This window comes from Salvia splendens, chromosome 18, assembly GCF_004379255.2.
Source record: "Salvia splendens isolate huo1 chromosome 18, SspV2, whole genome shotgun sequence".
In the NCBI taxonomy this organism is placed as follows: domain Eukaryota; kingdom Viridiplantae; phylum Streptophyta; class Magnoliopsida; order Lamiales; family Lamiaceae; genus Salvia; species Salvia splendens.
In genome coordinates, this window is record NC_056049.1 from 814841 (window position 1) to 949751 (window position 134911).

General features: G+C 39.3%; 15 protein-coding genes, 1 long non-coding RNA gene, 2 other non-coding genes and 1 pseudogene across 22 annotated transcripts; 11 read left to right on the forward strand and 8 right to left on the reverse strand.

Annotated features, from left to right (window-relative positions):
- Positions 1 to 19562: 19562 nt before the first annotated feature.
- Positions 19563 to 22027, forward strand: LOC121775922 (putative anthocyanidin reductase). 2 transcript variants are annotated; one of them, XM_042173016.1, is made up of 6 exons: positions 19563 to 19753; positions 20240 to 20410; positions 20620 to 20840; positions 20929 to 21088; positions 21430 to 21640; positions 21717 to 22027. In XM_042173016.1, exons 1-6 carry the CDS (start codon positions 19621 to 19623, stop codon positions 21868 to 21870), a joined length of 1050 nt encoding a protein of 349 aa, XP_042028950.1. In that variant the 5' UTR covers positions 19563 to 19620; the 3' UTR covers positions 21871 to 22027. The 2 variants fall into 2 exon arrangements, with proteins under 2 accessions (XP_042028950.1, XP_042028951.1); XM_042173017.1 differs by having other exon boundaries at positions 20277 to 20410.
- Positions 22028 to 23639: 1612 nt separating this feature from the next.
- On the reverse strand, positions 23640 to 25663 carry LOC121776002. The gene is made up of 2 exons (XM_042173121.1): positions 24836 to 25663; positions 23640 to 24451 (listed from the first exon to the last, which is right to left on the reverse strand). The coding sequence occupies exons 1-2, from the start codon at positions 25452 to 25454 to the stop codon at positions 23820 to 23822; spliced, it is 1251 nt and encodes a 416-aa protein (XP_042029055.1). The 5' UTR covers positions 25455 to 25663; the 3' UTR covers positions 23640 to 23819.
- Positions 25664 to 42225: 16562 nt separating this feature from the next.
- LOC121776212 (probable histone H2A.1) lies at positions 42226 to 43377 on the forward strand. Its single transcript, XM_042173369.1, has 2 exons — positions 42226 to 42494; positions 42983 to 43377. Exons 1-2 carry the CDS (start codon positions 42306 to 42308, stop codon positions 43193 to 43195), a joined length of 402 nt encoding a protein of 133 aa, XP_042029303.1. The 5' UTR covers positions 42226 to 42305; the 3' UTR covers positions 43196 to 43377.
- Positions 43378 to 45900: 2523 nt separating this feature from the next.
- Positions 45901 to 51092, reverse strand: LOC121776211 (formin-like protein 5). The gene is made up of 6 exons (XM_042173368.1): positions 50505 to 51092; positions 48761 to 49415; positions 48004 to 48673; positions 47717 to 47916; positions 47044 to 47279; positions 45901 to 46959 (listed from the first exon to the last, which is right to left on the reverse strand). The coding sequence occupies exons 1-6, from the start codon at positions 50649 to 50651 to the stop codon at positions 46105 to 46107; spliced, it is 2763 nt and encodes a 920-aa protein (XP_042029302.1). The 5' UTR covers positions 50652 to 51092; the 3' UTR covers positions 45901 to 46104.
- Positions 51093 to 51769: 677 nt separating this feature from the next.
- TRNAA-AGC lies at positions 51770 to 51842 on the forward strand. The gene has a single exon. It is a non-coding gene; the product is annotated as a tRNA-Ala (tRNA).
- Positions 51843 to 52738: 896 nt separating this feature from the next.
- Positions 52739 to 57619, forward strand: LOC121777563 (kinesin-like protein KIN-14N). Its single transcript, XM_042174860.1, has 17 exons — positions 52739 to 52940; positions 53312 to 53572; positions 53722 to 53866; positions 53973 to 54082; positions 54165 to 54284; positions 54377 to 54580; positions 54772 to 54981; positions 55066 to 55140; positions 55258 to 55404; positions 55529 to 55667; positions 55760 to 55869; positions 55980 to 56141; positions 56224 to 56432; positions 56528 to 56609; positions 56706 to 56810; positions 56888 to 56992; positions 57314 to 57619. The coding sequence occupies exons 1-17, from the start codon at positions 52896 to 52898 to the stop codon at positions 57494 to 57496; spliced, it is 2412 nt and encodes an 803-aa protein (XP_042030794.1). The 5' UTR covers positions 52739 to 52895; the 3' UTR covers positions 57497 to 57619.
- Positions 57620 to 58721: 1102 nt separating this feature from the next.
- Positions 58722 to 59374, reverse strand: LOC121777048 (annotated as a pseudogene).
- A 13660-nt stretch (positions 59375 to 73034) lies between these two features.
- LOC121777243 (ribosome biogenesis protein BOP1 homolog) lies at positions 73035 to 78500 on the forward strand. Its single transcript, XM_042174431.1, has 18 exons — positions 73035 to 73480; positions 73768 to 73842; positions 74111 to 74311; positions 74666 to 74820; positions 74963 to 75080; positions 75211 to 75312; positions 75510 to 75663; positions 75770 to 75878; positions 75976 to 76078; positions 76187 to 76337; positions 76414 to 76540; positions 76617 to 76723; positions 76798 to 76868; positions 76980 to 77040; positions 77305 to 77532; positions 77619 to 77703; positions 77950 to 78128; positions 78205 to 78500. The coding sequence occupies exons 1-18, from the start codon at positions 73253 to 73255 to the stop codon at positions 78288 to 78290; spliced, it is 2340 nt and encodes a 779-aa protein (XP_042030365.1). The 5' UTR covers positions 73035 to 73252; the 3' UTR covers positions 78291 to 78500.
- Positions 78501 to 78737: 237 nt separating this feature from the next.
- Positions 78738 to 82005, forward strand: LOC121777362. Its single transcript, XM_042174600.1, has 10 exons — positions 78738 to 78895; positions 79024 to 79088; positions 79166 to 79296; positions 79523 to 79595; positions 79969 to 80051; positions 80167 to 80205; positions 80939 to 81009; positions 81078 to 81192; positions 81279 to 81382; positions 81716 to 82005. Exons 2-9 carry the CDS (start codon positions 79037 to 79039, stop codon positions 81345 to 81347), a joined length of 633 nt encoding a protein of 210 aa, XP_042030534.1. The 5' UTR covers positions 78738 to 78895; positions 79024 to 79036; the 3' UTR covers positions 81348 to 81382; positions 81716 to 82005.
- Positions 82006 to 84671: 2666 nt separating this feature from the next.
- On the forward strand, positions 84672 to 86799 carry LOC121777200 (polyubiquitin). Its single transcript, XM_042174376.1, has 2 exons — positions 84672 to 84781; positions 85496 to 86799. Exon 2 carries the CDS (start codon positions 85496 to 85498, stop codon positions 86639 to 86641), a length of 1146 nt encoding a protein of 381 aa, XP_042030310.1. The 5' UTR covers positions 84672 to 84781; the 3' UTR covers positions 86642 to 86799.
- A 7836-nt stretch (positions 86800 to 94635) lies between these two features.
- On the forward strand, positions 94636 to 94707 carry TRNAC-GCA. Its single transcript has one exon. It is a non-coding gene; the product is annotated as a tRNA-Cys (tRNA).
- A 1184-nt stretch (positions 94708 to 95891) lies between these two features.
- On the reverse strand, positions 95892 to 102496 carry LOC121777718 (rab GTPase-activating protein 22-like). Of its 2 annotated transcripts, none has more exons than XM_042175062.1 (13): positions 102324 to 102496; positions 102104 to 102224; positions 100849 to 100944; positions 100627 to 100730; positions 99720 to 99892; positions 99513 to 99605; positions 99251 to 99373; positions 98758 to 98846; positions 98497 to 98602; positions 97860 to 97957; positions 96654 to 96911; positions 96490 to 96573; positions 95892 to 96242 (listed from the first exon to the last, which is right to left on the reverse strand). In XM_042175062.1, exons 1-13 carry the CDS (start codon positions 102326 to 102328, stop codon positions 96228 to 96230), a joined length of 1365 nt encoding a protein of 454 aa, XP_042030996.1. In that variant the 5' UTR covers positions 102329 to 102496; the 3' UTR covers positions 95892 to 96227. The 2 variants fall into 2 exon arrangements, with proteins under 2 accessions (XP_042030996.1, XP_042030995.1); XM_042175061.1 differs by having other exon boundaries at positions 99513 to 99608.
- A 1240-nt stretch (positions 102497 to 103736) lies between these two features.
- Positions 103737 to 104859, forward strand: LOC121775812 (early nodulin-like protein 3). Its single transcript, XM_042172879.1, has 2 exons — positions 103737 to 103966; positions 104450 to 104859. Exons 1-2 carry the CDS (start codon positions 103762 to 103764, stop codon positions 104806 to 104808), a joined length of 564 nt encoding a protein of 187 aa, XP_042028813.1. The 5' UTR covers positions 103737 to 103761; the 3' UTR covers positions 104809 to 104859.
- Positions 104860 to 104930: 71 nt separating this feature from the next.
- LOC121775809 (protein disulfide isomerase-like 5-4) lies at positions 104931 to 109981 on the reverse strand. 2 transcript variants are annotated; one of them, XM_042172876.1, is made up of 15 exons: positions 109797 to 109981; positions 109133 to 109223; positions 108823 to 108917; positions 108098 to 108155; positions 107774 to 107958; positions 107628 to 107685; positions 107453 to 107493; positions 107251 to 107325; positions 106861 to 106917; positions 106663 to 106729; positions 106318 to 106461; positions 105934 to 106158; positions 105434 to 105583; positions 105268 to 105345; positions 104931 to 105172 (listed from the first exon to the last, which is right to left on the reverse strand). In XM_042172876.1, the coding sequence occupies exons 1-15, from the start codon at positions 109835 to 109837 to the stop codon at positions 105095 to 105097; spliced, it is 1443 nt and encodes a 480-aa protein (XP_042028810.1). In that variant the 5' UTR covers positions 109838 to 109981; the 3' UTR covers positions 104931 to 105094. The 2 variants fall into 2 exon arrangements, with proteins under 2 accessions (XP_042028810.1, XP_042028811.1); XM_042172877.1 differs by having other exon boundaries at positions 109186 to 109223; positions 109797 to 109952.
- Positions 109982 to 110579: 598 nt separating this feature from the next.
- On the reverse strand, positions 110580 to 116496 carry LOC121775808 (AP-5 complex subunit zeta-1-like). 2 transcript variants are annotated; one of them, XM_042172874.1, is made up of 16 exons: positions 116236 to 116492; positions 115998 to 116138; positions 115513 to 115604; positions 114620 to 114716; positions 114251 to 114294; positions 114062 to 114150; positions 113802 to 113893; positions 113584 to 113730; positions 113203 to 113350; positions 112993 to 113069; positions 112602 to 112673; positions 112108 to 112155; positions 111893 to 112020; positions 111640 to 111796; positions 111331 to 111538; positions 110580 to 111013 (listed from the first exon to the last, which is right to left on the reverse strand). In XM_042172874.1, the coding sequence occupies exons 1-16, from the start codon at positions 116335 to 116337 to the stop codon at positions 110964 to 110966; spliced, it is 1692 nt and encodes a 563-aa protein (XP_042028808.1). In that variant the 5' UTR covers positions 116338 to 116492; the 3' UTR covers positions 110580 to 110963. The 2 variants fall into 2 exon arrangements, with proteins under 2 accessions (XP_042028808.1, XP_042028809.1); XM_042172875.1 differs by lacking the exon at positions 110580 to 111013 and having other exon boundaries at positions 111419 to 111559; positions 116236 to 116496.
- A 457-nt stretch (positions 116497 to 116953) lies between these two features.
- LOC121775810 (eukaryotic translation initiation factor 6-2) lies at positions 116954 to 119016 on the reverse strand. Its single transcript, XM_042172878.1, has 8 exons — positions 118883 to 119016; positions 118520 to 118573; positions 118352 to 118448; positions 118190 to 118275; positions 118056 to 118100; positions 117668 to 117798; positions 117441 to 117551; positions 116954 to 117365 (listed from the first exon to the last, which is right to left on the reverse strand). The coding sequence occupies exons 2-8, from the start codon at positions 118527 to 118529 to the stop codon at positions 117108 to 117110; spliced, it is 738 nt and encodes a 245-aa protein (XP_042028812.1). The 5' UTR covers positions 118530 to 118573; positions 118883 to 119016; the 3' UTR covers positions 116954 to 117107.
- A 6148-nt stretch (positions 119017 to 125164) lies between these two features.
- On the forward strand, positions 125165 to 125641 carry LOC121777813 (protein GRIM REAPER-like). The gene has a single exon (XM_042175167.1). The coding sequence runs from the start codon at positions 125165 to 125167 to the stop codon at positions 125639 to 125641; it is 477 nt and encodes a 158-aa protein (XP_042031101.1).
- A 1480-nt stretch (positions 125642 to 127121) lies between these two features.
- Positions 127122 to 129313, reverse strand: LOC121775852 (protein CUP-SHAPED COTYLEDON 2-like). Its single transcript, XM_042172929.1, has 3 exons — positions 129157 to 129313; positions 128788 to 129071; positions 127122 to 127815 (listed from the first exon to the last, which is right to left on the reverse strand). The coding sequence occupies exons 1-3, from the start codon at positions 129311 to 129313 to the stop codon at positions 127357 to 127359; spliced, it is 900 nt and encodes a 299-aa protein (XP_042028863.1). The 3' UTR covers positions 127122 to 127356.
- Positions 129314 to 129521: 208 nt separating this feature from the next.
- Positions 129522 to 130758, forward strand: LOC121775853. The gene is made up of 3 exons (XR_006045198.1): positions 129522 to 129649; positions 130141 to 130312; positions 130580 to 130758. It is a non-coding gene; the product is annotated as an uncharacterized LOC121775853 (long non-coding RNA).
- The last annotated feature ends 4153 nt before the right edge of the window (positions 130759 to 134911 follow it).

Genomic DNA, 134911 nt, shown 5'->3' on the forward strand with positions numbered 1-134911 from the left:
GAACCACGTAAAATCTCTGTGTCGTGATCTGCATCTTCCTGCATTCACTAACATCAGAAATTCGCCGATTCATCACTGGCGCCGTCTGTGGGAAACAGAGAACCAAATTTGTGATAAAGCGAGTTTTTGATCCTCTTCTACCAAAAAAATGCATACCAGATCACATAACACCCGTGCCTCCGTCCGTGATAACCATGAGGAAGCTAATCCAGCAGCCCATAGGCCTGGAAAGCAGCCTCGTGAAAAATCTACTTCCAGTTCTCACGGAGAAGGAACAAGCCGCTCAAAAGGTCCACACACCGAGTCTTCCCAGCAGCCTGATTTGAATGAGGCTGTCAAGCTGTTCTTGGCCGAGAAGCAGGAGGAGTTCTTAACCTTCCTGCAGAAGAGCCAACAGCCGGAGAAGACAACGGCGGATTCTCCCTCCTCATCCAGACATGAAAGTCACTACCGCAGTAGTGACGTGTCTTCCAGGAGAAAGAATCCTCAACCCCGACATGTTCCTGTTCCTCCTCGGTACCGGAACCACAGGAGAACTCCATCTCCTCCGTACCGAAGAGATGTCGGGTTCGCCATGTACGGAGCATTAAAGACTCCGTTCTCGGACGATATCACCCGAACTCCTTTGCCGCGGAATTACCGAACTCCGTCGATAACCTATGACGGACTCGTAGATCCTCATGATTTCTTGGGACGCTATCAATATAACATGGCGAACCAGGGTCTCAACGAGGTCCACATGTGCAAGCTGTTCCCCGAGCTGCTCATCGGGAACGCCAGAAGGTGGTTCGACAGCCTTCCTCAAGGCAGCATTAGATCCTACCGAGATCTAATGGATGCTTTCTACAGGAGGTTCTTTCAGAAAGCGGAAGTCCGAATCACTTCGGCTCAGCTGCTTTCCATTCGTCAAGGTCGCGACGAAAGAATCAGCGACTTTATGACAAGATTCCACAAGGAATGCCTGCAAGTAGACGATCTCAACGATCTGCTTGTCATCTCGGCATTCCAAAATGGAATCCTGCCCGGAGCTCTCTACAGAAAGCTCGTGGAGTGCGGTCCGCAAACAGCTCAAGAAATGTGGGACATTGCGGACCAGTTTTCCCGTGCGGATGAGGCAGACCGTCGAAAACGGTCTTTAGACAGCTCATCTAGAGGAGACGAAAAGAAGCCCGATCATAGCGATCAGAGGCTTCCTCGCCGAACTCCTTTTGAAAGAATTCAAAGGGCACTGGTACAAGGCAGATTGGGACCACGTCTCAATCCTGAGAAGCCGCCCGCTCAGTTCGTACCCTTAAACAAGTCAAGAGCGGAAATTTTCGAACTACATTCCGATATGTTCGAAAAACCAAGGCGGATGACGAAATCGGCCGCGCGGCGACCTCAGGATCAATATTGCTCCTTCCATCAAGCCCACGGACACGATACCGAGGAGTGCCGAGATTTGGCTGCAGGTATTGATGTTCTTGTGAAAACAGGAACGTTAAAAAAATACCAAAGCAAGCAGCCGAAAAAGAACAAAAGGCAGAGAGGTGCGAACTGCAATCCTCAGGATCCGAAAAGGCATGAGGATCCCGAAGACGACGACGAGCCGCAATATGATGGAGTAATCCAGACTATTGATGCTCTCCCTGCCGGGAAGACTAAGTCGTCCCTAAAAGCAGAACGCAGAGGTTCCAATCAAGAGGAGCCAACACATAAAAGGCTGAAGAAAGACGAAGTGATTACATTTTCAGATGCCGATCCCGTCCCAGCCATCTCTCCTCACCAAGACGCTATTGTCATTCAAGCCGGAGTGGCAAACAAACTGGTCCACAGAGTATTTGTGGATACAGGAGCGTCAGTCAGCATTCTTTTTAAAGAATGTTTCGATAAAATGGAAGTGGATCCAGCTCGGCTCAGTCCGGCTCCACTTCCTCTGAAAAGTTTCGCCCAGGAGGACACCCGCCCTGAAGGTATTATCAGCCTTCCGATCACGGTGGGAAAAGCACCTACAAGCTCCAATACGATGATCGAGTTCTTTGTGGTGAAAGCTCGGTCCCCGTACAACATCATCCTGGGGAGAGACTGGCTCAACACAGTTCGGGCCGTTTGCTCTACTTATCACCTCACCATTAAGATCCCCACTAAAGGTGGGATAGCGGTCATCCGAGGTGATCAAAAGAGAGCAAAAGAATGTCTGCAGATTGCGCTTAAAAGTGCCGAGCAATCAGTTCGGCACCATCAAGCATAGCAATCACAGCAACCGGAGTCAGAGGCAAGCGAGATGACCGAAGTCACTTCAGAGCCGAACTCAATGACCGTTCAGTTATACGAAGATGATCCATCCAGAGCGGTCAAGATCGGCTTCTCAGGAACGCCTCTACTCCGGGAAAAGACCATTCAGCTCCTCAAGGAGTACAAAGATGTCTTTGCATGGTCTCCGTTGGACATGACCGGAGTGCCCCCCGAGGTAATCACTCATCGGTTAAATATTGATCCTTCAATCCGGCCAGTAAAACAGAAGCAAAGACTCTTTGCGGCCGAAAGAAGCCAAGTCATCCATGACGAAGTCCGCCAATTACTAAAAGCGGATGTACTATTCGAGGTGAAATATCCTTCTTGGGTGGCCAATCCTGTGATGATCAAGAAAAAAGGAGGAGGATGGCGGATGTGCATAGATTTTACCGATCTAAACAAGCACTGTCCTAAAGATTGCTATCCCCTTCCGAATATAGATAAAAAAGTAGAAGCTTTGATCGGCTTCGAAATTTTCTGTTTTCTTGATTTATACAAAGGATATCACCAAGTGTTGATGGATGAGAGTGACGCTCCGAAAACAGCTTTCATTACCGATTTCGGCGTTTTCGCTTATAAAAAGATGCCATTCGGTTTAAAGAATGCCGGAGCCACTTATCAAAGGATGGTAGACAAGCTTTTTCGGCACCTAATCGGAAAACAGGTTGAAGTGTATGTCGACGACATAGTTGTCAAAAGCAAAAGCACTTCGGAGTACGAAGACAACCTCAAATCCACTCTCAACGTGCTCCGAAAAGCCAACCTCAAACTCAACCCCCAAAAATGTACCTTTTTGGTAGATTCAGGAAAGTTTCTGGGTTGTTTGGTTTCAAAGGACGGACTCAAGGCAAACCCCTCAAAAGTCCAAGTCATTCAGAACATGGCAATGCCGAAGTCCATACATGACGTGCAAAAGCTAACCGGATGTCTAGCCGCACTGAATCGATTCCTTTCCCAAGCAGCCGAAAAGCAACTGCCGTTCTTCAAGGTGTTGAAAAAGGCACCAAAGTTCGAGTGGGGAGCCGAGCAGAAAAAGGCCTTTGACGAGCTCAAAAGTTATCTAGCCGAGCTTCCTATTCTCTCTGCTCCAAACGAAGCCGAAGTAATATTCTTATACTTAGCGGCATCGGATCAAACCATCAGCGCGGTGCTTGTACGAGAAGAAGGCCCAAAGCAGTTTCCCATCTACTTTACAAGCCGAGCATTACGAGGTCCAGAAACAAGGTATCAACCTCTGGAAAAAATTGCTCTGGCGTTAGTAAATGCAGCAAGGAGACTGCGGCCATACTTCTATGCTCACAAGGTATGCGTCTTAACCGATCTGCCTCTTCGGCAAGTTTTGACCAAGCCAGAAGCATCAGGCAGAATCGCCAAATGGGCCATAGAGCTGGGAGAACACTCAATCGAGTACCTACCTCGGAAAGCCATCAAGGGACAAGCCTTGGCAGATTTTCTTGCAGAGGCCAAGTTCGATCAAGCAATTCCTGTTATTGCCGAACAGAAGAATTCTGCCAATGCCGAACTAGCACAGCCCTTGGAATCCGAAGTAGAGCCGCCGGACTGCTGGAGCGGATTCGTAGATGGCGCTTCAAACAAGATGGGAAGTGGAGCTGGTATTTTACTTGTCGCTCCCGACGGACACGAGGTAACCTACTCACTTCGGTTCCTATTCCCCACTACTAATAATGAAGCCGAGTATGAAGCCCTCCTGGCCGGACTCCAGTTAGCGCAAAGTCTGCTCATCAAATCTCTCAAAATCCATTGTGATTCACAAGTCATAGTGAATCACATGTTGGGTACAAGTGAAGCTCGTGACGAGAGAATGAAGAAGTATTTGGACAAAGCGCAAAGCATCAGCCGAAGTTTCTCCTATTTTCGGATAATCCGCATTCCCAGAGCGGAAAATAGCCGAGCAGATACCCTAAGTAAGTTGGCCTCAGATCCGAGCTCAAAGGCGGAAGAATTAATGCATCGAAGCATTGATGAAGCCGAGGTACATTCAGTATCCAGCTCGCCGAACTGGATGACGCCGATCTTGCAGTATCTGGATCAAGGACAATTGCCCGAGGATAAGAGAGAAGCTCGGAAGATCACGTGCCGAGCACTTCGGTACGAACTTCATGAAGGAGTCCTCTTTAGAAAGTCTTACCTCCAGCCGTTATTGCGGTGCGTAGGACCAGAAGAGACGGACTACATCCTCAGAGAAGTTCATGAAGGATCGTGCGGCAGCCACATCGGAGCTAGAGCTTTAGCTAAAAAAGTTCTAAGATGGGGATATTATTGGCCAACATTGGTACAAGAAGCAGTGCAGCTCGTCAAGACCTGCCCGAAGTGCCAAATCCATGCAAATATCCCAAGGATGCCGCAGACCGATCTATCCACTATGCAGAGCCCTTGGCCTTTCATGCAATGGGGCATAGACATAGTGGGACCACTTCCTCAAGCTCCTCGGCAAATGAAATTCCTAATCGTTGCCGTGGACTACTTTACGAAGTGGGTGGAAGCTGAACCATTAGCTACGATAACGAGCTCGAAGGCATTGGATTTCGTCTGGAAGAACATAGTGTGCCGATTTGGCATACCCCACATCCTCATCTCGGATAACGGGACTCAGTTCACCGACAAGACGTTCAAGAATTGGTGCCAAGAGCTGAATATTCAACAGCGGTTCACTTCGGTCTCTCATCCACAAGCAAACGGACAAACGGAGGTAACAAATCGTATCCTGGTGAAAGGGTTAAAAGCTCGGTTAGAACAAGCCAAAGGACAATGGGTAGAAAATCTCCCTCAAGTCCTATGGTCCTACCGAACTACACCCACAACCTCCAACGGTGAAACTCCGTACAGTCTGGTGTACGGCACTGAAGCCGTGATTCCGGTGGAGATCGGCGTACCCAGTCCCAGAACTCTAAATTTCTCCTCAGAAATGAATGACGACGGACTGAGAGCCGAGCTAGATCTTGCCGAAGAAAGAAGAGAATTGGCATGCATAAAAGCAGCCAAGTACAAGGAGCAAGTAGCCCGGTATTACAACCAAAGGGTGAAGAAGCTGCAATTTCAAGTGGGAGATCTCGTCTTGAGAAACAACGAAGTAAGCCGAGCAGAAAAGCTGGGCAAGCTCGAACCCACATGGGAAGGTCCGTATCGGGTGTCAGAAGTCCTCGGCAAAGGGTCTTACAAATTGGCTCACATGTCAGGAGAACAGGTACCCCGAACATGGCACATTTCCAACCTCAAAAAGTTCCATTTGTAAGAGACAGTCCGGTCAGTCAGTCGTGAGTCCTGTTCAGTCAATGTGCTTTATTTGGTTTACTTGGTCTTTATTTGTCTCTGTGCGTTTTGTCTGTGCGTTTTGTCTGTCTTTGTGCGTGTCGTCTCTTACAAATGTTACTGAGGTATCTTGTTCTTCGAAGGCTGATCCCCTTCTTAGAACATATACAAGCCAACGATTGTGAGTCAAAGCTTCTACAGAAGATACAAGACCACAATTCAGCTTAAACAAGCAGTTCGTCTAAAACGAGCTGCAACAAGCCAACGATTGTGAGTCAAAGCTTCTACAGAAGATACAAGACCACAATTCAGCTTAAACAAGCAGTTCGTCTGAAACGAGCTGCAACAAGCCAACGATTGTGAGTCCAAGCTTCTAAAGAGGATACAAGACCACAATTCGGCTTAAAAATCAAGCACTTCGTCTGAAACGAACTGCAACAAAAGTCCGATTCACGCGATAAAACTTGCCTGAATTAGGACAAGGGAAAGTCCGATCCACGCGATAAAACTCGCCGAATTAGGACAAGGGAAAGTCCGATCCCCAAATTAGGACAACGGAAAGTTCGATCCGAGCGATAAAACTCGCCAAATTAGGACGCAAACCAAGTCCGGTTAAAGAAGAGTTCACTTCATCAGACCGAGGACAAACATCAACTTACCCCGTACCTTTATCCAGAATACCGAAGTGATCCACTTCACTTTTCGGGGGGGGTAGTGATGGAGTACGTACTAAACAAGCCCAACAGCAGTAAAGCCCATCAGCCTAAAGCCCAAGAAAGAGTATCAGTTCGGCATGACTAAAGAGTATCAGTCCGGCATGACTAAAGAGTTCAGTTCGGCACAACCAAAGAGTTCGGCCCCAGCCTACAGCTCGGTAAAAGCCAACCAATCAAACTCTGCTCTCAGGTCGGCATCAAGCTCTACTCTCAGATCGGCAAAAGCTGCTCGGCAATAATTCAGCAGTTCGGTCTCAGTATTCGACCGAACTAGGAGATAGTGGACTCATGCAGGATTTCCACCTCCACTACACCCACGATCTATTTAGTGGTGTCAAGCAGTCATTAACTCATGCAGGATAGTGGACCCATGCAAGATCGCCACGATCTCCACGACATCCACTACCTAGTAAATGGCTGCATGCCACGATCTTGGTCCTTTGTATAAATAGAACCTAGATCAGATAGATAGGAGGTTCTGTTAGACTCTCTCGCTTTCTAGAGATAAAATACAAAATAGCAAGTCTGTATTGTAAGCTGTAAGAAAACAGATCAAGCAATACAACTCTGCCCTCATTTCTTCACGTGGACGTAGATTTACCTCAGTAAATCGAACCACGTAAAATCTCTGTGTCGTGATCTGCATCTTCCTGCATTCACTAACATCAGAAATTCGCCGATTCATCATATAATATTGACAAAAACTAGCATTATTGCAAATTGAGTTGAGATTAGCATGTGTAAATTACGCCTTTCTTTCATTCTTGACTTATTTATATTTCCGTACAGATTTAGGTAAGCTTGATTTGAACTATATACTATACTATATATATATCCTCGTTGAAGTTGGTGGACAAAGAATGAATTTATAAAATAAATTGATTTGTATATACTATATATATTGTTTGTTTAAAAGCGAACAAGTCCACTAAGTTGCTAGTCGTAATTCTTTGGAAATTGCCATAAATATTTTATATTAAGTGGATTGACATAAATTTTCTAGTTTGAATTATCTTTCTTAGTGGACGGTATCATTTCGTAAAAACAATAATCTAAATGCGTGATCTAATAATTCTATATTTTCTTAAGCTCTAAAAAAATCACCTTGTATCAGTTGATGTTCGATTTGATAAATCGACTAAATTTGAATCGTATGATTTATATAATCACAGTTAATTTCATATTAATTCAGTAATTCCAAAACAATTTATATAATTTTAATAATGTGTTATTGTGACACAAGTGGGTGACAAAGAGAGCGGAAATTTTAACCCTATTTGAAATTTAAATATTCGAAATAAAAAGTCCTTGTTCTATCATATTTATTCTTAAAATTATTTCATGACAATTCCTATATATTCTTGTGGAGTAATAAATTAAAGATGGATACCCACAGGTTTTTAGAGTCTTAAAGTTTGACGTTTGACATTTGACCAAAATTAAATAAAAGTGCACTACTGCACTAGGCTATTAATATACTCCACATAATATATTGTTTTCATCGAGACCAAATGACTACGACAAAATCTGCTGTTTGATATCGATATGACTGGTCAACACAACTTGGGAACAATTGTTAGGGAGTGCTATTATTTAATGTACATATTTTTAATAATATTGGAGTATATTTTTTGAAACATGTATGCATTTTAATATACCACAGTATAATGGTTGTAGGTCATGCATGTGATGCACGTAAAAATAATAAATTATTCACATATATATCTGATGATTCCGCGAATTTTTGATAATGATAAATGCTCGTAAAAATAAATTACGACACAGAGAATTTTACGTGGTTCGATTTACTGAGGTAAATCTACGTCCACGGGGAGAAATGGGGGCAGGTTTGTATTGCTTGATCTGCGAATTACAGCTTACAACACAGACTTGCTATATGATTATTTCTCTAGAGAGATTCTAACCCTTTTCTACCAGATCTAAGTTCTATTTATACATTGAACTAAGATCGTGGCTTACATCATCACTCTAGGTCGTGGAGGTCGTGTAGGTCATGGCCTAAGATCGTGGCCTGAGTTGACGCCACGTGGTAGTGGGTGTGTTGGAAGTTGTGGAAATCCTGCATGGGTCCACTAACTCCTTGTTCGGTCGAATACTGAGACCGAACTGCTTTGGTTGCCGATCTGAGAGTAGAGCTTGATGCCGACCTGAGAGCAGAGCTTGATTGGTTGGCTTTTACCGAGCTGTAGGCTGAGGCCGAACTCTTTGGTAATGCCGAACTCCTCCGAACTCTTTGGTAATGCCGAACTCATACTCTTCCTTGGGCTTGTTTAGTTCGTACCCCATCACTACCCCCCCCGAAAGACGAAGTGAATCACTTCGGCGAAGCGAGTCACTTCGGCATTCTGGATAAAGGTACGGGGGAGGCTGACGTCAGGGGACGTGCCTTGCATGTGACTGCATTAAATGCGACAGTAAAATCCGGCCGTTGAATCCTGAAAAGGTGGGATTCGAAACGGTGCGACGATTTTGAAATCTTCGCCGAATCTGATAAATATGCTCTTTCTTCCTCATTTGAACACCTTTGCTGTTGCGTCTTCTATACTCTCTCTTTCTCGAGAAATTTTCTTCCGCTTTCAAGAGCTTCTTCAGACTTTCTTCACTTTCAAAAAGTAAGAAAAATGTCTTCTTCTTCTTCTTCGGTGTCGGGTAGCGGTAGGAAAGGGGATAAGGGGTCTTCTAGCCGGAAAGAATCCGGGGAGAAGACCGTAGAGTATTTTCACAGTATCTTGAGTAAGGATACTGTGATATCCCTTCACGAGAAATATTTTTTACCTGGGGGGAAGGCGGTGGTTCCCGACGATGATCATAGGGCTAACGACCCGCCGGAGGGTTATGCCACCGTTTACGAAGCCTGCTTAGAATGCGGGCTTCGTTTTCCTCTTCCCCCACCTTTTGTAGAGCTTCTTGATTTTTTTCAACTCCCTTTAGGTCAGGTGACTCCGAACTCTTGGAGGCACTTATCGGCTTTTGCTGCCGAACTGCGTAGGCTAGATAAGGATCTGTCTCTGAGGGCAATCCTTAATTTTTTCCAGTTTAAAAGGAAGGGATCTTGGTTTTACTTGATCCCCTTACAGCCTTTTAGGGCCTTCTGCAAAACCAAGTGGCCGAAATGGCAAAACCGTTTCTTTTTTTATAATAGGACAGCGGCTCCGGGCTTCCCCTGGAGAAGGCCGAAGTCCGTGATTCCCCATCCTCGGTTAGAACCGTTGGCCGAGCTCGAGGGCGAGCTCAATAAGATTCCTATGATTAGGAAACAGTATTCGGAAACTGAGCTCGTCAAGGGCGACGTCGCGTTCGACATCTCGTCTTCGGACGAAGAGGCCGAGGGTGAGGATTTCTCTTTATCTTTATGCTCTACTGCTTTAACGAAGAAAACTAACCTTGTTTTCTTGCTTTTTGGCAGTGTTCATGCTGAATAAGGCTATCCGAAAGTCCTCCGAGCTTGAGGAGCCGGAGAAAGAGAAGGCTACCAGCTCGGCGCCTGATGCCGAGAAGAATCCGAAGAGGCAAAAGACCTCTTCGGGTCCAAAGAAGCCGGAGTCGACTTTGGCAAGTAGGAAGGGGAAGACCCAGAAGCCCCCGAGAGCGCCAGAGAAAGACGTGGTCTTGGCGCCTCCTTCGGAGCATATCTGTGAGCCATTTTTATGGCCCACGGACTTCGCCGAGGTGAATTGTCTCCTTGATTCTTTGGCTTGGCTTCTGTCCTGTATTTTTGGTGCCCTCTGCTGACTTTTTTTCTTATCCATTTTCAGAGGAACGATATGCTCTCCAAGCTCGTCGCCGTCGAACTCTCCAAGGCGTCCAATGACTATGCTGAGATGCAGAGGAAATTGGCGGCTGCTTGTCACCGGGCCGAGCAGGCCGAGGCAAACTTTGAGAAAGCCAGAGCTGCTAGGATTTCGGCCCAGGATGAAGCTCAGTTTGCCAAAAACCAGCTCGCCATCCAGCGAGAGCAGGCGAAACGGAGTGATGCTGCCGCCGTGGTTGCCCAGGGGGAGGCTCTCCGTGTTTACACGGAGAAACTCTTTTTGAGTAGCCAGTTCTCGGCTTTTGTCGGTAGTCTGGTAAGGCTAATTGCCGATAAGGGCGAGCAGGGGGCCGACGTCGTACTGCCTCTGTACAGCCGAGAGATAGCAGCTCGGCTTCAGAATCTGCCGCTCCTTGAGGAGCTCGCTTCATCTTCGGTCCTGCTTTCTGCAGACAGAGTCCGGAGTTGTCGAGCTGATCGGGACGAGAACCTGGAGGCTATCTTTGCCTCCGTGGGACCCGTTTCACCCGCTTCGACTTACAACGGAGAGGGTGAGGCCGAGCCGCTGGAGCGGGAGGCCGAAGTCGAGCGAGCCGGGCATCCGGAGAAGGAAGCCGATCAGGAGACGCAGCAGATCGGCTACGGTGGCGCCGAGCAGGCTGGGGAGAGCAAGGAGGCAGAGGCTGAAGCTGAAGCAGAGAAGGAAGCTGAACCTCACCGAGAAGGAGGAGACGAAGCTAGCGAAGTATGATTTCGTCTCCCTTCTCTTAGTTTAGTTTCTTCCTTTATGTAAAATGGCCTTGAAGCCCTCCTTGTATAGAAAAATTTTTTTTCTTATGAATGAAAAAATTCTTCTTTCTGCTCTTGTGTCTTCGTATAGCCTTTCGTACTCTCTTACTCCTGTTGTGGTTTACTACCTGCTCGGTAAGCTGAAATGCCGAACTGACGTAGCTGCTTTGTATTCTTAACTCTCAAGGAGCTGGAGGTACTTCACTGGAAGCGGCTGTACTCTTCGGCTTTAGACGAAGCTGAGAAAAGAGCTATAGCCGATCAGACGAAGAATGACGAGCTTCTGGCTCGTTTGGTGAAGCTGGATGCCGATAATAAGGACTTAGAGTCCGATAAGAATGATCTGGAGGCCGAGCTGAATACGACCATTGCTGAGAGGACTGCGTACGAGGATTACATCCGTGTGCGCGGGGGAATGACCATATCAGATGTTCAGAGTCGAGTTGACGAACTGTGGGAGGAATATAATGTACTCCGGAGGAACAATGCGCTGGAGAGCTCGGCTTGCCAACAAGTCGTGACATCATTGCGGCGCTGGGCTTCTCGGTACAACATTGTTCTTTCTCGGCGCCCCTCCATAGAAAGATTCCTTCGGCATATCGTGCCAACAGATGCTCGCACTCCAGATCAAACCTTTGATTCACTTGCTCAAAACCGTACTCCAAGTCAGCAACGAACTCTGGAACAGCCGGAAACGTCAAGACGAGAACAGGCTGAAGTTCGTAGAGGAGCTGTGATTATGAGTGAGCAAGATCAACAAATGCTTCGTGAAGAGACTCTTCGCCGCCGAGGTGCTAGGGCTTCCCGGGCTCAGAGAAGAGGTGGCAGGTCGATTAGAGCATCTCGTCGACCTGCTTATTCTGCAGCTGCCTGGAACGCCCGAACTCAGCTTCACGAGGATTTTGTGAATAGATGGCTCAACTTTAGCAACCCTGGACAGTAGAATAGTCCTTTGTAATAGCGTAACGCCATCTTGTAGGGTAGCGGAGTTGTGTGCCGAACAAGATTTGAAAATGAAATTTTGTTTTTGTTTTCGCTTCTAACACTGTGTATTTACAGCTTAGCGAAAAAATTTCATCGTACTTGTCCTCGGTCTTATGAAGTAAACTTCTTTGACCGGACTTGTCTTTGGTCTGATGAAATAAACATCTTTGACCGGACTTGTCTTTGGTCTGATGAAATAAACATCTTTGACCGGACTCGTCTTTGGTCTGATGAAATAAACATCTTTGACCGGACTCGTCTTTGGTCTGATGAAATAAACATCTTTGACCGGACTTGTCTTTGTGTTCTAATTTGGCGATTTTCGTCGCCGGGATCGAACTTTCCCTTGTCCTAATTCGGCGAGTTTTATCGCGTGGATCGGACTTTCCCAGTTAACCGAAGTGGTCTTATGCAGTAAACCTCTTTGACTAGACATGGTCGTCCTCGGTCTTATGAGGTAAACTGCTTTGACCGAACTTGGTCGTCCTAATTCGGCGAGTTTTATCGCGTGGATCGGACTTTCCCAGTTAACCGAAGTGGTCTTATGCAGTAAACCTCTTTGACTAGACACGGTCGTCCTCGGTCTTATGAGGTAAACTGCTTTGACCGAACTTGGTCGTCCTAATTCGGCGAGTTTTATCGCGTGGATTGGACTTTCCCTTGTCCTAATTCAGGCAAGTTTTATCGCGAGAATCGGACTTTTGTTGCAGTTCGTTTCAGACGAAGTGCTTGATTCTTAAGCAGAATTGTGGTCTTGTATCCTCTTTAGAAGCTTTGACACACAATCGTGGGCTTGTTGCAGCTCGTTTCAGACGAACTGCTTGTTTAAGCTGAATTGTGGTCTTGTATCCTCTTTAGAAGCTTTGACACACAATCGTTGGCTTGTATGTTCTAAAAAGGGGATCAGCCTTTGAAGAACGAGATACCTCAGTTTTATTTGTAAGAGACGACACTCACATAGACACAACGCACGTAGAGACAAGAACAAGTAAAAAACAAAGAAAACACATAAGACTGACCGACCGGACTGTCTCTTACAAATGGAACTTTTTGAGGTTGGAAACGTACCATGTTCGGGGTACTTGTGCTCCCGACGCGTGAGTCAATTTGTAAGACCCTTTGCCGAGGACTTCTGACACCCGATATGGACCTTTCTATGTGGGTTCGAGTTCGCCCAGCTTTTCTGCTCGGCTTACTTCGTTGTTTCTCAAGACGAGATCTCCCACTTGAAATTGCAGCTTCTTCACCCTTTGGTTGTAATACCGGGCTACTTGCTCCTTGTACTTGGCTGCTTTTAGGCAGGCCAATTCTCTTCTTTCTTCGGCAAGATCTAGTTCGGCTCTCAGTCCGTCACCATTCATTTCTGAGGAGAAATTGAGTTCGGGGACTGGATATGCCGATCTCAACCGAATCACGGCTTCAGTGCCGTACACCATCGAGTTCGGCTCCGGTGTGACTTCGGTCATTTCGCCGGCCTCTGATTCCGGCTGCTGTGATTGCTATGCTCGATGGTGCCGAACTGATTGCTCGGCACTTTTAAGCGCAATCTGCGAACACACTTGCTCTTTTTCGATCACCTCGGATGACCGCTATCCCACCTTTAGTGGAGAAGGTGTTCGGCGAGGATGCCTCTGATCGCTATGACCGGGCTTCTTTTTGTCTTCTCTAGATGAGCTGTCTAAAGACCGTTTTCGACGGTCTGCCTCATCGGCACGAGAAAACTTGTCCGCAATGTCCCACATCTCTTGAGCTGTTTGCGGACCGCACTCCACGAGCTTTCTGTAGAGAGCTCCGGGCAGGATTCCATTTTGGAATGCCGAAATGACAAGTAGATCATTGAGATTATCTACTTGTAGGCATTCCTTGTGGAATCTCGTCATAAAATCGCTGATCTTTTCGTCGCGACCTTGACGTATAGAAAGCAGCTGAGCCGAAGTGCTTCTGGCTTCCGCTTTCTGAAAGAACCTCCTGTGGAAAGCATCCATTAGATCTCGGTAGGATCTAATGCTGCCTTTGGGGAGGCTATCGAACCACCTTCTTGCGTTCCCGATAAGCAGTTCGGGAAACAGCTTGCACATGTGGACCTCGTTGAGACCCTGGTTCGCCATGTTATATTGATAGCGTCCCAAGAAATCATGAGGATCCACGAGTCCGTCATAGGTTATCGACGGAGTTCGGTAGTTCTGTGGTAGGGAAGTTCGGGTAATATCGTCCGAGAACGGAGTCCTCAATGCTCCGTACATGGCGAACCCGACATTTCTTCGGTATGGAGGAGATGGAGTTCTCCTGTGATTCCGGTACCGAGGATTCTTTCTTCTGGAAGACATGATACTACTGCGGTAGTGACTGTCTCGTATGGAGGGAGAGGGAGAATCCGCCGTTTTCGCCTCCGGCTGCTTTTGGCTTCTCTGCAGGAAGGTTAAGAATTCCTCCTGCTTTTCAGCCAAAAACAGCTTGACAGCCTCGTTCAAATCGGGCTGCTGGGAAGACTCGGTGTGACGGCTTTTGGAGCGGCTTGTTCCTTCGCCATGAGAACTGGTGGTGGATTTATCCCTAGGCTGTTTTCCAGACCTATGGGATGGATTGGCTTCCTCCTGGTTCTCACGGGCAGGAATACGGGTACTCTGCGATCTGGTATGCATTTTTTGGGTTGAAAAAACGGTCAAAAATTCGCTTTATCACAAATTTGGTTCTCTGGTTCCCACAGACGGCGCCAGTGATGATTCCGCGAATTTTTGATAATGATAAATGCTCGTAAAAATAAATTACGACACAGAGAATTTTACGTGGTTCGATTTACTGAGGTAAATCTACGTCCACGGGGAGAAATGGGGGCAGGTTTGTATTGCTTGATCTGCGAATTACAGCTTACAACACAGACTTGCTATATGATTATTTCTCTAGAGAGATTCTAACCCTTTTCTACCAGATCTAAGTTCTATTTATACATTGAACTAAGATCGTGGCTTACATCATCACTCTAGGTCGTGGAGGTCGTGTAGGTCATGGCCTAAGATCGTGGCCTGAGTTGACGCCACGTGGTAGTGGGTGTGTTGGAAGTTGTGGAAATCCTGCATGGGTCCACTAACTCCTTGTTCGGTCGAATACTGAGACCGAACTGCTTTGGTTGCCGATCTGAGAGTAGAGCTTGATGCCGACCTGAGAGCAGAGCTTGATTGGTTGGCTTTTACCGAGCTGTAGGCTGAGGCCGAACTCTTTGGTAATGCCGAACTCCTCCGAACTCTTTGGTAATGCCGAACTCATACTCTTCCTTGGGCTTGTTTAGTTCGTACCCCATCAATATCGACTCAAATTAATCTTGGTAACACAATCTTATGTAAAACATTGTGGATGAAACATGACAAAAGCGTAGACTTTTTGTAGGAGTATTTTCATTTGCACTTCATTGTCATTGATTATAAGAAATTGCCATGACAATTCTAAGAATACTCCCAAGAATTACAATAATTGGTTAAAAAGTCGCTTAGTAGGTTACACCAACATCTCATGTTACAAAATACAACAACATAACCGAGATAAATCTAATTAACTTAAATAATTAAACAAATGTTATTCAACTTACTATAGGACTGTATATATTAGTATTAACTAATGTTATACTGATTATTCTATAACTATATATTCATTACTGTATTTTTTAATTATACAACATATAATTGATTATTCCAAAATATTTAAGGCAAAAAAGAGGTTATGCTAATATACTATAACAAAAAATGGTACGATTGACTTTTTCATTAACAGAAAGTGGGATTTTAATGGGTCAACGACTTAAAACATCTTCATCGATTATAATCTAAAATTAAACCGACAAATATAGCGGGAATAGGTGGTCATATCCATCAAATATTCATATTTTATGATTAAAGTTTGGTCTTGGTTTTGCATTAAGATATAGTATAGTTATGAGACTTATAACCATATTGTTTGGAAAAATATTACTATTACTCCCCCATCAAGCATGTGAAATGTTTAGAATTAGGCCATCCACATTCGTGTCTCAATACAGTCTCTTAACCGTCTCATCTCTTTACTATTCATGGCCCCGTTGCACTTTTTACCTCATCTCTTAACTAAGAGACAACACATGCATCTCTCCATCTCTTAACCATCTCATCCCTTAACTATTCATTCAATTTCATTTTTTATTTTTATTTCCAACAAATTCAATTAATAAAAACACACTTCATTAAATAAAAGAAAATTACAATTTAAAAACCTAAAAAAACACATAATTAAAATCCTAAGAAAATAAAAAAACACATAATTAAAATTCTAAAAAAATAAAAAAGACATAATTTAAAATACTAGAAAATAAAAATTGCACCATTAAATTATAAAAACTACTCCGCCGGCGAATCATCCCCCGAAAGCGGTGCCCTCAAGCTAGGTGGAGGCGGAATACCAAGTTGATTTGCCAGATACTCAATGCCAGCAAGATGGGCTTGATATTGGGGAGGTGTCATACAGGAAGTGTCAGCCATCGTGGCGGTGTCATACGGCGCGTGGCCAATACTCGTCTAGTGAGGGCGGGGAAGACAACGCCTCACAAGAGGTTGAGTTCCCCGCCCTCACTAGACGAGTATTGGCCACGCGCCGTATGCTTCTTGCGTTTCGAGCTCGAGCCAGTGCTGGAATCGACACCGCCAGCCCACCTATCAAGATGTTTGACCGCTTACCAAACATCAGGAAATTTAAAATCTTTCCCGGTGTCGGATTTGAAGACTCGCAAAGCCGCTCTCAGAATGTCGGATCCACTGGCTCCGCTTTGGTATTGCTCCGCTTCCCTCTTGTAGATCCCATAAAATTTTTTGACATCTCTGTCGGCTCGCTCAAAATGAGCGCGAAGCATCTTCAGGTTGCGGCGGAAGCCCCCCCTCGGCTTATTTGCGTTGTATACGACGGTGACCTTATCCCAAAAAACCTTGCGGTTTTATTGATTCCCGAGGATGGAATCGTTCGGCGTACTGATCCAAGCGTCGAACAGAGCCATTGTCTCCGCTTGTGTGTATGGATGACGGCCGCCGTACTCTCCGTCCTCCAGCCCCTCCGGAGTGGGTTCCTACGGAATATCCTCTCTAATTTCGGATAATCCCTACGTTTGCGAGCTCCTCATCCCTAAGGGAGGACGATAGTATGCATCAACTGGAAAAGATGGTGTTTGGTACGCTGGCGCCGCCGAGCCTTGGGTGCTCGGCGACGAACCGGAACCGGAAGCACCCAAAACATTGTACATGCCCCTAGTCAACAAACGCGTTCAAGTCGTAGCCGCCGCCCTCGCCGCCGGAGTTTCCTTCACCGGACATTTTTGCAGAAATTGAAGAGGAAAGAGAGATGATTTAGTGTTTGTGAGAGTGTAGTGTTTGTGTGGAAAAAATGGTGGGGAATTGTGTGTGTGTGTTTAGTATTATTTATAGATGAATGTGGGAAAAAAAGAAAAAAAATTCAAAAAAATGGTAAAAAAAAATCGGCCAAGAAAAATCGGTCAATTTTTTATTATTATTCAGATTTTTTTTGAAAAAAATAAAAATTAAAATAGCTTAAATCGACGCGAGTGGGCGTCACGCCCCAATCGCTGCTTGCCACGTGGCCGACGCGCGTGGCGAGACAGCCCGCGTCCCGCCCCTTCCCCACGAGCTACGCGACGAGACAGAGAGGCTGCAGCGGCATCTCGCTGTTGTCTCGTCCCATCGGGACGAGACTGAGCCCGCAGCGAGACGCCGCTGCGGATGCTCTTTTAGTACTCCATGAGATTTAATAGAATGAGATCCAATAAAAAGTTTTTAAGTAAATATTTGAGAGTGAATAAAGTGTCACGTCAAATACAAAGTGGATTAACATGATTGGCCATAAAGATATTTCTTTGTAAATAGTAGTAATGAGTACTATGAGTGCAAATATGAAAACTCGGAGTGTTTGAAAAAAAATATTGCATATACAGTACTATTTATTTTGAACACCAAATAAAATAATTGATGCACGTTCTGAAATTGACACGTCAACACTCATTACGTATTGATTTCACAAGCATTATCGAATACTAATGACTATTAGCGGTATTAGCATGTGATAAGCATGAGTAATTACATAATTAACACATGTGAACATTAAATTACATATAAATATAGAATAGTACAATTAATCTCGTCGGCAAGAAACCTTATTTCCAGAAAGTTCATGGTCAAACCCAACCATGCCAAAATACAACCAATATATTTCCAGGTGGGAACTCAATTATTTAATAAATATATTGCGTTCACACACAATTGTTTATGAATTACTAGCATTAATTATAAGTTTTATATTTGACTAATCACAACCACACGTATTAACCAAAACTTGAATGGATATGGAAAAGTAGAAAAGATATTGTCATGAATATATTGAAAGTAGGATAAGGAAAAGTAGAAAAGATGTTGTCATGAATATATTGAAACTAGGCAATCAAATCACTTTGGATTATTCCCAAGACTAGACTATTCGAGAAGTCGAATTCAAATATATCTTTGTCACATACTTTCTAGTTTCTACTTTCCAGATTGATTTCCCATTATCATGTAACTTGTTGAAATTCAATAAATGATCCTTTTATGTTTTTATGAGTTTTGATTGTTTTTATAATTAGAAATTTAGAACATACGAAATAAGTTTAGGATGTTAACTATTTTAAAATACTGGAATTGGCTTCAATGACGATTGTAAACTAATCAAACAACTTTTTCTTAATGAGAGCTTCAATTATGATTTTCTATATTTCTATAAAAAAAATGCGAAATTATGATAGTACTACTATTTGATTTGATATTTTGAAAATATTGGATTAAAATGTAAATTTTAATACTCATTGGATATCTGAGTCTACTAAAGGGAAGGCCCAAAGCAAAAGCCCTATCAAAGCCCAATAATAAATTTTATTTGTGACCTAAGCGTTCAGCTCATCGGGTTATGGTGTACTGTGATTATTTGGATGTATTGAATTTCTGCCTTATTCAAATTATTCCAAAAACTCATATTTTGTCTGATAGAAATTTGATATGGACCAAAATATTCGAAAATTTGAATTATTTGTAAAATAGTTAAATCCAAACTGAATAAACAAATCGAAAAGTTTGAATATAAATCCAAAACCGAAATTTTTAATTACACTATATATTAAGATTAAAAAACAATAAAAATTTGAGTATAATACTTATTAATTACAATTCAGCTCTTTTTTCAATTTAAAAAAACAAATCTGAACCAAACCAAAAACTGGAATTTCAAGTCAATAAAATATGATATATACATCATAAGTCACACCCTTATTAAAATGATATATGCATCAATAGAAGTCAGCAATATACTGTATAATACTATTATTAAACAATTATCCTGAACCATATTATAATGTTCCAATAGTAAGCTCTTGGCATTATACTACTCCATATTATAAGTTCTTGAAACTTCTTGTAAGTAGTTGGACCTAATTTTAAATGACCTAATTTCCAACCTACCTTTGTAACTTATTCAAAAGCTTAACAATGTCTTTCTAAAATGTTCACTCATTGCGCCTTCTGAATTTACCAGAATTTCTTCTTCTTTTTTTTTGAAAAATAACTATAGAAGAAAAGCAACAATAGCACATTGAAAATAAAATAATACGATACCAACAACTAAACCATATCAGCCAACAGTTTTCATTAATTTAAATACCTATGGCTATGTGTGTTCCTTTCATATCCCACTTCCAGATTAAGACATCACACATAAATGCTTCTTTCCTTAAAAAAAACACAATCAAATTGAAGAGGACAAATGCAGTGGAAAAAATTGGAGGACGGTGAGAAGACATACTGTGTGACTGGAGCAACTGGCTACATCGGATCATGGCTGGTCAGCTCTCTCCTCCAAAGAGGCTGCACTGTTCATGCCACTTTCCGCAATCCCGGTTATCTTCTTCCTCAATCCATTCATCTCATCACCTTCAATTCTTAGAAATAGTTGGAAAAAATTTGGATTGGGATTGTTTTATTACAACTATCAAATCATGTCTGAAACTGAGGGTTTCAGGGTTGGTGTTTCTTGGATTGTGATTTATGGCATTCAGTGCATATCCAAGTGATTGCCCTGAGACGTAGATATACATAGTATCGAACTGGGTAAATAATTTGTGTGTTCATTTTGTTTATGTTTGTGATTGTTGTGTGTTTATTTCCTAACATCTCTATCTTGTGTACATTTCTATTATTTCAAATTTTGTGTTATGCAAAATCAAAATGTGGTTTCATCTTAAATAAGTGGAGAAGACTAAAGAATTGTGTAAGAGGTGATGCCACATTGAGACATTCATTATGCAATACTAGTAACTACTAGTATTATCATTTGTAAGGTTTTAAGGTTTGATTTTTGGCAATTTTTGTTGTTCTCTTTGTAGAAAAGGTATCTCATTTCTTGAAGGTGTGGCCAAGCAGGGAGAGGTTGAGGCTCTTCAGGGCTGATTTGCAGGAGGATGGCAGTTTTGATGAGGCGATACGAGGCTGTGATGGCGTGTTTCATGTCTCAGCCTCGATGGAGTTTGGGGTGTCGTCTGCTATACAAGATCTCGGTACTGTCAATCTCCCCCTTTCCGCCCTGTTTGTAGGCGTTTACTTTCGATTGACAATACATAGATTGAGTATTTGATGTATTACTTGTTCAATCAAGCTTAGAATTGTTCAATGTGGCTGTAGACGCCCTTGTGGTCTCTATGTTGCTCGTACTTTTTAGACATACTTCATGACGCGTACACAACGCTGCATTGTTTCGTTCTTACAGATAACCATGTGAAGAAACAGATCACAGATCCAGCTATTGGAGGGGCTCTCAATGTACTAAAATCTTGCTTAAAAGCCTCTGCTACCGTTAAGAGGGTTGTGTTCACATCATCAATAAGCACGTTGACCGCAAAAGACAGCTCGGGAAAATGGGTACCTGTAGTAGAGGAGTCATGCCAGACACCCGTTGATCAAGTTCTCAAGACTAAAGCCAGCGGCTGGGTAATCTCCCGTCTTCAAACACTCGGATACACTTCCTTTTCAGTTTCTATTCACTTGCTTATTTGTGTTGTTAAAAATTTTCGTTCAGGTGTATGCGTTGTCCAAGCTTTTGTCAGAAGAGGCGTCGTTCCAGTTCTCGAAGGAGAATGGTATTGATCTGATATCGGTCATAACAACAACTGTTGGTGGTCCTTTCCTCACTCCCACAGTCCCATCGAGCCTTCGAGTCCTAATTTCCCCTCTAACAGGTTATCTTCGAACAAATCTGATATCTAATATTGGCAACAAAAGATTCTAACCAAGCTTTGAGATTCTCATGAACACTTCACAATAACATGTCTAAGATTCTATCAGTATCAAATTTCCAACACGTTTTTGTGGTCCGTTTAGGTGATCCAAACTTTCTCCCTATATGGGATCGATTTCTTCAATTCACATAGAACATTCAGCTTACATCTCATGTTTGATCTTGGAAAGAAAAGATTCTAACTAGGCTTTGAGATTATCATGAAAACTTTACAATAGCATGTCTAAGATTCTATATTACTACTACATTAAGTTTCTCAACTTGTTCTTGTGATTCATTTAGGTGATCCGAACTTTCTCCCTATATTTTCTTCTGTTAACGCAAGAATGGGATCGATTGCTTTGGTTCACATCGAAGACATATGCAATGCACATGTATTCCTCATGGAGCACGTCGATGCTGAAGGGCGATACCTATGCTGTGCCCGGAGTTGTGTAGCATCCGAACTGACCGGGATCCTCAAAAAAGTGTATCCTTCTTCAGTTGCACTCAGGTTGCTCATTTCTTATATACATCAGCCTAAGATGTTTCTGGAACTTTCTAATTCATTCTTTTCGTTCGTGTTGTAGGGATGAGGGCGTCGCAAAGGACTTATCAGCCCCGAGCATAATCTCTTCGAAGAAGATTAGAGAGATAGGATTTGAGTTTAAGCATGGTGTTGAAGATGTGATCAATGAAACTGTCAAGAGCTGTGTGGATTGTGGATTTCTACCACCCCTTTGAAGGTGATGATAATAGAGGAAATGTGTGCAAGTGTAGAGAAACAGGGTCAGTGGCCCGAGTTGCGAATTCGTGATCAATAATATGTCGACACGATTCTAAGGGTGCATTCTCTTTAGTTGCGAATTTATCATAAGAAAATATAGAAAATTTTATGACATTTTTGTTTTTCTTATCGTAGCGACTATCTCATGTTCTTTGTTGTGGAAAAATTATAAAAATGGAGAATACGAGAAACGGAAAGGAAAAGAGTACAATAAATGAAAATATTTAATTTAGTACTCCAATACTACTTAATTTCGCTACCTAGAATGTGACATTCTTTTAGTTAATGTCCGAGAGTTCCATATAAATAAATCATCAAGTCATGTCTGTTTCAGAATCTTTAAGTCAATGAACCAGTAGTTAAATAATTACATGCAAATTATAAAGCTTGCAAAATCTTAATTTGACAAAATTTTTGGAATTTATATCCCTTACAAAAATAATGATTACATTAAAAATAGTTGTTCTTGTAAATGAAAGTATTACCGTGTAAGTGAAATACAAATTCTGTTTAAAATGTTTTAAAAAAAATTAAGACCGGTGGTTCGATTTGCTTGAAATGACCGAACAACGCATCAGCTCACGGAATCGACCGGTTTGGTCGATATAGGTGTGTGAGAGAGAAAGGGTAAATAGGGTGAGAGTTCAAAAAAAGGGTGAGTGAGACAAAAATAACATTACATAGACAAGGGCCACATGGCAATACTTGTTCTTTTCTAGATTTTTGGTTCTATATTTCGAACTCGACCACCCAACTAAATTGTACAAGGACCACATGCCTTTGCAATAACTATTTCATTTCCTTTTCCCCAATGCATTTGTTACTCTATAGTCACTACAAACACATGACAAAAAATTAATTCCCATCGTTTTCAAGAGAGACCTATTTAATAATTAATCACATGGACTAAAACATCCAAAATTATATACGTCTCAAACTCTCAAGTAACGAGAGGGACAATGACTTGACTTGGCCAAGTTGGTTGGTGTACATGTATAAAAGCATCAATTCATACATTTAACTTTATGGCTTTTTTTAGTAGCTATGTTCATCCAATTTGTCTTCCTAGTGTAAATGGTGTAATTTTCTTGGTAGGGAGAGAACTAGATTTGGTGCTCACCTAGCTACTAGTCTTAGGCAATTCAATTCTGATTTACTTGGGGTTATTATGAGATTATTCTGTTTGTGACGTCATTCATCTATTCTCCGAAAATAATCTAAAGTTTAATTTTTGCTATTCGAAGTGTTCAAGTCTAATTCTATGTAAAACATCGAGTGTTTGTTTTATAGTAGTAAAAGTATATATCAAAGCCTATCATATAGTAGAACGTAAGATTACTCAATGCATATCGAAGTTAGTGACAACGAGTTTATATGAAAAATAGATAATTGTACTATTTATAAACACTAAACTTCACAAATTCTTATTTTGTAAATGAATTAAAAATTCGTCACCAAATATACAAAGTATTATAGTAATTTTTTACTAGGTTGTCAATACCACCGCCCCCAAATTAATGTTTAGATATACGCCTAAAATAACTGTGTGGCGTGGCATAAAAGGTCGATATACTAAATAACTTCAGCTAGTCACGATTTCATTAATTTCTCATTTTAATTCTCCAAAAATTGACAACAGTGTGAAAAATAAAACAATTTAAGTTTTTGTATTTGGAAGCTGGGTTTTTAGTTCGTATGCAAAATCAGAATTTCGTAAAAGTTCATCTGAAAAAAACACCAAAGGTAACAATCCCACCTAGTTAGAAAGGCTTTTCAAAGCAAGTGAATCAAACAATCATTACACAAGCTAAGCAGAATGCTATACACATATCATCAAACAATGCAACAAACCTCAAAACCAAAATCTTGCCTAACAACAATGTCAATTTTGATGTTTTGGGATTGCTCAGGTCTTGCAAATAACCACAAAACAAGGCAAAAGAGCCTTATGATTGAGCAAGTAAAGCTCTTCAATGTTGGAGTAGAGCCCAACTTTCCCGGCAAGCGAGTCGAACCCCGTCTGCCCGGCTATGTCCCCGATGTTCTCCAGAGGGCGGTGCACCCTCCCCGCGATCACCCTGCACACGATCAACGCCTTCCTAACACCTGGATCCTCATTCGGGATCTCAATGGACTCGAACGCCCTCCCGCTCGTGGAGGTCGTGAACACTCCCACCCCACCCTTGAGCTCCCTCTTGGTCGAGAACCCCTCCCGGATGATGCGACACACGCTGCACTTCTTGGAGATGCAGAGGCTCGACGAGCCGCTCAGGCCGAGGGAGCAAGTTAGTGTGGTGCCGTGGAACCTCAGGAGCTCGTTCCCGTCGGCTAGGCAGCGGGGGTGCTTCTTCGGGAGCTTGCTCGCCTTCGCCTTGACGCTCTCCCGGTAGTTCTCGAATCGAGCTAGGGTTTTCTGCATATTGTGGACTTTCAAAACCCTGTCGATTCTTACGCAATGGCTCTCTGTTTTTAGCCAGCTTGATCTGCAGATTATCTCTACTATCTTCCTTGATGAATCCCCCTCAATTAGCTCTGTCACTGTACAAACACCATAGCAATGTTGATTAGATTATGAAACAATTCCATTTTCTATTTCTTTACTTTTTTTCCCTCTTTTTGGTTTCTGAAAATATCTAGGGTTCTAACTTTTAACGCCTCTGCCTTTTCTTCAAAACTGAGAGCTAATTGAATAAAATTGTACTAACAGGCATTGCCAAGATTCTCTGCGTTTTCTTCAAATTCAGGGCTAATTGAACAAAATTGTAAACAAAATTTGTAACATTCTCTGCTTTTTCTTAAAATTGAGGGCTAAAATCTTCAGTTCTCCAACAAAAAGCAGAAACACTTTTTGTAGAGAATGAAGATAAAGAATAAAGAAAGCAAAAGAGAAAACACAGATTCGAGGAAGGAAAAAGGAATTACCAGCATGGTTGGAAAGGTGATGCGACTCAAGAGCTTCCCACTTTGAAAATTGCTCTCCACATTTGTGACATGTCTCGCCATTTCCGCCGCCGTCTTTCTCAAAAGAGGGGCGTTTCTGCGGCGGAAGCCCCTCCCTCTCCGCCGCCTTCCTCGGCGGCGTTGCGGAGTTCCTAAACGAAGGATTGAAGTAATGCATCGTGGGGTGGCCTCCGGGGCCAGGCGTCCCGGGCCTCAGCGTTCCAACGTACGTCGATCCACCGCCATTTTCTCCGGCAGCGGCGGCGCCACCGCCGAAGCCGGTGATCTTGAGCTCGCACCTCGTGTTGCTCAGAATCACCTCGTGAGCTATCGGGTTGAGAAACTCGCTGCTCCCGATGGATCTAGGGCTGCAGCTGGGGGGGCGGTCGAGGTGCCTCTTGCTGCCGTGAATCACATCCTTCAAATTCGCAATCGACCTCGAGCAGCCCGATCTGCCGGATTTCCTCGTCAGGATTGAGCTCAGCTGCTTCTTCGTCTTCGGATTGTGGACATCCGACGGCTCCGATTTGCAGTGGAGCGACTTTTTCAGCGAGAACCAAACCGTTGCCGGCGTATCCTTCTTCTTCTTCTTCTCCCCCATTCCGAAGATTAGTTCAAGTCAATTCATCAACATTGCTGCATACTAGTGCAAAACAAAGCGCAATTCATACAAATTCAAACGAAATGAGCTGACCTAGAATTGAATTTGGGGGGGAAATTGAGTAGAGAAATGAGAATCTTTGTAGATGATGACAGATGAATAAAAAGGGTTGGGCAGTAAATAACTGGATTGCAGAAAGAAGAGGTGCAGATACTACCTATGGTGGTGGGGGGTGGTTGAAGTAGACTGTGGATTGTATTTAGAGCATCTCCAATGGCGGACGTCCGGTCGGACTTGGGCGACGGGCGACCGGGACGTCCGCCATTATGGCAGGGGGGTCGGATACGGACGTCCCGTGAGGACGTCGGGTGTCCTCGGACGTCGGCGCGACGGGCGGGCGGACGTCCGGGTCGGACGTCCAATTTTTAAATTTTTTTTAAACTATATATATACGGCTCGTTGAATTTTTTTTAAATGAAATTGTTAATTTTTCCCGTTCGTATTCGTGTTGAAATTTTATTTCCGTAAACGTAAATTGTTTTATTTGTGATTTTTTTTATTGCGATAAGTCCTAGTGGGAAGGGCGATGGGAAGGGCGGATTGTGAAGGGGATGTCCTAGTGACGTGGCAGTGGGATGGGAAGTCCTAGTGACGTGGCGGGAAGTGTTTTCGGGATGTCCGAGTGGGACATCCGCCCACTGGAGATGCTCTTAATGCAGCTCACCTCAAATTTGAATTCAATGGCTCAGTGTAATGAATGCACTCTTGCTTTTGAAGAACCAGTTACCAGTTTTGGATTTGCATGGTGGGAGCATCTTTGTCGCCCACTGCCCGGTCCGGTTCTCGTTTTGAAACCGTCGCGGTCAATTTTAGTTTTGTGTTTCACAAAACCGAAACCGGCGGTTTCGGTATTGTGCTGCTCTATGGGGGTGTTTTATCTGGGTTGGTTGTGTGGTGCCTACTCTTGCTTTTCGATGTTTAGTGGAAAAATATGTTTGTGTTAATAAATCTTTGATTTTGGGAAGACATTGATTTATGTTGTGCTGTTGCATGCTCTATATATTTTTGTTTCTTCCAAATAGTATATGATTAACATCAGAGACTTCGATAAATTAAGTTCGTATATATTAATTGTAATAAATAAGCCAAAATTGGAATTTAGCATTACTTAATTCAAACTCTAATCATTAAATTAATCCCCTGATGATTAAATTAATCAGATTCAAACTTATATATGTGACATATCATTGAAGACATTGTGTGATGCATTGCTTCATCAAGTGGTCCATATTTATGGTACTACAGTTAGAATAACTCATGAGTTATTTTCTTTTATCTATTTGACTCTATTAATTTTGCCTCAAGATTTCCTAGTATGGCTGTATGGCATTGCCAATTGTAATCATTGTCTTAGAAAATACAGTATGTTACTCAGAGAAAATGTCATATTTTATATTTATTTATTTCACGAAAGATATTACTATATTTTTTTTAAACAAGTAAATTAAAGAATGATTAAAAATACACTATCACTTTAGAGAATATATCACAATTTTATTTTTATTTATTCTACAAAAGATATTACATTTTCAGTTTTGAAACTAAGTTAGAAATTCTTAAAGGCATCCACGGTGGGCCGCCCTAAGGGGCGCCCTAAAGCCCGCCCTATGTACCGTCACGTCAGCATTTTATCCTCCTGCCCTTTCACCTGCAGTGGGGCGCCTTATAGGTTTTACTATTGTTTTGTTAATTAATTTAAATATTTTCAAATATATAAATGCAAACTAATTAAAAAAACACAACGATTAAATAGAAACGACAAATAGTACATTGATTAAAAAAAAGTTACAATGGTCGTACTGCGTGTTGTCGTCGAACGACCGATATTCGCCAGGTTGTGTACCTGGCCACCGTGCGCCATCTCCAAATATCGGGCTACCAGGACTTGAGTATCCACCGGAATCCATTTTATAGTGTAATTTGAGAGTTGAAAAGTGAATCGAAAAGTTACAAATGAAATATGAGGATGGAGTATTTATATAAACAAAATTTTTGAATTAAAAAAAAAACTAAAACGCGTTGCATCGTCCGCGTCGCCCACAGTGGGCAGACGATAGCGCGGACAATACCCTATCGTCCGGGCGCGCTATCGTCCGCCCCATTGTTCATGCTCTAATGCAACCAGCCAAATTTGATGAAACAGTTGTCTCCAGATGGTCAGTGGGGCACAACTTTCACCAGGATCGACTAAAAACACTACCTCTCCCAGATCTATGAAAAAAATAAATTGAAAAATAAAATATTAAATATATCAATTTGAGATTTTTTTTAAGAGTGATGCTAAATGGCCATAATGTGGCCGGCCATAAAGAGTTAATTTAGTCCGTTTACATGTATAAAAAAATTAGAATTACCGATATAAACTTATATGTGTGTGAATAGACTTGTGAGTTGATACTTATCTTTGAATTCCATTACGTAAAACACATTAATATCACGAATTACTATATACGTTGAGCAACAATCAAGAAATGACAGTAGTAATAAGTTGAGCAAAAACTACGAAAGAGCAACACTAACATGTTGAGCAACATATAATGAAGATGATATAAAAGTAAAATCAAGTAGTATTAAACCAAAAATTTTTAAAAAAAATCAATTTTTTTGTTATTTAATTAATTTATGGCTGGCCATAATGTGGTCGCATAGCATTATTCTTTTTTTAAAACTAACATAATGAAAATGCTATTTAGTCGATCCAAATTAGAGCATAAATTGTCGAGCTTCGGTGGAAAAGAACAATAGAATACCAAACTCCAAAAACAAATCGAAATGTGTGAAAAGGAAGATCTAATAATAACATTTGATTTGAACACCGATTTCCATGTAACTTTTTCAACTTTGGGATAAAAGAAAAGAGTAAAAGTGGCAATGAAATTAATGGATATAATAATATACTACTAAATTTACTGGTCCCACACTCATCGATTAAAGTTGGGATATAACATTAATTATTTTTGTTCTTAGGTTTCTTGTATTAAATTTATAAGAAGTACAAAAGATGGGCAAATACGTGAGTCATAATGTAAGAACATAGCATGAATAGTTATTGCTAATAAAAAGATGATAAAAATGAGTTGAATTTCATGCTTTTTGCATCTCAATAAAAGTGATATCTTTAGTGATATCTTTCTTGTCCACATTAATCATTAACAAGGAAAATATCGAATATAAGTATATCTCATTTGCTTCCTCTTCAATAAAAATGCAAATTGATTATTCTTCAAATCAAAACAAACCATAATCACCAAAGTGTTAGAAAAAAAAATCTTGTTATTCACAGCTTGGAAATGTTTAAATCATCGTATAAGAACAAATGAATTTTTTTAGACCCCAACAATTATAGTATGTTTGACTATCATTAAATGTTTCGTTTTGTCATTTTAAATGGTATGTTATTATATGTTTCATTCACTTTTTTCACTCTTATTTCTTAAAAATATATTTCTATTCTAAATGGGACACTTAATAATAATGCCAACAAAGGATTAGTAAGTTAGTGTTGGGCTGAAAGCATAGTTTGCGTTAGGCCCAAAATTGGGAGTTAATTTTATTAGGATTATTTCTGTTCGGACTAATAAAACTTGGGCTAAGAGTGGACTGAGAGTAAAAATACATAAAAAGTTCAACTACTGAATAGTGATAACTGACAGTGTAATAAAAAATATCACTATTGTATCTATTTTAAGAAAATATTTTTCTTTTTATGAACTAGTAGATTGTAAAGGTAAGAGCAGGAGCAATTATGGACGAAGGTGACAATTTCTTTTAAAGTAAAAGGTCACCAAAGGTCACCTTCGGTTCTATACATATGACTAAAATATGAATTTGATTCAAAATATTTACTTTTTGAAAAATAGGTTCATAACAAATAAAATCCTTGTCGGAGAGTTCATTTTTTGATAGTTCCGTAAAAACTAATGGTCATGCCACTGAGCATTCGATGTTGACCAAGTTTTTTGACGGAAACATAAAAAAAAAGGATTACTTCAGCGACATTTTCATTTGTTTTGGACAAAATTCATATTTTGGTCATATGTTTAGGATCAAAATTAACCTTTACTCTTTATTTTATAATCATCGTGATTTGGAATGAAAGTCAAACATCAGCTCAATCTAATTGTACTTTTAAGCGATTAACCGTTATACTCCCTCTGTATGCGAATAGGAGCTCCCATTTTTTCATTTCGATCTGTTCGCAAATAAGAGTCTCGGTTCACTTTTATTATAAATGGTATATATGTCTCATATTCCACTAACTCATTTCACTCACATATCATTTAAAACTAAGTATATACAAGACATTTATTCCACTGACCTTTTCTCACCAGTTGCTCTATAAAATCCGCGCTGGAAATATATGAGACTCATATTTGCGGATGTATGGAGTGCTTGGCCTAGGGTCAACATTCAATGCCCAAAATATAGTGAAATCTCATGAGAAAGTTGATCAAAATACAGTAGATAATTATCACTTTGACTTGTCACGAGTTTTAATAGTAAATGAAGTATTCCACTTGTTCCTTCATAATTGAGGCATTTTTCTCACGGAGTTTAAGAAATATAGATGTTTAGTATGTTAAGTGGGTAGGTGATAAAGTAGATAAAGTAAGAGGGAAAATAAAGTAGAAAAGTGAATAATGTAAAAACAGAAAATAAAACATTGCATGAGAAGTCAGAATTGAATGGAAGAGTCATGTTGGCGACTGTCGGTTTTGTTGTTTGTGGAGAAAATGAAGGCACTCACGCCGTGGAAATGTAGAAGATGACAATATTGGTTAGAAGAATCAAGTACCGATAATTGATAATACGGCTCGTTGAACTTCATTTCATTCGAACCACTTGTATTAAAGAGTATCTCTCTCTCTCCGTTTCTTTTATATGTCAAGAATGGCTGGTAGTGGTAGTGGCTTTGGTGCGGGCGGTAGTGGTGATGGTGGTAGTGGTGGTGGGTATGATGACATAATGAGGCGAATTCATACACGTGTGCGGGAGGCAGCGGAGAGGGAGATACAGGCGGCCTTGGCGCCGGCGGTACCTCAACCCATCCATCGTAGATCTATAATACCCCGGGACCACCTCGCTGCACACCATCGGTTGTACGAGGATTACTTCGCTCCGGAGCCTTGGGGAGAAAGTGTGTTTTAACATCATAAATGAGGGAGTAATGATCACCAACAATATCCTAGAAAGTGTGTGATGAATCCGCGAATTATTGATGATGATGAATGCTCGTAAAAATAAATTACGACACGGAAATTTTACGTGGTTCGATTTACTGAGGTAAATCTACGTCCACGGGGAGAAATGGGGGCAGGTTTGTATTGCTTGATCTGCGAATTACAGCTTACAACACAGACTTGCTATATGACTTTTTCTCTAGAGAGATTCTAACCTCCTCATATCAGATCTAAGTTCTATTTATATATGGAACTAAGATCGTGGCTTGCATCTCCACCCTAAGTCGTGGATGTCGTGTAGGTCATGGCCTAAGATCGTGGATGTAGCGTAGGTCATGGCCTACGATCGTGGCCTGAGTTGACACCACGTGGTAGTGGGTGCGTTGGACATCCTGTATGGGTCCACTAACTCCTTGTTCGGTCGAATACTGAGACCGAACTGCTTTGGTTGCCGATCTTTGAGTAGAGCTTGATGCCGACCTGAGAGCAGAGCTTGATTGGTTGGCTTTTACCGAGCTGTAGGCTGAGGCCGAACTCTTTGGTAATGCCGAACTCATACTCTTCCTTGGGCTTTGGGCTGATGGGCCGTCATTGCTGTTGGGCTTGTTTAGTACGCACCCCATCACTACCCCCCCCGAAGGGCGAAGTGAATCACTTCGGAGAAGTGAGTCACTTCGGCATTCTGGATAAAGGCAAGGGGGAGGCTGATGTCAGGGGACGTGCCTTGCGCGTGACTGCATTAAATGCGACAGTAAAATCCGGCCGTTGAATCCTGAAAAGGTGGGATTCGAAACGGTGCGACGATTTTGAAATCTTCGCCGAACCTGATAAATACCTCCTTTCTTCATCATTGAAGCACTTTTGCGACTGCTTCTTCTGCACTCTCTCTTTTTTGCGAAGATTCTCTCTCCGCTTTCAAGAATTTCTTCAGACTTTCTTCACCTTCAAAAAGTAAGAAAAATGTCTTCTTCTTCTTCTTCGGAGTCGGGTAGCGTTAGGAGAGGCGGTAAGGGGTCTTCTGGCCGGAAAGAGTCCGGGGAGAAGACCGTAGAGTATTTCCATAGTATTTTGAGTAAGGATACTGTGATGTCCCTACCCGAAAAATACTTTTTTCCTGGGGGGAAGGCGGTGGTACCTGACGGTGATCATAGGGCTGACTCCCCGCCGGAGGGTTACGCCACCGTGTACGAGGCCTGCTTAGAATGCGGGCTTCGTTTCCCCCTCCCTTCTGCCTTTATAGATTTACTAGATTTTTTTCAGCTTCCTTTAGGCCAGGTGACTCCGAACTCTTGGAGGCACTTGTCGGCCTTTGCTGCCGAACTCCGTAGGTTAGGAAGGGATTTGTCTTTGAAGGCGATCCTTAAATTCTTTCAATTTAAGAGGAAGGGGTCTTGGTTTTACTTGATCCCTGTACAGCCCTTTAGGGCCTTTTGTAAAACGAAGTGGCCGAAGTGGCAAAACCGCTTCTTCTACTATGATAGGACCGCGGCTCCTAGTTTTCCCTGGAGAGGGCCGAAGTCCGTTATCCGTCATCCTCGGCCTGAACCGTTGGACGAGCTCGATGGCGAGCTCAACAAGATTCCCATAGTTAGGAAACAATACACGGAGTCTGAGCTCGTCAAGGGCGACGTCGTGTTCGACATCTCGTCTTCGGACGAAGAGGCCGAGGGTGAGGATTTCTCTTTATCTTTATGCTCTACTGCTTTAGCGAAGAAAACTAACCTTGCTTTCTTGCTTTTTGGCAGTGTACATGCTGAATAAGGCTATCCGAAAGTCCTCCGAGCTTGTGGAGCCGGAGAGGCAGAGAGCCCCTCGCTCGGCGTCTGAAGCCGAGAAGGATCCGAAGAGGCAAAAAACCTCTTCTTCGGATCCGAAAGAGCCGGAGTCGTATTCGGCTAAAGGGAAGGGGAAATTTCATGAGTCCCCAAGAGTGCCGGGGAAAGACCTGGTCATCTCCGAGGTGGTTGCAGACATCCCGGAACACGTCCCTGAGGCTTTTCAATGGCCGACGAATTTTGTCGAGGTAAGCTTTCTGACTTGGCTTCTTTTCCACATTTTTTGATGGCCATTGTGTTGAGTTTTTTCCTTGTTCATCTTCAGAGAGCCAAGCTCGTCTCCGTGGAGCTCTCCAAAGCATCCCACGACTACGAGGAGATGCAGAAGGAGTTGCATCTTGCTCGTAGTCTGGCCGAACAGGCTGAGGCCAAATTTGAGAGGGCCCGAGCTGCTAGGATCTCGGCTCAGGATGAAGCCCGGTCAGCCAAAAACCAGCTCATCATCCTGCAAGAGCAGACGAAGCACCGGGAGGCTCAGAAGGAGGCTGCCGCCGTGGCTGCCCAGGGGGAGGCTCTCCGTGTTTACACGGAGAAACTCTTTTTGAGCAGCCAGTTCTCGGCCTTTGTCGGTAGTCTGGTAAGGCTAATTACCGATAAGGGCGAGCAGGGGGCCGACGTCGTGCTGCCTCTGTACAGCCGAGAGATAGCAGCTCGGCTTCAGAATCTGCCGCTCCTTGAGGAGCTCGCTTCATCCTCGGTCCTGCTTTCTGCAGACCGAGTCCGGAGTTGTCGAGCTGATCGGGACGAGAACCTGGAGGCTATCTTTGCCTCCGTGGGACCCGTTTCACCCGCCTCGACTTACAACGGAGAGGGTGAGGCCGAGTCGCTGGAGCTGGAGGCCGAAGTCGAGCGGGCCGGGCATCCGGAGAAGGAAGCCGATCAGGAGGCGGAGGCGAGGCCGGCAGGATGCGAGGCCGAGGCTGAGGTAGCTCAGGAGAAAGAAGCTGAACCAGAGCGAGGAGCCGGAGACGAAGCTGGCGGAGTATGATTTCGTCTCCCTTCTCTTACTCTGGTTTCTTCCTTGTAAAATGGCCTTGAAGCCCTCCTAGTGTAAAAAATTTTCCTTGTGAATGAAAAATTCTCTACACTTGTCTTCGTATAGCTTTTCGTACTCGCCTTTACTCCTGTTGTATTTTACTATCTGCTCGGTACAGCTGCCGAACTAATATAGCTGCTTTGTACTCAAGGAGATGGAGATACTTCACTGGAAACGGCTGTACTCTTCGGCTTTAGACGAAGCTGAGAAAAGAGCTATAGCCGATCAGACGAAGAATGACGAGCTTCTGGCTCGTTTAGTGAAGCTGGAGGCCGATAATAAGGACTTAGAGTCCGATAAGAAGGATCTGGAGGCCGAGCTGAATACGACCATTGCTGAGAGGACTGCGTACGAGGATTACATCCGTGTGCGCGGGGGAATGACCATATCAGATGTTCAGAGTCGAGTTGACGAACTGTGGGAGGAATATCATGTACTCCGGAGGAACAATGCGCTGGAGAGCTCGGCTTGCCAACAAGTTGTGAAATCATTGCGGCGCTGGGCTTCTCGGTACGACATCATTCTTTCCCGGCGCCCCTCAATCGGGAGATTCCTTAGGCATTTCCCGCCAACAGATGCTCGCACTCCAGATCAAGCCTCTGGTTCCCTTGTTCAAAATCCTACTACCAGTCAACAACGAACTCCGGAACAGCCGGAAACGTCAAGACGAGAACGGGCTCAGGAGCAACCGGAATCGTCAAGACAGGGACGGACTGAAATTCGCCGAGGAGTTGTGACTATGAGCGAGCAAGATCAGCAGATGCTTATTGCAGAGACTCTTCATCGCCGAGGTGTTAGGACTTCTCGGGCTCGGGGAAGAGGCGTTGGGTCGAGGATAGCATCTCGTCGACCCGCTTATTCTTCATCTGCTCGGAACAACCGAACTCGGCTTCCAGAGGATTTTGCAGATAGGTGGCTTAACTTCAGCAACCCTGGACAGTAGAATAGTCCTTTGTAATAGCGTAACGCCATTTTGTAGGGTAGCGGAGTTGTATGCCGAACAAGATTTGAAAAATGAAATTTTGTTTTCGCTTCTAACACTGTATTTACAGCTTAGCGAAAAAATTTCATCGTACTTGTCCTCGGTCTTATGAAGTAAACTTCTTTGACCGGACTTGGTCCTTGGTCTTATGAAGTAAACTTCTTTGACCGGACTTGGTCCTTGGTCTGATGAAATAAACATCTTTGACCGGACTCGTCTTTGGTCTGATGAAATAAACATCTTTGACCGGACTCGTCTTTGGCCTGATGAAATAAACATCTTTGACCGGACTCGTCTTTGGTCTGATGAAATAAACATCTTTGACCGGACTCGTCTTTGGTCTGATGAAATAAACATCTTTGACCGGACTTGGTTTGTGTTCTAATTTGGCGATTTTTGTCGCCGGGATCGAACTTTCCCTTGTCCTAATTCGGCGAGTTTTATCGCGTGGATCGGACTTTCCCAGTTAACCGAAGTGGTCTTATGCAGTAAACCTCTTTGACTAGACATGGTCGTCCTCGGTCTTATGAGGTAAACTTCTTTGACCGAACTTGGTCGTCCTAATTCGGCGAGGTTTATCGCGTGGATCGGACTTTCCCTTATTGCAGTTCGTTTCAGACGAAGTGCTTATTTCTTAAGCTGAATTGTGGTCTTGTATCTTCCTGAGAAGCTTGGACTCACAATCGTTGGCTTATTGCAGTTCGTTTCAGACGAAGTGCTTGTTAAGCTGAATTGTGGTCTTGTATCCTCCTTGGAAGCTTGGACTCACAATCGTTGGCTTATTGCAGTTCGTTTCAGACGGACTGCTTGTTAAGCTGAATTGTGGTCTTATATCCTCCTTAGAAGCTTGGACTCACAATAGTCTTTAATAATCGATCTAAAAAGGGGATCAGTCTTTAAAGAACGATATACCTTGGTACCATTTGTAAGAGACGACAAGCACATCGAGACAAAACACATAGAGAAAAAATGAAAAAGATGAAAGAAAAAAACTTTAAACTTTTTTTTAAAAAACGACAAGTAAAAGGTGCAAGTAAGAAACAAACAAATAAAAACATATACCCCTATGACCGAACTAGACACGAGACGGACTGACCGGACTGTCTCTTACAAGTGGAACTTCTTGAGGTTGGAGATGTGCCATGTTCGGGGTACTTGTTCTCCTGACATGTGAGTCAATTTATAAGACCCTTTGCCGAGGACTTCTGACACCCGATATGGACCCTCCCATGTGGGTTCGAGTTTGCCCAGCTTTTCTGCTCGGCTTACTTCGTTGTTTCTCAAGACGAGATCTCCCACTTGGAATTGAAGCTTTTTCACCCTTTGGTTATAATACCGGGCTACTTGCTCCTTATACTTGGCTGCTTTTATGCACGCCAATTCTCTTCTTTCTTCGGCGAGATCTAGTTCTGCTCTCAGTCCGTCGTCATTCATTTCTGAGGAGAAATTTAGAGTTCGGGGACTGGGTACGCCGATCTCCACCGGAATTACGGCTTCAGTGCCGTACACCAGACTATACGGAGTTTCACCGTTGGAGGTTTTGGGTGTAGTTCGGTAGGACCATAGGACTTGAGGGAGATTTTCTACCCATTGTCCTTTGGCTTGTTCTAACCGAGCTTTTAACCCTTTCACCAGAATCCGGTTCGTTACTTCCGTTTGTCCGTTTGCTTGGGGATGGGAGACCGAAGTGAACCGCTGTTGAATGTTCAGCTCTTGGCACCAATTCTTGAACGTCTTGTCGGTGAACTGAGTCCCATTATCCGAGATGAGGATGTGGGGTATGCCAAATCGGCACACTATGTTCTTCCAGACGAAGTCCAATGCCTTTGAGCTCGTTATCGTAGCTAATGGTTCAGCCTCCACCCACTTCGTGAAGTAGTCCACGGCAACGATAAGGAATTTCATTTGCCGAGGAGCTTGAGGAAGTGGTCCCACTATGTCTATGCCCCATTGCATGAAAGGCCAAGGGCTTTGCATAGTGTATAGATCGGTCTGCGGCATCCTTGGGACATTTGCATGAATTTGGCACTTCGTACACTTCTTGACGAGCTGCACTGCCTCTTGTACCATGGTTGGCCAATAATATCCCCATCTCAGAACTTTTGTAGCTAAAGCTCTGGCTCCGATGTGGCTACCGCACGATCCTTCATGAACTTCTCTGAGGATGTAGTCAGTCTCTTCTGGTCCTACGCACCGCAACAACGGCTGGAGGTAAGACTTTCTAAAGAGGACTCCTTCATGAAGTTCGTACCGAAGTGCTCGGCACGTGATCTTCCGAGCTTCTCTCTTATCCTCGGGCAATTGTCCTTGATCCAGATACCGCAAGATCGGCGTCATCCAGTTCGGCGAGCTGGATACTGAATGTACCTCGGCTTCATCAATGCTTCGATGCATTAATTCTTCCACCTTTGAGCTCGGATCTGAGGCCAACTTACTTAAGGTATCTGCTCGGCTATTTTCCGCTCTGGGAATGCGGATTATCCGAAAATAGGAGAAACTTCGGCTGATGTTTTGCGCTTTGTCCAAATACTTCTTCATTCTCTCGTCACGAGCTTCACTTGTACCCAACATGTGATTTACTATGACTTGTGAATCACAATGGACTTTGAGAGATTTGACGAGCAGACTTTGCGCTAACTGGAGTCCGGCCAGGAGGGCTTCGTACTCGGCTTCATTATTAGTAGTGGGGAATAGAAACCGAAGTGAGTAGGTTACCTCGTGTCCGTCGGGAGCGACAAGTAAAATACCCGCTCCACTTCCCATTTTGTTTGAAGCTCCATCTACGAATCCGCTCCAGCAGTCCGGCGGCTCTACTTCGGATTCCAAGGGCTGTGCTAGCTCGGCATTGGCAGAATTCTTCTGTTCGGCAATAACAGGAATTGCTTGATCGAACTTTGCTTCTGCAAGAAAATCTGCCAAGGCTTGTCCCTTGATGGCTTTCCGAGGTAGATATTCAATTGTGTGCTCTCCCAACTCTATAGCCCACTTGGCGATTCTGCCTGATGCTTCTGGTTTGGTCAACACTTGCCGAAGTGGCAGATCAGTTAAGACGCATACCTTGTGAGCATAGAAGTATGGCCGCAGTCTCCTTGCTGCATTTACTAATGCCAGAGCAATCTTTTCCAGAGGTTGATACCTGGTTTCTGGACCTCTTAATGCTCGGCTTGTAAAATAGATGGGAAGCTGCTTTAGGCCTTCTTCTCGTACAAGCACCGCGCCGATGGTTTGATCCGATGCCGCTAAGTATAAGAATATTACTTCGGCTTCGGTTGGAGCAGAGAGAATAGGAAGCTCGGCTAGGTAACTTTTGAGCTCGTCAAAGGCCTTTTTCTGCTCGGCTCCCCACTCGAACTTTGGTGCCTTTTTCAACACCTTGAAGAACGGCGGTTGCTTTTCGGCTGCTTGGGAAAGGAATCGATTCAGTGCGGCTAGACATCCGGTTAGCCTTTGCACGTCATGTATGGACTTCGGCATTGCCATGTTCTGAACGACTTGAACTTTTGAGGGGTTTGCCTTGAGTCCGTCCTTTGAAACCCAACAACCCAGAAACTTTCCCGAATCTACCAAAAAGGTACACTTTTGGGGATTAAGTTTGAGGTTGGCTTTCTTGAGCACGTTGAGAGTGGACTTGAGGTTGTGCTCGTACTCCGAAGTGCTTTTGCTTTTGACGACTATATCGTCAACATACACTTCGACCTCCTTTCCAATCAGGTGCCGAAAAAGCTTGTCTACCATCCTTTGATAAGTGGCTCCGGCATTCTTTAAACCGAATGGCATCTTTTTAAAAGCGAAAATGCCGAAATCAGTAATGAAGGCCGTTTTTGAAGCGTCAATCTCATCCATTAAGACTTGGTGGTAGCCTTTGTATAAATCAAGAAAACAGAAAATTTCGAAGCCGATCAAAGCTTCTACTTTTTTATCTATGTTCGGAAGGGGATAGCAATCTTTGGGACAGTGCTTATTTAGATCGGTGAAATCTATGCACATCCGCCATCCTCCTTCCTTTTTCTTGATCATGACAGGATTGGCCACCCACGAAGGATACTTCACTTCGAATAACACATCCGCTCTCAGTAATTGGCGGACTTCGTCATGGATGACTTGATTTCTTTCTGCCGCAAAGAGTCTTTGCTTCTGTTTTATAGGCCGGACTGATGGATCAATATTTAACCGATGAGTGATTACCTCAGAGGGCACTCCGGTCATGTCCAACGGAGACCATGCAAAGACATCTTTGTACTCCTTGAGGAGCTGGATGGTCTTTTCTCGGAGTAGAGGCGTTCCCGCGAAACCGATCTTGACCGTTCTGGATGGATCATCTCCGTATAACTGAACGGTCATTGAGTTCGGCTCTGGTGTGACTTCGGTAATTTCGCTTGCCTCTGACTCCGGCTGCTGTGATTGCTATGCTTGATGATGCCGATCTGATTGCTCGGCACTTTTAAGCGCAATCTGCAGACACTCTTTTGCTCTCTTTTGATCACCTCGGATGACCGCTATCCCCCCTTTAGTGGGGAGCTTGATGGTGAGATGATAAGTAGAGCAAACGGCCCGAACTGCGTTGAGCCAGTCTCTTCCCAGGATGATGTTGTACGGAGACCGAGCTTTTACCACAAAGAACTCAATCATCGTACTGGAGCTAGTAGGCGCTTTCCCCACCGTGATCGGAAGGCTGATAATACCTTCAGGGCGGGTGTCCTCCTGGGCGAAGCTCTTCAGGGGAAGCGGAGCCGGACTGAGCCGAGCTGGGTCCACTTCTAGTTTGTCGAAGCACTCTTTAAAAAGAATGCTAACCGACGCTCCTGTATCCACAAACACCCTGTGGATTAGTTTGTTTGCCACTCCGGCTTGGATGACAATGGCGTCTTGGTGAGGAGAGATGGCCGGGACGGGATCAGCATCCGAGAACGTAATCACTTCGTCCTGCTTCAGCCTTTTATGCGTTGGCTCCTCTCGATTGGAGCCTCTGCGCTCTGACTTCAGGGACGACTTGGTCTTCCCGGCAGGGAGAGCGTCGATAGTCTGGATTACTCCATCATATTGCGGCTCGTCATCGTCTTCGGGATCCGGCTGCCTTTTCGGATCCTGAGGAGCGCAGTTCGCACCTCTCTGCTTTTTATTCTTCTTTGACTGCTTGCTTTGGTATTTTTTCAATGTCCCTGCCTTCACAAGAACATCGATACCTGCAGCCAAGTTTCTGCACTCCTCGGTATCGTGACCGTGGTCTTGATAGTAGGAGCAGTAGTTATCCCGGGGTCGGCGCGCGGCTGATTTCGTCATCCGCTTTGGCTTTTCGAACAGGTCAGAGTGCAGTTCGAAAATTTCCGCTCTCGGCTTGTTCAGCGGTACGAACTGAGCGGGCGGCTTCTCGGGATTGAGACGGGGGTCCCAATCTGTCTTGTACCGGAGCCTTTTGAATTCTTTCAAATGGAGTCCGGCGAGGATGCCCCTGATCGCTATGATCGGGCTTCCTTCTGTCTCCTCGGGACGATGAGCTGTCTAACGACCGTTTGCGACGGTCTGCCTCATCGGCCCGGGAGTACTGGTCCGCAATGTCCCACATTTCCTGAGCTGTCTGCGGACCGCACTCAACGAGCTTCCTGTAGAGAGCTCCGGGCAGGATTCCATTTTGGAATGCCGAGATGACAAGCAGATCGTTGAGATCGTCTACTTGCAGGCATTCCTTGTGGAATCTTGTCATAAAGTCGCTGATTTTTTCGTCGCGACCTTGACGAATGGAAAGCAGCTGAGCCGAAGTGATTCGGACTTCCGCTTTCTGAAAGAACCTCCTATGGAATGCATCCATTAGATCTCGGTAAGATCTAATGCTGCCTTGGGGGAGGCTATCGAACCACCTTCTTGCGTTCCCGATGAGCAGCTCGGGAAACAGCTTGCACATGTGGACCTCGTTGAGACCCTGGTTCGCCATGTTATATTGATAGCGTCCCAAGAAATCATGAGGATCCACGAGTCCGTCATAGGTTATCGACGGAGTTCGGTAGTTCTGTGGTAGGGGAGTTCGGGTAATATCGTCCGAGAACGGAGTCCTCAATGCTCCGTACACGGCGAACCCGACATTTCTTCGGTATGGAGGAGATGGAGTTCTCCTGTGATTCCGGTACCGAGGATTCTTTCTCCTGGAAGACATGACACTACTGCGGTAGTGACTGTCTCGTATGGAGGGAGAGGGAGAATCCGCCGTTTTCGTCTCCGGCTGCTTTTGGCTTTTTTGCAGGAAGGTTAAGAATTCCTCCTGCTTTTCAGCCAAAAACAGCTTGACAGCCTCGTTCAAATCGGGCTGCTGGGAAGACTCAGTGGGACGATTTTTGGAGCGGCTTGTTCCTCCGCCATGAGAACTGGTGGTGGATTTATCCCTAGGCTGTTTTCCAGACCTATGGGATGGATTGGCTTCCTCCTGGTTCTCACGGGCAGGAATACGGGTACTCTGCGATCTGGTATGCATTTTTTGGGTGGAAAAAATGGTCAAAAATTCGCTTTATCACAAATTTGGTTCTCTGATTCCCACAGACGGCGCCAGTGATGAATCCGCGAATTATTGATGATGATGAATGCTCGTAAAAATAAATTACGACACGGAAATTTTACGTGGTTCGATTTACTGAGGTAAATCTACGTCCACGGGGAGAAATGGGGGCAGGTTTGTATTGCTTGATCTGCGAATTACAGCTTACAACACAGACTTGCTATATGACTTTTTCTCTAGAGAGATTCTAACCTCCTCATATCAGATCTAAGTTCTATTTATATATGGAACTAAGATCGTGGCTTGCATCTCCACCCTAAGTCGTGGATGTCGTGTAGGTCATGGCCTAAGATCGTGGATGTAGCGTAGGTCATGGCCTACGATCGTGGCCTGAGTTGACACCACGTGGTAGTGGGTGCGTTGGACATCCTGTATGGGTCCACTAACTCCTTGTTCGGTCGAATACTGAGACCGAACTGCTTTGGTTGCCGATCTTTGAGTAGAGCTTGATGCCGACCTGAGAGCAGAGCTTGATTGGTTGGCTTTTACCGAGCTGTAGGCTGAGGCCGAACTCTTTGGTAATGCCGAACTCATACTCCTGCTTTGGTTGCCGATCTGAGAGTAGAGCTTGATAGGTTGGCTTTTACCGAGCTGTAGGCTGAGGCCGAACTCTTTGGTAATGCCGAACTCATACTCTTCCTTGGGCTTTGGGCTGATGGGCCGTCATTGCTGTTGGGCTTGTTTAGTACGCACCCCATCAGTGTGTTTTAACATCATAAATGAGAAAAATAAATATAATTTAATCAAACCTACAAGTAAATCTAATCTAATTATACAATTAATCTAACACTTCCTTTGTTTCGTAAATATAATTCTTTCTATTTTAAATAATCATAAAACTATACATAAATTTAATTTTAAACTATTCTATATTTTCAAACGGTTGAGGCGTGAGGCTGAGGGCATCCCGCGGATAGTAAACGCAAATCCAAAAATTTGAAAACATACCAAATAAATTTATTCCAGATGCGGTTAAATTAATCCCGCGTCACCTACCATCTCCAAATCCATCCGTCCATCTGCACGCTTATCGACGGTTATAATTCACGATCCGCATACAGCTTATTGATTGGCTCATATGCATTCCCCCATCACTATATAAGCCACTCACAGACGCTAATTCCATTCATCGATTGGCTGAATCTCTTCTCCTCCGCATAGCAAATCTCTCTCCCAATCTCTCCAATTCTCTCTCAAAGCTCCAAGATATTGCAATGGCGGGTCGTGGAAAGACGCTGGGATCCGGAGCGGCCAAGAAGGCCACATCTCGAAGCAGCAAGGCTGGCCTTCAGTTTCCCGTCGGCCGTATCGCTCGGTTTCTCAAGGCTGGAAAATACGCCGAGCGTGTCGGCGCCGGCGCTCCTGTCTACCTCGCCGCCGTCCTCGAGTACCTCGCAGCTGAGGTGATTATCTTCAATTTTCGATTCATCACTGTTTCCGAATCTATGGTTTTGATTTTTTTTGTTTTTCCCCCTATTCTCCCAGTTTTTAGCTAAAATTGCTTTACTCCGGTTTAAAATTTGCCTTCTGGATCATTCGATTTCATGTTTTTTGGTTCTCACCGTTTTTATTGTTTAATCAATTTTTTCGATTTCTGAAAATCCCCAAAATTTAGGGTTTGAATTCTGTTTTACATTCTTTGTCCTCCGGTTTTTAGCTTAAATTGCTTTACCCCGGTTTTAAATTTGGCTTCTGTGTCCTTCTATTTCATGTTTTTTGTTACTCACCGTCTTTTCGGTGCAATAAATTTTCTCGATCTCTAAAAAACCCCAAAATTTAGGGTTTGAAACCGTTCTCTAAAATTTGTTACTTAATTAGCTTAACACCGTTTCAAATTTAGGGTTTGAAACATTCATGACCTAATTGATGAATAATTTGCATTTGATTTCAGGTTCTTGAATTGGCCGGAAACGCTGCGAGGGACAACAAGAAGACGAGGATTGTCCCGAGACACATTCAGCTGGCTGTGAGGAACGACGAGGAGCTGAGCAAGCTTCTTGGAGATGTCACCATCGCCAACGGTGGTGTTATGCCCAACATCCACAACCTGCTGCTCCCAAAGAAGACTGGATCATCTAAGCCGTCTGCTGCTGATGAGGATTAGGTTTGAGATGCGTTGGAATTACTTGATTAGCGTTTTACAGTGTGTGGGGTTTTGTGTTTAGATGCAGTTGGTAGGGAGTGATCTGACCGGAGCTTTCTTTACATTCAGTCTTTGTAAATGGATGGCTGGAATCCCAATCCCTTTCTTTTGTTGGTTTAGCTAATAGTAATGGTTAATACTTACATTCTTGAGCGTTTATGAAATCAAATTCTGCCAAATTTTAATTCCATTTTTCGTTGTTGAGTGATAAGTCTCTATTTTTGCGACATATATGCTGTTGTTGTGTTCGTTTTTCTTTGTCTGCACTGTTTTGGTTTTATTTCGAAATGGGGCTCTTAAATGGTGGGATGAAATTGATTGTGTAATGCTTTCGGTTTTAGCATTTCTTGAATGGTACATTTTTGTATTTGGAAAATGTTAAAATCAACTAAATATTCGAAATTAAATGTTTCCAAATTTCTAATCTTTATAAGAATTTTTAGTGAGGTGTCCTAAACCATTAGACGATGCCGCCCTCGTACTATGATCTTAGAGTGTCCATTATCCACAACCTGGATGACCGTCTGCCCCGGAAATGTCGTCCGCCTCGGGGCGGACGTGCTCCCCACTATAGATAGCCCCGGGATCGCCCCCGCCAGGGCTATAGGCACGACGGTTCCATAGTGGATACCCCTATGTATTAATTAATATTCGATTGATTGATATGAGGTTATCAACAAAAATGATTTGTCTAAGCTAGCATTGCGATGTGAAGAGCTTCCCCATTCAATGATTGAAGTTTGGTTGTTTATCTAGCCAACGCTTGGATCCGGCTCTACCCAAACTTTTCTGGTTCGCCCCAACATTCCCCACTTGTCCGTTCCAAATGTTCCTGGAAATTCTTGCTCCCGTTGGACGGTTGTTCAATCATTTGATAACCAGAGTAATTCATTAGGCTAGCCTGAAACTAAGAAAGAGAGATGTGCCTAAGGCGGCATGTAAGCAAACTGTGCAGTCCACCTTTATTCTATTCATCCGCTTACTTTTCGGAGGCCGCGGTAAGTCCAGTGTGCTAAAAATATGGTGATAGAATGCGATATTTTGAAATTCAGAATTATCATTAAATTAATTTGTAAGCTGTTAAAGAGTGTGAATAAATGAATATACAAGACATCATAGAGAATTAAGGGTTAGAGATATATTATAATTATTTTTGTAAATGACTCAACTACCATGGGATAATCCAAAAAAGAATACTAGTTAGATACAGAGGGAGTAGCTTGAGCATCCCCATCCATGCTCTTGCCAAAGAGCATAGATGTGGGCCCGACCCCATATTTATTAATTTTTTTACTCTCTGCTCTTCCGCAAGAGCACAACACCCACATCCATGCTCTTCCGCAAAGACTTTCTCAAGGGTTCCAACATTCCATTATTTAATTTAAATACTTTAATTACTAAAAACATTTTTACAATATAAAAATACATTAAAAATACTTGAACTACTATTACAAATTAAAAAAAATAAAAAATACATTCTTAAAACCTAAAAAATAAAAATTACATACTTTAAATCCTAAAAAATAAAAATTACATAATTAAAATCCTGCAAATTAAAAATTACATACTTAAAATCCTAAAAAATAAAAATTATATAATTATATAATTTGTACATCATATCCATCTCCCTCGGAGTGTACGGGGTGCAGACGTGAGGATCGTAGCCACGACCCATGACACGAGTGCTACGAGGAGGAGGAATAGGAGGAGTTTGGGAGCCGCCGCTCCCTCCCGTATCGCCCATCGGGGGCATCTTGCTCGTCCACGGGGTAAGGACGGTAGCCACCCGGAATTTGAGAACCTTGGGTTAGAGGAGGGGGCGAGAATTCCGTTTCCGGACTAGAGAACCATTCGTGGTTCCAACCACAGGAGCCGAAAGGGTGATCGCCGGAGCCGAACATTTTTTTTGCTAGAGTAAAGTGAAAGATTGAGAATTGATGAGAGAATTTAGATGAGAATTGTATAGTGTGGTGTAAAATTTTTTGTATGGAAATGAGGGTATTTATAGATGAAAAATGTGAATTTTGGGGGAAAAATTTGAAAAATAAATTAAAATTGGTGAGAAAACGGATATAATTTAGTGGGAAGTGGGAATATATATATATTTTTTAAAAACGATTTTCAAATTAAAATTTGATTTAAAAAAAAAAAGAAAAAAGAAAAATGCCAACGGCTAAGCTATTGGCCAATGGAGTGCTGCCACGTCGCCCTGCTCAGCGGCACAGACGTGCTCGATGTATCGAGCAGCGCCGTGCCGTCGGTAAGATTGTAGCGGCGGACAAGGCACTGTTGCGCCGTCAGCACGGATGCTGTCCGTCCCAGCAATCACCTTTGGGGATGCTACGTGGAAATCAGTTGGAGAAAAAAAAAACTTTATTTTAGAGCGTATATAAATTGTCGGAGCTTATTTTGATAGCTTAGAAGTTTGTATTCCATTTATGAACTCCAAATCAAAGAGCTTATAGGCAAAAACCCGATATTTTTGAAAAGAGATAATATGAATAAATAAAATTGAACTCAGAAATTATCAAGAGCCTTGAGTCATTCGAAAAATAAAAATAAGCAGACCATCTATTAATAATTAATCCATTATATTTCACATTTTTCAATAAGCAATCATACTACTACTATTTAACTGCGAAATAATCAGAGTCTAAAAAGAAAAAAATCAGCAAGTTTGTAGAATAATTTACTGGCTAATTCAGAAAAATCAAAGTCAATAACAAATCAAAAGGAAGAACTATAAACAAAGCGGAGAAACGAACAAAGAATAATGAGCAGTTAAAAAGAGTTGTAGATCATATATTTTCAACTCCAACCTTGCCCAAAAACATGGTAGAGGGCCAATGCTCAGAGCTCGCACCTACATTCTACGCTTCGTCGTCTGAACTCGACGTGTCTACTCGCCTATCAGCTATGGCTGGGAAGAGTCGCTGTCGAGGGTCCGCTGCAGCAGTCTGTCGCGGATCAGGAGGAGCAGCCGTTTTATCTCCATTCCTACGCGCTCTGCTCGGCTTGAGCGGTGCAGCTTTCACTTCTCTGCATACTTTATCCAAAATTATGAGGAAATCGCGAACAATGACGAACAACCTCAGGCCCTCGTCCTTCCCGGAGTTCCCATGGAAGTAGTCCGCAGTGCTCTTCACTAGCGCCATTATCCGCTTCTCTTCCTCGCGCGACCAAGTCACGTCAACCTCTGCGTTCTGCACAAAGCTCCTCAGCGTCTGATGGAAGCCATTTTCTGGAGGTATGTTCTTCAGTTCTGATTTCAGGATGTTATGAGCTTTATCCAGCGCGTGGTTGAGCTTGGAAACCGTTCCTGTTAAGCTGTCGGAGTCGAGTAGGGCGGCCCTCCTGACATTCTCGAGCTCGTTGCTCAGGCCGGAGACCACCTGGAGGCCGAGGCTCCTCAAATGCTCGTCCGAGGGTTCGCTAGAGGGATCCTCCGCCGAGTCATCAGAGTTGATGCTGGACATGCTCCTCGTCTCTTTCGCTGCTCGTGCAGCTCTTGCGCCTTCGGATCGGATTATTTCCTGGACGACAAAGTGCAACAGCGTGGTTTTTCCATCCGTTCCTTTCACGTCTGCTAACTTGAGAAGCGTGTCGAGCTTGAACGCTTGCGCACCGCCACGGAATGTCCCGTCGTTCATACGATTCCCGGTTTTGAGAACGGCCTCCAGGAGCTTGAAAAACAATCTGTTTTGTCGCAGCTCGGAACTAGCAGCCTGAACACGCGGACAAATATACACGATGATTTGATGAATATGATAATAAAGTGTAGCGATCGAGATTTAACTAATTTTTCTCACCTCCAAAACCGCGAAAGATTCTTTTAGCGTGGTCATCTCTTCTTGAAGAGTGCTCATGAAAAGCAAGCATTCTAGCCTCTTAAATGCAAATGGAATATCAACCAACACTTTCAGAAACCGCTCTGCGGGGCCCAGCATAGAAAGCTCGCCGGCATAGAGCCTCAGTTTCAGTTCTTCGTCGGATGTTGGTGTCATTCTAAGTAGATTTTGAACTAGTTCAGAAGGAAGCTCGTGACCTGTTCAGTCCAAAAAGGTCAGCAATACTTTTGATGATGTGCTACCTATCTATATAATAAATACATGCGATCGACCGCCAAGAGAACTGAATAACTGCAATTTGCAAGCTCTGACCTAAGTTCATATGTATTTATTCAATACCATTACTTGGCGAGATAACACGTAAAGTGAAGCATGTGGTAATTCGGGATAGATTCTAATGACGTGGTCATTTCAAGTATCGCGAAATACTAAACATGATGATGAAAAATGTAGAAAGGGCTCGATTTTCTACAAGGCCCTAATGAAAGCAAAGCTTCCTCTCTTTAGAGTTCTAGATTTTATAATAATGTCAAGAGTTTGCATTTGTTGAGTGCCGAGGTGTTGCCAAAATCAGACGGAACGTCTTAGGCAGACAAAAAAAATAATCAAGTAAAATGGCAAGGGAAAAAAATACCTTCTTCTAGTGCATCGCAAACTTCCTCTGTAGTGACATTCAACGCTTTAAGTAGAATCGCCAGATTCTGTGCCTTCTTAGGGTCAATCAATTGAATATATTGTGGTGCGGCGTCTTGGGACGAGGACTCTTTCTTTGCTCCAGTCTTGTTATTTGCGGGAGCATAGCCAAATAGATTTTCTATCATCTCTTCACTGAACCTGCTCGTAACGAAATTTACATTTATAAGATGGCCCTAGCATGAAATAATCAATAATGTGAGTAACGAGGGGAGAAACTACACTTACTGGAAGGAACCGGATTTTATCTGATGCCAAACCATCGAATGATCAGGGTTGGCCAGCACTTTGTCCCAGAAGAACGGCTTCAATTTAGTTTTACTACTACCTGCCTCGGTTTCTTGAGTTGAAACTGATGGAGGATTTGGTCCAGGAGGTTCAGGTCGAGGGGGTTTGAAGCCAATAGGTGGTGGCCGAGGTGGAGGGCCGCCAGGACCTGGAGGTGGTGGTGGCGGTGGACCAGCCTTGGCACCAGACGGTATAGGAGGTGGAGGAGGCGGACGAGGGCCAGCGTTTGCACCATGAGCTACGGGAGGTGGAGGAGGCGGTCCAGGTGGTGGAGGAGGTGCCCCAGCAGTGGACTTCATTGGTGGGACGGTGGGTGGTGGAGGAGCTGGAGCAGCCCTATTGGCCGGATGTCGTTTAGAATCTCGCCTTCCGGGAGGTGGCCTCAATGGAAGCAAATCAGGTTCATACATCAAAGAGTTTCCAGCTAAGTTGGTAGCAGCCACATTCCTGACTTCCAATGGGATCTCGAATTTCGAATTGCTTAGTGTATGTGATTCTCCATAGTAGTTTCCACCAACTCTGTTATGGTTTACTTTGGTATTGAATGACTGATTACCGAGCTTTTGTTCATCCACGGAACTTCCTAGACCAAATGACATCTGTGGAGAGGCTGCAGAAGTCGAAAGCAAATGAGTAAACAACGAGAGAGTGCAATACGAGACTTAAAATGATGTAGTACATAAACAAGATATCGTACAAATAGAGTAGTCGCTTATGCTTAAGCTGAGAAGAGGCCTCTCGTCATTTTTACCCCGCCCAGGACCAATCCCGCAGCATCTGCGACAGAAGATGAAGAGCACCACAACAATGACAAGCGTCACAGAAGCTGTTACCACGACGGCAATAACAACAGTTCTGTTGTGGGATTTATCATTGCTCGACTGTTGGTTAGAAGCACCTGGAGAAGTTTGTTCATCCATAGCTGGCGATGAACTGGAGTTTACATCCGGATGAAAAAATGGAAATACGGGAGGAGGACTGGATGGAATAATAGTCGGAGGTAGAGGAACTGAAGGTGCTGGACTAGGTGATAAATTTGTTGGCAAAGGAGCGGGTGCTTCTCCAGGTGTCTGAGCTAGCTTGCGTCTCGTAGAAGACCAGGGCAGGTCGAACATAAATTTCAAGTACCTGGTATACCGAGAACCCAAACTCTTTTCTCCTTCCACATTACGAAGCACGAGACTTTTCCCTCTAGCACAATCTATAAGGAGTTGATGAACCTGAGGTAATAAGATATTGACAGATTGGTGCATTTGCGTTCTCGAAGATTTACTACTCACGAGTTCAAGATCTTGTAAAGTTTTTTGGGCTAGTTTCAACTGAGGCCGACAATTTTCGTTTAGTAATTCACCCTGCAGTACGAATACCATCAGATATTGCATATTGGATGTGCAGTATGTGATACAAACAAGTAAAATTCTTGTGGAAACTAGAATATACAACCCATAGGAAACGCTGAAGAAGATGAAAGTTCAATGCTCAAGTAACAGTTCAGCATAGAAGATATGCTCATAACAACGATAAAAAGCTTCTAGAAAGAGAAAAATATAGTATTATCCAAACGTGCCTTTTAATGATGGAATAGGAACCAAGCAAAAATAGAGATTATCAAAGTTGCAATCTAATTTAGTAACAATGGATTAGGCTATAGTATTATCTATGTATCTAGGCTAATCTTCAAACGGAAATGCCCTCACGGAGTTTACATAGGTCCAAACGACAGTGAAGCATTACAACACCAACAAGATAACAAAGTAACATTTCCATAATCCCCAGAAAAAACAACCACAGCACTATTGCACATTTCACAAAGAACTCAAAAGCCACAACATATCTTTTCAAAACAATTTTAAAACCATATCACATACATGTTACGTATAAACATGAACTTCGTATAGATATACCCACTGAAGTTAGAAGTGAGGTAAAGGGATAATTTATAAAGCTTTCACTCATTAAACCAGTGTGCTTACATTGATAAACACCCCAACCCCTTCACAAAATCCCCTTGATTACACATTAATATCTATAGGGGGTGTTTACTTTTCATGATTGAGTCTTTTTATCTTATCCAAGCCTACCTTCTAATGGGATATTAATCCATCCAAATTAGCTCAAACAATAGAAATTATAGCACTGAGACATCCCAAAGTTGCAATCCATTTTATGGATTAGGCTATAGTATATCTATCAATCTTGCCTAATTTTCAAGTAACGCGGTCCAAACGACATTGAAGCATTACAACGGCAATAAGATCATAAACCAACACTCCATAATCACCAGAAAAGAAGGACCACAACACTGGTGCACATTTCACAAAGAACTCTAAAGCCACAACATGTCTTTTCCCAACAATTTTAAAACCATATATCACATATGCTATGTATAAACATGAAACCAAACTCAGAGAAGATCATGAGCTATATATATATATATATACCATTTGCAGATTTATGAGCCCTGATTCTACTAGATAGGCCACCAAAGGATCTTCTTCTTCCTCCATCCTGCTTTGAGCTACAACCACAGCTGAAAGCACAACAAAAGCCACAAACCAAAACACCCATTTCCTTTCTTGAATCTTCATCTCCCCAGCTACACACAATCCTTCTCATAACACATTCCCAACAAAGAAACAAAATGGAGAAAACGAGTCTTTTTCTATTTATAACTGCCTAACTCCGCAGACAACTCTTCAAAGGTCGAATCTTTGCAACAGTTACACCAACCCAACTCAATATTTCTCAACGATTCCGATGCCACACCTCAAAGATTCCACAAAGATAAGCTCAAATCGCACTGAGAAGAGGAGGGGGAAAGGCGGCGCAATCTAATAAGGCTGACAGGATATAAAAACAGGAAAAGGGACTCCTTGAAACAATCAAAAGATGATAAAAAGTTGAATCGAATAAGAAAAATTCCTTGGTTTTTACATCGGATCTGCGTTATAAAGTGAAGGAAGAGACGAAGAAAAGGAAAGGAGAAATGGGCAGACTACCGCGTGAGTTGACCTGGAAAATTCTTTCCATCAAAGATTAATTTAATTCTTTAATTAGATCTTTTAGAATATTTGCTCATTCATGTCTAATTGATGTCATAACTTTTATTTTCTACTATATATATTTATAATGGCAAGGACTAGTATTGATCTTTGTTCTTCTCTTCTCTAGAATGCCATGGACTTCTGTTTTGACTTATAATTATAACTGGATTTATAGAAATAAAGTTTATATACTCCTATAATATGAGTACTAATAGTACTTGTTAGCCGACCAGTGATCAATTAAAAGTAAGATGGAAAAATAAGTTAGATTGTTTTCGAATCAATTTGAAAACAAATTTCTTAAGAAAAACTCTTAACTTGAAACAATCAAGCTAAAAGATTATTTTGTGTAATACGGAATTGTTAGTGACAATAAATCGAAACAGACATATTATAGAGAAGATATGACCCGGCAACAACTTAATGGTGGTGGAGGTGATAAGAACAAGAACGAAATAAAATTGGTACTAACTCATTAACTGCACATGTGTGCGTGTGATGCCTAGATATCGTTCTTGATTGATCGACTAACACATATTGGCATAATGAAGAAAATTAGTTTGCCATTGTATAAATGTAACAAAAGATTTGGAAACATATTGGCATAATGAAGAAAATTAGTTTGCCATTTTATAATGTAACAAAAGATTTGGAAACATCAAGGGGATGTAGCTCAGATGGTAGAGCGCTCGCTTAGCATGCGAGAGGTACGGGGATCGATACCCTGCATCTCCACTTTGCCATTAAAAATTTTTAAAGGTTATTTTTTGTTACTATCATTATTTGTTATCATTGAGTCATCAAAATTTAATCTTCATACATGTTATTACTCTTAAGTACGTATTGCACAATAACGACATTGTGTTTTAATTAAAATTTAAATGTATGAATGCTTTGGTATTTTACTTAGTCTTATTACTAGAATTTTATTAGAGATACATATGAAACCTAATTATAAAAATCGACTTCCTTTTGCCCCTTCAAATTTTCCTCTCTGTAATGTCGCATTGTGGTATAAATTATTGCGTGAAATGGTTGTGATTGATGATGATGATATGAACAACGACAATCACATAGGATTGGAAGAGAATCATACGTGTCGAACACTTCAGCAACACAATCTTATCTGAGTTGACACGACACAGTAGCAATATGATAATACGACACCATATGGACACAAGCCCAATATGACAACCACGCGACAACGGCACGAAACAATTCAGACGTGATGCGATTGAGATATGACCAAACGAGGTTGTGGCAGTGTGAAGGCGAGGAATGAATGGAGAGTTAGAGACTACATATGAAAAGTGAACAAATGATAAAGTATAATATTAACTCAACCAAAAAATTTAAAGTAATTAAGTACATTAACTAGTTATCTGAATCCAACCCGAATTTTATCATGTAATTATTGGGCCGACCCGATATGGCACAAACACGGTAAAGCTTGACACTAGTTCATTAATTTCGCACCTTTAGTGGCTCGTCAAAATTTGACAATCCTTTTATTCAACCACCACACTTCCCTATTTTCTCACATTAAAATAAAAATAAAAATGAATTACTCTATAAAAAATCTTGAATAAACAATTTGAAGTTCAATTTATAACGGATCTTTCCTCTACCGCCACACTCAATTTTGAATTCATTTTCAAAATCTGACCCTCTTTTTCTCTTTGTCCATACGCTCTTCTCAATCCGGATCTCTTCTTCTTCAGCTCCCAATTTCCTGCTAGAGAGAGACAGAGAGAGAGAGTTTCGTTAATCCCCCATTCCCCCCTGCGTATGGCTTCCAAGAACCAGAACAAGCCTCCTCCCGCTCCTTCACATGTGAGTGCCGTTTCACTATCAATTATTCTTGATTTTAGATCATTTTGGCTTCGTTTATTGCCTCAATGTTCGTGTTTCTTTATATTTATGTACATGATTGAGCTAATTGGGGGTGGTGGTTCTGTATTTGTGCGGTGTTTGTGCAAAATTAGGGCTTAAAATTATGCCTTTGAGAAATCCCTCATGTTTTTTGTTAATTTCGCAGTGAATACTGCCGGTATGTTTGATTGGATAATCCGTGGGGACAGTTTTGATTGAATTACTTTTCATTTTCGATGAGTAAATTAAGGCACAGTTGTTTCCTCGGTAGTTTCGAGGGTGTGTGGTTTAAATTTCTGATTTTGAATTGGGGTTGCTATTGGTTTATGCAGAGTAAGCCCAGTGGCGATGAGGCTACGGTGGATAAGAGGCGGCGGATTGGAGGCACTAAAGTGACCTCTGGCACTGTGGGAAGGCCACAAGCTCGGCAAGCATTTTCGGTGGTGAATGGGGGACAGGATCCACCTCCTAACAGTAAGCCGTCGAGCAGCTCGGGTGCAGACTGTGGAGTTATTGAGTTCACCAAGGAGGATGTAGAGGCCTTGCTCAGCGAGAAGCCAGCAAGTAAAAATAAATTCAACTACAACTTCAAGGTATTTTGAGTGGGATTTGTCTTTTAAATTTTTAATTGATCAGTTGTGTCATAGTTTGGTATGAGCTGATGGTGGTTTGTACATGTCAGTGTAAATGAGGTTGAATCTGTTGATTCTATGTTGATTCGGGGCACTTTTGTTTTTTTCAGGAAAAGAAAGAACAAATGGAGGACTGCATTAAGAGGCTTAAGCAGTGTGTTAGGTGGTTCCGACAGCTGGAAGGCAATTATGTAACCGAGCAGGAGAAGCTCAAGAATTTGTTGGAAGTTGCAGAAAAGAAATGCAGTGATGTGGGTAAGGATTAACTTTTTTCTGGGGTTTTGAACTTTCGATCAATGGCTTATGATAAAATTGTTTTGCTAACGTGAATTTTCTTTTAACCTTAATTTTGTGAACACAGAATTGCTGATGAAAGAGAAGGATAATGAATTGAATTCGATTATCATGGAGTTGCGGCAAAACCTGGACATGCTGCAAGAAAAGCATACTAAAGTGCAGCTGGATAAATCGGTATGAAATTGCCATGACATATTAAACACAGTTTGGGTTCTAATGTTCCAACCATTGCAAAGAACTAATTGTTAAAATACAGGAAGCATTGGATTCTTTAGAACGAGAAAAAGAGGCCAAACTTGCTGCTGAGAACGTGCAAGCTTCCCTTCTAGAAGAGCTTAAGCGAACTCAAGAAGACAATGCTAGTAACATCCAGAAGGTCTGTAGAGGTTACATAGGAACATATTGCTAAGTATTGTTTATAAGTTGTCCATCTAATGTGTTCTTCTGGGTGTTTAATGTCTCGTGCAGATACAATCTCTCAATGATATGTACAAGAGGTTACAGGAGTACAACACAAGCTTACAACAGTATAATAGCAGGCTGCAATCTGAACTTCATGAAACTAATGAGACACTGAAACATGTTGAGAAAGAGAAGGCGGCAGTTGTGGAAAACCTTAGTACACTTAGAGGCCATGTTAGTTCTCTGCAAGAGCAACTTGCAACCTCAAGGGTGCGTTTTTTGTGACCCTTTACACTAAATTCAAACTGAAAGAACAAAAGCTATCTTTATTATGATATGCAAATGCAGTTGGTTTATTTACTAGATCTTTGCGTTTCTTGAATATGCTAAAACAATGCTAGATGCTAATTGCTACGCTGATACATTTTCATCAAATAACTATTTATGCTTGATCTTAAAAGGATTCACAAAATGAGGCTATAAAACAAAAGGAGGCGCTGGCTACTGAAGTTACCAGCTTGAAAGGTGATTTACTACAAATAAGAGATGATCGTGATCGACAGTTGTTCCAAGTTCAGGCTTTATCAACTGAAGTGGTGAAACTCAAAGAATGTGCTGGAGAGTCTGTAGCTGTGTTAGAGAGCTTCTCTACCAAAATGAAAGAGCTAGAGGTTTGTATTTATGTCGTTTGAAAAAATTTAACGATCTGGAAGCATTGGAAGCATCTTCTAATAGCCATTCTTTTCCTTTGGCAGTCAACTTGCTCGAGTCAAACAAAGCAAATTACACAACTGCAGGAGCAGCTGGCATTTGCAGAACAGAAACTGAAGGTTGTTGATTTGGAATGTCTTGGGCATATAGTTTATGATTAAATAAAGAAAATGGAGTCTTTTTTTTTTATTCCGGATTCACAACTTTGCTTTGTATATTTTGTTTCATTGTGCCAGCTATCAGACATGTCAGCCACAGAGACAAGATCTGTGTTCGAGGAACAAAAGAAATTTATTCATGAGTTACAAGACCGATTGGCTGATGCAGAGTTCAAAATCACAGAAGGAGAAAAGCTTCGCAAAAAACTGCACAACACTATCTTGGTACTATTAGTACCTACACTTAAATCATTTTTCAGAATTTTTTGTTACAAGATTTTTGTCTATCTTAATTTATGTAGTAGACGAAGATATGTAAATTGTTCCTGAAATCAATTTGTCAATGCAGGAGTTGAAAGGGAACATCCGCGTCTTTTGTAGAGTGAGACCTTTTTTGTCAGATGATGGAGTTGGAGCTGACGCAAAAGTAATCTCTTTCCCAACAGCTACAGAAACAATGGGTCGAGGCATTGACGTAACTCAAAATGGTGAGCTTACTAGTTGGATTTGAAGATTGACATTTTCTGTGGATTTATATTCCCTTTTTCCATTTCTCATCTTAATTAATGATTCTTCTCAGGGCAAAAGCTTGCTTTCACTTTTGACAAAGCATTTATGCCTGATACGTCCCAACAAGAAGTTTTTGTGGAGATATCACAGCTTGTACAAAGTGCACTTGATGGTTATAAGGTGAGTCTATTATGCACAATGTTCTTTGAGCTAATGAATAGTTCATATTGGTAGATTTTTAATTTGCTTGATAACTCAAATTGTTACTAAAAGCATGAGTGCATAATCAGGTTTGTATCTTTGCCTATGGGCAAACCGGTTCTGGCAAGACGTATACCATGATGGGCAAGCCAGAATCACCTGATCAAAGAGGTTTGATTCCGAGAACATTGGAACAGGTATTTGAGACGCGACAAATTCTGCAGGCCCAAGGATGGAAATATGAAATGCAGGTGACTGTTGCATCATCTCTTATTTACTTCAAACATTTTTGTCTTCGTTGGCTTCAACTTATCACTATAATCAACTTTTCAGGTTTCAATGCTTGAAATATATAATGAAACAATCCGTGATCTGTTAGCCCCAAACAAATCAATCTCTGATGCATCTCGGCCAGAAAATGGGAAGCAATACACTATCAAACATGATGCAAATGGAAACACTCACGTTTCTGATCTTACAATCATGGATGTCCGTAGTAGCAAGGAGGTTTCGTACCTCTTAGACCGGGCAGCGCAGAGTAGGTAATAATATTCATGCAACCTTTATCCTTTTCTTTCAAGCATGAGCAGTTTTTAAAATCAAATTTATTTATATTTTCATTATACTTGAATTTTAGGTCCGTAGGAAAGACACAAATGAATGAACAATCTTCAAGGAGCCATTTCGTCTTCACCTTGCGAATCATGGGTTTTAATGAGGTATTGCTCTTCAAATTTCTTGTAACAATTCCAAACTTCTCATTCATACGATACAACTGAACACGTATGTGTATCTCTTTCTACTTGTGTTACTAGAGTACCGACCAACAAGTACAAGGTGTTCTGAATCTAATCGACCTTGCTGGTAGTGAGCGGTTATCCAAGAGTGGCGCTACTGGAGACCGGCTGAAAGAAACCCAGGTATCAGAATGGAAACCATCTTTGTTCTTCTCAAAGCAAATCTAGCAGTTCTTCACTCTGTTACAATCTTTACTCAGGCCATCAATAAAAGCTTATCGTCTCTAAGCGATGTTATATTCGCCTTGGCCAAGAAGGAGGAGCATGTACCTTACAGGAACTCCAAATTAACCTATCTTCTCCAGGTGATTGTCTAACCAAACACTGTTTCCCTATATTATGTGTGTTATGAAAACATTCATTTCACCTTTTAAGAGACACAGAGCTAAAAAAGGATCTTTTGTGTATAATCATGCATAATCTTGAATGTTGTCAGTGCTTGCATATCCACTATTTGAGTCTCCAACTATTATTCCAATAATTGCATATCCAATATGACCTATGGATGGATATGCAACTCGTCTGTTGTCATTTAGGTATCATTAGATACAGACTGTTTTGAATCCCAACAGTAGAAACCATTGAGCTTAAAAGGGTTCTCTAACAATAGAAGCAACTTATTGCAGCCTTGTTTAGGTGGGGACTCGAAGACGTTGATGTTCGTGAACGTGTCACCGGATCCTTCATCAGTAGGTGAATCAATTTGTTCACTGAGGTTTGCTGCAAGGGTCAATGCTTGTGAAATAGGCGTGCCGAGACGCCAAACAAGCCTCAAGTCTTACTCGGATTCTCGTCTGAGCATTGGCTGATCTGATATTCACAAATTGTGTGTTTATTTTTAACAAATACTAACCTAAACAATCTTGTGTGATTTTTCATCACTTTGTATTGTAGTATAAGGTGTCCTTATATTGAAGTAGTATTAATTTTCATCCTAACGTAATTAAGTTTCATCAATTTCATCCGTCCACCTAAAGCGTTATCCCAGTTTAAAATAAAACTAATATTTTTTATAATACATGTGTCTTTTCCTCCATATCATATTGTTGATAAAATTCGATGGATGGATATTGGATAGTAGTGTATTAAGTAGTAGTACTAATTATATTATAGGTAAATTACTATAAAAATCATAAAATTTGATCAAATTCTAATTTGTTTTGCAATTTTGAAAACAGAAAGATCATTAAGTTTAGACTTGTTTTCAATTAATATAAAACTAAACGAATTATTTTGTAAATATCATTAATTAAAAAACAAAATAATCAAATAAAGAAAAAGTAAATTGTTGACCAAAACAGAACATGAATATCACAAATCTTGAATTCATGAATCAATTCATCACACCTTATATCCAAAACTACAAATCTTCCTAAAAAATCCATCACTAACACTAATTGGAAAAAAAAAAAAAAAAAATTCAACACAGCAAAACAACATACAAAACAAAAACAACCACGGGCCCCACCGCAACCCAATCCCTCCGCACCTCCGCCGCTGACTTTAAGCTTCACACTACGGGTAGGGGTGAGAAAAAACCGAAAACCGAATATCCGAACCGATCCAAACTGAAATTTTGAAATTTGATTCGGTTTTTTCGGTTTTTCGGTTCGGTTTTAAAAATACAAAAATTTCGGTTTTTCGGTTCGGTTCGGGCGAAAAAAAACCCGAAAAACCAAATAACCGAATTATATTTTAAATATAATTATATATATTCTATATAATATGTATTATATATATTCTATTAATTTTATATTTTATATTTTATAAATATATATTCTATTATATAATTTTTTATATATATTAATATATATATGTTTTTTTTTCGGTTTTTTCATATAATTTCAGTTTTTTCGGTTTAGTTCGGTTTTTGAAGTTCGATTTTCAGTTTTTCAGGTTCGGTTCGGTTCGGTTTGGGTTTTGAACTAAATTTGTTTTTTTAGGTTCGGTTCGGTTTGGGGAAAAAACCGAACCGAAACCCGAATGCTCACCCCTACTTCACACCCTTCTTATTAACCTTCCCACCGGTGGCGTCGACTTGAACATCTCCGGCAACCTCCAGCCTCTCCGAGAAACTGAACCGAAACCCGAATGCTCACCCCTACTTCACACCCTTCTTATTAACCTTCCCACCGGTGGCGTCGACTTGAACATCTCCGGCAACCTCTAGCCTCTCCCTCTCGGTGTACCAAAACATAATCTTGAACTTGACCCTCGTCGCCACCCTCAACCGAAACCCACCCCTTCCCCGCCCGCGACCGCGTCCTGGGCCTCGGCCCACGGCACCCCACCGCACCCACGTGGGCGCGGCGGCGCGCGCTCTTCTTGTGGCCCTGGTAGAACCCCGGCCACGCGTAGTCGCCGACGGGGATCAGATCATCATCATCGGAGGTGGAGGAGTTGCGGCGGCGGTAGAATGACAGGGTTAACGTGGTGTTGGCGTAGTGGACGCCCTTGTCCTTCATGTTGTTGGCGAGCTTGACGTCGAGGAACACGGTGCAGTTGGCCCGGGCGGCGGGGGAGGTGTCGGTGGCGTTGAGGGCCGCGGCGTAGAGACGCTCGACGGAGAGGGTCGGGTTGGAGGTGCGGAGGCTGAGCCACATGAAGAGGGCTGTGAGGCCGGAGGTGATTATGAAGCTGCAGCAGCATCGGCAGCATCCCCCGCCGGCGCCGGAGTCCGACATGATCTCAACGGAGAATGTTTTGGTGTGATTGATGATTGGGTAACTTGGATTTTTTTGTAGTCTTGGTCTTTGGTATAAAAATAAAGTTGGATAGTGGTGAAGTCAATTGTGCACATGTATATATGGATTTGCATCTCTTTTCTACGCAATTTCTTGAACGTCCAATTTGACTTTGGCGCGACAGAAGCATTCGAATAATGGTACAATGAGAGTGGACTGATCGAATTGGCCATGTTTTTAATGCAAAATTGATACATGGAGTATATTCATAATCTTATATGATCAGGATGACTTATGGTAAATGATGATTCCGCGAATTTTTGATAATGATAAATGCTCGTAAAAATAAATTACGACACAGAGAATTTTACGTGGTTCGATTTACTGAGGTAAATCTACGTCCACGGGGAGAAATGGGGGCAGGTTTGTATTGCTTGATCTGCGAATTACAGCTTACAACACAGACTTGCTATATGATTATTTCTCTAGAGAGATTCTAACCCTTTTCTACCAGATCTAAGTTCTATTTATACATTGAACTAAGATCGTGGCTTACATCATCACTCTAGGTCGTGGAGGTCGTGTAGGTCATGGCCTAAGATCGTGGCCTGAGTTGACGCCACGTGGTAGTGGGTGTGTTGGAAGTTGTGGAAATCCTGCATGGGTCCACTAACTCCTTGTTCGGTCGAATACTGAGACCGAACTGCTTTGGTTGCCGATCTGAGAGTAGAGCTTGATGCCGACCTGAGAGCAGAGCTTGATTGGTTGGCTTTTACCGAGCTGTAGGCTGAGGCCGAACTCTTTGGTAATGCCGAACTCCTCCGAACTCTTTGGTAATGCCGAACTCATACTCTTCCTTGGGCTTGTTTAGTTCGTACCCCATCACTACCCCCCCCGAAAGACGAAGTGAATCACTTCGGCGAAGCGAGTCACTTCGGCATTCTGGATAAAGGTACGGGGGAGGCTGACGTCAGGGGACGTGCCTTGCATGTGACTGCATTAAATGCGACAGTAAAATCCGGCCGTTGAATCCTGAAAAGGTGGGATTCGAAACGGTGCGACGATTTTGAAATCTTCGCCGAATCTGATAAATATGCTCTTTCTTCCTCATTTGAACACCTTTGCTGTTGCGTCTTCTATACTCTCTCTTTCTCGAGAAATTTTCTTCCGCTTTCAAGAGCTTCTTCAGACTTTCTTCACTTTCAAAAAGTAAGAAAAATGTCTTCTTCTTCTTCTTCGGTGTCGGGTAGCGGTAGGAAAGGGGATAAGGGGTCTTCTAGCCGGAAAGAATCCGGGGAGAAGACCGTAGAGTATTTTCACAGTATCTTGAGTAAGGATACTGTGATATCCCTTCACGAGAAATATTTTTTACCTGGGGGGAAGGCGGTGGTTCCCGACGATGATCATAGGGCTAACGACCCGCCGGAGGGTTATGCCACCGTTTACGAAGCCTGCTTAGAATGCGGGCTTCGTTTTCCTCTTCCCCCACCTTTTGTAGAGCTTCTTGATTTTTTTCAACTCCCTTTAGGTCAGGTGACTCCGAACTCTTGGAGGCACTTATCGGCTTTTGCTGCCGAACTGCGTAGGCTAGATAAGGATCTGTCTCTGAGGGCAATCCTTAATTTTTTCCAGTTTAAAAGGAAGGGATCTTGGTTTTACTTGATCCCCTTACAGCCTTTTAGGGCCTTCTGCAAAACCAAGTGGCCGAAATGGCAAAACCGTTTCTTTTTTTATAATAGGACTTCGGCTCCGGGCTTTCCTTGGAGAAGGCCGAAGTCCGTGATTCCCCATCCTCGGTTAGAACCGTTGGCCGAGCTCGAGGGCGAGCTCAATAAGATTCCTATGATTAGGAAACAGTATTCGGAAACTGAGCTCGTCAAGGGCGACCTCGTGTTCAATATCTCGTCTTCGGACGAAGAGGCCGAGGGTGAGGATTTCTCTTTATCTTTATGCTCTACTGCTTTAACGAAGAAAACTAACCTTGTTTTCTTGCTTTTTGGCAGTGTTCATGCTGAATAAGGCTATCCGAAAGTCCTCCGAGCTTGAGGAGCCGGAGAAAGAGAAGGCTACCAGCTCGGCGCCTGATGCCGAGAAGAATCCGAAGAGGCAAAAGACCTCTTCGGGTCCAAAGAAGCCGGAGTCGACTTCGGCAAGTAGGAAGGGGAAGACCCAGAAGCCCCCGAGAGCGCCAGAGAAAGACGTGGTCTTGGCGCCTCCTTCGGAGCATATCTGTGAGCCATTTTTATGGCCCACGGACTTCGCCGAGGTGAATTGTCTCCTTGATTCTTTGGCTTGGCTTCTGTCCTGTATTTTTGGTGCCCTCTGTTGACTTTTTTTCTTATCCATTTTCAGAGGAACGATATGCTCTCCAAGCTCGTCGCCGTCGAACTCTCCAAAGCGTCCAATGACTATGCTGAGATGCAGAGGAAATTGGCGGCTGCTTGTCACCGGGCCGAGCAGGCCGAGGCAAACTTTGAGAAAGCCAGAGCTGCTAGGATTTCGGCCCAGGATGAAGCTCAGTTTGCCAAAAACCAGCTCGCCATCCAGCGAGAGCAGGCGAAACGGAGTGATGCTGCCGCCGTGGTTGCCCAGGGGGAGGCTCTCCGTGTTTACACGGAGAAACTCTTTTTGAGTAGCCAGTTCTCGGCTTTTGTCGGTAGTCTGGTAAGGCTAATTGCCGATAAGGGCGAGCAGGGGGCCGACGTCGTACTGCCTCTGTACAGCCGAGAGATAGCAGCTCGGCTTCAGAATCTGCCGCTCCTTGAGGAGCTCGCTTCATCTTCGGTCCTGCTTTCTGCAGACAGAGTCCGGAGTTGTCGAGCTGATCGGGACGAGAACCTGGAGGCTATCTTTGCCTCCGTGGGACCCGTTTCACCCGCTTCGACTTACAACGGAGAGGGTGAGGCCGAGCCGCTGGAGCGGGAGGCCGAAGTCGAGCGAGCCGGGCATCCGGAGAAGGAAGCCGATCAGGAGACGCAGCAGATCGGCTACGGTGGCGCCGAGCAGGCTGGGGAGAGCAAGGAGGCAGAGGCTGAAGCTGAAGCAGAGAAGGAAGCTGAACCTCACCGAGAAGGAGGAGACGAAGCTAGCGAAGTATGATTTCGTCTCCCTTCTCTTAGTTTAGTTTCTTCCTTTATGTAAAATGGCCTTGAAGCCCTCCTTGTATAGAAAAATTTTTTTTCTTATGAATGAAAAAATTCTTCTTTCTGCTCTTGTGTCTTCGTATAGCCTTTCGTACTCTCTTACTCCTGTTGTGGTTTACTACCTGCTCGGTAAGCTGAAATGCCGAACTGACGTAGCTGCTTTGTATTCTTAACTCTCAAGGAGCTGGAGGTACTTCACTGGAAGCGGCTGTACTCTTCGGCTTTAGACGAAGCTGAGAAAAGAGCTATAGCCGATCAGACGAAGAATGACGAGCTTCTGGCTCGTTTGGTGAAGCTGGATGCCGATAATAAGGACTTAGAGTCCGATAAGAATGATCTGGAGGCCGAGCTGAATACGACCATTGCTGAGAGGACTGCGTACGAGGATTACATCCGTGTGCGCGGGGGAATGACCATATCAGATGTTCAGAGTCGAGTTGACGAACTGTGGGAGGAATATAATGTACTCCGGAGGAACAATGCGCTGGAGAGCTCGGCTTGCCAACAAGTCGTGACATCATTGCGGCGCTGGGCTTCTCGGTACAACATTGTTCTTTCTCGGCGCCCCTCCATAGAAAGATTCCTTCGGCATATCGTGCCAACAGATGCTCGCACTCCAGATCAAACCTTTGATTCACTTGCTCAAAACCGTACTCCAAGTCAGCAACGAACTCTGGAACAGCCGGAAACGTCAAGACGAGAACAGGCTGAAGTTCGTAGAGGAGCTGTGATTATGAGTGAGCAAGATCAACAAATGCTTCGTGAAGAGACTCTTCGCCGCCGAGGTGCTAGGGCTTCCCGGGCTCAGAGAAGAGGTGGCAGGTCGATTAGAGCATCTCGTCGACCTGCTTATTCTGCAGCTGCCTGGAACGCCCGAACTCAGCTTCACGAGGATTTTGTGAATAGATGGCTCAACTTTAGCAACCCTGGACAGTAGAATAGTCCTTTGTAATAGCGTAACGCCATCTTGTAGGGTAGCGGAGTTGTGTGCCGAACAAGATTTGAAAATGAAATTTTGTTTTTGTTTTCGCTTCTAACACTGTGTATTTACAGCTTAGCGAAAAAATTTCATCGTACTTGTCCTCGGTCTTATGAAGTAAACTTCTTTGACCGGACTTGTCTTTGGTCTGATGAAATAAACATCTTTGACCGGACTTGTCTTTGGTCTGATGAAATAAACATCTTTGACCGGACTCGTCTTTGGTCTGATGAAATAAACATCTTTGACCGGACTCGTCTTTGGTCTGATGAAATAAACATCTTTGACCGGACTTGTCTTTGTGTTCTAATTTGGCGATTTTCGTCGCCGGGATCGAACTTTCCCTTGTCCTAATTCGGCGAGTTTTATCGCGTGGATCGGACTTTCCCAGTTAACCGAAGTGGTCTTATGCAGTAAACCTCTTTGACTAGACATGGTCGTCCTCGGTCTTATGAGGTAAACTGCTTTGACCGAACTTGGTCGTCCTAATTCGGCGAGTTTTATCGCGTGGATCGGACTTTCCCAGTTAACCGAAGTGGTCTTATGCAGTAAACCTCTTTGACTAGACATGGTCGTCCTCGGTCTTATGAGGTAAACTGCTTTGACCGAACTTGGTCGTCCTAATTCGGCGAGTTTTATCGCGTGGATTGGACTTTCCCTTGTCCTAATTCAGGCAAGTTTTATCGCGAGAATCGGACTTTTGTTGCAGTTCGTTTCAGACGAAGTGCTTGATTCTTAAGCAGAATTGTGGTCTTGTATCCTCTTTAGAAGCTTTGACACACAATCGTGGGCTTGTTGCAGCTCGTTTCAGACGAACTGCTTGTTTAAGCTGAATTGTGGTCTTGTATCCTCTTTAGAAGCTTTGACACACAATCGTTGGCTTGTATGTTCTAAAAAGGGGATCAGCCTTTGAAGAACGAGATACCTCAGTTTTATTTGTAAGAGACGACACTCACATAGACACAACGCACGTAGAGACAAGAACAAGTAAAAAACAAAGAAAACACATAAGACTGACTGACCGGACTGTCTCTTACAAATGGAACTTTTTGAGGTTGGAAACGTACCATGTTCGGGGTACTTGTGCTCCCGACGCGTGAGTCAATTTGTAAGACCCTTTGCCGAGGACTTCTGACACCCGATATGGACCTTTCTATGTGGGTTCGAGTTCGCCCAGCTTTTCTGCTCGGCTTACTTCGTTGTTTCTCAAGACGAGATCTCCCACTTGAAATTGCAGCTTCTTCACCCTTTGGTTGTAATACCGGGCTACTTGCTCCTTGTACTTGGCTGCTTTTAGGCAGGCCAATTCTCTTCTTTCTTCGGCAAGATCTAGTTCGGCTCTCAGTCCGTCACCATTCATTTCTGAGGAGAAATTGAGTTCGGGGACTGGATATGCCGATCTCAACCGAATCACGGCTTCAGTGCCGTACACCATCGAGTTCGGCTCCGGTGTGACTTCGGTCATTTCGCCGGCCTCTGATTCTGGCTGCTGTGATTGCTATGCTCGATGGTGCCGAACTGATTGCTCGGCACTTTTAAGCGCAATCTGCGAACACACTTGCTCTTTTTCGATCACCTCGGATGACCGCTATCTCTCCTTTAGTGGAGAAGGTGTTCGGCGAGGATGCCTCTGATCGCTATGACCGGGCTTCTTTTTGTCTTCTCTAGATGAGCTGTCTAAAGACCGTTTTCGACGGTCTGCCTCATCGGCACGAGAAAACTTGTCCGCAATGTCCCACATCTCTTGAGCTGTTTGCGGACCGCACTCCACGAGCTTTCTGTAGAGAGCTCCGGGCAGGATTCCATTTTGGAATGCCGAAATGACAAGTAGATCATTGAGATTATCTACTTGTAGGCATTCCTTGTGGAATCTCGTCATAAAATCGCTGATCTTTTCGTCGCGACCTTGACGTATAGAAAGCAGCTGAGCCGAAGTGCTTCTGGCTTCCGCTTTCTGAAAGAACCTCCTGTGGAAAGCATCCATTAGATCTCGGTAGGATCTAATGCTGCCTTGGGGGAGGCTATCGAACCACCTTCTTGCGTTCCCGATAAGCAGTTCGGGAAACAGCTTGCACATGTGGACCTCGTTGAGACCCTGGTTCGCCATGTTATATTGATAGCGTCCCAAGAAATCATGAGGATCCACGAGTCCGTCATAGGTTATCGACGGAGTTCGGTAGTTCTGTGGTAGGGAAGTTCGGGTAATATCGTCCGAGAACGGAGTCCTCAATGCTCCGTACATGGCGAACCCGACATTTCTTCGGTATGGAGGAGATGGAGTTCTCCTGTGATTCCGGTACCGAGGATTCTTTCTTCTGGAAGACATGATACTACTGCGGTAGTGACTGTCTCGTATGGAGGGAGAGGGAGAATCCGCCGTTTTCGCCTCCGGCTGCTTTTGGCTTCTCTGCAGGAAGGTTAAGAATTCCTCCTGCTTTTCAGCCAAAAACAGCTTGACAGCCTCGTTCAAATCGGGCTGCTGGGAAGACTCGGTGTGACGGCTTTTGGAGCGGCTTGTTCCTTCGCCATGAGAACTGGTGGTGGATTTATCCCTAGGCTGTTTTCCAGACCTATGGGATGGATTGGCTTCCTCCTGGTTCTCACGGGCAGGAATACGGGTACTCTGCGATCTGGTATGCATTTTTTGGGTTGAAAAAACGGTCAAAAATTCGCTTTATCACAAATTTGGTTCTCTGGTTCCCACAGACGGCGCCAGTGATGATTCCGCGAATTTTTGATAATGATAAATGCTCGTAAAAATAAATTACGACACAGAGAATTTTACGTGGTTCGATTTACTGAGGTAAATCTACGTCCACGGGGAGAAATGGGGGCAGGTTTGTATTGCTTGATCTGCGAATTACAGCTTACAACACAGACTTGCTATATGATTATTTCTCTAGAGAGATTCTAACCCTTTTCTACCAGATCTAAGTTCTATTTATACATTGAACTAAGATCGTGGCTTACATCATCACTCTAGGTCGTGGAGGTCGTGTAGGTCATGGCCTAAGATCGTGGCCTGAGTTGACGCCACGTGGTAGTGGGTGTGTTGGAAGTTGTGGAAATCCTGCATGGGTCCACTAACTCCTTGTTCGGTCGAATACTGAGACCGAACTGCTTTGGTTGCCGATCTGAGAGTAGAGCTTGATGCCGACCTGAGAGCAGAGCTTGATTGGTTGGCTTTTACCGAGCTGTAGGCTGAGGCCGAACTCTTTGGTAATGCCGAACTCCTCCGAACTCTTTGGTAATGCCGAACTCATACTCTTCCTTGGGCTTGTTTAGTTCGTACCCCATCAGTAAAAATAATGTTTGTGAACAAAGTCACATGTTTGAAGATTTTAATTTGTAAATATGAAGATGGAAGCTATAGTAATTTCTGTTAAATGGATTAGTCGACATATTTGAGAGGAAGAGAATATTATAAAGCTTATTGATTGTATTGCATGAGATGATGAAGTGGTACCTAACACCCATGTATTTATAGGGATGTTGGAGACCCTTGAGTTACTACAATAAATGTTGTCTTGGAACAAGACTAACATGAGAACAAGACATGATTTATTATTCTAATCTTGGGACTCAAATATTCTTCAATGCTTCTCATTTTCTCAACACTCCCCATCAAATTGAGTAGTTGGGTCTCCAATACTCAATTTGGAAAGCACTCCTTCAAAACTTCTTGAGTCGACAGCCTTAGTCAGAATGTCGACAAGTTGATCTTTTGAACGAACAAAAGGAAGTTCAACAATACCGTTTTCAATATTTTCTTTGATGAAATGTCTGTCCACCTCGACATGCTTAGTTCGATCATGTTGGACTGGATTTTGTGAGATACTTATAGTTGCTTTGTTATCACAATACAATTGGCAATTGTTGGGTGAGAAATTGATCTCTTTCATCAACCTTCTTAGCCATAATATATCAGTCAACCCACTCTTGATCCCACGAAATTCTGCTTCGGCACTTGAGAGAGCCACCACCTTATGTTTCTTGCTCTTCCACGTTACCAAGTTACCCCCAACAAAGGTAAGATAGCCTGCTGTGGATTTCCTATCATTAGGATTTCCGGCCTAGTCAGCATCTGTGTACCCACGGATTTCAAGATGTCCGTTCTTGGAGAATAACACTCCATGCCCCAGAGTTCCTTTCAAATACCGACAATCCTAAGTGCTGTCTCCATATGATCCGTTTGTGGCTTGTACATGAACTGACTAACAATTTCCACTGCATAGGCTATGTCTGGCCTAGTGTGCAAGGGCTATATAAGTTTTCCGACTAGTCGCTGATATCGACTACGATCGGTCAACTCAGCTTCTTCTTTGATTTGCAATCTATGATTGACTGCCATATGAGTGGTTGCTGGTCTACATTCCAGTAGACTACTAAAATATCCAAAATGTACTTTCTTTGTCGCAGAAAAATTCTTTTAGTTGACCTTAGTACTTCAATCCCAATAAAATACTTGAGGTCACCCAAGTCCTTCATCTCAAATTCCTGAATTAGACTCTTCTTCAAGTTCTTGATTTCTTCTATGTCATCCCCTGTAATGATCATATCATCAACGTATATGATTAGACACGTGATCTTATCACCTTGCTTCTTGAAAAATAGAGTATGGTCTAAATTACTCTGTGTATATCCATATCTAATTATAGGCTATGTCTGGCCTAGTGTGCAAGGCATTCGTTACATCGAACTGATGCAATGACCAGTCCCTATTAGTAGCAATGGATAGCAATACCGAACCGTGTCCATCTTGGCTACTGGAGAGAAGGTCTCCAAATAGTCAACTCCATATGTCTGAGTGTAGCCTTTCGCGACAAGCCGTGCCTTGTACCTTTCTATTGAGCCATCAAGTCTACTCTTGATAGTAAAAACCCACCGACAGCCTACTGGTCATTTTTCTTCTGGCATAGCACATTTCTCCCAAGTGGTTCCTGATCAGTGCATCAATCTCTTTCTTCATTGCTTCCCTCCAATTTTTTTGTTTCATAGCTTCTTCCTATGTTTGTGGTATTTCTTCTTCCTCATATAGTGCACTCTCGAAAGCCCGAGCCATTTCTGAAAGATGGCCTTTCGCTAGGTTCACGATAGAGTAGCGTCTTTTTTCTGTCAATCTTTTCTGGTGTGTATCTTTTGGGTGGAACTCTTCTGTTAGACCTTGGAGGAAGCATGTATCTCCCAGTGTCAGGATCAACTTCTTCAACCTCATTTTCTTCATTTTCCCCTTTTGTAGCCTCGGTTGGATTTTCGATCTCTTCTGTATTCACAGTGTTAGACAAACAGTTATCTGTATCCATAAGAGTACTTACATTGGATAACTTCAACGGAGAAATAGTTGGGACGATGTCACTTTCTGCAATAGACTCTACCACATTAGTGACTTGCTCAGTGGAATTGCTTACTGCTTTCTCTGTTAGGTCTGCCCCAGGATTGCTTGTCGTTGGCATTGGCATTGTCATCCAACTTAGCGGGTCCATATCATTGTTATTCCTAATAGTATTCCCCCCTGACTGCTAACGTGGGTGAAGAAGTACTCTGTTTCAAGAAAATTGCAGTTCATTGTAACGAACATACGATTTGACTTTGGATCAAAACACCTATACCCCTTTTGATTTACCCCATATCCTACAAAAACGCATTTAATAGCACATGGGGATAATTTAGTTCTTTCATGTTTAGGGATATGGACAAAAACAGAGCATTCGAAGACGTGAGGTTCTAGTGTCAAGGGGGGAGGTATCTTGGTGAGGGTGGACAAGAGTTGCAGAGGGGTTTTGTGTTTGAGAATACTTGCGGGCAACCGGTTTAAAAGGTAGGCTGAGGTGGCAATGGCTTCTGGCCAGAAATGGTTTGGGACTTGTGATTCTATGAGCATAGAACGGGTCATTTCGAGGAGAGATCGGTTTTTCCTTTCGGCTACACCATTTTGTTTAGGAGTATAGGCACAAGTGGTTTGGTGTATAAGACCTTTTTCTTGAAAGAATTGCTTCATACTAGAATTAACGAATTCCCTCCCATTATCTGACCGAAGTATCTGGATGGTTTTTTGAAATTGAATTTGGATAAGGTGGTACAAATGAGTAAAGTGTGAGAAAACTTCAGATTTATGTTTCATAAAATATACCCAGGTCATGCGAGTGCAATCATCGACAAAAACTAAACAGTATCGAAGTCCTTGCCCCCAATAACTGGTGCAGGATCCCACACATCAGAATGTACCAAGGAAAATAAGGTTTCAACACGAGTACTGTTTAAAGGATAAGAGTTTCGGTGACTTTTGGATAGAAAATAAGTTTCACAGTACATGTCATGCTTAGGAATAATACTAGGAAATAACAGTTTTAAATAACCGATAGATGGATGACCCAAACGCCAATGCCAAAGCCAAGCTTTCCGATCTGCCGACCCGTGAGTTAGCATGGCAGTTCCTTTTTAGCTATCTCATCCACGTAGTAAAGTCCATCGCGTTCAGTGTCACTCCTAATTATCTCCCCGGTTCGGATATCCTGCAACAAAAAAAAAATTATGGTTGCATTAGTAACGTACAATTCAACTCCTTTGTGACATGGCTAATGGACAATAACTTATGAGACATCGAAGAAATATAGAGACAATTTGACAATTGCAATGTTGGTGATATATTAACAGTCCCGACCCCCTCAACAACTGTACATTCCCCATTGGCAGTCTGGATGTGGGATTTCTGAGGTTTATGGAGTTCAATGATATCGGTGGCATCATATGTTATTGTATTAGTTGCTCCACAGTCAAATATCCATCTGTCATTTTTTTCTTGATCACTAGACACTATATACACAATTCCATGTTTTCCAGAGGCTGAAATTGATTTTGGCACAAAATTGGGGTATTTGTAGGTTTTTCGAAAGTTTTGGGGTTAAAGTGAGGCTGGTGATTTTGGTGGGGGGTGGGGGTTTCGAAAAAATGGAGATAGGTGGGGTAAATTTTGTGATTTTTGAAAATTTTGGGGGTCTATAATAAAAGAGCCCCCAAAACCTAATGTACCTGAGCCCAAATCGGGCGCCGCTCCTCCTTCATTCTCCAATTCTGCACTCCAATCACCAATTATGCTTCCACTTCCTCCGGCGACAAAATTCGCCGCCCCGGTCTTGGCGTCATTGGTTCTAGTCGCCAGTTGGGCAGCCGCGCTAGCCTGTTCTCCACTGCTAGGGACGGTGGCGATTCTGCTTCCTCCGACAACTGCGGCGGTGTGACCGCCACGGCTCCAGGGTGCCCGCGGTGGCTGTGGCTTGCCGTGCTTTTCCTCCCACCAATCTGGGTAACCAACGAGTTCAAAGCACGACTCTTTTGTGTGCATCTTTCTTTTGTAGTGGGAACACACCAATTTCGACCTGTCCTCTTCTTCACTCCGTCAGTTTCTGCCGGTGCCGCTGTGACCGCCACCCCGAGAACCGCCGGCTTGGTTATGCCACCCTCGGACAGCGAGACCTGCCCCAATTCCGTCAGCGGCAACTCCTCCGTTGTTGTTTGCCGCTTGTAAAACTTGGAGACGCGTCTCTTCTTGTTGGACCAGATTGTACGCATAATCAACTGAGGGAAGTGGATCCATTTTTAGTATCCCTCTCTTGGTAGTTTTGTATTTGCTATCAATTGCATATACAAATTGACATACTCTCTAATCTTGTATGAACTTGTCGTGAATCTCTATATCTTCTGGGTATATCATTAGATTCCTCTGTTTCTGATCGATTGCAATCCATAGTTCAGTTAGCATGCTCCAGATTTCGTCTAATGATTTGCTTCCCTGTCGCAATGTGGTTGCCTTGAATTGGAGGTCATACACCTGAATCTTATCTCCTCTGCTCCCATATGTGACGGCCAAAGCATCCTAGATATGCTTAGCCGTCGGATGTTGTGAAACTCGACTAACCAGTCGAGGCTCGATGTTTTGTAGCAAACAAGTGAACACACATTGATCGGCTTGTTGCCACTGTATGAAGGCTGGATCGGTTCGCGGTGGGGGAGGAGGCACTCTGGTAATGTGAGAGACCATTCCCCGACTGTTTATCGCCGTCTTAACAACCACGGACCAAAGGGCGTAATTTTCTCCATTCAACTTGTTCCCACCGATGTGGAGGGGCTGCGTGTCAATTCTGTATGGCACGACAGTGGTTTCTGGTGGATTCGGTTGATTCGTCGCAAAACTATTGCGCATAAAATTGGCAAATTGCCGGGCAAATTCATCCGCCATGGGTGAATATGAGGTTTCAATTATTTTGTTGTCGTCTTACATTTGGCTTTATTGTTTATCGGTACATCAGAAAAAAAAGAAAAGAAATGGGAAAGGGTCGAGAAAGGTATCGAGGACGATGATAATACCTTATCTGAGTCCAAACCCGCTCTGATACCATGTTAAATGGATCAGTCGGCATATTTGAGAGGAAGAGAATATTGTAAAGCTTATTGATTGTATTGCATGAGATGATGAAGTGGTACCTAACACCCATGTATTTATAGGGGTGTTGGAGACCCTTGAGTTGCTACAATAAATGTTATCTTGGAACAAGACTAACATGGGAACAAGGCATGATTTATTATTCTAATCTTAGGACTCAAATATTCTTCAATGCTTCTCCTTTTCTCAACAATTTGAACTACAGTATATATTTCGTTTTGATAAACTGTTTAAATTTTTAAACTTTGCCATGATTACTCATGCATCTCCCATTTTCCTTTTTTTGGAATATATATTATTTTAATTAACAAATATTTATTTCTATATCTTATTCTAATAAAGAAATACATCTTTCTCAGTTGATTTCACAAATATAAAATGTATTAGATTGTGTACTGAATACGTAACCTAAATATCTAATTAACATATATTGATATCTTATTCTAATCAATAAATACTAGTAGTATATTTTTCTCTATTTATTTCACATACGAAAATGTAGTATTAAATTGTGTGTTGAATACATAATCTTTTACTTCGGCCAGATAACTATATTTCTTTTGTAAAATCTACATAATGATATTAATTTATTTTTTTAAAAATTATTTACTCTTCGTTGTCATTATTGTTAAAATTCTAAGATCTATGCATAACACGGGTGATAATACTAGTTATAGACTTATAGAAAAATATAAAAAAACTTTTAACAAAGACAGACTAAATAGACGTAGGACTAATAAGAATACTAAATAGACCCATGAGTCTAACAAGTTAATTTGTACTTTTTCTTGCATTTATTCAAAAACTAGGGATATGTTAGTGCAGAAATGAACACTCAATAGGGAGATAAAAACAACAATTATTACTACTATTTTTTTTGAATGAATCATATTTTGAATACACAACTTTGGTGTTTTTATAAAAATATCCCAAACAAAAGGAATAAAAATCAAATTTTTATACAAATATGATACTACTATGATTTTGAAGGATAAAAGTAAAAACTGGGAACACAAAATATGGTTATTATAAAATATTTTAACATTTTTATATAGTAAACTATCATGTATTATTAATTAAATAAATTCCACATCATCAATCCACCAAAACGCTAAACCCTACTATACCCTGCCTTGTTTCGTTTCCATTCGACTCTGAAAAAATCAGTTTGGTGTGGAGAAGCGTCCGCCGCCGGTGTCGGTGTCAGAAGCCGCCCTTCCCTCCTCCTTCCTCCGTCCTAAACGTACCCTAAAACTCAGATTTCTCTCTCTCTCGGCTGCGCAGTCCTGCTACTGTTGTTGCGCTCAAACCACTATAAAATGAGGTCGAAGAGGAATCTCAACACCTCAGACAAGAAAGACGACTTGCAGAAACGGAAGGAGAGTAATTTGGTTGAAATTGAGAAGAGAATTGAAGAAGCCGCAACGCAGAAACGGAAGGAAAGTAATTTGGTTGAAATTGAGAAGAGGATTGAAGAAGCGGAAACGAGTTCTGATGATTTCCCTTTTGTTTCGGATTTCGAAGATAGTGAAAATGATGATGATGAAGTACGTTTCTAATCCTGCTCACGCCTAGTTCTGTTTTCATCAATTAATATTTGTGTTTTCATTGTGGTTGGGATTTAAATGTGTTTCAATTTTTTGTTAACTTTCATTTTACTCATAAAATTGACGAACCTGCTCACGAATTGGACTGTTAGGTTTTATGGAACCAAATGTCTATTGTTGAGATACAGAACTTTGGTGTTTCATAAGTGTAGGATTGAGTTTGCTTTAGTAAGCATAAATAGAATATCCAGTTCATTGATGTTATCTTGTTTTTGTAAAATTTGTAGACTCTGACTGGGGATGAAGGCTCAAGTGATGAATCTGGATCTCAAGAAAGTGATCTCTCTGTCTCAGAGGATGAGGTACACAGTTTTTGGCAAATATTTGATACTATGGGTCTTATCTAATATTTCTTAAGTTGTTGGAGCTGGTTTTTATTGTGAAGATATATTTAGATTTCTGCCTGACCACAACGTTTTTCAACAAAGATGTCTAGATTTTGTTGGAGACATGGTTATGTTAAGTTGCATGTATAGTTAATTTTGCAGCATCAACATGAGGAAAATCAGGCTATCCATTAGGTTCTTGCTTTGTTTACTTCTTATATCAATATGAGTTTTGTTGTTACAGGATGCTGTTCAATCCAGTGATGATGACGAGGACGATGATAATGCGGCCTCTCCCCACGGTGACAAAGACTCTGTTGAAGATGACAACGATAGCACCGTTAGCAAAGCTGATGAACATGATAATGATGGGGTTGAAGACAACACTGGCGGGAGTGATGATTCACGTGAAGTAGTTGAGGAGAGTGACTCGTCTGAAGATGAGGTATATTCATGTACCAGTTTTATTTTAATATCACAAACATTTCTTCCATCTTCTGAATTACTTACATCCCCTAGTATCCAAAGGGGAAAAGAATAAGTAATCTGTCTATACAGGTAGGGAAGGAAAAGACACTTCAATACTTTATAGGTGTAAGACCATTAGTTTATGCTGACCTATTTTACCAAGTCCTTGCCAATCAAAATTGGTCATTTTTTTGCAATCTAGCATGCTTGAATATTTAAATAGCATAACTCAGTTTGTTAGGTGACTGGTGAGGAAACTGTCTTTGAGACTGAGAGAGTCAATACAAATTGTTTGAAATGTGTTGCTTATGAGTTTACTTCTTCAAATCAGGTTGCACCACGCAATACTATTGGAGATGTTCCTTTGAAATGGTACAAGGATGAAGAACATATTGGATATGATCTATCTGGAAAGAAGATCAAGAAAAAAGAGAAAAAGAGCAAGCTCGATTCTTTTCTTGCAAGGACTGATGATTCAAAGAGTTGGTGAGTCCATATCTGAAACCAGAGTTCTGTTATAATTCTAGTGCGGAGTGCCTTTAGTTTATTCCTAGATTGTGTTGCTATGCATATGTACTTCTAGCAAGATGCTTTGTGGCGATTAGTTTGTGTTTTGCATGGCATTCAGGCGTAAGATAATAGATGAGTACAATGATGAGGAAGTGGAGTTGACAAAAGAAGAGATCAATCTCATCCGGAGAATGATGGATTCAAAGGCACCTCATGCTGATTTTGATCCTTATCCTGTGCGTAATAACCTCATTTTGATGATCAAATTTATTGGTTTTGTACTTTGGCATTTGCTACTCTCACTTCAATTGATTATGTATGTTTTGTTGATTGTGGAATCTGATTGTTCTTTGTCTTGCTCTGCAGTCTTATATTGATTGGTTCACTTGGGATGGTGCCAAGCATCCACTATCAAATGCACCAGAACCAAAGAGACGTTTCATTCCTTCTAAGTGGGATGCGAAAAAGGTATGTTGTTGCATGCTTATTAATTCTACTACTCCATATCTACTTTCTGATTTTTTGGTGATTTGTTGCTTTCCATATTATCATCCTGTCATGCTTTGAAGTTGATTTGAGCAAACAGATGCAGTTAATATTATAGGCTGTTACGAGCTGCACTTCCAGACTTTTTGATATTGTGTGTAACCTTTTCAATATTATAGGTTGTAAAGTATGTCCGGGCCATCAGGAGTGGCCAGATTAAGCTTGATGACAAACCAAAGGAAGAGCCCAAATTTTATGATTTGTGGGGTGAAGCCAGTTCTGCTGGTAGACAGGGATTGGCATATATTCCTGCTCCAAAGCCTAAGCTGCCGGGTTTGTTGGCTATCTGAATTTTGAAATGACTGGATATTCTTAATTAACTAGTAGTATTTCTTCAAGTTTTCACGATCTCAAGATGGATTGTGTTATATATTTTCAGGTCATGAGGAGTCTTACAATCCCTCTTTAGAATACATCCCGACACAAGAAGAAATTAATGCTTACCAGCTCATGTTTGAGGAGGACAGGCCTAAATTTATACCAAAACAGTAATTTTTCCGTTTTATGCTCCAGCAGATGATCTTTACTTCTGTAAGAAGCATTGTGCTAGGAGTTCTAATTATATTCTTTCGATGTGAAATTTAGATATACTTCCTTGAGAAGTGTTCCTGCATATGAGAAAGCTGTCCAAGAGACGTTCGATCGATGTTTGGATCTTTATCTATGTCCAAGAGTTCATAAGAAACGTGTACGTGTTTCTTACTTGCTTAGATGAATTCTGAATTTAGTTTGGAAAATAATATTTGATGGTAAATGTGAGATCTAATCACAAATTATTTCCTGCTCAAATTTCCAGATTAATATTGATCCTGAGTCTTTGAAACCAAAGCTGCCAAGCCCTAGAAATCTTAAACCGTATCCAACAACTTGTTATCTCGAGTACAGAGGTCATAAGGGCCCTGTGGTGACTATTTCTGCAGAGTCCACAGGACAGTGGCTTGCTTCTGGTTCGATCTCTAATGAGCTTCAAGTCTAAAATATATATTTGAACTGGTATCTAAATGAACTTTTTTGTCAATTAAGGTTCAAAAGATGGGACTGTCCGCATTTGGGAAGTTGAAACTGGCAGGTGTCTCCAGATCTGGGATATAGGTGAACCTATCAATGAGGTTGAATGGAATCCTGAGCTTCCTGTATTAGCTGTAGCAGCGTAAGAAATATCTGAGAGCCTTAACATGCGTTGGGAATGGATGATGGTATGTATCAATAATTTACTCAATCTTCAGGGGCCAAGATGTGTTCATTTTGAAAACCAGTTGTGGAAGTGATGAACATCAGAAAAAGATCGAAGATCTTCTCCATGTTCAACCGCAGGTGGAGGCCGATGACTCTGGTAAGTATAACGAGGAAACCGATCAATGTTTATGCACTGTGCCTTTTTCCACATACTAACAACTTTTTATTCAGATACAAATGAATCTATTGTCAACTGGCTTCCGGCCGATACACATGGAGGAATCAGACTGAAGCATTTTAAGGTGCATTTTTGCTTTATTGTTTTCCACATCTCAACTTATATTTGTCTCATGCTGCTCCGTAATCAGTCATTTTCTGTTACTGGATAATGACTTATTGTTGCTGAATTACAGACTGTTACTAAAGTGGAATGGCATCGTAAAGGAGACTATCTTTCAACTCTCATGCCATCTGATATCCTTTTCCCGGCTATATATGCAGTAGTTGTTTCAGTATGTTTTTATTTTTTAAAATGAGGCCTCAAATAATAGTAACTGATATATACTAGAGTGAATTGGAAGAGCTTGTTATATATACTCCTACAAAATCGTTATATGCATTAAGAATGCAAGAATATGTAGTTTGCTTGCATTCTTACTCCCTGTTACAGGTTGTGGCCTGGTTTTGTTATGATAGCTATATGCTTGCTCAGATTGACGTTCCTTAACCTAAATGTACGCGAATCAAGATCTGTGTTAGTTCACCAACTCTCCAAAAAACTTACACAACGGATTCCGTTCAAGACAAAAGGAATTCATGTTTCAAGTGCTTTCCATCCTACACGCTCCATGTTCTTTGCTGCGACGAAAAAGGATGTCCGTGTCTATGATCTATTGAAGCAAAAACTTGTCAAAAAACTTGAACCCGGTGTCCGTGAAATTTCTTCCCTTGCTATCCACCCTGGTGGTATGTCTTTCTCTGTCTGATCTGACACCCCCCCTTCCACCCCTCCACACGTGTTCGAGTACACACTCTGATCCCTTATAATGCAGGTGATAATGCCATTGTTGGAAGCAAAGATGGAAAATTGTGTTGGTTCGACATGGACCTTTCATCCAAACCTTATAAAGTCCTTAGGTAATGACTTTGAGATGAGTTTGGTTATTGTTATTTGACTCTTTCTCGCGTTTCTCTGCCTTGTCCTGCTCCAAACTCTAATTATCTATGCCTTCAATTTCTATCTATCGCGCAGCCTTGTTTTTTATGATCATTTTCATCATTTTGAAAGATTGAAATATATTTTTAGCTTGCTTCTTGTTAATAATCACAAAAAAAGTTGGATCCAGATTCTTGCCTGCTTATCCTGCCTGTCAAATTTTGCAGATGCCATGGAAAGGATATCACCAGTGTTGCCTACCATCGGTCCTACCCTTTATTTGTGTCGAGCTCAGATGATTGCACAGCATACGTTTTCCATGGGATGGTGTATTCGGATCTTAATCAAAACCCACTGATAGTTCCCCTGGAGATTCTTCGCGGGCATTCCAGTTTCGATGGAAGAGGTAACTAGTTGATTTTTATATTGGTATGAGGATGTTTTGCACGTTAGTAATCGTTGTATTCGGGTGGTTTGTGCAGGAGTTATGGACTGTAAGTTCCATCCAAGGCAACCTTGGCTGTTCACCGCTGGCGCAGATTCCTTGATTAAGCTCTATTGCCATTAGCTCTTCATACACCATTCATACCCTAGGCTGCTAAGCTCCCTTCACGTTGAGGACAAGTTTTGATTCGATTTGAGGTTGTTTGAATGTTATTAACTCCAGATTGTAGCATTTTGATATATTGCCATCTAAATATGTTACCTATATAGCAATTAATTATGTCGATTGTATCTCGGTATTTTGAATTTATCAATTTGATCCCAAGTTTTAAAATTTCGTATTTGAAATTTCACACTAACCATTGTGTCGTCACATCATCAGAGGGTAATATTATTTTGCATCTTATATATGAATATATTAATATTTCAAATTAAATTTGATTACTTAAACAATCACATAAAGTAATTACTAAAATCTGTACAAATTAGAGAGTTTGTACATAAAATTTGATTTTATATTAACTTTATATTAAAGGCTTCCTATTTATCGTTTAATTTATTTCATTTTTCATAATTCAGCCAAAAGTCACAAAATAGGAGCAATACTCTTCGTTTATTAACAACCATTCATTTATTAGCATTCATCACTTCAACACTCTTGCTCATCTCTAACTCTCAATAATCTTCTATTTTCTGGTTATAGTCTTTCGCCATTTCATTTGTTCCAAGGTAACTACTTTGTTTTCTGTTTTATATCCGAGTTTTTTTTATAATTCAATTGAATTCGTTGTTATCGCTGATTCCATTCCTGTTTTTGATGTGTAATTTATCGGATTTTTGTGTTTGTGCAATTTTAGTGTGTTTGCAGTCATGGAGATCGCTCTTTGCTGGCCTTCTTCTTCTTCCTTCATTTCTGCACATTGTGAGCTCTGCGTTATCGTATCATAAAATAATTCGGCATATTCTATCGAATAACCAACTCTTCACAATTCTTATCAGATCACAACAAAGGCGATGCTTTCAAAAGCAAATTTCCAAATTCGTCTACTGGAAAATTGCTATACAGCAATTCCATTTCCACCAGAAATACAGGAACAACACCAACACGGCGTGCCCTTATTGCTTCCGTGGTTCGAGACTCTCTACTCTTTTAGTTTGCCAGTTTCCTTTGATTCCAATACTCGATCTCTTTCATTTAATATGAATGGAATTAGGGATTTGTTATATTAATTTTGAACAAATTTCTCCATTTCTCTTTGCGAGCATTGTGCTTGCAGGCTGCAGCGTTTAGGTAAACATTATTCGATGAATTAAGTAGAATGCAAATATAATTCAGTGTCAGATTTTATGGTGCAGCTTGGTCGGAAGGCGGAGAAAGGGACTACTGTTATTCCTGACCCTGATTATCGAATTCCAGTTGTGCTTTTTGGTGGGTTTTGATGGTTGGAAGTACCAAATTATAAATGCTTTTGCAATCTGCTACACAATTTGAGTCATGTATTAGAGCACCAATGTTGCCTCTCATTCACACAGAGAAAAAAATGGGTATACGAAGCTCCTGCATTAGGATGTTTGAGACTGTTGAGATAGGATTTATAGATAATAATATGGGCTAATCCACCATTTACTTTCATGGATTGATTAATTTTGAACTTGATTCTTGATTTTATCCTTCAAATACTCAATTATATATTTTTATCTATGTATCCTAATCCCACCACACAAAGTAAAGCCCCCTAAGGAAATAGTAGTTCTTGTATGATGGTTACAGTCTGAAAGTCTGAGTCTCTGAACTTGAGCAGGAATGGCTGGTGGTTTTGTTTATGCTGATAATTTAGTAGCAGCAGTACCTGTTGGCCTTCTGGGCTTGCTCCTACTAGTCCAGGTAGTTTCAAGTTCCTTAGCTAATAAATTAGTCAAAGTTATTGCTAGATTAGAAACATATATTCGTAGAAGTCTGTCATGTGATATGTTTTACCTCTAGATAACTCTTCTTTCAGGCAACAAGAGTGAGATTCGTCTTTGATAAGGAAGCCCTGGTTTGTTCACTTTTTCTTGATAACTTACTTCATTTTTAACTCATATATTCATTTTATCTTGCTTTGTGTTAGTGCTGTTCTTGATGGTTGGAATAGATTTCTCCCTTTAATCTATGTTGTTACTGGTTAATAGGACTTTTGTCAAATTGTTTGTATTGAGACCATTTTTCAAAAGATGCCAATGTCCTGTCTGTTATGTTATATTACATATTTTCTACTAATGGTAGAGTGGATCAGTTGAACTATGAGGCCTCAAATTGAGTGTGATATGTGTTTATGACTTTAGCTGTCTCATAATTTGGAATGTAAGTAATATACTAGTAGCAACGGTTGCAGATTAAAATGTCTGGCATATTTGAACGCTACCAGTGGTTAATTCTATTAGGCCACGTTTAGTTGGAGATAGCTTTATGGCAGATTTCATATACCCATCCATTCTGCGGTAGTAGAGGCATTATTAAGAAAAAGATGTTTAGTTTGTTAAGTGAAAAGATAATAAAGTAGGATAGAGATAAAGGAGAAAAGAGATAATGTGTTAATTTTTCCCAAAAAAAGGGAACAATGGTGTAACGTCCCAAAAATGGAAAAATGACTCAACTCCCGTGAAATGGAGGGAGTAGTTGCTTTCTCAGCGACAAAGTGAAAAAAACCATCCTTTAAATTTTGACTATAGTCCATATCATTCTAGTTTGCTATATATCAATGGCTTTATACCAAATAAACCTCATTACAGGAAGTAAAAGTTGGAGATCAGCTTCAAGAGTCGGGTGAAAATGTTTTTGTAGGTGGAAAAAACCGGTGGAAGTGAGTGGAACTTTTCTTTAGCTGATTTTCTCATGAGATCAATTTGATTCATCTCAATAAATGATCAGGTATTCAACATTTGTCAATTGGGAGCTCTGGTGGCCATCGTTCCCAATCCTGGTTTATTTCAAAGAGACACAGACAAAACCTGAAGGACAAATCCATTTTTTCCCAGTAATTTTTGTAAGTGTTCTGTATGTGAGGCAATTTTGTTTTGAAGCATGAAAGTTTGGTTGACTTCACCTCACCCTCCTTTTGGTTTCGTGCAGAACGGGAAACAACTCTATAATGCTTTAGTGGAAAGGTGTGGTCCTTCAAAAACTAGCGGACCCAGCTGAAATGAGATGGGCAACTGTGTTCAAACAATAGCAAGGTATGAAATGTTGCACTTTCACATTCAACCGCTCTTTTTTGCCAATGATAGTATATTTTCATCAATGATCGAACCATCCATAACCATATGTGTTAATGGACGTGCCAAAATTTGCAAATAGAATAGGGATGTAATTTTCCATTTCTGATCTAATTTTCCACTACTTGAAACTTGCAAATAGAACAGGGATTTAATTATCAAAATAAAAGGGTCATGCCAAAATTGATAAAACAAGTACTAAAACTCATATATAATCTATTGTGTCCTAATATACAGTATGTGCCTTTTCTCTCATGTTTTATTTGTGATGATGGGATGGAATTTTGTTGACAGCGTGGAAGCTGATATTTGCAAAGTTGAAGCAAACCGAAGAAATGAACCAAGAAGAGGAGACAGAAACTACAGATCAAGTGTAGATAAATATGTTGGACCTTGATTTTGATGCACTATGTGATGTAGCAACATATATCATGTTGCAACTTTGTTTATATGCATATAGAGGAAAGTTAGGTTGTATTTCTAGTATCTTATGTTAACGTTGTTCATGGACTATATATATGTGGAAGGATCAATTGGCAAAAAGAACAAAAAAAAGTGATAATTGACATACTTGGATTTTACAATGGTTTTAGAGGGTGGTTTTGTATGAATTTGATCATTTTTCGTCTATTATTAGGCATGTTTATATCTACTTCTCTATTATGTTGGTATGTTGACCATTTTGTTAAGAATGTGTAGAAAAAGGTACAAAATATGTCGATGTGCAACAACCTTGGTTTGAGACCATTTTTTTATAACAGAGGCAGTAAGTGGAAGGTCTACAAACGGGGTCATCGCAACGTCATTGACTGGAATGAAGATATGCAGGAGGTGGCCAAGTGATGTGCAACAGCTATTGTCAGGCTATAGTCAGTTATTTCCATTGTTGCATGATAGAGTCAGTTACTTTCCGTTATAGAGTCAGTCATTTCTCATTATAGAGTTGGTTATTTCCCATTATAGAGTCAGTTACTTTCCATTAACTCCATGTATGTGTCAGTTATCATCCACTACTCATCCTTACTATATAAGGAGGGTTTTGGGAGATTGCTAAGTACGTTATTTCTTGAATTGAGTTGTAATTGGCAAGTGCCAATTGGGTTTAGAGGTTGTTCACATCTGAGCACTCTATTCATATATTGAAGTTATCATTTTTCCATTCTATCACCTGCTCCTATTCCAGATATCTATCAAAGTGCCTTTACTCTTATCAATTTTACTGGAGATTTTCAAATCCAATCAGCCCCCAATGCATATCATTCTCTTCGTCTTCAAAAGAGCTTCGCGTGGGTATCTTAAACGCCTCAATCGGAGTCCCGTAGAAGAAGTTATGACCATTTTACGAACACTGCGCTGTCCAGAAAATCTCTCGCGGCCGGGTGTCGCAAATTCAGAGTTGGAGAGTCAGAAAGGGGTCGAAAAGTGTCACGCGACCGGGTGAATTTTACCCTTATAAATTCACGCGACCGGGTGCGCTGTTTTGGCGAATTAATTTTGCTGAAACACGATTTTTGAAGGAGAAAAAGGCGAGGGTTAAGATTCATTCTACACCTACCGCCTACCACACTCTACACACACCCCAAGAACACCTTTGAGAGAGAGAATTGAAGATTAAAGACTCTAGATCGGAAGATTGAAGCTTCATTTCATAGATTCGTTCCACAGGAGTTCTTAGCATCTATCTTTCATGTTTATGATGGGATACTTTGTGTTAAACTTGGTTTTCTCCATGAACAAGAGTAGCTAAACTTTTCATGTAGAATTCCTGGTGAAGATGCATTGATTCATAGTTTTAATGCATTTGACTTGGTTTTATCTTGCTCTTGTGATTGTTTGAATTATTCATGTGTTTTTTCCTATCAATTGCTTGATCACCAATTGGGAGTGTTAGTGTTTCTTAGAGTAATCAGGAGATGAAATAATTAATCTTGAAAGAGGAATAATTCACACTTTAATTCAATAGAACTCGGGAGAGTTGAGATTCTGAGTGAGATCATTAATCTAATCAAACTGTTGGGAGTTAGGTTTAAGAATTAGAAGGTGACTTCAATTATTACACCTAATCTACGGATTTCTCACCTCGGGAGGGGGTTTAATCTACAATTGTGATTGATTCAACAATTCTGGAGACGTTAAATGGTAAATCTAATTTAATTGGGTTAAGCTAGGAGTTGTGCATCGAATACCTGAATTCTACATATTTCTCCATCATCTCACATAGCTTGCTTAATTGCCTTCTTGTTTAAGTGCTTTAATTTAATCTTTGAATTTATATGCTTTTAGTAGTTGTTAGTTTCAAAACCCAAATATTCTGATTGTTTGGATAGTAGTTGAAATTTGTTCGTTGTACTTAGGTTTACACTTAATTGTCTCTATGAGATACGATATACTCTTACTTGCTAAATGCTACAATAATCCCGTACACTTGTGAGTATTAATTGGGTAAAATAAAGTTGAGTCAATAATATAAAAGGATAGATAATTGCTTGAAAATTATCACAATAATTGAAACTTTGCCGCTACGTCGCTTTAAAATGCATCACTATCCTAAGTTGTTGAATGTCCAATTGTTTTTAGTTCAAGTTGCCTCTATTAAACAATTATTGGATAACATTGTTATGTGATCCAAATTTTGCTGAATCATAAATAGAGGTCTAAGATGATTTTATACTCTTTTTAAATATTAAAATGGATGCAAAATACATAAAGTTAATTATCAAATATACATTTATTAGGAGGATTTTATAAAATGTATAATACAGTAATATTGAAATTATTTAACTCAACCACTTAAAGTGGTGAAGATATATTTCAAATTACATGGACATATTATTGGGCACACCAATTCAAACATAAAAAATATAAGCATATTGTCAAATGTAAAAATGTTGCGTGGCAAATTAGGTAATCTACTTGTTTTTTTATTAATGAATTTGCATTTTCCCTAAAAAAGAAAATGAAGTGTAGAAAGTTGGGTCGCAATGAATTAGGTATGATAATAGCAAATATATGGTCATAATTGGATGACATATATGATACTAATAAATATTGATAAGATACATTTGAATATTGAAAAGGTCTTATTCGCCGCCTCCAATTTCGATAAGTTTGTTTAGAATATTATTTTAATAAAGTTGCTATAACAACCATTCAATTATTAGTATTCCTCAAATATATCAATTAATAATTAAAAAAAATTGATCAACCGGTTGATTCGGTGACCGGTTTGAGTCGGTCTCCTGTATATATATATAGATGAGCTCCAATCTCTCTTCCTCGTATCATCATTTAGCACATCTCTAGATCTCAAAATTCTTTCATTTTCTGGTTATAGTCGTTCGCCAATTCATCCGATCCAAGGTAATTACTTTGTTTTATGGTTTAGATCCGTGTTTTTCAATACACTCGTTCTTATATCTGATTCTATTCATGTTTTTTATGTGTAATTTATCGGATTTTTGTGTTTCTGGATCTGCGAACGAGATTATCGTATGCAAATGAATATGATCCGGCGCATATGTTGATTTCGTTGTTAATTTTAGTTTGATTCGTATGTTTGATTTTAGTTGTGACTGATTCGCATATTTTGAGGATTTTTGGGGGAAATAGACGAATCTGTTCGTCCTCCGGTTGTTTTTCTTTGGTTTCTGTTGATTTTTAGGTTTTTGTTTAGCTGCTAAATACAGTTGATTTTTGGCTGGATAAATCTATAGATCGTATCTAGCTTTCTAACTTGTGTCAAGCAAAAGGTGCAAATGATTTGTATGGTCCATTTCTGATAAGGCTCCATGTGTTTTTATGCAAACGAATTTGATCCGTCGCATGTCCATCATGTCGATTTTGTTGTTAATTTTTGTTTGAGGTTGATAAATCCACTGGTTCTGCGGTTGTTTTTCTTTGGTTTCTGTTGTTTTTTTGGATTTTTGTTTAACCATTGTTGTTTTTTGATGCAATTGATTGTTGGCTGGATAATTCTGTATATAATCTTATCTAGCTTTCTCTTTGTATCAAGAAAAAAGGTACAAAAAATTTGTATGATTAGTTTCTGATAAGATTTGTATGTGAATTATACAGATGCAGATCTTTGTGAAAACCCTAACTGGTAAGACAATCACCCTCGAAGTTGAGAGCTCAGACACCATCGACAACGTCAAGGCAAAGATCCAAGACAAGGAGGGGATCCCCCCAGACCAGCAGAGGTTGATATTTGCCGGCAAGCAGCTTGAGGATGGCCGAACTCTTGCAGATTACAACATCCAAAAGGAGTCCACCCTCCACCTGGTGCTACGCCTCCGTGGTGGTATGCAGATCTTTGTTAAAACCCTCACGGGCAAGACCATCACCCTCGAAGTTGAGAGCTCTGACACCATTGACAATGTCAAGGCAAAGATCCAAGATAAGGAGGGGATCCCTCCAGACCAGCAGAGGTTGATCTTTGCTGGCAAGCAGCTCGAGGATGGCCGCACTCTTGCTGATTATAACATCCAAAAGGAGTCCACCCTTCACTTGGTCCTCCGCCTCCGTGGTGGCATGCAAATCTTTGTTAAGACCTTGACTGGAAAGACTATCACCCTTGAGGTCGAGAGCTCAGACACCATAGACAATGTCAAGGCGAAGATCCAAGACAAGGAGGGCATCCCCCCAGATCAGCAGAGGTTGATCTTTGCTGGCAAGCAGCTCGAGGACGGGCGAACACTTGCTGATTACAACATTCAAAAGGAGAGCACTCTTCACTTGGTACTCAGGCTGAGGGGTGGAATGCAAATCTTTGTGAAGACTCTGACTGGGAAGACGATCACGTTGGAGGTGGAGAGTTCGGACACGATTGACAATGTGAAAGCAAAGATCCAGGACAAGGAGGGCATCCCACCAGACCAGCAGAGGCTCATCTTTGCAGGAAAGCAGCTTGAGGATGGTCGCACATTGGCGGACTACAATATTCAGAAGGAGTCCACCCTGCATCTGGTGCTGAGGTTGCGTGGAGGGATGCAGATCTTTGTGAAGACTCTGACGGGGAAGACCATCACGCTGGAGGTGGAGAGTTCGGACACGATTGACAACGTGAAAGCAAAGATCCAGGACAAGGAGGGCATCCCGCCGGACCAGCAGAGGCTGATCTTTGCTGGGAAGCAGCTGGAAGATGGAAGGACTCTTGCAGACTATAACATACAGAAGGAGTCCACCCTTCACCTTGTCCTGCGCCTTCGTGGTGGTTTCTAAAATGGTGGCTTTGCCTTGGTCTGATTTGTCTGCTTTTGGTTTTAATGTTGGGAGTTTCAGTTTCTAAAATGGTGGCTTTTACCTCTGTGATTTGTTTACTTTTGGATTATAATGTTGGGTTTCAGTGAATGCTATATGCCTATCTGTCTTCTTTGCAATTATGAATCTCAATATCTCTGGATTTTCATTCTTATTAAAATAAGACATATTTAATGTCTAATTATAAATATATTAATTTTTATAATTAATATATTTTAAGAATTTCATATTATTTTTTATAATTTAATGTCTAATTATAAATATATTTTAACGTCAAATGATATTTATTTTTATAATTATATTATTTTTTGTTTTAATTTTTTACTTTCTAAAAGTGTTTGAAAAAATGATAAAGAAAATATCAAATTCAGTACTCAAACTATAAGAATATATCATATTCAGTACTAGAGAAAGAGATAAAGAAAATATCAAATTCAGTACCTAGATATGAAAGTTCTAAAATGCCCTTCATGCCTTGGGGGCATTTTGAGTGTAAAATTATGATGAATAGTGAAAAAATACCATAAATGTGATTACACCTTAGTTCAGGGACTACCCACAATATTTTTAAAATTCAGGGACCATTAGTGTGCAAAAGACATAGTTCAGGGACCATTTATGTAGTTCACTCTAAGAGAAAACAATTGCATTACGTCATCTTCACGTAACGAACTGATTTAATTCAGAGATAACTAGGGGTCGAGCCTTACACCAAAAGATTCCCTTAGTCGTCTAGTTTAATTTAAAATAAAGTGATCCTCGAAACTTCAAGGATTTTGGAAGTTATGGTTGTATTCATAGAAGCTGCCAGTTTGTGACAGATTCTAGCAACTGTTTTATAAGAATATTTAAAAATAGTAAACTTTAACGAAAAGATTTGAAATTTTGAAGAGATCTTACCAAAACCTGATAGTATGCATATAAATTTTAGAACATAAATTCTAGCATGTTAAAGTGGCTGAAACAGATCAGTACAGCAGCAACCATATTCAGATTTACCCACAAACTTAGAAAATTTCCACAAATTCCTATAATTACACAAATATAAGCCCACATTAAACATCTCAAACCAAAGTCTCTTAATTTGGATTTTCTTGGATGCGTGGGGCATTCTACTACTACAATAACGAAAATATACCCACTTTGTTATTTCTTCCAACTATGGGAAAAACGCTATTCTCATCGGCGTCTTATTAAGTAAAAACGCCTACTTGGTTGGCGTTTTACAATTTCGTTTTGATTTTATGAAATTACAGCATATATGAAACACGCCATCCTGAATCGCGTGTTTTAAGTAGAAAACCCCTATGTTGTTGGCGTTTTTAAGCAAATATCGGAAAAAATAAATCATATTTATAATTTATACACGCTGACCTCATTGGCGTGTTTACAAGATTTCCAAAAATAAAAATAAAAAACTAAAATCAGAAACACCATTGACATTGGCGCGTTATCCTGGACACAGATATCAGTCCAGAGTCTCCCCAAAATGACGAACCTAATGCTTTACCCTCCCCAAATGCGAAAAACCTTCAGGCTGCGCGAAACCCTTGGTCGGGTCGACCCAATCGGCGATTTGAGCGAGAAGATTTCGGTTTTGGCCTACTCTTCCACACATTAGTCCTCCTATTCTGTTAGTATACAAAAAAAGAAATGTATTACAAATACGATTAATAATTTTATCGTACAAATAATTATATCTACAAATATCCATTACAACAATTTAATTATACCACACTTTTAAGGTTGAAATTATAGTAACTACTTTGGCACAATCCGAAAGGAATTAAATTGTTAATTAGTTTGGTTTATTTACATGAATCTATTTTAAATTTTATTATAATTAAAATAAAAAGGCAACAACAGCAACATTTATGAAATAATAAAAAAAATTGATAAAAGCATAATCACATATAAGCATTTATTATAATAATATTTTAACAAATTAATTTTTTCATACCGAAAGAAATACAACTCAACTACCTTCCGATGAAGAGGCACAATTTAATTGGTTAGTGTGTATTAACAATTTAATATTTCAAAATATTTTTATTTTAAAATTATACATAGATCATTTTTGTATTATTATACTCCATCCATCCCACTTTAGAAGTCCCGATTTACCATATTCGGGTGTCCCACTTTTAGGAGTCCCGGCTGAACTATTTCATAAATGGTAATAGGACCTCATTCCATCATCTTTTTTCACCAACTTTCTGTCACATTTATTAAAATCTGTACCGAACTCAAATGAAACTTATAAAATGAGACTGAAAAGAATAATTATTATGATTATATTTTGATCAATCTTTTTAATATAGAGGTAAAAATAATGTTTTTACCTTTTTAAATTTAAATATTATAAAACTTACACATATCCATATTAAATACTCCTATATGATAATGATTAGAAAGAATTGAAAACTAAATTTGAGAATAAGAGGATAAATTTGAATATAATTGGTGATATAGACCTTACTATAAATAACTTCTAAAATTAATTGGGAATTAATTGCAAAAATATGTCTTAATGAATATTCAACTCCTCGTATGATTACAAACCGATAGCTAATAAATTTAATAAGGATAAATGTAAAATTATAATACTATCATATTACTCTTAAATATTTATTACAGAAAATACATTAAACAAAGCCCAAATATTATATCTTCATAAATTAATATTTGATCAAACCTACTTCTCAAACATACAGGAGGGGCCACCGCCTTTTCCGCTTCCTCAATCGGAGCTGCTATTTACCACATCGCCGCTTCTTCCGTTTTACCTCACGCCTGCTTGCTTCACCTTTTCCTTTTCTCCTTCGTCTCCTTTCCTTCTTCTCGCCATTGTGTCGTATCTCTCTCGGTTTTACGCATGAAACTCATTTAATGGTAATTTAATTCAACTGCCCCTATCACCTTTTGATAGTATAGATAGATAGATTACTCAAGGTAATACTATAAACTTTAAATAATTTCTATATGCAACTTAAATTTATTTACTTAAATAAAAAAGAATTTAATTAAAAAACGTAGTATACCAAAAGCTATTAAAGCCCAAACCGATGAGTGTGACGCCTGCATATACTGGCGAAACCCACTCCGGCTGCAGGTATGTTGTAGTTATTGATTTTCTTCTATTCAACTATTTTGATCTTAACAATTGATTTTGTTTATATTCTAGATTGAGTTCCTGCTCATATTTTTTATGGAATTTATAGAGATTTCAAGTTGTTTGAGAAGACATTATGACTCCGTTATTTGTATTGAGTTCCTGCTTCATTGTGTTTCTTCATAATCACAACAGCTTTTGTTTACCCAATCAATGTAATATAAATATATAGACATTATAGGCATAAAATTAATTGTGTTTCAATAATTTCAGTTTTGTAAGTATAGTACTTATACGCTTATCTCATGAACATCTTGGCATGCTTCTTTCTCTTGGCCATTTAAGCTTTGACTTTGATTTTGAACCGTTAATCATGGCATTTCCTGGTGAAAACAAGTATCAACTCAGATTAGGAAGAATGCTATATCGTATCCACATCTATTAAGTTCCCTAATTTTGCCACTAGATAGTCACAGATTCGTTTTTTTCCATCTTTGTAGCGATTAAGTTGAATATTTAAACATGCAAAGAAAACAACTTGTCTGCGGTAAAGACATATGTACCTTTCTCATTTAGAAATTTGAACAGCTGCATGAATCCCTTCGATTTCTCAACCGTTTTCTCAATGTTTTGGGGCATTTGTCAAAAATCTGACGAGGAAGAGATTTTTGCCTCAGATCTATTAGGGTTTGACCAATTTTTGAGAATCCTGTAGAAAATTAATTTCTTTAGAGTTCTGAAAGGGATTCCGATTACCTTTTCACTGTTGAAGGTCGTCGCTTATTGCGCGTTCCCATCGTAAGCTCCAGTGACGTCGCATCTGCGCTTTCCGGGGAAATGGTGGAGGGAGACGTCCACACCGGCGGCGGATTCGTGAGGGCGGATCAGATAGATCTGAAGAGCCTCGACGAGCAGCTCCACCGGCATCTCATCCACGCAGAGAGAGATGAAGAGGCTGAACAAGAAATGAGAAGTGGGCAGCGGCGACGTCTGGAATACGGCGGCGGAATCTCGGCGTGGAGGTGGCCACCGTAAATGAAGAACGATTGAGCTGCAATAACCGAGAAGTCACCCATCATTTTTTATTTTTTCTTTATTTACCTAATCAAATGAGTTTAGTTGGTAATATGAAGGGTTAATTTTTTTTATTCTAGGGCATTATTTACATTCTTATTGTGTAGTCGTTTTTTTTAAATTGCAAGTTTGGGAAGGACGCATGATGGTCTTTTGTTAATGAAACGCATGATGGTCTTGCGTTTTAGGCTAAAACGCATGACGGTAATGCGTTTTTAATACGATGATGATGACGACAATAGTGGTTCAAGGTCTCTTCGTACAACATCAACATCGACATTATCTTGAACACTCACTTGATTATTCATTCCAACATCAGCAGCATCTGCAACATCTGCTTGCTCTTTCATACCACAATCAAAGCTCATATGTCCAACCCTCGTAGATGATCCAACACCATAATCAACAACTAGTGGTGAGATTTCTAAATTTCCAACAGACGAATATTCAAGAAATAATTCAATATGACGAGTAGAATTTATAGCCTCATTGAACATAAACATCACACTTTCATCACTGTCAACCCCAGTACATATATAACTCATACTGGTACCAAAGAGACAATGCCTCCATGATATTTCGATACAGTGTTGATATAAATCTATTCTTATCTTAGCACATATCATTGCAACTAATTCAGAGAATGAAACACACGAATTCAATACGATGTAGCCTCTCGCACGAGGTGGATCATAACCAATACCCACTTGAGGAAGTTGAACTATTCTACCACCCCAATACAAACTCACAAATACTTGCATGATTCTGCAAAAAAAATATACAAACCAACAACAATTAGAGACATTTTTTTCTATAAACCCTATTTAGTAAATTTGAGATAAATTTATTAGAAACCAAAATATTATGCAATAAACAACGAATAAGTGAGGAGTGTTGAAAGATTAAAGAAAACTTACCAAAATATAACGGAAAATTGGAAGAAATCACCGGAAATCACCACAAAATCGCCGCTGGGTTGTGTTTTTTTATCGCCTGTTCTGAGTTCACTGCCTCTGCTGCCCGATTTAATTCAAAATAGAGACGCATGCGTGTCATGCGTTTTAGGTAGAGACGCATGACGCTCATGCGTCTTTCAATAAAATAAAAAAATAAAAAACGCATTACCGTCATGTGTCTTAGCCTAAAACGCAAGACCATCATGCGTTTCATTAACAGAAGACGCATGACACTCATGCATCTCTCCCAAACTTTCAATTAAAAAAAACGATGTACGCAGTAAGAATGTAAATAATGCTCTAGAATAAAAAAAAAGAATTAAGCCGTAATATGAAATATTGACACATTATTTCTAATTTTAAAATGGACTTTCAGATTTTATTTCTTTACTTTTATTATTCCATATAAACAAGTAAAAATGCGTTGATTGTTTCTTGATTTTTTTTTTAATTTAGTTCTATAATTTAATAGGGGTCACATTTTGTGTAGGCACAAGTTTTAAGAATTGTAAAAGATAGTGATTTGAAAAAGTTAGTGAAATTTGAGACCTAACTTATCATTTATGATAAAAATGAAATGTGACTTTTATTTTGAGACAGTGGGAATATTTCAACCATACTATTAACATTAGAATTATTTTTTTGTTTTCATTCAAACTATTTAAATTATGTTCTTTTCAAAGAAAGATAATCTTTTATGTTGACATAACAAAATTTTATGTAATGTTAATTTGTGCGTTCATTAGTGAAATTAAAATAGAAGTAAATGTGTACTATATTTAGTAGTAGTGAATTATTTTGGCAGTCATTTTATGACATTTTTTTAGGCCATAAATTAATAATGCAATGGGCCTGTTTTAATATGACCTATTTATATATTCTAATATTGTTTTAAGTTAATAATTTTGCTATTTGTTATTAATTATTATAACAAATTATTGTTAATATTTCTTATTTAAATTACAAGTTATTAATTTAATTATATTTCGTTGTCTTCGATCCTGCTAATTGATCAGCGTAATTCATGTATCGTGAATAACATTAATTTCCATTCGTCGACTTTAAATCAGGACGAAGGTATTTTTTTATTTATGTATTCACTTTATAATTTCTTTTAATTCCTTCTTTTATTTAATTATATTTTGTTATCTTTGATCCTACTAAAATTAATTTATTTTTTGTGCAGCCAATGTTGGTGGTTCCGTTCAAAGTCCCGTAATTATAGGTGATATTGTTCTTGATCAACGTAATTCATGTATTGTTGATAACAATAATTTTCATTCGTCTATTTTAAATTAAGATGGAGATATTTATTATCCTTTTTTTTGAAAAATTAAGTATATTGATTGTGAAAACTTTTATTTATGTATTTACTTTATAATTTCTCTTGATTCCTTCTTTTTAATTTCTTTTTTCTGTATAATACTTTTTTTGTTTTTTTGTAAAATATTGGGATATTGGTGATGCATTCTTTTGTTTGTGGTGCATTCTTTTGTTTTTCTGTATAATACTTTTTTTGTTTTTGGGATATTTTTTTGTTTTTCTGTATAATACTTTTTTTGTTTTTACAAGTGTTCACATTGTGGTGCATTCTTTTGTTTGAGAAACGTCTTGGCAATTTAAATCAAGTAATTACGTGACTAATCCAAGATATTCATTTTGTTGTCTGAATAGGAACATCCAGATTCCTAATATGTCATCTCCTCCTGAAGTCCTACATTAGTTGATGTTTTCTAAAGACTTGAAAATTCCTCACTATTTGAAAAATATACGGCCATATGATTCAATATTTGGATTTTTCCTCTTTAATTTTTAGTCGCACATTTTTCTTTATTCGTACTATATCTTATTCTAACTAACTCATACTCTTTCATCCTTATTTACACATCTCCCCTTTGCCATTTGTTTTATTATATTTTACTCCACTCATACTATAAATTAAATTGTATAAAATTCGTTTGTCGAATGTGAAATGTTTCATTTAGAATGAGTTAGGTGTTTATAATATTGTGAATACTTATTGTAATTAACACATATTCTTAACCATATACATTATTATATTCTTATTATCCTCTTTTTTTTAAAAAATTACTTTACTTTATAATTTATCTTCATTATTTAAAAACTTTATGTCTCGTGCATAGCACGGGTGTTAACACTAGTGTAGTTAGTGGACAAGTTAAAAAAGACTTTATTAGTCTTCGGCCTTATTTTCATTTTTTATTTATATAATTGAATTGTCTCTCTATTGCTTTTCAAATTTGAATTAAAGTATGTATTAATCACATTTTATGATTCCAAAAAAGTACAAAAATTATACACAAATCATTAATATATGACCATAATATTATGCACGTTCCATGTACTATATATGTGTCTATATATTTTAATAAAACATAAATAAACTAATTTTTTATCAAATAAATTAGTTTTTGGTTGTACAAAATTTGGTCACATAGATTTATATGCTTTAACTTATTATTTGTGTTAATGATTAGATCTACTATTACATCATGTCTACCACATTATGTCAGTTCAATTTCAAAGAAAATCCACCCATCAACTCAATATACTTTTGAGATATGGACAACCTTGAATGTAATATATTTTTGACGCAGAATAACTGTCATCATATGAAATATTTAAATTCAACAATAGAAGTGAAATATCTATGATAACATTGATGGAGATTGAAAGAGGTCCATATTGTTATATTATCATAGCATTTAATTTTTGCTACACTAGTTTCAATTTTTAATATTGTGAAAAATTGGAATGTTGATTTTCATTTACATATGTGTCAAATACAACAAGGGTCCATAGCTCAGTGGTAGAGCAATTGACTGCAGATCAATAGGTCACCGGTTCGAACCCGGTTGGGCCCTTTATTTTTCTATTTTTGACTCAAATATATTCAAAGTTTAGATTAGATTAGTTTAGTTTAGTTTATTTTCTTGAATCTTTTATATTTTGTATTCCTTTAAATGTCTCAATTTATATTTTGTGAGTATCACGATCGATTAACTCATTTATAAGAATAATAAGATTTATATTACAATTTAAATAAAAGTCATGCTAAAACAAATGAGACTTCCACTCATTATTTTGAATCAGTAATAGTATATTAATATTCCATTACTTTAGGTTGAATATTTAACGACCAAATTTGTTAGTCACCTTCTTCAATTAGATTCATTTCATATGAATTCTCCGCCGCCAACACAGCTGCCGATTCTCCCACACCCTCTCTGACTAGGGCTGACGTCAGATTTGAGTGTATTTAAGGTGCAATGGTGGCTAAAGCTATTGATTTTGAGAAGGTTAAAGAAGAAGAAGAAGCAAAGGTTTCAGAGGTGCTGAGGCCTTTCAAGAGAACTAAAAAGAGCTACATTCAACTATTTCTAAGGCAGAGGAATGTGAATCACAATGTTGATTCACAAATTAAGCAAGAGGAAGAAGAAAACCATGAAGAGGAGAAGAAGATTGAGTTGATTGCAAGTGGATTTGAAGAGAGGGTGAGGAAACTTGAACAATTGGTTAGGATAATAGAGGCAGGGGATTTGACATGGATCCCTCCTAAACAAAATCCAACATTCTAGAGTTACACTTGTTCTCGTGTTTAGGGGTTTAGGATTTAGGATTTTATTTCGTCGTAATTTTAACAGTGGCACGTCGGATAAGGCGAATGGTAGTTGAAGTTAGGGTTTTTCTAGAGTCGGGTTCAGTTTCGTTGTAATTTTAAAGGCGAATTGAGGTGGGCATTGGCATCGGTTTCTTTTTCATTTTATATTTTCTTTCATCCGGAAAGTTTTTTTTTTACTATTTTTTTTAAAGGAGGATCGACGATGGTTCCCATTTACCCATGAAGTGACTCAGACCCCCGGCCAAACGGTCGGAGGTGAAGCGTCTTACCACCGAGTTGCGCTTCGTTGTCGGGATGGGAAGGAACGAGTCAGCCAACCTTAGCCAACCTTTCCCTAAGCACGGGTCCAGAGATTATAGTGAAAATTTTAAGCTAAAATTGAATGTTGTAAAATGTTAAGAGAAGCTTAAACCAAGGTAGCCTCTATGATCAAAGTTTGATCCTCTTTCATTGATGTGAATATACTCTTTTACACACAACTAGCACTTTCTATATTTTAACTATCATTGTATATTAAGTTGCACACTAGCAAACCGATACCTATATGTAAGAATATCGCCTTACCAGCAGCAAAAGAATTAATAATGTCATACACAACAGCAGTAGTAAAGCCATCTCTGCTCCTTGAGATGAAGCAATATGTAGTCTCTTTAGGCATGAGTATGCCCAATCCAAGTTCCTCTCTCATTTCAGAAAAACCGACGTGTCGTTGTTCGTTGATGAAGCCAAGATTCGACTTCAATGGCTGATGTTTAGCCAGCATTATGTCTGTTTTGCCTACAAGGAAAAAGTGACAGATAACGAGGAATTACAAGGCAAAGAAGGAACATATCTAGCACAACACCCGGAATGTATGTTTGGCTGAGCTTATAAGCTTTTTAAAACAACTTATAAGGTGTTTAAAAGTTAAGCTCTCGAAAAGTATTTCGCAAAGCTAGACAGCTTATAAGCTCAAGTTAGTCGAACAACTACTACTATACAGGATGGAAAAATTATTCTAAAGTAGTAGATTTTTGTATCATACCTTTTTCAAGTATTTCTTGTGAAGCTTCATTGCACTTGCGCAAGCTTTTTTGGCATCCAAGCTACCAGTAACGTCGTTAAGAATCTGAAAGTGCAAATGAAGAAGATAAGATACATCGGAGTATTATCCAGAATGTAAGAGGAGACTGGGGAAGATGGTCTAACCTTAATAACATCATCTAAGCCCCGAGCTTCTGTTAACTTCGAACTCTTGTGCTCAAGGACACCGGCCACTAGAAAAACAGAAATAGGAAGAGGTGCAGCAGCATTTTTGCCTCCACTCCTCAGGTTTTCTCTTTCAAATTTTCCACATTGCCGTCTTGACTTGGCCTTCCCTTTAGATCTCTCTGTATTTTCCTTGGTTAGTTCATCATCCTCATACGTGGACACTAAATCAGGGTCATACTCTAGGGCCCACATCATCTGTTCAGTGGATCAATGAGTAAAGGAAGTGAAGGGGAACAGGTTTAAAATCTTATCATTTTTTAAACTCATTGATTCTTGGTGGGCCAGCTGTATTGGTACCAGAGGTGGGTAAGTACGGTATACCTTACCGAAACCATCATACCGTATACCTTACCGAAAATTCGATATGAGAAAAAATCATACCTTTACCTTACCAAAATTTTCGGTATACCGAACTTCGGTATACCTTATTTTCGGTATGACAAATTTCAATATCGATACCATACCTTATTTTCAGTATGTCATATCTAAATTCGGTATACCGTACTTTTGCGGTATACCAGAGTTTTACGGTATATCGAACTACAATACGACATACCAAAATATCATTATTTTGTAAATAATTCTAAATACAAACACAAATGAAAATAAAATTTCAAAAATACTTAGAAAACATGAAATTTAATCAAACTCAAACATATTCAATAAAAAAACTGCAACAATTAAACTCCACGCAATCACATAATGAGACAAGATTTGATTTCTACATGTAAATATTTATTTGTTTGGTAAAAGTATGAATTTAGTTGATATAATTAGGCATATATTGATATCGGTATATACCGAAAATTATGGTATATACCATATTTCCGGTATATACCTAAAATTACTATATATACCGTATTTTCGGTATACCCCGGTATACCTCGGTATATGAAAATTCATACCGTTACCGTACCGAAATAAATCGGTAAGGTATGATACCTTACCGAAAATTGCGGTATACCGAAAATCCGGTATTTTCGGTATTTTTTCGATACGGTAAGGGCGGTATTTTAATATTTCGGTATTTTTACCCAGCCCTAATTGGTACCTTCGGAATTTGAGAATTTTTTTAAAACTCATTAACTGTTATATTTCAGAGTTCATAAGAGAAAGGCAAATGAGTAAGGTATGGAGAAGTACCTCCCAAAGATATAATGAATCACCAAAAGAAAATTCTCGGCGAAACAAAACCATGAGCATTCTGAAGGCAAACAAATAATCCGCACCACCCAGAGTTTCTGTTCTCGAAATTAAAAGGAATAATCATGAGTCACCTGCTTATTACTTCTTCATAGAGGTGAGAACAAATATACATCCAATTTATGACAGCAACATTATAAATGGCATAAAACTGCTAAAGCGTTTATTGTGAAATCCTCAGCACCTAAAAAGCTTCCATTTGTGTTTCTAAAGGTCTGTGGTGTGCACATTTTTTAATTTCTCTTTTCTTGCTTATAGCTAAGTGATCAGTAGTTATAGTGCACAACAATACTCAAATTAATAGAAGAAATGAAAAAAAAAATGCACACGACAGACCTATAAGTAAGTGCAAGCAAAGTAGAGGCAGAGACTCATCGATGAATTATCTCAAGTAAAAAAGTGCATGTTGGTTATGACCTCTCAGCAATTGACTAAAATTGATGAGAGAGGGAAAAGAGAAAGTTTTACATTTGGTATAGCATCTCACCAGAAGCAGCGAAAGGTTTTAGCTTCGTGTTTCAAAAGTCTTAGTAAAAAAGGGGAAAGACAAACCACACAAGCAATTTATATGATTTACCTAGGTGTTGATGAAGCTTAGGATCAATAACTTGTGTTATAGAAGCTAAGTTACCAAGCTGTGCCTCCACTCCTATAGAGTTCCCAATGCATCTGAAATTTCCTCGCTTCATAGAAAATTGTAATTACCAACAAATACTACAATCATAGCGAGCTTGCAACTAGGAGAAGGTTCTTCGCTTATAAAGATAATAATCGAAATATAATATCATGCTGAGAGGAAAGCTTCAAATGTAAAAATAGAATGAACAGAAGATGGTACCAGTCTCCGCATTAAGCGTTCAAAGCACCAAAATGCATCTGCCTCATCCTCAAGAAGAAGAATCATCGGCGAGCAAAGATCACTCATACCTGTTCAAAAATGATATTAGAAACAAGCTGTCTTGCATGTTGCATCATGGACTTGATTAATCGAGTGATAATCAAAATCCTCTACAGTTATGAAATTGTTTGAAGGTATTTGAGGTGTCATGCAGAAAAGAATTATTCGACGGTTGTGTTAGTTGGGTAAATGCTGCTCAATCAGTTATCCGTACATTACACAAAACAAGAAGATTTATAATTTTCTATACTAAGAACTTTGTCACATGAACTACAAGTTATGCATCATACATAGGATTTGCAAATTGTGTTGAAGATGAGGTAACGGTAGATGGAGTTGCAAACACTTTGTGCTCTTGTTTTTAATCAAACTAAAACCAAAGATCAAAAGACATGAGCAAACATTGAAGAATACATTAGTTCTTGTGACTCACCTTGGCAGTACCCAATATCTGGGTCAAACCAGGAATAGACAGCCAGGATATCCCAAAGTTTTGACAAATTTTCTTGCTTCTCATAAAATACCAGCGTTCGGTCGGTGCGGAGTACATCGAGACCTACAATGAAACCAAGTAAAAGTCACCCAAACATATATGCAACTCCAAGTTCACAATATTATGCATACACCAAGCAAGGCTGTCTGAGAGTTAAAAAAAAGAGAGTAAGATAAGCATGTGCTTATATATCACTAACAACCTATTTGATGTAATGTAAGTTTCCACTGGATCTCTTTCTTGTCCATAGGACCACGTCCATTTGAGAGTTTCAGCACTTCAGAACTAGAAGCATCTACTGATGCAAGATACAAGATCAAGGTATTAGAATAAATCTGCAGCCATAATTGAGTTTGTAAATTCTTAGTTTGCTATATACTATAAGGATCAGCTGAGTTTCCTTTAGTACCATCCAAATTAGTAAGAGGTGCAGGTTCATCTTCAAGATTAATTTGTTGGATTACAATGGGTTCCCGTACAGGTTCACCGTCTTCTGTTATAATTGGCGCAGTTACAAATTTCCCCATACCAAGCAAGGGAAACATTTCACGGCACTCTTCTTTCAGCAATGCATATTTTACTCTGAAAGGATGTACAGTGAAATCATGTACAAACTTTTAAAACAGAAATTTCTTGAGTGTTACTAACTCTAGAAACAGAATATAAAACCAGATTGATTTGACCATGTAACATGCAGAGCAGACGTAATTCATTGCACCCAAACTTGGGTGTACAGGCAACTCTGGACAACAGGGAACTATAAAGCACAGTGAATGGTTATGCAACTCCCCAATTCAGTGAAAAAATGATGGGTTAAGCTTTAGATCTAAAAGGAGCAGAATTTGTTTTCAGAAGAATAGTGCATAGGTAGAACCTATCCAATTTTTCTTGCAACACCACCAAATCCTAATATTGCCTTCTTGAAAACTGTTGCATAATAGCATTGGATGTTTTGACTGAAAGGAACTCCCATATAGAGCAAACAACAAGAAAAAAAAACTAAAGAATCATAGCAGCTGACTGTAAGAAAGATATAGTTAGACCACTGAATATCTGAAGTTCAGAAAAACGTTGATTAGGTAGAGAGCAATGTTCTCAATGTTCTCAATGTTCTCAATGTTCACATATTATGTAGTGAAAATGAAGCCATCATATTTGAATACATATATGCATTCAACCCCTGAACCAACATATACCTAACAGTAGTATGGATTCACTCATTGTTACATCTCCAAGCTTACTCAGTCAAGCTGGTCGGATATCATGCTTCCAATCACAAGAAAAAATTCGTTCTAACATTTTAGAAAGGAAAATACCTACGACGCTGTCGTATTTGCTCTCTTTCGTCAAAAGTGCTGTTAGGATCATAGCAACCCAATAAAAATTCCCAAACTTCACCTCTAATTGATGGATGAACACCCTATTATTCATCAAATAAAAACGAATAATACTTTCAAAACCATATTTTTATGTAATTGAGCAGTTTCAATACATTCAATGGTAGAAACAAAGCAGAGAGAATCGAAAGAGTGGCTTACCCCACGCTGGACTCGACTGAGAATTTTTCCAATATCAAGATAGCCTTCAGGAGAGAAAGCAGCATGCCATTTCCGTGCACTTAAAGTTCTACCGGCCTTCAGGAGAGAAAGCAGCATCCCATACATGGAAAATATAGGAGTTAAAGGGACATGTAAATGTGGAAAATGAAATATTAAAAGGCTGGATTTGAACTGGATTCAAATTTGCATTCTTTCCATGCTCAACATATTTCCCGTGAACCACGCTATATCAACAGAACAAAGAACTGAAAAATAAAAAATTGTACAGGAGAAACGGTTACACGCTTCATAAAATCACCCTGGTTAACAAGGTACTATTTCATAGTTTCTGTAAAAGACCCTTGATTCAACTGATCAAAAGACCACCATTTTTCTTATATTCTCCATGCAAACTTCCACCCTTATCAAATATTTCCTTGCAACGAAACGAACTATTTCCTTTAATTGATTTTATGCAAATCAAATTAAAATGCTTTAGATTAATATTGTTTGGTTCAAAAATATCTGCATATACCTATAGACCACAAATATTAAGGTGGCTGATGCTAAAGTTTTAATTTTTTGCTTGTTGAACGTTGTGCACCTTAAGATAGTCCTACTCATCCAATATCAAGCATTATTTATATTGTTCACGATAACAGCAACAACAACAACAACAACAAATACAATAACAATAAGCATTTTTAGCACCTAACCCAATAAATTCATCACAAAAGTCCGATGTAAAGAGAAGGTACACGTCTTTCACACATTTCACTTAGCACGGATAAATTTATCAAGCGGCACTCAGTACTATTATCAGTCCAATTGGTTGAACCTTCTGAAATCCATCACCAAATAAATTGAGCTGAAAACAGTTTTCATCAGCTACTGTTTCAACAGCATGAACCAATGCATCCTAACCTAACTCTTAAAAAACTTCATAACATATAGGTTCAATATCCCCTAAAGCAAATCCAGCTGTCTATCGGTCTATGAGTTATCATATACAAACTCCAGATCTGCAAATCATTCCGAAATTAAGATAAAAACAGATTCTAATTCAAATAAATTATCCGATCATCCGTTTTAGAAAAGAGAAAGGTTCTTCGATCATTTCCAAAATCAGCATATAAACCAAAAAAAGCTAAATCAAACAGCTTGATTAAGCAACCGTAAACTCGAAAAAAATATAAAAACAAATGAATTCAAAACCAAAAAACACACAAAATAAACAGAGAAGCAAACTGCAAACCTTGATTCTAAACTTGCTTTGGGGCACATCAGTGCAGTCAGGGCGTACTTGATAGTATGAATCGGCTGGAGTCCCTTCGTCCTTCCACATTTTCCGCGACGCACACCGAAAGATCCTCTCCCTACAACACATTGAAAGACAAAGCCGGCTTCAGTCTATTGAAAAATTAAACAAATTGAGCTGTGTATTTCACAGAATTCAGATCAGAATTCGATATTACAGCATTCCCCCCGGAGATCACTGCCTCTCTCTCTCTCTCTCTCTCTCTCTCCTCTCAATAGATTTTCAGGTGGAGAATTGAAGATCAAAGAGAAAAATGAATATTGAAAAAACCGCTGGAACTTGTTTTTCTTTCGCTGGTCTTAATTCTTATTTAATTATGAATTAATTTGATTAGATTGTTGAATGGGGAAGATTGAAGAAGATCAATAATAAATAAAATAAAAAAGGCCTCTTTGTTAAAAAAATGTAATAATAGAAAATGATTAATACTAAGAGATATACTATTATATTATATTATGGCTATGAATTACAGTTTAGTTGTTCAATAATTTGGAGGTTCAAATTATTACCTTATCAATGTGATACTTAAGTAATGATATATGAAATAATTTGTTAATATGATAGTATTTTGTTAATTTGCGGAAAGGGTCAAGTGGTCGACTTAATTGTATATGCATTTTTTATGGTAAAGTATTTATTTTGTATTGTTTTTTCTAGAAAAAAAAGGAAAAAAGATTTAGTATTTACTTAAAGTAGGTTGAATTGTTCTTGATGATTGGGTCAACATAGAACGTGGAGCTGCTCAACATGCCATCATTGGATGTTCCTATGTTAGATAGAAAGAATTTAAATTTTGCCTTGGAGTATCTATATATTTCGTCGAATTGGTAGATAATTGAGACTGCGTAGTTGGTCCTACGAATAAGAGTATCCACAATGTCCCGGCGGACGTCGGACCGGAATGCCGGACGTTCGCGCAGGACGTCCGCCATTAGGCAGCATGCATACGGATACGGACATCCGCAGTGGACACCGGAGTTCCGCAGCTTTCCGGGACGTCCGTCATTGCGTTGACACGACGGACGTCCCGATTTTGTTATTGTTTTTTTTGTAGATGTCCGTCGGGATGTCCGCCATTGTGTAGTGGGATGTCCTTATGACGTGACATGAGGTGTTTTTGGAAAGTCTGTCGGGATGTCCGCCGGGACATCCGTCCCATTGTGGATGCCCTAAGCTAATATGACGATATCAAACATGCATGATCCTAGCAGTGTTGTAATAATAAAATGTAGGTCCTATTTATAGGGGGTAAGCATCTAGTCGAGCGCCACAGGACATTAGACGTGCGTGGACCGCACACCCAACTCCTCAAGGCCCAAGCCTCCATGTTCAGGCCGCACTGCCACATGGTTTGAACCACCAATTTTAATTATATGAAGCGCATATATCTTTGTACTAAATACCTAGTAACAAGACATGCCTCTCAATAACTATTCATGCAAGTAAAGTATAATTGTGCAACACATAACAAAAACTGTATCTTTATATATACTTTGCACTCCAAGCTAAGAAATCACGAGCTTATATATATTGAAGTTCATCCCTCAATAATCATTCATCGTCTTCACCGTCAACAACTTAAATTTTGAGAGAAAATGGCTCCATCGATACTAAGCCTAACTCGAAATTCATATCAGATCCTCGGCCTAGTATGTTTGTTGTTGTTGGTCGAGACAAGTAACGGGTTTGAGTTCAAGGTCGGAGGGCCAACTAGTAGTTGGACAGTTCCTAGCGATCCTAGTGCTGCAATCTACAACCATTGGGCAGAGAAAACCCGCTTCCAAATAGGAGATTCATTGCGTAATTTTCTTCACTCATTTCCCTTTCTTTCAACTACGTATATAGAGTTGCTTAATTTGCTAAAAATACTACACATAGCAAAATATTGTAAATCAAATATTCGAATTTGACCAAACATAAATGTTATTCGGATTAGATATTTAATTTTATTTAAAATTAGAATTATGTTAAATTTATTTCTAATTTATTTAAAACTCTCGATGCTTTAAGAATGTTTTGGATAATTTGGTTCAATTCGGATATAGTTATAGAACTTTTGGATTTTAGATGGATTTTTGGTTATATCATACCGGTTTTCGATTTATACTCTCCCAGAATTTAGTCTTTCGGATAGATTTGGATTAAGGAAAAATTTGTTATGAAACCTGAATGATCACTCCTAATAAAAAACTATACTGCATCATAAAAATCAATGATTCATGTGACTACACAATCGAATTATTTTCATATTTTAAATTACTCTTTCATACATCGTTGGTGCAGTGTTCGTGTACGATAATAGCCGAGACTCGGTGTTGCATGTCACCGAAGACGACTACAACAACTGCAACACAGCATCACCCCTCCACAAGCTGAGTGATGGCCAGAGCTCATTCCGTTTGGACCGATCGGGCCCTTATTACTTTATAAGTGGAGTGGCTGAGAATTGCCAGAAAAATGAGAAGTTGGTGGTGGTTGTTATGGCGGATAGAAGCAGCAGCCATAAGCCGGATGACACAGCATCATCGCCGTCGCCGCCTCCTCCTCCTGCTGAAGAGGAAACCCCTTCTAACAGAGCTGCCTTTGCCACGGCCGGAGCATTTGCAACTCTTCTTGGCTTTTCACTTGTTTTAGTAATTTGAAATTGGAAATTTGTCTAGTGTTGTAATAAAAATAAGTTTATTTGCTTATAATTATATGAATTATTTCCGAATTTCATCATCACATTAGAAACCAAACTCTCGTCAGAGAAAGGAAAGGGGCATGCCATGAAAGACTAAATCTATGATAAACCTTAAATTTCATCAAAATTTTAACAAAAATGATCCTCAATCTAATCGATTTTAACTTATATCTAAGCATATATAGTCAATGATGTATACAGAAACTGGTTTCCACCTTTACATATTTGCTGATTTCCACTTTTGATCAGAAGTTCTTCCCCAGTTCGATTTTTTTAACCATCCGAATCGTGTTGCGTAGAACAGAGTCCAAAATGCCAGCAACCTGCAAAAAATCAAATGAATTTCGCCTTCGGTAATCGTAAAGGAGAATAATCCAATGAATGTCAGGGAGAGGATAAGTAAACGTTGAGCACGAACCGTGAAAACACCTCCGATAATGGCACAGACGTTTGTGATGAAGTGCGAAAAGGACTTAGTGTTCTCAGTTATTAAAACCTGATAGGGAGAAAGAGGGTAAAGAAAACAGGAGATGAAGAATAGACACAATTGAGAAGAAGGGTTGCTAGAGCAGCTTAATTAATACCTGCATGGGTGAAGGCTCGAAATGAAATTTTGCAACGGGGACTTGAGGACTGTGAATCAAGCTGCTATGGGCAGTGTACTCGTATTCCTCAACTAGTCTATAAGATTTTGTCATCACCTCGATTTTTACAAGTTGAAGATAATGCTCAATCTGCAAATGTAGAAGAAGTTAGAATTTACTGGTGGATCATCCATAATGCTAGGTTAAACAGTTGAACGTTATCCACGAAAGGATAATCGTGCAATCTAGTTTTGTCCATAATTAGCAAAGATATCCATTAAACAAATCAAACAAAAGATAGCATCTCCTAAGCAATCACCAAGGAGTTTCCTTATACGCAACACTTTTGTGACTGGTGTTGCTCATCTTTCTTTAAATGGACGGATCCGGTTTCAGTTTTATATTACACATACAGCGCAGAGACAGTGAGTTACACTGAAACAGCAGGAATAACCTATATACGATATGGAAGGATACAAATCAACGAGATAAAAACTTACAGTTACATTTGCATTGGAATCACTTGGATTAGTGATGTACGACAACCCATTCAAGCGGTCATGACTTCCACCAAAATGTGGCAGCAGCCGCTTAAAATCACTCATTACCCGTGGAGTGATCTTTTTACCAAAAGAAAATTGGGAAATAACATGTGACATATTCATTTGAGAAGCTTCAAAAGAATGGGAAACAGAATGAGCAGATATGATAAGATTCCCCGGAACCTGCCCAATATAGAGAGAAGAGGAGATCTGGTATTAAAAATAAATAGATAATGCACTTGTATATTTTATACATGCGAGTAGGCATGATTCTAGCTTTGAGCCATCTCAAGTAATGTATGCAGTTCTGCCACATAAAACATATCGAATAATGTGTCCTACCTTCTTCACACGTACAAAACCCTCGATTCTACAGCCTCCTGCTGAAGGTGCAGGCCTTTTCGCATCATCTTTTATCTCTGTGGCAATATTATTGGAAGCACCTTGTGACTGCAACGAAATTGGTGCTACTATATCCTCTACCATCTGCAATGACAAAATATAATTGAATTCCTCATAGGAAGAAGTTATTGGGTTGAGATCACCAAATTTGTCTTAAAAATCCCACCCTCAAGATTTAGCAAGGAAAATTGTGGGCCTAGATGGAGATCAGTGCATTATAATTTCTCATTCTGTAACTTCTCCATCCAAACATACTTTTCCAGGCAGAGTCAAAAGCATTCTTACCTTCACTAGACTATCGGTATCTCGGTCTCCATAATATGACTCATGCTCATGGTGGCCATGATCCTCCCTGCATAGGGAAACAGATTATAAAAGTGGTCAAATAACTAATTAACAAATTATTCAAACTCTTTTGGTCAAGTAAATAAGCTGAAAGAAATCAGGAATTCAAAGGTATAAACTGAAGAAATGATAGCTGACCTTACATCAGTTCCTTTACGGAAGATCCGAATTGATGGATATCCTTGTATGTGATTCCTGCAAATTTTGTATATAACAGACTTAATACACAACAGAAAAAGGACAAAAGAAGAGAAACATAGGAAATTTAAATATATAACTTAGGATCATGGAAGTGCAGAAATTGATACAGTGAAACATGAAACCTATAATGTGAAACAAATATGACAAGCTAGTAGGTGTGCATATACTTGTTAATCGTGTTAGTACAATAATACTAAAAAGAATATGCAAATTCCTCTCCCCCCACCCAAAAAAATATTACAATATACTAACAATAGTAATAAAAAGAAAAGAATGACGAAGAAGAAAAGTAATTGGACTAAGTAACAAAATTTATCTAGAAAGTACCTTTTACAGAGATCAGCTGCTTCTGTGCAATCAACCTTGCCCATAAGTATACGTCCATCAATTTCTGGATCATATCTGAAAGAAAACAGATGATGAGCTTGTGTTATTTGATAAAGATGCTAGTCACTCTATCAAGCATATAGTGCAGTAGTTATAGGTGACTTTCTTTGACCAAGTACAAAAGTAATATGAGAGACGACACCTTTCTCTTATAATTTTGGCTGCTTTCTCCCATGAAGGTTTCTGAAATGAAGGAAAGAAGACAGATGTGTTACACTACTTACAACCATCCATCCGTTATTTCATTGGTTTCCCAAGGGAAAGATGGATTAAGAAATAACTTTGCAGAAAGACAATGACTAGTGAGGTGCTGATACCAGGCGATTGCTCCAAGCGCACCAAGGGGCATAGAAGTTCACTACCAAAACAGCATGCCTGTCGTGTGAATCAGGGCTATCAGAGGTGCACAGGTAATCTAAAATGTTTCAATCATAAAAATGGTATCTGTGTATTCATTACTCACTTGTGTGAAATTCTATCAAAATTGAGTCCATTGAGTAAAACAGAACCTTCTCCATGTTCTTCATCAGTTTCTTCATCATGCTTAACAGCTTTTGTAACTGGTCCTGAGTGAAACTCAAGACCAGTAGGGTTTAATCTGGAATCTATTGAATACTTTCGTATAGTCTTAGTTATGTTCAACCTATTCTGAGAAAAACAAAAGGTGGAGAAAGTTCAATAAAGCACGATCTGATTTCATTACAAGGAAACATATACTAGAGCATGAAACTATAGGAAATCTCTATACTCGAAATAATTGCATATGGAGTCGATGGAATAAACTTACTGTGCCCAGGACGTCACTGACATCAACCGAAGCAAATTCACAAGACAATGCTGGAAAGCTACAATAATATTTAAGAAGTTATCACCATAAGATAAATGGGGAAGAAAGTAAGAAAAAGAAAGAACAAAGGAAAGGGCGGATATGGCAACAGTGAGAAGGTTCAGAAGAGACCAGACTCTAAGTTCAACTATTGCAATCAATTAGAAAGATCACAACATGTTGCTACCTAATCATTGTTGCAGTGAACCTCCCAAGTCAAATAGTACTCGATCCTCGGTGTACAAGGAATGTCACTATGTCTGAAGCATGCTTTGTTTCATATCCAAGAGTATAGGATACAAGTATTTCACCCCAAATACAAAAATACAGAATCACTAGTATCGAGCACAAGTTTTCAACTGCTAGGTTAAAGGTGCCATTTCCAGGACATCAACTGTTGAACTCCACATTTCCAGGGCATAAATTTTGGTCATCTTTGTTTATTTGGAATCAAAATCTGAAGGAAATGGGACAAGAAAGAAAAGGAAAACAGTTCTGAAATCCACATTTCTTAAATGGAAGTGTTTTTGTTTTACAGGATAAGGAAGACAATAAGATGAGAGTTGAATTGCTTCTGAGTTTGTTCTTGTACATGCAATATTCAGACTAGCAACCCAAGGGCTTTAACATCAAAGGAAGAAGTCATAGACAATATCAAATAATTTGACATTTATAAAATAAATTACCTCATATTGAAACTAATTTTTAGAAAGTCTGCATCAGAACTCTTGTCAACAACAATTGATGTTGAGGTGCTCACTCTCATATAATCATTGAATTCCTACATATGATAGCACAATCATAAAAAAGGACAGACATTTTGTTGTGCCACGTGGTGTGAGATGTGACACATAAAAAAAATAAAAAACATTTATATAGCATAGCAGCATGATAAATAAATAAAGTGAGTTGTTCTGACTAAAGATTGAATCTGTTTTCTTAGTTTGATACTCCATGAATCCATCAATCAGTGTCCAATAAAGATTAGTTTCCTACCATTCCAAATAAAAAGATCATGGAAAAGGCTGCTAGAATTGACAATCCAGCACCTGATAATGATGCTTCAGTCAAGTCTCTTGGAATTTTCCTGCAGATATGAGAGAAAAGGAAATGGAATTTTAAGTAAAAGGAGCATTTTACACCAGTATCAATGAACATTCAGGACATACTATTCCAGAGCATCATATCTTATAATATTATCAAAACCAGCAGCAGAGCCCTTGAGAGCTACACTAGACGTCAGTATGCATACATCTGACTATATTATATATGCGAATCACTTATGGTAAACAACATAACTAAGAAACAGCATTAACATTAACTATTTCTAACTATTAGAACCATTCCCAGCTTCAAATTGCTTTTTCACGAACCACCTCCGCCAACAAAATCCATAGCAAAGAAAATCCATACTAAACAAGGTGTCCAATTACAAGCTTAAATGTGAAAATACAAAACCTAGTATCACTTGCACAGATAATACTATCACTTGAAAAAAAAACGTAAAACACTACTAAATAGACCGATTGCTCGAATTCAGTTAGCTCAACTTCAGAAAACTATTCAAATCAGCTCACAAGTGCATAACAGAAGTTAGAAACAAGAAAAAGACATGAATTGCAGCGAGATGCGGAGACTAAAACAGAAAAGGGGGAATCACCTGTAAAAATCGACGGATTTGATTTTACTGGTTGAGAACATGATTAATCAATCGTCGATTTTTCGGATAGATAAAAAAGGGAAGCTAGGATTAATCAAGAGAAATGGAAACTAGTCAGATCTGTGGAAAGAAGTTAACAAAGGGGCACACTGAACAAAGGAGTTTTCAGCTGGAGAAATTTTATGTTTTCACTTTAGTGTGCATTATAATTTTAATATTTTAAAATTTTAGTAATATTGTTAGTTTTATAAATTACGGAAATTAGATTTGTTATTTTAGTAATTCATTCAAATTTATAAACAAAATAAATAATTTTTCAGTAATTTTGTAAGTTTAATGACGCCAAATAATGTTACCGCTTGTTAGAATAATTTATTTATCGATTATAATAACTAATTAACTTAACATAATTATCATTCAAATCATAACTTCTCATAGTATCAACTTTTGAAACTATAATATAAAATCACATTTTTTTTCATCTTTCAAAACTGTCACATGATAATCAAATTGAAACAAATATAGTAACAAAAAATATGATAATATGACATCAAAATTCCATCATTTTGAATATATTGACATATTTTAATTAAAATTCAAAATATAACAATATCATTTTATCGTCATATCATATTTTATTAGTATCATATTAATTTTAATTTTGATCATCATAAAATTGAGAAAAAAACAAAGATTATGATTTAATAGTGTATTTAAAAAATTACTAGTATGAAATTAATTAGAAATCAAGAAAAAATTGTAATTTAAATGATAATCCATAAATTTATCAATACATATTTGAATAAAATATTCGAACTCGTAATTATTAATTACAAACAATCATAATATAAAAGAAGTCATTCACATGTTAGGTATACTGATGAGCTGATCTAATAGTAAAAGATAAAGAATTACTAGTATTAATTCTCTTTTTTCTTCATCGATCCAAAAATGGCCGAAACTCCCAAAAGCTCTATTTTAGCTACATCACTTCTCCGCCCGACCTGACCTTACTTAGCTCCACCGTGGTCCGGCACCAGCAAAGTCCCCACTGGGGCAGCGGCTTGGCCTACGCTGGCTCTATCATTGTTAGCATATGTATTATGATCTCTACTAATTCAGAACATGGAGGTGGTAATGGAACGGGAACAGGAACGGGAACGAAGACTATTCTGTCGGAAGAATGTCCAGAATCGAGAAGTCGTGGGGAGGGGGACCTGCCACAAGAAATTAGTACATTCGTCAGTTAACATGATATGCATGGAAATGCAAAACTATGTTGTAAAGGAAATTAATGGACGCTGAGTCATATAAGTTTGATAATACTCATCGTCCACGACCAATAATCATGTTTTTCCATTTTTGGTCGTTCATCTTCTATATTTAGCAACCAAGAAAGTGAGTTTTATTTTCACTAACAATACTTCAGCCACTTTTTCTATCTGTCTCTATTCCTATTTTACCAATTTTGCATTAAAATACGAAAGGGAGCAACAGTGATACTGAAGTAGTCATTTTGAATATGGATGCTTACCTTCTTGACCACCTAGGATGTAGAATGGAATATGAGCTATCATTTTCTTATGGCCTTCATTCCAGTTTATGGTGCCTGGGTGTTGCGTTAATTTACCCGACGTAGAAGGGCCCAAGACTGATAAACATATTGCAGGCTCATTCATTAAACCCAAATAATCCTGGGCGCGCTTCCACACCCTCGCATCTGAAAGTCGAGAGCGTGCAACCTGTAGATTTGTGCCAAATCACTAACAAATCAGGTTTATTTAAGAGGCAAACATAAACAAGTGTGGCAACGAAATAAATGAGCAGTGTTCACGGTTCTGACCTTTGCTAAAGATACACGGGCCCTTGGCAGTAACTCACGGTGATAAGTGGCAAGTTTTGCTATGGCAGTCACGACAAAACATAGAAGCCTTGACTGGGAAGATTTTCTGAAACTAGAGCTCCCTGAACCATGCGCTGCTTCACCTAACCCCAGGCGACTTCCCAAAGTCGAGAAGCACAATATGAGTATCAGCCTATTGGGATAAATGTGAGAGCATCCATATCATGCGATTATCTATGAATATGATACCTACCTTGCTGATAGATTTTCGTATAGAAGTAATTCCAAACTCTCAAATAGTTCCCGAGCTGCATCTTTGTGAGACTCACCACCGCCTCCATACTCCCCAATGGCCCAACAGAGCTGTAATCCTAACTCAGTCTGTATAAGAATAAGAGGAGAATTTGATGAAGCAGAAACGTGAGAATATTTGTGCGTTCGTAAGAGAAATGAGCATGCTCTTCAGACCTTTCCAGGATTATCATAAGCTTCCCCAAGCCTGTCAACGATAGGCTTCTGCATTATTTACAAATTAACATCTCACACGAGTCAAAAACAATGTTTTGCACATTTTTAATGAGAAACGAAATTACCCAAACTTCTTGACATTTAGCATGTTTGTGCAAGCATTGATTTCTTTTAGTAATAGTCTGCTACGCGATATGCTGGCTTCTCTTTTAAATTAAAAAAGAAACATTGGTTTAAGAATGTTTATGGTCCAAATAAAGGCTAAAGCTAAATGCCAGATCATGCTTTTGGGGGAAAGATAGGATTAAGCATAGTTTGTGGAAGTAGGTGGTGAATAGGAAGTAATTTAATGTGGTGCGATCAATCAATGAAAAGTATCCATATCAAAATTTCAAAAGCAGCATCAAACTCTTCTATTTTCTTATAAATGAACTTGAACTTAATTCTAGATTTTATATGGTCTAATTCGCAAAATAAATAATGTAAGAAATTACCTTAAGAAGTGCAATGAAATGAGGAGATCGATGAAATGCAGAAAGCATAAATTCTAAGAGCCTCTTCTGTACCTGCATTGTACATAAGACAAGTCATACCATTCATTAAATAACACTTTCATCTTTAGTGTCTTATTATGATCATAAACATTGGGAAGGTGGTGCCATAATGGAGGCAGGGGATGAGGCCAAAAAAAGGAGTAAACGAAAAGAGGGAAACATTATTGTTTACGTGGAATATAAAATTGAGAGAAAATATTAGTATTTAACTTCATACAGATTGATATGACATGGACGCCAATCTGTTCTAATAAGACTATGGAGTCGGCAACTTACTACTAAAAAGGATAACATAAGGCGAAGACGAAGAAAAAAAAAGGAAATAAATTACCTCATAGCAAAACATTTTGTCTGGAAATAAGGTTGAATATCTCGCCATAATCAAAGGAATCAAAGCACATATTAACGCTGGCATACAAATTAGTTAGAACCAACACCAGAGTCCAAGAAAACCACTCAGCCCAGATGTACTTTCGAGCTTAATTCAATAAATCATATTCTGATAAAGATAAAATAAAGAAACAGCAATCTATATACGTACAATCGTTAGCATCGTAAACTGCTAGTTTGAAATAGGAATCGAGAAGCTGTGGAGCTATTTTCAGTGCTTCTTTCAGTCTATTGGACAAAGGGGTACTTATTACTGCCTGCAAAGCTGACGCCATAGCGGGAGAGGTCCAATGACGTTCCTGAAACATCAGAGAGAGAACAAGGTGGATTTCTTTCAGTATGCCTGACAGTAACCATATTCCCTAATACAGGATTTCTTTCTTTCTAAAATGCCAATTTCATCTAAAATGGTGGATGGGGATAAAATGTTTTAAGTAGAGGAAGGAGTTTATAAAATGGATGCCGAGTTCGATGAAAAAAAAGGGGGAAAGAAAAGCAATATTATTTCTACCAATTACAGAAGGTACCATACAGCAAGGCCCTCATTCTCATCCTTGAGGAGATCAAGAAAAATTGGGTCAGCTGCAGCCATAGGAGCACTATCTTCAGATTCAGAATCTGCACCTCCATCTCCTATCATTGAGCCAGTATATGCCTCATCCATGAGAGCAAGCAGCATCTGTTTCATATGGGAATAACTATCAGTTACAAAAAAAGCATAATTGTTCACTGTCATCATTTCTTACACACCTCGGGTGCAGCACTTTTCTGAATTGAAGCTATGCTGCTTCCCACAAGTGACCCTGAACTTCTTTCCACTTTTTCCAATGCCACAACCAATACTAGTTAAAACGTAGAGAAAATTTGTCACGGTCTAGAAACATAAAAAACAAATGATTGAAAAATAGTAGTGATGTGAAAGCAATTATATAGATCTCTGTCACTTATTCACTTATAAGTATCCACACACGATTCAGTATCAAGCAATGTCAGTACATTAAAGTACTTACTGGGTAAGTCTACAAGGGCTGGAAACAGGGGAATGAACGACCCAGGAGAGATAAATCCAGAGAAAATACTCAGGAATGAGTTTTTTAATCTGTGTGACAAAGGTACAATATAAATGGGCTACCAAGAAAATTAAAATAAAAATAAAACAAAATTCAATATTTAGAACACTGACAGAATATAAGACTTACTTCTCTCCATTCCATGCAATCAGCTTCAGCATTAAAGGGAAAAACTGCAATTGTCAATGTAATTGACATATATAAGCAATTGTAATAAACTTTAAGGGGGGAGAAAAGAATGTGAAAGACTTCAATTCATAAACCATTGTTTGTATTTTAGACTATTAAAGCTGGAACTGATTGACATGATTTGCATCAGAAGCCAAATTTATAAATCCAATCAATAAGTGTCTATGATGAGGAAAATCATTGGATTGGATGAATCTCAGATGCTGCTGCCTTTAATTTTTATTTTATCTAGCACATATCATGGGACAGATCATTGATGTCAAATTTATCCTACGTTAGTGGCAGTTATAAGAATTATCCAAAATATACCTGCGGAAATAATGTAGGGAAAGCCTTCAGAAGTTTTGTTTTGTTTGAGCTCAGAAATGCTAGTGATGCTTCTGCAACAACAGGATCTGCAAACTCACTGCACCAAGAATTAAAACGGATGGGAATATAATGACAATCAAAATAAAGATTTAAGATCTTGGTAAGGGCATAAGATAATGACTGTGAGAATACACAAGATTAGTAAATCGATACAGGAAAGACAACTTACTTTCTTTTAGATTCAACTTAGCCACAAAAGGAAACGCCGTTATTTCACTTTTTATTTTATATTTTTATAAGAAACAAACAAATTTTATTGCTAAAGAAGATACTAATCAAGCCTAAAATATAGATATCATTTAATCCAAACAATAGAAGCCCAGTAGTAGTTAAATCAGATACAGTGTAGGCTTTTTAAGTTTGTTCTGATTTAACACCCACTAAGAAACTTAAAACTTAACCCTATGTCATACCACTTGAATCCCTTCCAAGCCAAAGAGACCAGCATAGTGCTGAATGGTTAGCCTCCATAAGGGTGGGTTCACCTTTTTCATTAATGAAACCCATAGGACTCATTTGACTGTTAGTTGCTTGAGATAAACTGAAATTGCTCAATCCCTCAATGTGAGGATGAGAAAAACTGACCATAAGTACAATCATGTTTATTGATCAATCAAAGTTCAAAAAACCAACAATGATCTTAAGTGAAACCTTAAGTAAATTACTGTGTTTTTTATACTTGCAATTGGCATTACTAATCTTTTGTACTGTATTTATTAGACTTGATATTTAATTAGCAGAACATACAACTCTGACAAAATATATTGGCCAATGGCATATGACTCTGTCCCAACTCTATATCAACCTTATAGAAGAGAAATTAATTTGCTTACCGGCTCAAACAGGAGCGGAAAAACGTCCTCAGACTAGCTTCAGCATCGAGTAAAACTATATCCCCAAAATCAAGAAAAAATTGTAGAATTGCCTGAATAACAAAAGAGTAACCAAACAATGAGAAAACCTCTACAGCAGGCATGCATAAACCAAAAAGAACATGAACATTATGGTTACTGGCATGCTGATATAGGAAACGCCTTATCTAAAATCGAAAACTTAAAATGCGTATGAAATTCTATACAAGCATACAATATGTATTTAGATGAAAAGCATAGGAAATTCCAGAGCGATAAGCCTAAAGGTACAACATCGTGACAAGGACAACATCAATAATCCTCCAAGTTTGACCTGACCATAAAAAATCTAAATAACCGAGAGAATTTGCGGACGAACTATTGACATAGCTTAATCGAAGGTAACAAACAGTTAGGAATATATTATACATCTTGAGAAACAGCGGCGATGAAACAAAAAGGACTACCAGCAAAAGGAGGCCGCTGGAGGCTTGAGTTTGCGAAATTGAAGCAACACAGCGATGAAATATCTTATTGAGTAGTGGATAAACCCTAGCTACCAGCTCGTCTGATTTATCGCTTTTGCAGAGCTCATACAGGCTCTTGACCTACACAATCCACATAAGAGATCAGCAAATCTGGAAGAAGATCACCGAAATTATATAAGTGCAAAAAAAATGTGGAAATTTTGATACGAAATTCAACCGAATTAAGAAGGGAAGGATCGGCGGCGGGGTCGGCGGAATCTCTGGCGGCGGAAGAGAGGGATCGGAGATGAGATTCCCATTCTTTATCTTTATCCCCCATTTTTTCCAGTGAGGCTGCGTTTACCTTGCTCGATTATATCAAACGAGGCGCGCTGGTGAATCTTCAATCTTCGAAGTGAATCAGTGATCATCACTGTTCTTTCTTCAGTTTACAGTTTACGTGAAATTCAACTGCTCCATTTTTTTCATAAATTTTAAAACATTTTAGCATTTTCATTATTTACACGTAAAACCATAATCTATCAATTTTAAATTGTGAGATTAATCACCATATTTGATGATAGTTATTTTTAGCAATTTATCTTTTAATCTGTCTGATTTGAACGTTCTATTTGGACATAGTTAACTATAAAATTCTTATTTCAATATATTTTTATACATTTATATTTGATTTTTATTCCATAGAATTTGCATATTAGCATTTTCATTATTTACACATAATACCATCTTATCTATATGATTAAAATCCATGAGATACAATAGTTGGAAATTTGATTTGACACAAACTCTTAAAATGATTTTATCTACTTTCAATTTTTTTACCAAATCAATAGATAAAACATTTTCTTGCAATCAATAAATAGGGATTGAAATACCTACTTAAAACTTTATGATAGTTAATCATCGTCGCAATCAAAACGCCACAACTTCGTAAATTGACATGGGGCGAAAAACAACTGATATATATTGATGAATAATATCGTATCACAACAAAGAAAAGATGTTTGTCCAATTCAAACACTTAACAAAATCTGGTCATACCGCTTGGTACAAAAGCAAATTACTGCTTCAGGCACAAAAGGATGTGTTTCACACATAGGTATCGATCAACGATTTCCTCATTTCATCGACCAGCGCACTAGGCTTGGCGTCTCTCAGCTTAAACACACTCTCAATGACAGACAACTCGGTTGCAGTGGTGTCTGACCCACAGAAAGCTGTCCAGTCATTCACTGTCAAGCCAGCAGCTATCACGTCGCTACCACGGTTCACAGTCCCAGCGACCAAAGGAACTTGGAGGAGTGTCGAGAGCTCATCCAGATCTTCAATGGATGTATGAGGATGGACCTGTCACAACGAGTAAATTTGTAACTACAAAGAAAAATGGTCCAAATCCTCTTTAAAAAAGAATTTAAGTCTTACCAGGCCACCTCTGTTGGAAAAGGTACAATAACTGCCGACGAGAATATTGCCTGCCACAGTCTGACGGAAAACTTCCACACCAAGCACATCCGCGATTAATTCCTCAGTTTCCTACCAGATAATATTGAACATCAGTAACTTTCTTGAAGTGCATCCAGACTAATAATTGGCATCATATCCAACACTAAGGAAGAACTAAAAACTTTGCAGTTACTTAGAATGTTTACCTTGTCGAGATCGGGATGTGAAAGAGCAACGTGATCATTGCAGGAAATGCAGTTACCTAGGGCAGATAATCTCTCCTCAATTCGCTGAACAACAACGGAATCAGGGAGACTGTTCCTTAAGTGCTGAAGCTCTATTATAAACACAATACACAAACAACATCAGGTCTACGAAAATCAGAACACCGAGTAATATTCTTATTCGCAAAAGAAGGCCATAACACAGAAATAATCAGAATTTTGCAACACAATGACACAACAAAATATGAATAAAAACAATTAAAGTGAGCTGTACAACTAGGGCTTCCAGCAGTTGCAACATCCAAAACAATCCTTTCACAATCCTAATACAGCTATAACTCTAAACTATTACTATAAGTTTTGGGATCACCTTGATCAGTAGTATTGTGAGGCAAAAGCAAACCATTCTTATTTCCTGCACAAATAGTAAATTTATTCATGTAAGTCAATAAGTAGTGTGACTAATTCAAGGAATCAATAAACAAAACGCAACCAAACGCTGACCTGCACATAGACGTCCAATAATTCTGGTGCCAGCAACCGAGGCTTTCACCACAGGAATTACATCAGCCAACTCAGCCTCAAATGTGCTGCCACAAAACACCAAGTATTACACTAATGAAATATATATATAACCACTGCCAAAAGCCGTTACAAGTATGATACCTGTAGAAGTTCTCCGAACCCCCAATCGCAACCAGGCAGTAGGCATTGGTAAGCTTGGAGAAAACCCCAATCTCACAGTTATTCTCGTATTGCAATCCTGTGAATCCAAACAAAATTAACAATGACTCTTTTCTCCAACACTCTTTTTAAGCAACCAAAAATACTTACTTGTTGCCATAGTAAAGGATAAGGAGCTGGACGATGAACAACAAACGTTCAAATCTGCACATCAAACAACAGATAAAAACCGAATAAAAATCTCCACTACAAATAGACCGCAACTTGAAGCTGAATACAACTATGCAGGTATTGAGAGACACTAAACCTAAAACCCTAAATCCTACTAAATTCCAGCCAGCTAGGATTGCACAATCGCCGCATATAGAATTTAAATTAACTACTCAAATTGCACAGCAAGATCAATCCCACTCTGAGTTTTTCAACAGGTTTTGAATTACTACTGTTTCAAACACATACACCTCTAATTTTTGAAAATGTTTCTTAGAAAAACACAGAAGGGGACAGAAATACCTTAATTAAGTAGAAGAATAAGCGATCAATCTCAAGAAGAAGATAAAAAGCGGCGTGGCTGTTCCTAGCCGGAAGCAGGAGCTTGGAGATGGAGGAGGTGAAGAAGAATTTTAGGTCAAGATTTTATAATTTTATTTAAATTTTCTTTTTTGCTTTAAATATTATGGGCTTGTTTCTGGGCTTAAGGTTAGTTTCAGTAAACACCCAATCCATTGCCTTTGGAAAAATTAAAATTCTGATGTGATACACAAATTTAAAAATTAGTTGAAAAATTAGAATAAAATTAATTAGGAATATTTGTATGTAAATTTCTAAACTTTAGTCGAATTCTGATTTAGTATATCAGTTTTAAAATCTGTCTAACAATTACTAAAATATCATTTTTCTGATTTTGTAGTTGACCCAAAATTTGACTGTAATATGGCTTAATATAGTAAATTATAATTCAAAAAATAATTATTTAATTTAGTATGACATTGTTTTACGGTCTAAAATACAATATTATTTTGGTTAACGTTTGATAATGTCACATAAATAAATTATCTAATTCTAGCAAATTAATACTAGTTAATTACAAAATTGGAATAAATCAATAGTTTAGGCGTAATTTATAAACGAATTTAAAGTCTCCATGCAAACTCAAAATTAAAAAGTTTAGGAATTTACGCAAGTCATCTTTGATACTTCATCCGTCGTTCAAAAATATGCACTCTTTCCTTTTTAGTCCGTCCCACAAGAATATGCATTTTCTAATTTTGGAAAGTATTTTCACTAATAAGCTGGAACTCATTATCCACTAACAATACTTTATTTACTTTTTCTTTCTATCTCTCTCCTATTTCGCCAATTTTACATTAAAACACATGCCGACCCAAATAGCGCCTATTTCATGTAAGTGTCATTGCTCAGCCCAATTTCTCAATCGCATTGGCTCTACGCTGATCCGTACTAGGTCTGGGTCGAGCTGGGTTGGATAAAATTAAAATATTAATTATTATTAATGTTCTTATTATTACAGATTGTCTTTTAATATATAAAAAGTAGTATTAAATATGTAAAGAAATAAGAATTAAAAAACTGAAAAATATAAGTAATGGAAAATAGAGAATCGTGGTAATTCTGAAAAAATGCATCACTTCCATTACTTTTAGAATTATTGTAATTTTTTTAATAGAAAATAATTAAACACTTAAATTCAAGGGAAAAGATAAACATACATAATACCCTTAATTTTTAAGCAGACCGAACCGGTTTTATTTAAATCGGTTTTATTATCTTTTGTATTATTTACTTACTAAATTACCCCTAATTATTTGTATATCTTAAAAAAGTAATTTAATATTCAAATATCACATCTAACTAAATCTCTTATGATCGATCATATCTAATGCTCACATTTCATCTTAATCATTCTTTGCTCATAATACTCCCCTCCACGTCAAATTTTTATAAATTTTCTGTTTCTCCTTTCTTCATAGTCTTATCATAGCACCATTCTCTAATTTTTTGCAGCCATCTCTCCCAATTAGATAAAACTTTTTTAATTAGAAAAAATTATTATGCATTCGCTATTAAAAAAATTTACAAAAATCTTATTAAATTACAAAAAATATTTACATCTAATCAAAGTCTTATTTACAAATTAAGTCTTATTATCTTAGGAAATTTTATTAAATTTAAAAATATTAAGTTTTTTTATGAATTTTAAAAGTCTAATGTGTTCTAAATCTTCAAAACAAAATGACAAAAGCAATTCATCGAACTTTTGCACAGACATATGATTTTTACATAATGCCTTTAAATTACTATCAAATGTCGAAATTAAATCTTTTCCCTACAAAAAATAAGGTACATTTTGCATAAAACACAATAAAATTGAAAAAAATAATAATAAATACCTAGGCTTTGGCAAGTTTCGAACCCATCCCTCTCCTCTTTAAAATGTAGAAAATAACATATGACTTTTCATATAAATTAATTAGAGGTTGATCTACATATATTATGACCTTATTTTTAGGGGTACAACTATACTATTTGGCTCAAAAAAACAACTGATTAAAATTGATGAACAATATCACATGACAAGCTGGAACTCACTAGAATTTATTGAATTAACTTTGAACTGTATTTTGGTTATTCACTTCAATTTTTCAATTAATATTTTTAATGATATTTATGGTATAAATATGATCGAGATTAAGAAATAAGATTTTCATATATTTCATTTTGACGATATAGACTTTTGCATAACAATTGACATAAATAACAATAATTTATATCTTGCAGTTAACATAATTTATTGAAATTAAATGAGCTATTATTTTGCTATGTATGTTAATTAGTTATATTTATTTCTTAGATAATATATATATATATATATTAAAGTTTTATTTATTCTGTTTTTTAATTTTATTATGCATCTTATTTTATGTGTACCAAAAAAAATATTTAAAATATTATGAGATCTAAACATTTATTCTTTACTTTATATATAGTAGTATATAACTTGTGTTCTTTTCTTTTTTAATTAATATATTATTTTTTTGATATTTTATACTGCATTTTATTTATTTTAAAAACCTTAATTATAACAAGAAAATAGATTAAATTATTACTCCATTATTTAAATTCTTTATATGTAGATTTTATAGATGAATAATATGTATGTGCAACCTAATACTGCATGTTTACATTTTATTTAAGGTAAGTGCTACCTAATTATGTATATGTGTCACACCGGATTTGTGGATCACTTTATACTTAAACACATATGTTATGAAATGGAGTATATGTTTAAAGATAAATGATATGATACATACCTTATATGAGCACTACTCTCGTTTGACGCGCATTTAGTATTTGTTTTCGATTTATATATTTTGTTTGATTCCAATACATTAAAAAATGTTATTCAAATTTTAAATTTCACAAAATTCATAAAAATCAAAACTTGATTTGTTATTTAGTTAATTTATTAGAAATTACAGAGAAATCACTCCTTATATGTTATTCTTATTGCACATCTTTGAGGAAATTTTTAAATATATTTGACATGCAATTTTATTTATATTGTGGTTAAACTTATGTCGTGATCAATAGACATTAATGCTATTGAATATTAGTAATATATTATTTGTTATAAAATATATTAAATTTATACATATTTAATTGTGCCCCCCTCTAGAAGGACACATGATAGAAACTAGATATAGCGTTGATGCACCACAATAAAGTTCAATGTAAATGATAAAAAATGAATTAAACAATCGATTTAAAAAAATAAAGTGTATTATTCTAAATTAAATTTACTTATATTTTATGACTTTTTAATACATTTAATCTTATAAAGTCCACAAATATTTATTCAATAAATTATGGATATATTTGTTATCAAGATAATAAATAATTTTCAAAGTGAACTGCAATATAAAAAAAAGTTAACTATTTCTTTGATTTAATTAAAACTTCCAATTGTACTGCATTTATAACAATGAATAAAACGTAAAATTGGATGCAGTTATTTTTTACTCTCTATAACATCAGTGAAATTTAATTAAACTAATAAATTAAACAAAATAAAGAAAATATAAAAAAGATTTCATTTCGTAATTAGACTTTATAAGTAAAGAAAGCATACAGACATTATCTTTAACATAATTATAATTTTGAATTTGTCAGTATTTCAATTTGTAAGTTAAATTGAATTTTATAATATATTTTAATCTATAAACTTAATTTAATTACTATGATGTATGACAAAAAACTAAACACACGATCAATATACAATATCACACTTATAATTTGCAAGTATTTTAAATTACAAATTTAAATATATTTTATAACATTATAATATTATAAAATAATAAATAAAATAAAATGTACCATGCGTATTCATACTTGTATGTTAAAAACAGGATTTCTGCCCATGGAAAATTGTGGATGATTAAAAAGAGTTGATTATTATAGAATTTATGTACATTTATCAGTTATCACTACTCTAAATTTAATTTATAATAAATTTACTTTCTCTCGACATAATAATGCTAAAAAATCGGCCTACATGTTTTATTTTCTTATTTTTCAAAGAGCTCAAACACCGGGTTATATATGCTTAGAGCAAACAAAAATCCAACACCAAATTTTTTGTGCATTGTAAATTCAGACTTTAATTATTCTATTTCATAATATTCCAAGACAAACAATAATATCACTTCTTGAGAATTTATTTCCTTCTGATTCTGATACGAAAAAGAACAAATATTTAGTGAAATATTTATTTTTATTAAAATATAAATTCTATTTAGGCTACATAGGTTGGTAGAGAGTCAACTTAGAACATTACAATAAGTATGTTAATTTTTTTTATTTAGTCTTAGTCGGTCGGCCATGTTGTATCATATTGTGTCCCCGTCCTGTTTGAAGATAATTTTTTTTCCAAAATGTAATATAAATATCTAACTATACAATTTAGTGTGTTAGTTCAGTTTCATGATAATTAATTTAATCTGCATTTGTCGAAATATAACGTGAAATATTTAAAACAATTATAACTAAATTGATTATTTAATGATCATAATATTAGTAATTTCTAAGCTCCAAATTTGTTGTGACTTCAATCCCTGAAAAGTATGAACATTTGGATCGGGACGGGTTTTAATATATAGTAATTGGTAAAATAAGAGAGAGTTGGATAAATGGTAATGTAAGTAGTGTTAGTGGAGAGTGGACTCCACATCATAAATAGCGTAGTATAATGGTACAAATTGTAAACAAGATGATGTGTAGGGGTATTGTATTGTTTAACAATATCTAGAAAGTTAATACTTTTCAGGGCGCACAAAATAGTTCATACTTTTCATAGACGAGGGACAATGTAATAAGGTTCAAAAATAAAATAATACAAGATTTTAATATTGAAATAGTTAAAGTAGCTAGACTAGATGCGAGATATAAAATTGTGGGATAAAAGGATCAAAATCATAGTAGTTAGGAAAAGAATAGATTTGAATTCTATAATTTTTTTAATCATAAATTTATGAATTTGTTTCCTCAAAGTCGATTTGGGACGAAAACCAAAGTATCTCATATTGAAAAAATTAAGAAAAATTGCTTTTTTACGTTTAAAATTCGAAAAATTATTATATACTACTTATTTTTTTTATCATATGTATTTAATTATCTAGTACATGCATATTTTCCATAATATTTGTCAATATCATATCCATTCGATCGATTAAATCATAATCAAATAAATTGTCCCTAATTCGGTTCATCCGGCAGAATAATGGGATCCTTTTTTTCGTGCACTCAGCGAGGTTCGGGGAGTGTTAATCAAGCCATGATTAGTTTAATTAAGTCATTAGTATTTCTGATTAATTAACTAAAAACATGTCTACTTATCCAATCACAATACCAATTTCAAATAATTATATTATTCCTTTCATGTGGTTCTCTTGTCACACTCATAGGGCCATAAACATGGAGTACTTAATTGATGAATTGGATTACGTAATTGAATGAACTCTATATTGACTATATTAATTTCAAACATCGAGTTATATATACACATATATTTATTCTTACAGAGTAGTAATAAAGTTAGGCAAAATATCTAGACCTCTTACAATGTCTTTATCGTTTTCTTTCTTTTATTGTAGATTTTGTCAAAATTGCTGAGAACTAAGTTGATGCCAGTGGAAATTAAATTGTCAGATATTGAAGTAGTATTACAAAAGGCTGAAATTGCATGAAGAAATAAAGAAGAAAAAAAAGTAAAATGTAATTTTATATATTGATGTAATCACTAATTCATATATATAATTAATTATGACATATAGATTTAATAGCAACTTATAATATCAATTTTTTGTTGCGTGCACTCCTCCAAAACCCAAATAACCTCTTATAATAATCACAACTTATCATATAGTAATTTGAAAATGTTAAGCATAAGATAACCTAGTTGATAACCTCTTATAAATACTCACAATTCAATTATATAATTTGTAAAAAAAATAGGTACTACAACAGCTAGTTGATAAGTCAATTCACCTCCAATCAATAAATAAAACACTGAATTACAATGAGTTAAAAAAGTGATACTTGAAACCAAAGGTCTTTTGAATTCAAATCTATTCATATAAAAATAACATCTACAAATATCTTATACTATAAAAATTATTTATCCTCAAACTCTCACAAAAAAAAGCTATTTAAATCCCCACAATCAACCCTTCATATCCACTCTAAACTCCACCAACCTCTCCATGCTACAAAGAAACAATGGCCAAAACCCTAACCATCCTCACCCTTCTCACCATCCTCTCCCTACCACACTTCCAATTAATCCATACCTCCCTGTCCTTCGAAGACGAGGGCGAATACTACCTCCTCGACTCCCCCGCCCCCACCACCAACCCAGCCAGGTCAAGAACCAGCCGGTTCTTGGCCTCGGCCGCAATAAAAAAAGGCGCTAGCTGCAGCGCGACGACAACGAGCCACCACCACAGCGTCGTGACATGCAACGGAGTGCGGGCGAACAACGGCACGTGCCTCCTCTACTGCTGCAAGAAGCACTGCCGCAACGTGCTCGGCGACCACAACAACTGCGGCGCGTGCGGCCACAAGTGCCGCTTCACGGAGCGGTGCTGCGGCGGCGTTTGCACGAATGTGTTGGGGAACGCCGCGAATTGTGGCAACTGCGGCAGGAAATGCCCTCTTGGAATCAAGTGTGACTTCGGTTATTGTGGCTATGCATAAGAGATAGTTTGCTTTTTTCGATTCCTTTGATATGTAATAAAATTATACACCCTATAAACTAGTATTGATTTTGTGTGATATTTATATTTTTAATTCCCTTTTTAATTTCTTTATGCCATGGTAATTAACATTTTTTCATTTTCTATTTTTTTTGGCACTAATCATTTCCTATTTAATGGGATTTCATCATACATTACATTCTAAGTAAAGATAGTGTAAGACTGGAGGAAGTGTGGTAGCGTAATTTGCTTTTTTATTAGTCATCGAAGAAATTAAATGCCCATTAAGACAAAGAAGTGCGATAACACCTTAATAATTTTCAAAGACTAGTATTTTATTAATATTGTCATTAAAATAAAGGGCTAACGAATAAATATGAGCTACTTATAATAGAATTATCCTTTACTTAATTGTAAGAGCTTCATTTCATCATGATAGGCGAATTTCAATTTGTTAAGAGTTTGAAGGTTGAATTATTGGCATATAGTTGAGGTCATGAGGTTTTGGATCGAGCAGTCTTTGGAAATTGGGGAGCCCAAACAGACATACAATGCACTTTTCCTTTTTAACGGTGCTATGCTATTGGACATAAATTCCAAAATTTCCTCAATTCATTATGTTAAATTCCGCAAGTTCAATTTTCTAACTCCGTTACTAATTATATGTATGCACATCTAAGAAAGTAGTAAAGAATTATTACCCTTCATTCATCATTATTAGGAATCCTATTTAAGTTCGCCACAAAATTTAAGAATTTTAAAGAAAAGTAGTTGAAAAGATATATAGTAAAATATGTGATTTATTTAATCATATATTAATTTTATACTAAAATGTGAGTAAAATAAATTAAATAATATCACACCGTTCCATATTAATGGAGGCTTCTTTTCGGCATACGATTTACGAAAAAATGTGTTAAGTAATTTAAGTTAAATGAAGAATAGAGTAAGAAATGAGAAAGATAAAGCGATGATGAGAGAATAAAATAAGAGAGAAACAATGTATTGACTTTTGCTAGATAGAAATTGACTCCACTATTTACAACGTACCAAAATGACAAAATGATTGCATAACGGAGTCGGTAAAATGTAACAAAATATAGGAAAATGAATCTAAATTGTCACGACATGATAAATACATACCCCTCTCTCCCACAATAATATGCACTTCTTAGTTGGGTAAGAATTTTAATATATAATTGATAAAGTAAAAAAATAAAAAATAATTAAAAATATTGTTAGTAAAAAATGTAACCCATCTTAATAGAGAAATAATATTTCTCAAAATAAAATATGCATATTATTAGGAGACTCAAATTAAAATATGCATACTCATGAGACAGAAAAAAGTGTGTATATTGTTATAATAAATAGGATAGATCACAAAATAGGCAATATATTTGCGCATATTTAAGAAATAACAAAATAATAGGAATAGGAGTATGAATCTAATCAAATTGTCACCATTGAACATGCATAGGTCCAAATAAAACTACACGATTTCAACATAGATGTAAAAAGTGCTCCTACATGAAGCTAGATAACCAACACAACGAGTTAACATTAAGTTCTTACAACAAGCCCCACAACAAAAGTACTAACATAACACCGAAAACATTAAATGTCACACACACACACACGTTTCACATTTCCACAACATGCTACAAATTAACGACTACTCGAACTAACATAGACACCCATATTCCTAGGTCAGGATTAACGCCACATGCAATCCAGCTCACTCCCAACATTTCCATACCACCCCATTTGATCGGCGCCGCCATCCCCCGCCGCCGGAGTCGGAGGCGGCGGCGCAAAGAAGGACGGTAACTGGAGATTCTCCTGCAGCGATCTCAGGCTCGGGAACGCCGGAACCCCGAGGCCGTGCCTCGGCCAATACGAGGCATAAGACGACGACGGAGGAAGCGAAACCAGCGGAGGCGGCGGAGGGAGGAAGAGCGAGTTGTTGTTGGAGAAACAGGACACGTGCTCCTTGACGTCGTCGTAGGAGCAGCTGGAGGCCGTGGAGGGTTCGAGAAGGGCCGGGAGGGAGGCGGACGACGCTGAGCTGATTTCAGGGTTTGAGCTCACGGCGGCGGCGGGCCGCTTCTTGGCGGCGGAGGAGGAGCTGCCGACGCCGATCTTCTGGAAGAGGCGAGAGATCACCCATTCTCCCTGTATAGATTGCCACGTGGAGTATAAAAGTTACATCATATACTTTTTAAGTTATCGAAATTAATTGATTTAAGCGAGATTGATTGACATGAATCAATCATACTTACTGTTCTTGACAAGGCAATTAAAAGATTGATAGTAATATCTAAAATACAATTCAAAACCAGATTTGAAAGACAACACATTACATGTCACGTCGCATGAGTTGAAAATCAAGAACGTAATTGAAAATACAGCAATTATGAAAAATTAATTTGATGAACATTTAAAACGTCATTTCGCTATCGTAATAACACCCCATAAAAATGAAAAGGATGGATAATTAGTAAGCAGCTTTAAAATCACTGCTGCCATTAAAAAAGCAGCGCAAATGGCGCACAATTATTTCCTTCTGAAAACTCAATAATGCATAATTAATTAGGTTGAACAGATTTTAACAGAATACTCACTCAATAATGCACAATTATTTCCCTCTAATAAAAATATTGAAACTAAAGTGTCAGGTTAGGTTGAACAGATTTTAACCGAATACTAAAATAACTAAAATAGTAAAATAATCGCATAGTTTTAATCATTATGTTAATAGTATTATTTTTTTGTCATAAAAATCCCTAACTTTCTTTCTTCAAACATTTTTCAGCTTTAGACACTATAAGTATTATTCTATATAAATATTGTGCTAAAAATATTAACCTATTCACACAACATATATTACTATAAGGTATAATATCAACCATTCCACCCAATTAACAATATAAGCTAAAAAAATACTATCAATCAATTTCCACATTATACTTCACAACATAAATTAGGCTAAAAAATATCAACTTATTCACACATTATTCTTCACTCACAAAAAATGATGATTACTTTTCTACTACTACTTTATTAACCCTCAGATTAACTCAATAACAAGCTTAAAATATTTCACCTATATTACATAAAATAAATTAAGGTTTTATAAAAAATTACCTTGGAATTAGGAGACAAGTAGTGGTATGCAAACTTGCCTTCAAGGCGATACTCATGCATAACCCAATCACTCTTCTCCCCTTTTGGCGCCCTTCCCCTATAGAAAACTAGGGTTTTCTTCATCCCCACCATCGCTCCACTCCTCGAGCTGTAAATCTCCCGATCCTTCCCCGTCGCCTTCCAGTACCCCGCCTCCGTCGCCCGGTTCGTCCTCAGCCCCGTCGGATACTTCCGATCGCGCAGGCTAAAAAAGTACCACTCCTTCTCCCCCATCTTCGCCCTTCCTAATCCCCCCCAAAAAAACTCAATTCCATAAAAAAACAGCAAAATCATCGAATTGAAGAAGAAATTGAACCTAATCCGACCTACCTGGAAGCTGCCACGGCTCCGATTTGTTGAGATCGACCTCGGCAATGGCGCGGCTGGTGAAATCGCAGTCGAGAACCTTCTTCAGAAGGTAGTACGTGATCAGCTCCTCGTCGGTTGGGTGGAATCGGAAACCAGGAGGTAAGGCGTTGTTCTCCATTTTTCTCGTCCGCGATCGGAAATTGAGATCGGATTCTGTGTTATGGAGTGTTGATTAGTGGCTTTATATGGGGAGTTGATGGAATTGGGGAGAATCAGAGGTCTGGAATCGGCAGCGGGGATAGCGTGTGTGCGTGAGAGCGTGTGTGTGAATTTGTTTGAATATGCGTGCGTGCGTGACGAAGTGTGCAGGTAATTCTATGTCAGTGGGGGGAAATGAGGAGAGAGGGGGAGAGGTGATGATGAATTTCACCATGGATCGATAAAGCTGATGGATATCTTCGGGTGTCAGAGGCACAGTACAAGATTGGAAAATAATCGTGTGGACAGAGACAAGGTAAATCCATCTCTACCTTTTTCCTTTTTTTCTTCGTTTTTTCTGCGATTCACCGCTGTAGATTCACTTTGTCATCACATGCTCTATCCTATACCTGTTCATCTAACTAGCCACGTCACCCTCATTTTTTTAAACCATAACTTTCTGCTTTTTTGGAACTTATTCATTATTTTCTTTATTCTCAATTGTCTCAAATAGTTACTCCCTCCGTCCCCCAATTTGAGTCACTCTTTGACTCGGCACGAGTTTTAAGGAAAAGTTTGAATGTGTGGTGTAATAAATGGAGTTAGGTAGTGAAATGTGGGGTCCCTTTGACTTTTGGTGTAATGAAGGGTAATTTTGATGTCCAAAAATGGCAAGTGGGAAGAGTGACTCTTATTGGGGGACGACCCAAAATGGAAAAGAGTGACTCAAATTGGGGGACGGAGGGAGTAAAATTGAAGATCAAAAAAATATAACAATTAAAATAAATTATTTTGTGTTCTGAATAGGTAATTTGCTGCAATAATCATGAATCTAAGAGCCTCCACGTCCCGCGCGCTGCTCGCGTTCCGTCCCGGAGGGACGGTTCCGCCGCTGGATGCGTTGCAACGTTCGTCCCGTCCCGTAGCCCGTATCCACGAGACAAGGGATGCGTTGGCCAGTCACGCGCCCGGGCGACAGGTCGCGCCCCCTTTGCATGAATGACGTCCACTCGCTGGCCCGCGAGTGGGCGTCGTCACCGATGACGCAATAATTCATTTTTTAAAAAAAAATCGAATTTTAATAATAAAAAAATTTTATTTTTCAAACGGTAATGTTACCGTTAATTTTTTATTTTCTTTTTTTTTTTTATTTTTTTTATTTATTTACTCTATTAATAGTCTTATTTCATACTCATTTCACACACAAACACACATCTATTCCTCAAAGCAGGCTCTTTTTGCGCAGAAGCAGGAGGCTGCTCGCAAGGATGTGGAGAGGGCATTCGGGGTTCTTCAAGCACGCTTCAACATCATCAAAGGCCCGGCTCGTTCGTGGTTCATGGAGAGCATGGTCGACATCATGTATACGTGCATAATCTTGCACAACATGATTGTCCAATACGAAGGACCCGAGGCGGGAAATTGGTTCGACCCCGAATCCCCCGGAAGCTCAACCGCAAGTAGTCCGCCACGAAGTGGAGCGCATCCGTCAATACAAGAACGGTTGTCTATTCGGGCAAGGACACGCGACTCTAGCGCTCACGCTCAACTCCAAGAGGATCTAATTGAACACATTTGGGAAAACTTTGGCGGAGAAAATTAAATTATGTCATTTTATTTTTTTAGGATTTTAATTATGCCCATTTCTATTTTTTTTTAATTTTAATGTTGTTTTAATTCTAATAAAGTGTGTTTGTTTTAATTGAATTGGGTTGGAAAAAAATAAAAATTAAATTTAATGAATAGTAATTTAAGGGGTGGTTAAGGGACGGAGCGTTGCAGGTTCTGTCCCTTAGTTAAGAGATGGAGGAATAAAGTACAGTGGGGCCCTCAAATAGTAGTTTAAAGAACGGTGGGGGGACAGCGTAGTGGAAGCTCTAAGTCCAATTCTAGCTTATTGCATAATTTTAAAAACCAGTTATAAAAAATAAATTTTGCTAATGTTTATCTTAATTTGTTACATAATAAAATACTCTGATTTTGTTATGGGCAATGTTAGGGCATCCACAACACGTGTCTCCGAGGTGCCGCGTTGTGGATGCCCGTGTCGTCCCCATGGTGTGCCGCGAGTCGTCGCCGCGAGACGCGGCACAACACGTCTCGCCACGCGCCGAGGCGACGTGGCGAGCTCCCAGCGCATGCGTGACGCCCACTCGCTGCCCCGCGAGTGGGTTTCTTCATAGTGACGCAATAATTCATTTTTTTTAAAAAATCGAATTTAATTTAAAAAAAAAATTTGCAACGGTAATATTACCGCTTTTTTATCGGTTTTTAATTTTTTAAAATTTTTTAATTTATTTACTCTATAAATATTCCTATTTCATACTCATTTCACTTACAAACACACATCTATTCCTATCAAATCCTCTCTATTTCCACCCTAATTTTCATCTCAAATCAACTCTGTTTTTCTTCTCCCAAATTTAATCAAACTAATGGATCCTTTTGAACAAATGCTTCAAATAATGGAACAATCACTTGAAGAAGATCGACGCCGAGAGGCGGAAGAAGCCGTGCCGCCCCAACGACGCTCCCGTACGTACTTTTATTGTGTCAAATGCGTCAAATTGTGTAATTTTATTTTTTAGGAAATTATTAAATTATGTTTTTTTTACGAATTTTATGTTGTAAGTTTATTTTATCTAATGAAATGAGTTTGTTTTAATTGAATTGGGTTGGAAATAAAAATAAAAAAATGAAATTGAATGAATAGTAATTTAAGGAACGGTTAAGGAACGGATAGAAACGGAGGGTTGCAGGTTCCATTTCCAAGTTATGGAATAGAGTAAAAAATTACAGTGAGACCCGCAAATAGTAGTTTAAGGAAGGATTAAGGAACAGTGGGAGAACATCCACTAGATGGCCATATTGAATTGACTCTCATATTGCAATGCCAAAAGGCAAAAACTCTGATGATTTGAAATTATAGTTGCAAAGATGTAGTATTAGAGCATCTCCTATGGCGCCCCTCCGGTAGGACGTCCGGTCGGACACCGGGAAGGGCGACGGGACGTCCGCCGTTGGGAGGTCGGAGGTCGGATACGGACGTCCCGTGAGGACGTCGGGTGTCCTCGGACGTCCCCGGGAAGGGCGGGTGGACGGGCGCCACTGTGGCGAAGGTCGGACGTCCCGGTCGGACGTCCGATATTTGATTTTTTTTTTTTTTTTTTTTTTAAATTCTATATATACGGCTCGTTGAACTTCTTTTCATTTGCACCACTTGTGTTAACAAGTTTCTCTCTTCTTTTACTACAAATTTCATTTCTACTTAATGGAGAACGATAGGAACTCCCCGGCCACGAGCGAGTCGCAGACTCCGGCGTTTCCCATAGATCTGGAGGGAAACGTTAGCGGAAGTGCGTCAACGGTTCCGGGAATGTCGGGGATGGGTGGGATGGGTGGAATGGGTGGAATGGGTGGAATGGGTGGGATGATGTCCCCTTATATGTACAATTGGATGGGTGGTATGGGGGGTATGACCCCAAATATGATGATGCCGGGTATGAGGATGGGGGGCATGACCCCAAATATGATGGGTATGGGTGGGATGATGCCGGGGATGATGCCGGGGATGATGCCCGGGATGATGCCTGGGGGAGGGGGTGGCAGGGGTCATGAACCAGTAGCGGACGATGTGTATCGCCCGGTGATGGCTACGCTGTCTACGGATACCCCCTCCACTTATGTTCCGGAGACTCAGTTCACCGGCTTGGAAACTTTCTCTTTTGAGGAGTTGGGGCTATCTCCAATCAGGGAGACTCCCGATGATGTGGGGGCAGCAGCAAGGGGCAGGGGCAGGGGCAGGGGGATGGGACGTGGCAAGGACAAGGGGAAAGCCCCGGACTCTTCCTCTCGAACGGTGGCAGAGGAGGAGGATGAGGAAGAGATGGGAAAGAGGACGGTCTGGAGCCCGTGGGAAAACGTTGCGCTTGCAAAGGCTTGGGTGGCAATAGTCGAGGATCCCTATGTCGGTGCCAACCAGCATATTGACAGACTGTGGCATCGTATCGCTGAAGCCTACCACACACACAAACCGGCTGGGGCGAAGCGTCGCGTTTCGGAACAGTGCCGGAAACAGTGGGAGCGGTTGAGGCCTAAGCTTAGTCGATTCGCTGGTATCTACCAAAACAACCTCCGCCAGGCAAGCAGCGGTATGTCCGAGGAGGATGTCCGGAGCCGTTCCTTTTCTCAGTACCCCGACAGAGCCTTGAAGTTCAAACAATTCGACCAGTGGGAGGCCTTTCTCGTGGTGAAGGATTCCCCAAAGTTCTGTGGGGGTGTCGAATCGGGCTGGAAGCGGACGAAGATCAACGCTTCCGGTGAATACAGCAGCAGTGCTGGTTCGCACGAGCTCCCAGAAGCCGATGAGGTTTCCCCGCTACCTCAATCAGACGCTCGCCGTCGTCGTCGCCCGGTTGGGCAAAAAGCAGCGCAGCGGAGGGGTCGGGGAAGCAGCAGTGGAAGCGGGTCGTTCGAGGTCGAATCGGGGGCCCCTGCTGAATCGGAAGATTTCAACCGCCTCGCCCGCGCACAAATAACCCAAAATTATATCCGGACCATGCATAGGTGGCATGGCGCGACCGATGCGACGTACAAGAGGATGCTGAAGGAAATCATCGATGGATGTCGGCGCGATTTGGGGATGCCACCCATTGGAGATGATGGCGCCGAGATAAGCGGAGGGGACGACGGGCCAGGCACGGGCGACGGGGGCGGCACTGGTAGCGGCGACGGCACGGGCGACGAGGACAGTGCGGAGTGAGCCGGGGATGTTGGACTATGTATTTTTTTTTCATGATTAAGTATTTTTTCTTTTTTTCCTAAATTTGTTTTTTTTTTTATGTTTTATGACTTTGTATGTTTGCCCTTTTCAAGTATTTCCCGTAATTTTTCCGTATTTTGCTTTCCCGTACTTTTTGTTTATGTTAAAATTAAATTATTGTGATTTTTTTAATTGCGGGATGTCCTAGTGGGAAGGGCGATGGGAAGGGCGGATATGCAGGGGATGTCCTAGTGATGTGGCAGTGGGGTGGGATGTCCTAGTGACGTGGCAGGAGGTGTTTTTGGGATGTCCTAGTGGATGTCCGAGTGGGATGTCCGCCCACTGGAGATGCTCTTACTAGTAGAAGATTAATCACTGCCTATGACCTATGGCCTATGGAGTATTATATTTAAATTGATAGATTTTTCGGAGCATTACACATGTAATAATGTTTTAATTTGATAATATAAGTTTTTCGAATATAGTACAAATTTCTCCCAAACCAAATCCCATGTGAAAATTTGAAAAATATGTACTTAAGTCCATAAAAATATATTCCTATAGTAAACTTATTTTTTCACTTTATTCTTCCTTTATATAACTCACCCAATACAATTTTTCGTAATCTCTATGCCGAAAAAAAATGTCTCAAGAATGGTGGGAGTACTTTGCAATTGGTAAAGCCTAAGGCCATCCACAACGCTGTCTCTATACCGTCTCTTAAACCGTCTCTTAACTACTATTTGAGCACTATTTGAGGGCCCCACTGTCCTTTTTTCCTCCATCTCTTAACTAAGAGACGGAGGCTGCAACGCT

Bases quoted from the DNA above. Each gene is read 5' to 3' on its own strand.
- LOC121777813 (XM_042175167.1), top strand. From the start codon at position 125,165: ATGGCCAAAACCCTAACCATCCTCACCCTTCTCACCATCCTCTCCCTA.
- LOC121776211 (XM_042173368.1), bottom strand. From the start codon at position 50,651: ATGAAGATTCAAGAAAGGAAATGGGTGTTTTGGTTTGTGGCTTTTGTT. The intron at 49,416-50,504 runs GTATATATATAT...TTCGTACTGCAG, and splicing joins GGCTCATAAATCTGCAAATG to GGTGAATTACTAAACGAAAA. The intron at 48,674-48,760 runs GTACGATATCTT...CGACTTCTGCAG, and splicing joins CATAAGCGACTACTCTATTT to CCTCTCCACAGATGTCATTT.
- LOC121775922 (XM_042173016.1), top strand. From the start codon at position 19,621: ATGCAGTGGAAAAAATTGGAGGACGGTGAGAAGACATACTGTGTGACT. The intron at 20,411-20,619 runs GTACTGTCAATC...TCGTTCTTACAG, and splicing joins GTCTGCTATACAAGATCTCG to ATAACCATGTGAAGAAACAG. The intron at 21,641-21,716 runs GTTGCTCATTTC...TTCGTGTTGTAG, and splicing joins CCTTCTTCAGTTGCACTCAG to GGATGAGGGCGTCGCAAAGG.
- LOC121776212 (XM_042173369.1), top strand. From the start codon at position 42,306: ATGGCGGGTCGTGGAAAGACGCTGGGATCCGGAGCGGCCAAGAAGGCC. The intron at 42,495-42,982 runs GTGATTATCTTC...ATTTGATTTCAG, and splicing joins TCGAGTACCTCGCAGCTGAG to GTTCTTGAATTGGCCGGAAA.
- LOC121777563 (XM_042174860.1), top strand. From the start codon at position 52,896: ATGGCTTCCAAGAACCAGAACAAGCCTCCTCCCGCTCCTTCACAT. The intron at 52,941-53,311 runs GTGAGTGCCGTT...TGGTTTATGCAG, and splicing joins CTCCTCCCGCTCCTTCACAT to AGTAAGCCCAGTGGCGATGA. The intron at 53,573-53,721 runs GTATTTTGAGTG...TGTTTTTTTCAG, and splicing joins AATTCAACTACAACTTCAAG to GAAAAGAAAGAACAAATGGA.
- LOC121777200 (XM_042174376.1), top strand. From the start codon at position 85,496: ATGCAGATCTTTGTGAAAACCCTAACTGGTAAGACAATCACCCTCGAA.
- LOC121775812 (XM_042172879.1), top strand. From the start codon at position 103,762: ATGGCTCCATCGATACTAAGCCTAACTCGAAATTCATATCAGATCCTC. The intron at 103,967-104,449 runs GTAATTTTCTTC...TCGTTGGTGCAG, and splicing joins CCAAATAGGAGATTCATTGC to TGTTCGTGTACGATAATAGC.
- LOC121777362 (XM_042174600.1), top strand. From the start codon at position 79,037: ATGGAGATCGCTCTTTGCTGGCCTTCTTCTTCTTCCTTCATTTCTGCA. The intron at 80,052-80,166 runs GTAGTTTCAAGT...CTCTTCTTTCAG, and splicing joins GCTTGCTCCTACTAGTCCAG to GCAACAAGAGTGAGATTCGT. The intron at 80,206-80,938 runs GTTTGTTCACTT...ACCTCATTACAG, and splicing joins TCTTTGATAAGGAAGCCCTG to GAAGTAAAAGTTGGAGATCA.
- LOC121775852 (XM_042172929.1), bottom strand. From the start codon at position 129,313: ATGGAGAACAACGCCTTACCTCCTGGTTTCCGATTCCACCCAACCGAC. The intron at 129,072-129,156 runs GTAGGTCGGATT...GGGGGGGATTAG, and splicing joins GGAGCCGTGGCAGCTTCCAG to GAAGGGCGAAGATGGGGGAG. The intron at 127,816-128,787 runs GTAATTTTTTAT...CAATCTATACAG, and splicing joins ACTTGTCTCCTAATTCCAAG to GGAGAATGGGTGATCTCTCG.
- LOC121775808 (XM_042172874.1), bottom strand. From the start codon at position 116,337: ATGGGGGATAAAGATAAAGAATGGGAATCTCATCTCCGATCCCTCTCT. The intron at 112,674-112,992 runs GTAATTTATTTC...TGTACAATGCAG, and splicing joins ACAAAATGTTTTGCTATGAG to GTACAGAAGAGGCTCTTAGA. The intron at 111,797-111,892 runs GTAGGTATCATA...GACTTTGGGAAG, and splicing joins TACGAAAATCTATCAGCAAG to TCGCCTGGGGTTAGGTGAAG.
- LOC121776002 (XM_042173121.1), bottom strand. From the start codon at position 25,454: ATGGGGGAGAAGAAGAAGAAGAAGGATACGCCGGCAACGGTTTGGTTC. The intron at 24,452-24,835 runs GTAATTCCTTTT...GTGTTTGTACAG, and splicing joins TCACCTTTCCAACCATGCTG to TGACAGAGCTAATTGAGGGG.
- LOC121775809 (XM_042172876.1), bottom strand. From the start codon at position 109,837: ATGTTCTCAACCAGTAAAATCAAATCCGTCGATTTTTACAG. The intron at 108,918-109,132 runs GTAGGAAACTAA...TATCATATGTAG, and splicing joins TGATCTTTTTATTTGGAATG to GAATTCAATGATTATATGAG. The intron at 107,326-107,452 runs GTGTCGTCTCTC...GTTTTCTTTCAG, and splicing joins GCCAAAATTATAAGAGAAAG to ATATGATCCAGAAATTGATG.
- LOC121777243 (XM_042174431.1), top strand. From the start codon at position 73,253: ATGAGGTCGAAGAGGAATCTCAACACCTCAGACAAGAAAGACGACTTG. The intron at 74,821-74,962 runs GTGAGTCCATAT...CATGGCATTCAG, and splicing joins ACTGATGATTCAAAGAGTTG to GCGTAAGATAATAGATGAGT. The intron at 76,338-76,413 runs GTTCGATCTCTA...TTGTCAATTAAG, and splicing joins AGGACAGTGGCTTGCTTCTG to GTTCAAAAGATGGGACTGTC.
- LOC121775810 (XM_042172878.1), bottom strand. The intron at 118,276-118,351 runs GTATCATACTTG...GTTTTGTGGCAG, and splicing joins GGTTCGGAGAACTTCTACAG to CACATTTGAGGCTGAGTTGG. The intron at 117,552-117,667 runs GTAAACATTCTA...ATTATCTGGTAG, and splicing joins CACATCCCGATCTCGACAAG to GAAACTGAGGAATTAATCGC.
- LOC121777718 (XM_042175061.1), bottom strand. The intron at 100,945-102,103 runs GTTTGCAGTTTG...TCTCTCCTGAAG, and splicing joins AAAGCAAGTTTAGAATCAAG to GCCGGTAGAACTTTAAGTGC. The intron at 96,574-96,653 runs GTTAGACCATCT...TTGCACTTTCAG, and splicing joins GCTTAGATGATGTTATTAAG to ATTCTTAACGACGTTACTGG.